At 36.3% G+C, this 138,962-nt stretch overlaps 6 protein-coding genes and 1 long non-coding RNA gene across 25 annotated transcripts; 4 read left to right on the top strand and 3 right to left on the bottom strand.

Annotated features, from left to right (window-relative positions):
• The first annotated feature begins 13,265 nt into the window (after positions 1 to 13,265).
• Positions 13,266 to 17,273, top strand: LOC145315821 (uncharacterized). The gene is made up of 2 exons (XM_080155915.1): positions 13,266 to 13,585; positions 14,602 to 17,273. The coding sequence occupies exons 1-2, from the start codon at positions 13,529 to 13,531 to the stop codon at positions 15,508 to 15,510; spliced, it is 966 nt and encodes a 321-aa protein (XP_080012041.1). The 5' UTR covers positions 13,266 to 13,528; the 3' UTR covers positions 15,511 to 17,273.
• Positions 17,274 to 24,533: 7,260 nt separating this feature from the next.
• Positions 24,534 to 27,618, bottom strand: LOC145315803 (uncharacterized). Its single transcript, XM_080155894.1, has 2 exons — positions 26,667 to 27,618; positions 24,534 to 25,714 (listed from the first exon to the last, which is right to left on the bottom strand). The coding sequence occupies exons 1-2, from the start codon at positions 27,061 to 27,063 to the stop codon at positions 25,629 to 25,631; spliced, it is 483 nt and encodes a 160-aa protein (XP_080012020.1). The 5' UTR covers positions 27,064 to 27,618; the 3' UTR covers positions 24,534 to 25,628.
• A 133-nt stretch (positions 27,619 to 27,751) lies between these two features.
• On the bottom strand, positions 27,752 to 29,913 carry LOC145315802 (uncharacterized). The gene is made up of 3 exons (XM_080155893.1): positions 29,733 to 29,913; positions 28,386 to 29,413; positions 27,752 to 28,115 (listed from the first exon to the last, which is right to left on the bottom strand). Exons 1-3 carry the CDS (start codon positions 29,833 to 29,835, stop codon positions 27,795 to 27,797), a joined length of 1,452 nt encoding a protein of 483 aa, XP_080012019.1. The 5' UTR covers positions 29,836 to 29,913; the 3' UTR covers positions 27,752 to 27,794.
• A 4,043-nt stretch (positions 29,914 to 33,956) lies between these two features.
• LOC145315824 (uncharacterized) lies at positions 33,957 to 44,395 on the top strand. Its single transcript, XM_080155937.1, has 7 exons — positions 33,957 to 34,042; positions 36,034 to 36,133; positions 36,812 to 36,962; positions 40,948 to 40,991; positions 42,027 to 42,233; positions 43,037 to 43,172; positions 43,867 to 44,395. Exons 2-6 carry the CDS (start codon positions 36,036 to 36,038, stop codon positions 43,170 to 43,172), a joined length of 636 nt encoding a protein of 211 aa, XP_080012063.1. The 5' UTR covers positions 33,957 to 34,042; positions 36,034 to 36,035; the 3' UTR covers positions 43,867 to 44,395.
• On the top strand, positions 44,391 to 50,301 carry LOC145315825 (uncharacterized). Its single transcript, XR_013878147.1, has 6 exons — positions 44,391 to 44,454; positions 45,227 to 45,325; positions 46,116 to 46,183; positions 46,744 to 46,927; positions 49,902 to 50,008; positions 50,196 to 50,301. It is a non-coding gene; the product is annotated as an uncharacterized LOC145315825 (long non-coding RNA).
• Positions 50,302 to 52,650: 2,349 nt separating this feature from the next.
• LOC145318166 (uncharacterized) lies at positions 52,651 to 60,481 on the top strand. The gene is made up of 5 exons (XM_080159511.1): positions 52,651 to 52,865; positions 54,586 to 54,716; positions 55,376 to 55,516; positions 56,092 to 57,216; positions 57,917 to 60,481. The coding sequence occupies exons 1-5, from the start codon at positions 52,793 to 52,795 to the stop codon at positions 58,889 to 58,891; spliced, it is 2,445 nt and encodes an 814-aa protein (XP_080015637.1). The 5' UTR covers positions 52,651 to 52,792; the 3' UTR covers positions 58,892 to 60,481.
• A 1,293-nt stretch (positions 60,482 to 61,774) lies between these two features.
• Positions 61,775 to 90,085, bottom strand: LOC145315822 (protein gustavus-like). 19 transcript variants are annotated; one of them, XM_080155930.1, is made up of 12 exons: positions 89,747 to 90,085; positions 77,085 to 77,413; positions 75,395 to 75,507; positions 74,466 to 74,589; positions 73,984 to 74,037; positions 67,642 to 67,732; positions 67,158 to 67,316; positions 66,528 to 66,666; positions 64,042 to 64,796; positions 63,507 to 63,571; positions 62,614 to 62,771; positions 61,775 to 62,243 (listed from the first exon to the last, which is right to left on the bottom strand). In XM_080155930.1, exons 2-9 carry the CDS (start codon positions 77,250 to 77,252, stop codon positions 64,781 to 64,783), a joined length of 864 nt encoding a protein of 287 aa, XP_080012056.1. In that variant the 5' UTR covers positions 77,253 to 77,413; positions 89,747 to 90,085; the 3' UTR covers positions 61,775 to 62,243; positions 62,614 to 62,771; positions 63,507 to 63,571; positions 64,042 to 64,780. The 19 variants fall into 19 exon arrangements, with proteins under 19 accessions (XP_080012056.1, XP_080012060.1, XP_080012057.1 ...); XM_080155934.1 differs by having other exon boundaries at positions 61,775 to 62,235; XM_080155931.1 differs by having other exon boundaries at positions 63,507 to 63,558.
• Between the last annotated feature and the right edge of the window lie 48,877 nt (positions 90,086 to 138,962).

Raw genomic sequence — 138,962 nt, 5'->3', positions numbered from 1 at the left:
GAAAGATATCAACAGCCCCCCCCCCGGCCCCCCCCCCCCAAAAAAAAAAACCGTATACCTGTTTAAATTCTTTCTGAAAAGCACAACTAAATAGTTCCAGTAGCTTCAAACAAACAAAAAATATTTTATACAATGATGGCTTTAAGACATATTTTCTCTATAGTGACTAATAATGAAATATATAAGGTTCATTTATAAGATAAGATTCATTCCAATCTGCTTGAAAATCTGTATTTTTAAAGCCTTTTAAGCTTGAATTGAACTCTATAAAATTTGTTGTATGTACTACTTTTCTATTCTTATATCCCGCGTTCCTCTTATACTCTCCTTTTCTTGCTTATTCATTCCCTACTCTCGTATTTGTTTTATCCTTCCCTCCCCCTCCCTCTCTCTTACTCTCTCTCTCTCTCTCTCTCTCTCTCTCTCTCTCTCTCTCTCTCTCTCTCTCTCTCTCTCTCTCTCTCTCCCTCTCTTTCTTTCTCTCTCTCTCTCTCACTCACTATGTATATAATATAATCGCGATGTTTTCAATCAGACTTCCTCTAATTGGATTTCAAAAGGCTTGTCCGCCACCCCCCTCTTTTCTCTCGTTACCTCTCTCATTTACATAAAATAAAAATTTTAATCTTTTTCCGTGATTCAAAACTTTAATATTTTTACAAAATATCTCCTATAATAATCTGTATAATAAGTTCAAAACCTAAATAATTTAATAAAGTCAAATTTTTCGAGGTCTAAATCTTGAACCTCGCGTGTTTCGTGTGTAATGTCTTAATTTGATTCTAATTTGAAAATCTAAGCTGTGACTCGCACTCAAACATACAAATGTCATGTTGAAGTTGAAAATTGCAGAAAGGGTTCGACACAACTTCCCACTTTTGCATACAGGCCTCTTTGCAGTTTTTATATTAAACCAAATTTAATGTATAAAATGACATCAATTTGGACAGGGCAGGGGAAATTTGTTATAACGAAGTAAACAAAATGTTAAAGATCCTCGAATCTGTTTTCTGTGTCAAAGGAAAGCTTTTCTCTATCTTTGATTCACTCCTCGAATTCTCACTTTCATTCTCCTCTCCTTTTCTTTATCATATCTTTGCATTCTCCTTCTAAATATATTCTCACCTCACTCTTTCTCTCGGAGTGAGCTAAAGAGGAGAAAGTCATTTTTTTCAACTGATTTTGAAGTAGGACTAAAGTATGTATACATACATATACTCTATGAAAATTGTCTTACTCTTTAGTGTGAAGGTTACGCTGATATCTCTTACTCAATAATTTTATGCAACAAATATACGTATTTCTGGCTTTTGTGTTCTATAAATAAATAATTAAGTTTTAAATGTAAAACAATAAGTAAACTAAGCTAGAATTTAGTGATTTTTTGAGACATTAAGTTTGAAATTTGTTAAAAAATTAACTGAATTGTAATAGATTTAGAAAAAGATTTGTCAATATATTTTTTAGTGAATTAAAACCTGTGGTATGTTTAAAATTTCATGACTCTAGTCATGTGCTCGTATCATCAATTATTGGTGAAATTTAAATACTGAAAAACATGCATTGCAAAAAATTTATATATGTATAAATGTAAAATTATCAAGGGAAACCCGTCTTTTTACATTAAACCTGACACTGTGACAGTTCCTTTAACAAAATAAATGGATCTAGTGCCGTTCACGGAAAAATGTTCCCTTAACGATTATCTCAAAAAAATATTAACTTTAAAGGCTGCTAGCTTCTAAACTATTAGCTGAACGTACTTGTCATGCCCGCACATCATTTTATGTGGCATTAGAAGGCCTATAAATAATCTGGAATAGCCAAGATCTAATGATGCACAGCGGAAACTTCACTAAAGAAAAAAAGCGTAACATTATTTTTTGCGCATTTATGTGCACTGCGAGATAACTGTGCATCATTGAGTAATGTCTATTCCAGATTAACTGTAGGCCTTCTTTTGTCAGTTAAAATTTTGTGCGAGCATAATCTATACGTTACACCGTTATCAGTTTATTAAGTACACTAGCGACTTCGTTCCTAGTCTCTAGCAGCTCATACCAATAACGAAATTCATTCGGAAGAAAATCACGAAACCTATACGTGTTTTTCAGCTGTCGTTGGGGGGCAACACATCGTAAAATTGACGACCTCTCCATTTGCCCCCCAAATATTATTTTAGATTTATTTTGCTTGTTGATTATACCTTATTCCTGAGTCTCTAGGGGCTTTGCCCCAAGAGGTATAATTACATCTTTTATTAACTGGAGATCCCCCACTCCAACACTATTTAAATAATTTTTAAAAAATGGCTGTGGGATCTTTTGTTTTTGGGGGATTTTGAGGTGTCCCACCCCCCCAAGAAAATAGCCTAAAACCACCACAAGACCAGTAGGTATATTCCCTAAAGAGTAGAATCCGATCGGTTCAGTGGTTACCGTGATCTTAAGGGTAGGACGGACAGACAGACGGATAGACATCATTCTACTTTGTATTATAGATAGATATTTGGAGATAATCGTTACCAGGAACATTTCACCGTGAGCTGCACTAGATCCTAATAAAATTTACTTTTAATTTCCATTTCAAGTAAATTTGCTGTTGTAAAGAAAATTCGGATCTAGTGCAGTTCATGGTGAATTTTTTCACTCCTTGGTGGTTTCACATACCCCTAGTGAGTCACTGTGCACGCCTCTAGATACCCCAAGTGAGTCACTGTGCACGCCTCTGGATACCCCAAGTGAGTCACTGTGCACGCCTCTGGATAACCCTAGTGAGTCACTGTGCACGCCACTGGATAAGACCCTTAGTGCATGTAACAATATTTTTCTCGTATTCATTCGAATCCAGTGGATAGGAACCGGTTCTCATCCATACGAAAAAAACTATGTCTAGCATCGTATTATATCCAGCTTTCTACGAATATAGAAATGTACAATCATAAGATTAAAACTAGTTTTTTTGCCGGTGACTTCGTCACCTCGGGGCTAAAAAAACTAGTTTTAATCTCATAATTGTACATTCTATATCCGCGGAAAGCCGTTTATAATACGATGCCAGAAATAACTATTCTCTGCTAAACTTTTTAAACTTGATTTAATTGTGAGTAAGACAGAGTATGAAACAAAAAAACTTAATTGTGAATTAACTGAGTGTGAAAACTGCTACAGTAAATTGCATTTAATGCAACTTTATTAAAGGGAAACTCCCAAATTTTGGTTCATTTATAAAATGTATGAAATACTTTTTTTAAAAGTTACGTAAAATTTATTTTTTGGATTTCCCTCACGTTTTGAGAAAACCAAAGTAATTTAATGTGCAATGTTGGCTGTTTAGGATAGTAGGGCCTTATAATCTGCAGGGTATATTAATTAACTAAAATAATAGAGAGAGAGGGGGGGGGGGGGGAGAGTTCAGTGGTCCAAAATATGTAGGGGTAAAAGCACGGAGCAGCATACTCACACAACAAGATAAGTACATACAGTACAACAAAATGCATTTTAACTTAATTTTTTGCTCAATATGTTTTATAAGGATTAAATTTCAGTTTTTAATCCAATCCACAAAAGAATGCTTTATGTCATATAGTCAAATAGCCTGTAAGCCTTCGGAAAATCAACCTTCCAATTTTAAAAATCAGCTGGAAGTCTGAACCTGACCCAAATATGAAAATTTTAGGGTTAATCCCCCCTCCCCCGCCATACTTTTGTAATAGAAAACATATTAAAGTTGACAAAGTGTCCATTAAAAATGCAATTTAAAAAAAAGTGGTACAACAACGTGCCATTGTGATCAAAGGCATGTGAAGTCATGAGTTTATGTAAAATCTCAGGCATAATAGTATTGTGGTAAGCCGAGCGTTCGGCTCACAGGGTAGCGAGTTCGAGTTCAACGAGCCTTAGCCTTGAATTATTCTACCAAAACAAACTAGCAGGATTTAGTCATACAGAAATTATATATTTAACTGAATAATATTTACAATGAATGTTTACTATATATATACAACAGATTATAACAATGGTTAGGTTTGAAGGGGGTGTGGGACGCTAGGGCTTAGCTCCCGGCGGAAGACAGGCTGTGGGGGCAGCGGTGGTAAAAGGGGAGGCAGCGCCTCCCGGTTGTATAATCGCGTGAGGGGAGCGTGATAGCTGCGTGTTTGAGTCCCTCCCCACATTTAGGCAGGCCAGTTTGACCGCTGGATAGCGGGGTCAACATCGGTCATGAGATAGATGGTGATATAATAAGATTAGTGCAGAGGGTTTGTTATGATAAGTCACAGCGTAGCAATTCTGTAAACTGCCTGTCCGTCTGGTTGTCGTATTACCACAACCTCCCCTTCAAGGGTTGCGTGGCTCTCGAGCCACCAGGCCTTGAACCTGGGGATACGACAACCTATGTCTGCGCAGGACAGGCTCTTCCTGGGGCACAGCTCGATGGAGGACAGCTCGGGCTACACAGGCTCCACGGGACACTCGTTGCTCTGTCTGGCTGTGGTTGGATATCAGCATTGTCAGCTCCTGGTTGGCTTCTAGGCGTGGGTTGGCGACGGCCAAGCTCCGGCGCTGGAAATTTTGCCTCGTCTGCAGGACTAGCTCTGCCTCAGCGGGTAGCTGGACACGGAGGCCTAGGCTAACTCTGGTGGTTCCCAAGGGGGGAATGACGATGGCTGAGGGCGCATAAAATTCCATGGGGGCGCCTGCTTGATTCAGGTTGCTTGGCCTCCTAGCTCCTACCCGGATAGGGATGGCTGTCATCAACAGGGGGCACATGGCTTCAGCTTTGTCCTCTGGGGCGGCCTCTTCCATTGCAGTGGCTGCTTCTCCTCCTACAGGCTCACTGCTGGCCGGCAGGTTCTCCATGTCTGTATCAGGATTCCAGATGGCATCTCTGGGTGGCTCTGGAGCTGGCGGCGGCGGCGGTGGTTCATTGAGTTGCTCCTGCAGGTTCTCTTCTACTGGGTCACGATCCTGGCCGCTGGGCTGTGGGGCGGCTGCGGCCGGCTGGTGCACTGGGAACTGTCCTGGGTCGCTAGCTGCGGGCGCCGCCGCTCCAACCGGCAGCTCGGTGGCATCCTCGTCGCCGTCCACGTCGACTTGAATGTCTGCTGGAATCTGGTGGGCAGTCACATCTCCAGTGTATTTGCGCAGTCGGCCTACATGCGCGGTAACTTCCGAGATCCTGGCTATTGGAGAGGCAGGTTTGATGACATAATGGACGTCTGTAGCTTTCCTCACTACCTTCCAGGGGCCAGTCCATCTCTTGGTAATCTTGGCTGCCTTCCCTGGCACCAGGCGGGGGGCCAGGTACCAGACCAAGTCTCCAACCTCATACTTGGCCGTGCCTTCGTAGGCTGCCGCGCTCCTCCGGATGGCTCCCTCCTCCTTCTGCTGGATGGCATCATACACTGCATGGTAGCGTTGCAGGAGAGCTTGGACGTTGGCTGGAACCGAGGCATATTCTGTTTCTGGCAGCCGGAGCACCATGTCCACCGGAAGCTTGGCCTCTCTCCCAAAGAAGGCCAGGAACGGGGTCACGCCGGTAGATCTACAGGCCTTGGTGTTGTAGGCGAAGGCAATGGCAGGCAAGTGGGGCTCTCAGTTGTTGTCGTCTCTGTCTAAGAACAGACGCATGCCTGTATTGAGCGTCCGATGAAACCTTTCCACTCGGTTGGACTGCGGGTTGTAGGGTGGTGGATGTGTCAGGCCAATCTCAAGCCTGGAGGCCAGTTCCTGGAATACCTGGCCGGTGAACTCCATTCCATTGTCGGAGTGGATCTTCAGGGGGCATCCGAACGTGGCCAGGTGGCGGTGCAGCAGGGCTTCAGCCACCGTGAGGGTGCGCTTGTTGGGGATGGCGTAGAGGCTGACAAACCGGCTGAACCCGTCTTGACAGGTGAGGATATAGCGGTTCCCGGCTGGGGTCTCTGGCAGTGGCCCCACCAGGTCGATGAACAGGACTTGCTGTGGATACCCCTGGCGGGAGGGCACATGTATCCCTTGCTTCAACCTTTCCTTGGTAACCTTCTGGACACACTCAGGACAAGTCTGAACCATCAGGCGGACGTCACGGGCCAGGTTGGGCCACCAGAAGTGCATGGCAACGCGGGCGATAGTCGCGTCCATCCCAAAGTGCCCAGCCATGGGGGTCCCATGGGCTAGGAAGAACGCGTCCTGCTGGAGGGCCGAAGGCAGCAGGTATCTTGTCCTTTCCCCTGTCAGGGTCTGGTCAGTGGTGGTGAGGCAGCCATGCTCGTCAAGTCCCAGGGCTGGGAAGAGGCTGGCGTACTGCTGCTCGTCTCGTTCCTTGCCGCGCAGCTCAGCCTTGGTTGGGGCTCTGCCATCAGCCACCCACTGGCGGACACGGAGCAGGAGTGGGTCCTGTGTCTGGGCTTCTAGTACTCTAGCTGGGTCCAGTCGGGCGGCAGGGGGCCGGCTAGCTGCGGACTCCCCTAGCTGGCAAAGGTTATGGATATACTCAGCCTGCTCTGCTAATTCTTCGGCGCTGGCCGTTGGCATGTTGGCGTCCTCCCGGCGGCTGAGGGCGTCAGCGTTGGTGTTCTGGGTGCCAGGACGGTGGCAGACAGTAAAATCTAGGGCCGCTAGCTCCTCCTGCCAGCGGGCCACCATCCCTGTGGATGTGTTCAGCGACTTCATCTGCAGCAAGGCTGAGGAATCAGTGTTGATCTGGAAGCTGCGGTAGGACAAGATGCCGTGAAATTTCCGGATTCCATACATAATGGCGGCCATCTCTCCCTTCCAGGACGGGTAGCGAGTCTCGGGGTCGGTTGTCTTGCGCCCCACGGCGGCAATCAGCCTCTCCTTGCCGTCCTGGCATTGACTCAGAATGGCAGAGATGGCGCGGCTGCTGAAGTCTGTGGTGAGCTGGAATACCGCCGGCAAGTCAAACCTGGGCGGCGCTCGGATGGGGGCTTGACGGAACTTGTCCTTGAGCTGTAGCAGCTGGGCTTCCATCTCAGGTGTCCAGGCTAGGGTCTTGGCCGTCTTCTGCCGATTCATCTCGTAGGTGAGGTCGGCATACTCTGGGATGAACAGGCGGTAGTATCCAAAGAACCCCAGAAGCGCCAGCAAATCCTTGGGGGTGCTGGGGGCCGGCCAGTCCAGGATACGGTCAATATAATCCTCTTGCATGGCTATCCCCTCACGGCTGAGGGTGTGGCCCAGATAATCCACCTTGGCTCGGAACAGCTTGGTCTTAGCTGGCTTGAGGCGGATTCCTCCCCTGCGGTGGGCTTCCAAGACCTCCCGGAGCCTAGCCAGGTGGGCCCAGGTATCCTGGTGGAAGGTCAGGACGTCGTCAAGGTATGACTGGAGGTTGGCTGTGCCTAATGGGTTTAGGACCCCTGCAATAAATCTGGAATAGACAGACGGTGCCGTAGCCAGGCCAAAGGGCATCCTTTTCCATTGATACAAGCCCCTGGGGGTGGTGAAGGCGGTGCAGGGCCGGCTGTCCTCAGACACACGGATGGTGTAGTATGCGGCCACCGCGTCTAGGGCACTGTAGACGCGGTGCCCTCCAGCTCGTTCTACCAACTGCTGGATCCTGGGCAGAGGGTAGCTATCCAGTTCCAGGCACTTGTTGAGGGCTCTGTAGTCGACGGCCCAGCGGGTGCTCCCGTCCTTCTTCTTGATGGGCACCAGGGGGCTGCTCCAGGCGGAGTCTGACGGCTCTATGACTCCCTCCTGTAGCCAGGTGTCCAGTTGTTTCTCCAGCTCAGCCTCCTGCCGCGGGTTCAGATCCCTAAATCTCTGGCGGATCGGCTGGGTCCCTGGCTTGAGGCGCAGCTGCAGCTCGACTACATCTGTGCAGCCGGGGGTAGAGTTGGAGAAGACGTCCCTGTATTCTGATAACATGGTCCAAACCTCCTTTTTGAGCAAGGGATCCTTGCGCAGGAACTCGTTGTCTTCCATCTCAAGGGCCTCCCACAACTCCTGCATATCTGGGGGCTCAACAGGCTCTTGGAACGAGTGGAGACTCGGGGGAGGCTTATCAGAAACCTCTAAAATGTCAGGCTTGACCAGCTCCCCTGCCACTGGGAGGCCAGCGTCCAGCAGGAGGGGCGTCTCCCCTTCATTTACCACCAGCACTCGAAACACAGTGGCGGATCCAGGCCTGTGGGCATACAGGCCTTCTGGGATGACAAGATCCTCCCCAAACCTCTGTTCTGGGGCAGCTAGTTGGATGGCATCCTTGGTGCGGTGGCCTACTAATTCAACAGGGACCGCCATGACACCGCGGCCGGGCAAGACCACCCGCTTGGCCGTGCGGAGTTGGGGTGGCTGGCCGTCAGTTGGAGTGACAGCGCTTAGCCTATACGTGGCTGGTGCGGGGTCAGCTTCGGCTCCGGGACCCACCGGCCGCGACTTGACGGGCTCGGCCTCGGAAGGGGCTGACGTGTTGGAGCCAGGTGTGGCTCCGAGGGCGTCCGGCCACGATTTGACGGGCTCGGTGCTGGGAGAGGCCGAGGCGCTGGGTCCAGCCTGGGCTCCGTGGGCGTCCGGCCGCGACTTGACGGGCTCGGCGCTAGGAGAGGCTGAGGCAGCGGAGCCATGCGTGGCTCCGGAGGCGGCCGGCCACGGCGCCGGGAGAGGCTGATCCCTGGGAGTTGAGTGTGGCTCCGGGTGCATCAGACCGCGACTTGACGGGTCTGGACTCGGACTTGGCTGGCTGACTGGCTGGGGGTCCCAGGTAGAGGGGGCCAGGTGGACACGGCTGGCCGTTGATAAAGGTGTCGGCGGAGAAGATTGGTTCTGGAGGGCTGGCAATCTCAGGGAACGTTGTTGGCAGGTTCTCCCGCGGCACCTTGGGCACTGGGGGCAACCCCATGGCTAGCAGGTTGGCCCCCCTATGGGCGTTGAGCGCAGTATCCACCCAGTGCGTGCCTTTCTCGACCACACGCGGCTGCTCTGGCAGTGGGCCTGGCAGAGGCCCCTCATAACTCAACTCTCTCTCGGCTGTCTCCCGGTCAATGGGGACGCCACAGAGTGGGATAAACTCCCCACGCACCCACAAGCAAGGTGGTTGCATGTCGAAACAGAGCCTAGTTCCGAACTCCTTGAGAAAATACCCTCCTAGGTTCAGAGGGTGTGAGAGGTTCCGGACCACAGTCACGTGGTACAGATGGAGTATAAGGGTGTGTGAGACTGCCATATATAATTCTTTCAATTTTCCTATTACCTGGAGGGGCTGGCCTTCCTCGTTAGCAGTCAGGATTTGGGTGTTGTCCGGAATCAACATGCGTTGCACGCCCATTGCGTGCATGAGGTGTTCAGAAATTACAGCAGACCCTGGTACACGGTTGCCAGAATCGATCATGGCATCAACCTGTACATGCTGGGCAGGGTCAGGAGTAGGAAACCTCACCCTGATATGGCAGGGGAAGTGGAGGTCCTGCCCTTGAGACAAGGGGGCCTCCCGTTCGGCTGGGGTTGGCAGAAACTTTGGTGGTGGCCGAACCGCAGCTATGGTGGTATCGCTTACCATGGTGGCTTAGACTGTAGCTTCGAATCACTAGAGCTTATTAATTATCACTGGGTCAACAATTTTATATTTCTTTTTATCACTTGGTTGACATTTATACACTTATGTGTTGTTATCACTAGGAGCTCTAGGTGTGATTCTGGAAGCACTGGCAGCAGGGAATGTCCGTCCTGCAAGGTTCAGAGGGGTAACGGCGGTAGGGAATGTCCCGTCCTACAGCGCCGCTGGTTCGAATCCCAAAAATGGCGGCAGGGAATGGCCCGTCCTACAGCGCCTCGGGTTCGAATCCTGGAAGGCAGCGGCAGGGAATGTCCCGTCCTGCCGTGCCTGTGGCTCAAAATCTGCTATCCGTCGCAGTGGTAGGGCTTACTTGTGTGCTGAAGCTTCGCAGCCACACATTGCCTTCTCAAGGAGACCAGCACCCAGCTGTCTGTCTCGTAGGTTTTGGCCTGGGTGTCCTGGGGCTTGTCCCAGCTACACTTGCCAATTTAGACTCAGTTCTGTAGCTGTCTGAGCTAAATTATCCGATTACCGTGGCTGCGCACCTAGCGCTACTCCTACACGGTACGGAAAAAGCGTCTTAACTGGCGCTTTTAGCAGGCTAAATCTGCTTGCCGTAGGCCAGAGGCCCACATATTGCGTTCAAAATGATGGAAATTCGACCTAAAAAGGCCGTCTCGCGGGTCAGTTGGCTTCTCAGTTGGCGGCTGATTGTCCCCTTACTTGCCAAAGGGTCCAATCAGAGGTAGAATAGGCTAATTTCTGTAAGGCTCGATCTCACAGCTGACACCAAGATGTGGTAAGCCGAGCGTTCGGCTCACAGGGTAGCGAGTTCGAGTTCAACGAGCCTTAGCCTTGAATTATTCTACCAAAACAAACTAGCAGGATTTAGTCATACAGAAATTATATATTTAACTGAATAATATTTACAATGAATGTTTACTATATATATACAACAGATTATAACAATGGTTAGGTTTGAAGGGGGTGTGGGACGCTAGGGCTTAGCTCCCGGCGGTAGACTGGCTGTGGGGGCAGCGGTGGTAAAAGGGGAGGCAGCGCCTCCCGGTTGTATAATCGCGTGAGGGGCGCGTGATAGCTGCGTGTTTGAGTCCCTCCCCACATTTAGGCAGGCCAGTTTGACCGCTGGATAGCGGGGTCAACATCGGTCATGAGATAGATGGTGATATAATAAGATTAGTGCAGAGGGTTTGTTATGATAAGTCACAGCGTAGCAATTCTGTAAACTGCCTGTCCGTCTGGTTATCGTATTACCACAGTATAATGATAATAACATTTTATTTTAAGAAAGAAATAAGAGGTAAGAATTTGTCTGTGTGTCTGTTAAGATATCATCCTTAAATAGGTACAAAACTATGTGTATTGTGTAAAAAGGTTAGAGCAAGTTTTAAGCTAATTTGTACAAGAATGGGTCAAACATCGAGTTCCCCCCCCCCCCCACCCCCTCCTGAAATTTTAGAAAGTGTATTTAAAATGGATCTTTGAGATAGTTAAAATGCAATATTGAAGGAATAGCTATATTGGCTTTTTAAAAGCGAAGCTTTCCAATAATCATATCAGGGTCGGTTCGTCCGTCCGTCCGGATATTTTTCAATTTAGGCATGTAGAATTGTCCTATCGATTTCAAACCTTGTTTGGTGATTCCTGTAGTAGTTTGATACGATTTTGAAAGTGTATCAATTCTATAATCGTTACCAGAAATGTCCGAACGTCCATTTTAAACATGTTGATTTTAAACTTTTTAAAACAACAAATTATCATGTGATATAATCCGATTAATATGATTTTTCGAATAGTGATTTCTAGGACAACAAAGTACAATTTATAAGCGAAGCACTCTTTTATCAGGTCCAGTAGGTATGTCCATAAACATTATCCTGTATTTAAGCATTTTACTTACTATTTTGTTTTGACACTTTACAATTGTTAATGTTCGTTTGTCCTACCGTTTCAGAGCTTCGTTTTTATGGATTTTGTCATACTTGTTGAATCAATGCAGTTACAGGACAAAGAAAACATTCAAATATGTATTTATTACATAGAGACATCAGTACAATCAAATGCTTAATTGTTCCCATTGTTAAAAGCGAAGAGTTTAAACATTTAAGACAGGTCCGTCCGTCAGTAACGGATAGCTCTTATCGTTAATTAGGATACATTAGAATTCCCTTATCATTTCAATCTCCGCACAATGATTCCTTCAACATTTAGGTTCAAATTAGAAATCGAAGCGTAATAATTTTCTAGTCATTACTAAAAAGTTTTTAATTTTAAATATCGATTTTAAACACTTATATTTTTTATAACATTTTATTGTTATCCTATAATTAATCAAACTGTATTTATTTTGTACAGTAAATTTTTGTGTAGACTTAATGTTAGATTAAATAATGTTGAATATTTACATGGTTGTTTATTTTTATGTATTAATATTCATTCGACTGATCACCTAATTTGCCAAGCTTCGTTTTTTTTGTGTGATGTCAATCTTGTTTGTCTACGTAACTGTGTGCGTCCATAATGTTTTAAGCAATTAAAAGTAAATCTTTCAACAATAAATTATACCTAACTATTCAAAACAAGCTTAAATTAGGCATTCAAAGTGTTCAATAAGAGTTGCCGTTAAAATTATTTGCTTGACTATTTTAATCATTTACCAGGTGTAAACCTATATTAATTGCGGATAAATAATATTTCTTGTAAAATAAATATTACAAAATATATAAACTTTTTATGTAACTTTTCAATGGAATAACTATGAGAGCATAAAGTCAAAGCTCTAAAATCAAAAAAAGGGCAAACAAACAATGAATCTTGTAGAGTGTCTGAACTTAAAAGGCAGATCATTAATTTGCAAGTTTAAACGAAATTGTAGATAAATTTGTCGCATTTAATATTGTGCCGTGTTGTCCTAGGAATCATTATTAAAAAAATCAGATGAATAGGTACTATAACTATATCATACACAACATGTTGTCAAAAAGCAAGGAATGTATTTATATAATATAAGAACTGTCAAAATTGATTAGTCCATGCAAATGACTTAGAGAAATTATAAAGCTTGTCCGTTTATATGTATTTTTTATATTTAACCTAAAAATAACTCCGAAGGTGGCCTGACTGATAATAATTAAATGACTAATCTATACTTTTAAAAATATTATATCAAAATTCTTTGTCTAAATTTTAAAAGCGAAGCTTTTCTATAATTAGGGTCGGTCCGTCCGTACGTCCGTCCGTACGTACGTAACGGATAGCTTTTTTCGTTAATTTAGGCATGTTAGAATTGTCCTATCGATTTCAAATTTTGCATGGTGATTCCTTTAATAGTTAGGTACGATTTAGAAAGCGTAGCAACTCTATAATCATCACCAAAATGTCCGTACGTCCATTTTAAACATGTTGATTTTTTTACTTTTTTAACAACAAATTTTTATGTGATCTAATCATCCGATTGATCTGATTTTTGGTATATTGATTCCTGGGACAACAAAGTATAATGTAATAAGCGAAGCAACTCTATAATCAAGTCCTAGAAATGTAAGTATGTCCATAAACATTATCCTGAATCAAGCAGTTTTTCAACACATTTTACTTACAATTTTGCTTTGACTCTTATACATTTATATTATGATTATTCAGTTCTGACACTATATAAGTGTTAATGTCCGTTTGTCCTACTGTTTAAGTGCTTCGCTTTTATGGATGTTGTCATCCTTGTTCCATCATAATTTGACCTTTTCTATTTCAGAGAAAATGTTACTGCAAACTTGAAATTTACAAGCTTAGAAAAAAATCAAGCAAAAATGTCGAATTCACAAAAGACTTAGCTCAAGTGAATTTCCTCAATACCCTTTTTTTAACTCACAAAACAGTGTGAAAAAAACTGTTATATAAGAAGCTAACTTGAAGAACATTAAGTACCTCTGATAATAAGACTGTTAGAAGACCGATCAAAGAAACCTTTCATGTCCTTGTTCTGTTAGGGACACAGCAAGGACACTTGAAAATGCCTAAATATTTTTGCGACTACTGTGACACATACCTAACTCATGATTCCCCGTCGGTAAGTTTAATCCAAGCTAAGCTAAGCTACTCATTAACTGTTTTGTCTTTTTGAATGGTTTTGTGAAAAAAAGGCGACTGCTTGAAATATTTCTCCTGGAGCGCTGGAAAGTTTCATGTGTGACGTCATAAATATACGTCTAAATCAATCCCTTTTTTAGGAGTCTCCTTTCCCACTTCCCTCATCGCTCCTTTTAGGTGTATTTTTTTGGCGACAGTTTCCAGTGCTTCTTTTTTTCTAAAATTTCATCTGATTTTCTCTCTTACCATTGCTCATCTAGTTATAACGATAAAGCAGTTAGTCCGGCTTTTTGGCAGTAATATTTCTGAAATAATTTTGTTTTGAGAAAATGGGCCTAAAAAAGACATTTATTCATGTCAAACGGACGGGAGGACGTGCAGCCAGACCTTGGTTGATGCGCTGCTAAAAGATAAATACTAAAACAAACTTTTTTCATATAAACTAAAAGCCTCTAAACCACATTATGAAATTTTAATGCCTTCTCTGGTTAAAGGGATAAATATTTTATTCTAAAAAAAAACTTCCTCCAATCCAACACGTAAGAATGTTTGTCACAAATATTAAAAGAAGGAGATAAATCATTAATAAAAGTAAGAAGAGTAATTTAAGAAAGCTATTATAAAAATACAATAAAAAATCAGGGTTGCCCTAAAACGTTTCAGGCAGTCATACAGACATACTATATACAACCTATCTAGATCTAACCCATCTTTTTTACGTAGCGGGACAGAGTGTCCCAAAAATCAGCCGTGTAACGTCATAAAAATGAGTGATTATCCATCTCTTTTTTAGGTTTTTTCCCATCTTCTACCCTCATCTCCCTCATTTTTATGACGTTACATGGCTGATTTCTGAGACACTTTGTCCCACTACCTTTTTTACACTCTTTAAAATTATTTAACAGGAATACAAAAAAAATAATATCCGAAGTCTAGAACCCAACCAAAATATTTTTGTTATTATTGCACATGTAATGTTATAATAATTTTTTTTAGGTAAGAAAAACGCATTGTGCTGGCAGAAAACACAAGGAGAATGTAAAGGCCTATTACCAAAATTGGCTTGAACAAGAAGCTAAAAACCTAATCGACATAACTACAGCTGCTTTCAAAAATGGAACCCTTGTCAGCCAACCCCCCATGCTTCCACAGCCGGCACAACATCACCAGCTGACACTTATGGGTCCGTCTCCATCTCCTTTGTTATCAAGCACTCCAGCACCTCTTCTCTCCAGTACGCCACAGCCCATGTTACACCCACATTCACTGGGCCTTCCACTACAACAGCTGCAGCACGCAGGAGTCAATCACCAGCACTTTCAACAGCTTCAAGCTCAACCAGCAACCGCCCATCTTTCTGGTGGAGGTCATAACCAACACCAGTTTCAGCATCATCTGCACCAAGGGAGCGGTCAACCTCACCAACTTCAAGTTCACACAACAAGCCTTGCCACAACAATACAGCCTACAGCATCTCTTCTTACAACAAGTCTTCCTTCCTTTACACTTGGCGGTGGAGTAGCTGGCAGTAATCTTAACGGAATCGGCGCAGCACATTCTCAAACGTTAGGTGTTAATGGTGTAGGACAACCACATCCATCGCCTACCGGTTCGGCTCAACAGCTATCAGCACAATCTTTGCTACATCATCAACAACACTCACATCAACACCAGCCCCAAGATATCCCCATCAATGTGCCATCACCCACAGCTGTTACTGCAGGAGCCTTCCATCTGCCGAATGTGAGAGCAGCAATGGTTGCGGCAAATCACCCGCATCTGCAACATCACTTGCACAGCCAAGCACATCACGGTATCGCCTCGCATCAGCCTCTACTCACGCCGTTTCTGCATTCACCTTTTCGCCCGCCCATGGGGCTTTTGATATTTAGACCTCAAATGTAACAAAATTGTGTATTCCGACCTCAAAAATAATTTTATTGTTAAAGTTTTCTTTCTGGTTAAATTTTTAATATTCAAAGATAAGATAATTTAATTATCAAAGATAGGGGTTACTTTGAGATTTTATAATTTGATTTTTTTATCAAAAGACTCATATTTGTTTTTACATGGCATGTAAAAAATGACATTAATAATATAGTAGACATAGAATATTTAGAATAAACTTATAAATTGAAGAACATTCTTAACCATAATCTTAAAACACATGAAAGTATATAAAATTGTAATTGAACAAACTAATTGAGTAAAAAATGTGTAAATTATTTAATAATCATAATTCACGCAAAATGAAAATGTTTCAAAAAATTGTATGTGCTTGCAAATTTTTTTTTTAAATTAAAAATTTACTTTGATGCCAAAAAGATTCTTTTCTTTGGTTGATAACTTTTGAATGTTTATCAGATTCTTAAAATTTTTGTACTGAACCAAAGTGAGCTTACAATTGTTTATATAATGTAATAATTACAGTAGTACAGTTTACAAACAATTCATTCTTGGTTACACAAAGAATATATGCGAAATAATCTGGACGTGAAAATTGAAGGTAACCCGACCTAGAAAAAAAAAAACATTGATATTGATAATTGCTGTAAATTAGACGTTGTTCTTTTTGATTTTGATGTTAAATTAATCTTATTGGGAAACATCTTTAAGAATTATACTTTTATTGTTCTTTTCTAAAAGAAAAAGGCGTCAGATTTTAAAATTTTCAGAGAGTGTACAAATTTTGGGGTGCGCCTCTGGCAAACCATGTGCAAGGTACTGTTTTATGTGGCAGTAAATAGTGAATAATAAAATGATAAAAATAAAAATTGTGTTTAAATAAAAAATAACGGAATGCATTACAAATGACCAATGAAAGGCCAGTATACATTTATATTGGCCAATGGTAAAATATATGCTGGCCTATCATTGGCCATTTGAATTGTATATGACGTCAATTTTTGCTGCTTCCTATTATATCTGTATTTAAAAATGATTTCCTCCAATAAGAAGCAGTTATCCTTTCGACACCAAAAATACAAGATTAATGTGTAATTTCAAAGTAAGGGTTAGATTCAAATTTCTTTGTTGTAACTAAAATTGTAACTAGGATGAAATGTTTGTAAACTTGCGTCAAGCTAGCTGTGATCATGTAATTGTAATGTAAAATAAAACCTACTATACAGTATACACATACATGTTATGTAGTAAAATGTTAGAATTTTATTTAAGTAGATATTAAATAAAATTATTGTAAAAATTCCCTTATTAAACTCAAATTCTAAATGAGCCATTAAAACAAGAAATTTTAAAAATGTTGCCATAAAATCTGCAAATTTTGAAAAAAGTTTTTGAATTAAAAAATGATTTTTCTACATAGATAATTAGTACCTGGACAAAATGTCTCAAAAATAAGCCAGTGACGTCATAAAAATGAGGGAGATGTGGGAAAGAAAACCCCTAAAAGAGAGATGGATAATCTCTCAATTTTATGACGTCACATGACTAATTTTTTGACATACTTTGTCCAGCTACAGATTATTGGAAAGTCGAAAAGTCTAAATTTGTAACCATTATTCTTTTTTATTTAAAAAATTCTAATTTTGTGCTTGAAATTAAAAAAATAAGATTAATATATACTAGAAATAAATTGCATATCATTGTATCAGACAAAATTCATTCTTTAAGTAGTTATTCTATCTGTTTATTACATATTCAGTAGATATTTATTAATTATAAGGCATATGTTAATTTTGAATTATTATGTGAGGCTATTTAACTTTTGATAAAATCATCTAATTTTAAAGAATTTAATATTGGACTCATTTCAATAATAGGAAGTTTAACAAATCATTTGTTTGTGATTCTTAAAATTACTGTTTTCACAAAAGTATCAAATCCTTTGTACTTATATTGTTTTAGTCGATTTATTAAAATATGATTAACTTTAGGTTTTTATTAACTTTTTTTATTGCAAGAAGCAAAGCGTTTGTTAGTTTATTCTACAGTTTGCTTATACTGTGAAGCTGCTTAATCTTACAGTACCCATACAAAATCCAATGATAGGCCAGTAAAATTTAACCATTGGTCATTATAAACATTTGTACTGTATGACGTAATATTTGACAGGCACTATAAGCTTCTTTTATTGATAGGTTTGATTTTAAAATATCTATAAAAGCAAATATAAAATATTTTTGTTTGAAAAAAAATGTTCCTTAAAAATCAATATGAGGTTTTATCAAAAGTTATTTCCCTCTCTTAAAATACTTTTACTAGGTGCAAGGGGGGGGGGGGGAGTTCTGACACATTTGCGTAAACCTGGTGTATAGGCTTCATCTTTAGACTGAGAGGATAGGTTATTAGGGATAAAATCATTCTTATATGATGAATTTCCCCCAGATTTAAGATTTTTTTGATAGGCCTCCAGGTTCCGGAGCTCCAGGCCTCCAGGTGGTCTCTCTACAGGTAAAAATGAAAAAAAAAATTTTTTTTTTAAGAGTTAAATGTCAGCTTATGAGACAAAATATGTATGTTTTTTCTTCAAATATGTGAATAACAATCAAAAAGAAGCATATTTTGTTTTATAAGTTAACCTCTAACTCTTCAAAAAAAAAATCTTATTTTTAATTTTTACCTGTACAGAGACCACCTGGAGGCCTGGAGCTCCGGAACCTGGAGGCCTATCCAAAAAAGCTTAAATCTGGGGGAAATTTATCATATAAGAATGATTTTATCCCTAATAGCCTATCCTCTCAGTCCAAAGATAAAGCCTATACACCAGGTTTACGCAAATGTGTCAGAACTTCCCCCCCCCCCCTTAATTTGCCAACAAATTTCTAGTCAATGAAAAATATACCTAGCCAAAGAAACTGGTAAAATATTTGTTAATTAGTCTTAAATGGACATAAAACGTATACCTAATGGAAATTATTGATAAAGATTAAATAAGTTTATATCCTATATTATTTTGGATTATTAGATATATATGTATCATTGTTTCACTAGATTTGTTATGTATCAAGATCATAGAAAAATTATGATAAATAAATTAATATTAATTTTTGGTCTCATTTATTAATAGGATGTCAACATCTTTAAAAGCACTAACTAAACGTGGGTCAAATGATTAGACTTTAGATAAAGATTGGTCGACTTTGCTCATATTCTATATAGTCATACATATAATAATAATGCTATGATATGAAGTATAGTAGTATTTTCTTGAAAACTCAAAGATGACAACATCCATGAAAGCGAATCTCTAAAGTCAGAAGGGAAAAAAACCAACAATAACTCTTTTAGTGTCAAAACTGAAAACTGCACATTTGTTGCAAAATTCCGTAAATGCATGAAAAAGTACAAGGATATACTTTCATTTTTAGAATTTGATTATAGAGATGCCTCGCTTATATATTGTACCTTATAATCCTAGGCATCATTATTCCAAAAAATATATGAATAGGATAATTACATCACACAAAAAGTTGTTGTCAAAAAGTTTAAAATCAGAATGTTTTAAATGGACTTAAGAACCTTCTGGGAAAGATTATAGAGTTGCTACGCTTTCTAAATCGTAGCTAACTTTTACATGAATTATCATGCAAAGATTAAATGGATATGACAATTATAACATTTCTAAATAAACGAAAAGAGCTAACCGTAACGGACGATCGGAAGTACCTTAATTACAAAAAAGATTTTAGAAAAGGCTTCTAGATTGTTCTGTTTAGCTTTATACGGCTTGGGATTACCCCCTCCTCCTACCAATCTATGAAGTATTTAGAAATACACACTATAATTGAATTTTTTGTTGGGGATGGGGAGGGGGGGGTGGGGTGTTTGAATGATAAGGGCAAAACCAATATCATAAGGGGGGTAACAAAATATTCAAATTACAGTGCAGCATCAGTCCCAGGGTTAGAATAGTTATCGCGAAAAAAAGTAAGTTTGAACTAAGAATAGCGTTTGATGAAATTATATTAGTACACATCGTTTAAAACAATGAAAATTTTGTACCAACCAAAAAGGGAGGAGTAGGATGCGCTAAAAATCCGTAAAGGTGTGAGTTTTAAGGCTTAAAAATAGTAGTAGAACGATAATATTCACTAGATATGTGTATTTCTTATTGAAAAGAACTATAGACAATTTTTTTTCTAAAAGTTAATATAAATTTTTATCTTTCTACTACTGTTTTTAACTTAAAACTCACAACCTTTACGGATTTTTAGCGCAACCTACTCCTCCCTTTTTAAAAAACAGTTGCCTTCGTTTTTAAACAAAAAAATTGGTTAATTGTCTTAAACTTTGGTAACATGATTTGTAGTCAAATGTCTCCTAAATGAACTGAAGGGAGAATAATATTAATTGCATATAATTGCTTTTCTTTTTCGTTTTAAATACTTCAATGAAAACCTCACATTATTATTTCATAGCTTGAATTCCAGAAAAATCCGTTTGGAACGTGTACCTACTCAATTTTGTCATATTGTCCGAAGCTCGATCGAAATAAAACGCGGAAAGACTCGGAACGAGTAAATCTGTTCCATCTAAAGTAACCCAGAAGTTTCGAGAATGGTAAATTTAAAGGATTTATAGGAACAGAATAAGTTCTTTGTCTTATGTGCTTCATTCGAATCGTTTAACAAATTTTCGTTCATCAATCTTAAATAAGCACATTTTCGATAGAAAATTTTCGATAAAAATTCACAGTTGAACGCTTATTCGTACAATTGAAACGTTCGTTTGTCGATTTTTTACGAAAACGTGCTTAATTTTGAATCTTAGGTAATTCTGATTTACATACCGGACGAATTCTTATATTCTATATTGTCTTTTCCATTCTGATTCTAGAAATTCGCAAAATTTGCTAACTTTAAACTTCGGAAAAAATGGCTGAATCGTATCGCAACCTTCACAACAGAGTGTTCAAACGAGACCACCAACCTTCAAGATGTCTTGTTTTTCATGGATTTTAACAATCATACGAAAAAACGCAACTTATATGCGGACGTCGAATTATTATGATCTTGAATAACCAAACATCATCACCTTGCTTGGTGTAAAACCAATTGACAAAAACTAATATATTTTATTTGCCTATGTGAACAAATCTCCGAAATGAAATGAAAAAATACTCTCTAGAAAATGACACACGGCTACAAACATTATAATTTTAAGATCTACGGACACACATTCAACTACTCTGAATACAGAAATAAACAATTTATTTAGGTAGGCTGGTTCACAACTTTATTAAACTAGGAATGTAATCAAATATTTTTTGATACTAGTTAATAATTCGCGTAGTGCCACGTCTAGATGGCACGATAATCCTCCTCATGTCGATTGATATCTTGAAGCATGGTGGACAGCTCGGCAGCCTGTGCGGCAGCTGGCCTTTCAGCAACAGGGCGACAGTGACGCAGGTTACCCTCCACCCAACCATGGTGGTATAAGCACCTGGTCAGTGCCCTCTTTAACTCGATATTGTCAGTATTTGTAGCCCTACTGATCATTTCCTCCTTTATAAGATCCAAACGACTTTGCAAGGCATTGTATAACTCCTCGTTGGCGGTGAATGACATTTTAACTGTGTACTAGTGAGCAGTATATATCTAACTCCCTACTTGGCAGGTAAAACTAGTTTCCTCAACTAGGTGTGGCGAACAAACAGTCAAGCCACACGGGCAAACACGGCTTAACTATTCAACCATATAACTATCTTCTAAAGACCACGTTTAGTTACAGGGAAAAAGAGATAAATAAATTATCTGAACAGAAACTATAACGGCCGGGAAGGAAGTAATATCTTAATTAGTCTGATGAAATATAAATGTAATGATTTAAAAAACTGCCGTTATAACATGAGTTTTTAGGATGTGTCATTGGATGCGTGATCGGATCACCCCACAGTCGTTTACGAACGAGAAACATATCAAGGTTGCTGCTGAAATAGCTAGTCTAAGACAACACTTCACTTCCAGAATGTACTTTCCAAGTATTGCTGAAAATGATACCGAAACCCGCGGAAAACTGGTCATGAAAAAACATCGAATTATTTCTCGAGAAAATCTATAAATTTTTACTATGAAAAATTTTTATAAAATAAATGACTAACTCATTCTTGTTGTTTCACTTATATTAATTTTCTTGAACATAATAAGTTATTACAAGTATTGGGATGACTATGACATATATAAAAAGGCTGTGATGACTGTATTGTTTTTGCACTGGTATAAAAACTTGTTTAAAAAACGCTTACTGATTGAAAATAATGCTTTTATACTGGATTGTACGTTATATCACAAGAAATTTTCGTAAAAAGCCTATTATCATTAAGATATAGGTTATTAACAAGGATCCAAAATGTACATGATTTGAATATAATAAGTTTCCAGATTTCTGACATAACTGATAAAACAGGTACTAGATTTAACACAGTATGAATTTTCAATGGCTAAGGTCCTTTGTTTCTTTCATGGTAATGTCATTAATTTAAAAAAGAAAAAACCGACAACTTGTCGACGAAAATATCCGTCGATATATGTCGTGATCCGAATGGGTCGAAATATGTCATTCAAAACAGAATTATATCATTATTTGCCGTCGAAACAAATTTTTTTTTTTTTTTTTTAAAAAACAAACTTACTATTCTACCCTTGAAAAGTCATGATAAAACACAAAGGACTTAACCTATAAGGTCGAATATTTACATAAAATAATAATTAAAACTCAACGGAAAAATCATTGATTTGGCTAAAACCAAGAACGAAAAGCGTCGGTGTTTCTTGTGAAACGTGTGTTGACGATTCCGTCATCGACGAATCTCGCCGTTCGCTGTCCTCCTGTGAACGGAGAATTTATCACAATATTGTGAAAAAGCCCAGCTCTATTTGTGTGGCCGTTTATCACCGGCTGGCATGGGAATAATCTTTGTGCTGCCGACGTAGGCATGTCTTGGGGCCGCTGTGTTATAATGTCCTCGTGCCTGCTTGGGGACGGGCGCCGCGAGACTTGGGGATGGGAAGCCGACCTAGAGTTTTGCGCCCCGCGATAAATTGGTTGACCGGAGTTCCGCGCAAAATCCGTTATTTGTGGGTCGTCCTGCATTGTAATGCACCGCGACAAAGCCATTTGATATGGCTCCGTCATCTGTCGGTACATACGGGACATTTCAATCGACCGCCACTTCCCCTTATCCCTCAACGCCTCGTCCGACAAGCCGGCTTCGCACGCTGCGGAAACCCCAGACATTTTGCAGGATTTTCTGCCCACTGGGCCGAAATATCCTACTTGACGGCACAATTGCGTAATATCGTTCAAAAGAGTCTGTGGCGAAAGTTGATACCTGCCGTCAGCCACAATTTGTCTACCACCTGGCAGCCACATGGTAGAAGTTCTACAGAACAAGAAATTTTCATCCAGGATCCCTTCTCCCATAAACTGGAATCCACATCTGCGGTAATACTTCTTAATCAGTACCACGGGACACAAATCTCCGCCCTCTGAAGCCAACAGGTTTGTACATCCTTCATGCTCTTGATCATTCTTCCTCTTTGGGTAGATCACTCGCAGAACTTCCACCCCGCCTATTTGATCTTGGCTTATATGACAAGCCCTCACTTGATCAAGATCGGCGAGGCGAGTAAATGTGTGGAACTGCAAAATTATTGCCACCGTCGCTCGGAAAAAAGGCAGAGGAATGTCCCAGATGGAGTCATAGTCGTAAACTATCTTGCGCATGATTGCTGTGAGAACACCCTTAGGAATGGGCGTGGCTTTTCTGACGGGGGCGCGTTCCGTTGCTGCTCTTCTCACTGCTCCTTCCAACAGCCGCGACACACGTTGTGAAAACTCCGAAACAGGCTGATCTATTATATATGACCATGCCTTCAAGCTTCCACAAACTTGTTTGAGAAAAGAGTAAGGCTTCCTTATATCCTCAAGATAATGGATGAAGTCCTGCAACACCCTTTCCTGGAACGTGGTTGCCGGTAGATTCCTCTTGCGCAGGTAGGCGAGGAACACCTCCACTACCTGTGAATGTACACTCGTGGTAGACTGGGCGCGGGACGACGTGTATAGTTTGGCATCTCGACTCTTTGTCGGCGATAAGTTCAGGCCTCGCGCTGCCCTCATGATTCTCAGAGCTGGCCTTTGTGAAATCCGAGCAGGAAGACCCTCTCCGACTAAAAATATAGATTAAAATTAACTATAGATCTAAGTAGAAAACGAACTTCTTACACGTTAAACGCCTCTTATGGAAAAAGTTATTCATCCAATTGAATGCAAAGAAAAACCTGCGTCGAAACCGATCATTGTACGTTAACAAAAATTTCTTGTTTGTTGTATCATAGATCTGAGATTAAAAGCTATCAATCCTAAAGCCGAAAAAACATTTGATTCCTGTCTTGCTACCCGATTTTGTATCATATGAACAAATATACTTGCCTCTCATAGGTCTCTGTTGCCCTCTGGCCCGATAAGCTGGATCAAATCCGGCGCGACCCATTTTAAACTGATTGCCGCGGATTCTTCTAATAAAAAGTCTGAAATGGGTATACAAATATGAGAAATCAAATAACAAATCTCCGAAAGACTAGTTTAATTTGTAAAAAATCAATATACACAAATATGAATCCATTCGGAATCCATTACTAAAAAAGGCCAAATATTAAAATTGTAAACCCATTTCTTGAAACAGCCACAAATATATATTAAATTTTCAAAGCGTATCACAGACTAGAATAATTTTCAGATTGCACTTTCATGGAAAGACCGAACGTTAACAAGATAGGGATGAATATAAAAATATTTATAACAAACCAAAAAGTCCAAAACAAGCAGGATTTCTCTAATAGGTATACATAATCTAATCCGCTCAAACAAACTAGCTGAATTTAGAATAATGTGTCTAAAATAAAATAAAAAATGCTTTTCATGTTCCTACGCTTTTTGGACTTGTATGGTTATTACAGAATTCTAGATTTACAAGTCATATTAATACATAAATTAAAATAATTATATCTGCAAGGAAATGATATCATTTTATTGGGTACGAATGAAAAATATCTTTGAGTCCTACTACATCTTTCCGTCATGGCGAAAATAGAAATTAACCTCCCCTTATGATCTAATACAGTCTTATCTGTATATTTACTCAAATTTTTTCAAGGAAATATCGTGGCCCAATAAATGAAACATTTCTATTAGCTGAAAATACACAACTCAGGTCTTAATTAATAAAGCTATCATAGAAAAATTACAATTCCCTTTAAACATACAATCTGCTGCTTCTGATGTAAAAAAGGTCTTAAACACAAAAATTCTTTTTATGAAAGACTTAAATTTTCCAGCTTCAATAAACTGCGACCAAAAACAAGCAGACTGCCAAAAGGGAATAACAAAAACGATAGTGGCGGACGGTATACTCAAAATCTTATGTAATGCTGGAACTATAACTTTAACTGGAGGACATAAGTACATGACACGCTTATTATCCAATTCTTGTATAAAAAAGTCAGTGCCTAATGCCGTTTTATCCGGCAACTTTGAATAAAACGCCGAACATTTTGTATTGGCCGCGCTGGCCATGAGATCGATTTCCGGCATAACTACAAATTTTTCACATATTAGATTATAATCCTCGAGGGCTACCGACCACTCGTCGGTGTTACTTACTTTGGATCCCTCGTCAGCGATTTTTAGCAGCAGCGTGCTCCTCCTTTGCCATACTGGCAGAAGAATAATGTTAAATTGTAGCTGAACTAACTTTATATTTATCACATGGCGCTGCAGAATTTCCACTCTAGAGCCACGGTTCAAAATACTAACTAAACCGCGATTGTCCGTACACCAAACCACTGTTTTGTGTCTATTTTGCTGGAGAAAGGACTCCTGTTCAAACATTTTCACAACTGCCAACAACTCTCGCAGCGTGCTAGACTGCTGCATTTCGTCGTATTCAAATGGAAACTCTTTAATGAAACGAAGTTGCTCCGCTTCAAATACATAAGCTCTGGATTCGCTTGAATCAGAGACCATGATGGACTCTATCTGTGTGATGTCTAAAGGATCTACAGCTTCCAGCAAAACTGCCTGCTTCGCAGGTTGGATAATGTTGATGACAACATTACACTTGTTGACAGGTTGTCCGTTGAAACTGAAATAAAAACAAAGAATATTTAAGTGTATATTCATATTTAACTAAACGTCAAAATGCAACCGAAATTAAACAAAACATTCGTAAAATGCCAGCATAAAAATCTTAAAAATGTTTCGAAAACTAAAAACTCGAATGTACACACCTTATTAGATAAATCTTCAACATTTCGAATTCTTGTAACATTCTATCGTTTATAGCTAAAGACCCGGACCATCCATGCTCCTGAACAGTCAATCCGAGTGTCTGCTGGCATGCTCTAGTCACCACTCTCATTATACTCCCATGAGAATGGAGAAGGTGACAACATACGCCAAGGATATGCGCTAATTCTTTGGCGTATATTACGCCAACCTTGTCAGCCTTTGAAATGGCAGCGTTAATGTCATTTGTGAGAATTATTATCTTCATTAGGGGAGCACTGATTCTCATAGAAATTGAGTCTAAATTAAAGCCCAGGTAACACAAAGAAGTAGTAGGCCCGACACATTTCGATAAGTTTAATGTCCAGCCTGTGCTTTCGAACACAAATTTTATGAACTTAAGGCTGGCCAATCCTTTAATTTTAGACAAGGCTGAATTGAACGAGTCATCAACAAATGTTGACAAGTCTATGCCTCGAGCGTGGCAGAATCTTCGTATGGGGACTATCAGAGAATTCATTATGTATGTGGCTGGTCCTGACAAAAAATATTGCATTCTTATGGATCAAATTTTAAAAAATATGTACAATTTAAATTCGACGCTCGATCATTTCTTAAGAAAAACACTACCAAAACGTAAAAAACAAAAACTATACACTCGTTTTTTGGTTTTTGGTATGCATAAGGTTGTCAAATACAGTTCATATTGTACTCATTAAGACAATAGGCATCGCTATCCTTAGGCGTTTTAACGCTTGCGCATCGAAATAATGCCATTGATTGAATTAGGAAATAAAACAAAAACTAACCTGTGCCGAATGGCAGTGTTAAAAACTCATAGAACTCCCGCGTGCCAGAGGCGTTGACAACCGCGAAGCCGAATAAACCACGGAACTCTGGATGTAATGCCAAATGGCAATACATCGCTGAGATGTCCAACACGGACATCCAGCAGCCGGGCGTGACTCTGGGAAGAACCATGGAAATATCCTCCATTTTCATAGAAACTTGTCTTAAACAGTCGTTCAGTGTACGTGACAAATCTAAACACTGACGTAATTTCACGTTACCCTCACTATCCAACTTTGACGCCACCGTCAAAGGGTTGACAAAATATGGTTTATAATCGACTTTCCTAACAATGTTCTCCTTAACCCATTTGTCTGTCTTTGCCTGAACGAATTGAATGTTTTGCAACGCGCTCATGTTGTTCCTAAGGTCTGTCGCCTCAGGAAGAGGAGTAACTATGTCCGGTTTATAACCGTCTCTTAATAATTCTAAAACGGAATCACTGGCGTTTAAAATCTGTTTATAAAATAACTGGGCCTTTGGATCATGGATCCCTCCTGCAACTGGACCGAAACCCAGGTCTTGCAACCGGTCAATTTCTTTGTCAATAAAAGCCGCAAATTCTTGGTCAGATATGTCACTTAAAGAACTTACGACTAAGTCACTGGTAACAATTTTAACAGAAGTATTGTCGTCGATTTCAATGTTACCGTTGGAGTTAAAGTCAATAGTTTTTGTGTCAGGTAAATTATCGTTATCGAGTGGAGCGATAACATCGTCAATGAGGAGTTCCTCGGCTTTGGTAGATGGAAGTATCGCTATGGCCGGGGAACTCGAAGCCTCGCTTCAATCCTTCTTCTTAGGAGCTGTGCACTGGGAGGCTCTATGGCCTTGTTTCTGGCTGAAAATATAATTATCATTAAACCGGCTGAGTTTAACAACTAAAAAACTCTGTGCTAAATAGTAAGTTAAATTGCGAATATATATATATTTTTTTAAAAAACTAAACTATGTATTTTTCAAAAAGAAAAACTTCTTTGATTATCTATTGGCATATCCATTGATTGCTCACGCAAAATCGAGATCCAATTATCATTACAACACATTCAAACTGGCAGCAAAAAAGGTATGTTAAAAAATTTAAACGCTTACCAATTGTGGCACGTGCCAGTAAAACGTTTCGCAGATGGCCTGGCCTCTCGCTCTCTGTCCCGTCTGCGCTTCTCACTTTCTTCATGCTCCTTGCGCAAAGTATTTAACCTGGTGAGCCTCTCACCCTGCAGAACTTCACGATTATCGTTGCAGGCAAACTTGACAACCACCGAGGGGCTGTTTGTAAACGTCAAGCTCATGTAGAGACTCATGAACTTGAGCAGCTCGATGGCCATAAGCGAGAACTCCATACTGCGATGGACGGTGGCGTGGGCCTCAGGGGGCAAATACAAATTGTAAAGCTCGCGAACTGCATCCTAAATTATAGTTTAAAATCGTAACAAATTCTTATATCACTTAAACGGTACTTAAATCAAATATGGTGGTATACCACAACAACCTCAAATATTACATTGTTTAGATAAACCGCTCTAGTGCTTATTAAGATCTATAGTATTAAAGATAACCACAAGTCCCACTGCCATATAACTTGTGAAATCAAAAAATTATTCGAAAAAACTGTAAAAAAGGAGAGAAGACTAGAACTGTGAACGATACTCATTGTCGAATAGTTGTAATAATGTTACCTCGATATAATTCTGAACAGACAATAGATCGAGGCCAGTCTTCTGCATCAACCTCAAATAACTGGAGTCACGGCAATTCTGCGCATTGACCTCAGTTATTTTTCCCAGTCTGGTTTGTTGCGTAACAGCATAATGTACTAGGCAGAAACCGGGCGGCTTCGTTTTTGTAGGCACGCCTGCGACAAGTCTTCTGCTTGGTAACGCGACCATCTGCCAACCTTGGGGAAACGGCGTAGCCTGTTGAAAATTGGCTGCTTGAGGCGCTTGCATGCCAGCCCTCTGCTGCTGTTGAACTTGCTGTTGCTGAACACCGCCAACACCATTGCTGGTCGATGGTTGGGAAGTACTGGTGCTCTGCTGGTTTTTCTGATTTCTGTCGCTGACTAGCATGCGAATCACGTCGATAAGAGCACTGTTTGGTACCTGACCCGAATTATCGACAGACAAGGGCCTGTCAGCCGCTGATCCTCGGTCATGACATGTACCGCGTGGAGGCATGACAGACTGAGCTGATTTTGTCGGCACTCTGGGTAGTTCCTCCGACCTATGGCGTATGCGTTCGCCGTTTTGCTGCGGTTGTGGCCTAGCTGCCGCGCCTCCTGCCATATATGGTGCCGCATTTATGTTAACATTACTAAAATTCATTGCCTGATTCTGAGATGGATAATGAACTGGGCCAGGCCGACACTGTGGTAGATGCTGAGGGTGATGCTGTGCTACTCTATTAACATGATCATGTTGACCATATCTGGCCCTTTCTTGTTGAATGTACGATTGAGGTGCTGGAATGAGAGGTGTGGAAGCACGAAACGGTCTGGCTCCCATTGGTGCATCATCACCTAGCATGGCCAACAATTCCGCTGGATCTCTTCCGTTTCCATCATTCATTCGATCCGCCTCCGCAATTTCATCCATCATAGGAGCTGGTTGTGATTCATGGAACTGCGCATGAGCGGCGTCAATCTGATCCTCTTGATCATGGACACTTTCGTCACTATCAACGGCAGGATCATCATCTACGTCCGCTGCTAAAAATTAAAAAGCTATTTCCATTATCGATTTTCATTTATACATTGCAAATGCTATTTTGAATGGTTAAAACTAAACAAAACATGTCCAAAATGAGAAAACTATGAATGTAGTCGACAGATTTGCAATTCAGCTAACGTAAATTTATATATTACTGTGCCTTAAACAAGTGTATGCACGAGTCGAATAAAAATTTTTTTTTTTTTAAAAAAAACAAGCATTGATGTAACGTATATAACCATAGGTCTATATCAAGATACGTGATTACAAGAAAAACTCTATACTTAATAGCCAATAATCTGTTAATTAAAATAATACCTGGAGATACAGGTTCGAAACCGTTTTCATCCTCAAATGCCGGCAATTCTTGGGCTATGTCACCCAAATGTGGCAGCTGCATCTCATCCTCACCGTCGGCCATCTTATGTGTGAATATGCGCCGTACGAGATAGAAACAAAGGCTTATGATAAAAAATCTGAAAAATTTTATATAATATAAGTCAAAAATCTAGAATGAACTCATATAAAATAAACAACGCATTATGAATGAAAAACTATTATTTAAAGGAATTAAATCGAATCGACATTAAAAATAACCCCTATAAAAATTTTAGGTTAAGTCTTATAACATAAAATTTGAAATTTGAATCATAAAACTATCTATTATTGCCCTATCAAAAACCACGTGCATAAAAAACCGACGAATTATGAAAAGGAAAAAATATATAAAGAAAATGCTATAAAATTAAAACATACTGATGAAAAAATTTAAGGGAGTGGGAGGGAGGGAAAAATAAATTTTTAGAAAAAACTTAAACGATTAATATCACAGGCGACTTTGTAGCATAAATCTATGTTTCAACTATCCTTTATTCTTTATTCTTTCACTTTTGTATTTAGATGTTGTTCGTTCAATGGTCAGATAAAGAATGAAGTAAAACAGCGAGCTTTCTCTCGGCCCCTGTAGTCCGAGTGTAAGTGTGTGTGTGCGTGTGTGTGTGTATGACTACTTGCTTTCGCGCTCAGCTTGACAACAACCACCCCTCGTGGTTTTAATCTAAACTTGTACCGTTCCGTCTCACAATCTGCCTACCGCAATTGAGAAACTTATCTGGCCTGTACCGCCATACGTAGAGTCCTCCTCTACTACCACTCAGTTAAGAGTATATAAACGTGCCTATACATCATTGTCGGCCCCTGCCGCTTCATATAGCCTGTATATCATCTATAATGCACGAATACGCCGCAAGAGGTACTCCCTCTATACTATGTCTCTCTACCGCCATCTAACGGCCGTAGCTGACAACTAAGGTTAATTTAATTTTTTCTGTCTGCTAACTCTCCAGGCTTTCTATATCAGCCCTTTTACTTTTAATTCAATACTACGAGCGAATTTTTTCACATAATTCGCTTAAGATCTCTCAAACTGTGTTACTTTAGACTTCTCATATTAACTTTTTATCCTTGTCTTTCCACGTTTTATTCCGAACGACCTGGGCCGCTTGCCAAAATGCTCCTAGAGACACGTTTAATGTATTTTTTGAAATTCCACCATATTGCACAACAAATACCAATTTTCTTTTTCGTTTTAAATACTTCAATGAAAACCTCACATTATTATTTCATAGCTTGAATTCCAGAAAAATCCGTTTGGAACGTGTACCTACTCAATTTTGTCATATTGTCCGAAGCTCGATCGAAATAAAACGCGGAAAGACTCGGAACGAGTAAATCTGTTCCATCTAAAGTAACCCAGAAGTTTCGAGAATGGTAAATTTAAAGGATTTATAGGAACAGAATAAGTTCTTTGTCTTATGTGCTTCATTCGAATCGTTTAACAAATTTTCGTTCATCAATCTTAAATAAGCACATTTTCGATAGAAAATTTTCGATAAAAATTCACAGTTGAACGCTTATTCGTACAATTGAAACGTTCGTTTGTCGATTTTTTACGAAAACGTGCTTAATTTTGAATCTTAGGTAATTCTGATTTACATACCACTATCTAAACTGAAATATTTTATCCTTATGAAAAACCATTCTCGAAACTTAAATCTACTTTCTCATTTAAAAGGATTAATTCACTTTACATATACAATTAAACTGTTTTTAACCTATTTTTTTATCATATATCAAAAATATACTATGACACCAGTAGAATCAGACTGCAGAGCCCAAATTTGAATTAAGTCCCCAATAAACTTTTTTTGGGGGATTTAAAAATCAATTTTATATGTTGCTGTGATCATTTTGATGGAAGCAAAAGCATTTTTTAGTTTAGGGTTAAATTGTTTCTTACAGAACAATTTGATGTGATTCAGATTATATCAATACAATAATAAAAACTCTACTCTGTTCGATGCAATTAATTTTTTTCTAAAACAATAATTTATAAAGAAGAAATTTAACATTAAAATAAAACATATTATTCTGAAGTCTGAACCAATTAGAAGCCTTGTTTCATTTCAGTTTTTTACAATTCAAAAAAGAGTGTTTTCACAAAGTGACTTATTTCCAATGTAGTTAAATAATTTTTATTTAATTAAAATGAAAAGAATGAAACTATACACATAAAAGATACATGCTTTTTAAAAATATTTAAAAAAATAAGTTTGAATAATCTTATATTTTATCATATTTGTATATGTGACAAAAAAAATTTGTTGTATTGCGTAAACATTTGTTGTCATCTTTCACTATTTAACCCTTTACAGCCAATTTTTTTGTGTTTTAAATAAGTGATGGAAAACAAGCACGATAAAGTTAATTCATTGATATATTGTAAAGAATTAAGTTTTTAATGAATTAATTTAGATGAAATCAAAAGGCCTAATTTTACTCTATACCAGAATACTATATATATGAAGCAAAACACTCTAAAAGCTACGAATTTTACCCAAATAAAAAAAGACCTTTTGCTCTGATCAAAAATGACCACAGCAACAGTAAAATTAATTTTTAAATCCCCTCAAAAAAGTTTATTGGGGACTTAATTCAAATTTAGGCTCTGCAGTTTAATTCTACTGGTGTCATAGTATATTTTTGATATATGTTTTAAAAATAGGTTAAAAACAGTTTAATATTATCGTTTCATAAAGGATTGCGAAACTAATGCTACAAAAAATAAATTTTTAGAAAAAACTTAAACGATTAATATCACAGGCGACTTTGTAGCATAAATCTATGTTTCAACTATCCTTTATTCTTTATTCTTTCACTTTTGTATTTAGATGTTGTTCGTTCAATGGTCAGATAAAGAATGAAGTAAAACAGCGAGCTTTCTCTCGGCCCCTGTAGTCCGAGTGTAAGTGTGTGTGTGCGTGTGTGTGTGTATGACTACTTGCTTTCGCGCTCAGCTTGACAACAACCACCCCTCGTGGTTTTAATCTAAACTTGTACCGTTCCGTCTCACAATCTGCCTACCGCAATTGAGAAACTTATCTGGCCTGTACCGCCATACGTAGAGTCCTCCTCTACTACCACTCAGTTAAGAGTATATAAACGTGCCTATACATCATTGTCGGCCCCTGCCGCTTCATATAGCCTGTATATCATCTATAATGCACGAATACGCCGCAAGAGGTACTCCCTCTATACTATGTCTCTCTACCGCCATCTAACGGCCGTAGCTGACAACTAAGGTTAATTTAATTTTTTCTGTCTGCTAACTCTCCAGGCTTTCTATATCAGCCCTTTTACTTTTAATTCAATACTACGAGCGAATTTTTTCACATAATTCGCTTAAGATCTCTCAAACTGTGTTACTTTAGACTTCTCATATTAACTTTTTATCCTTGTCTTTCCACGTTTTATTCCGAACGACCTGGGCCGCTTGCCAAAATGCTCCTAGAGACACGTTTAATGTATTTTTTGAAATTCCACCATATTGCACAACAAATACCAAATTGGTTTGGTAATAAGCATATGTGCGGTACATATGGTCTGTCATGGTTGCCAATTTTACTTAAAATCAGGTCATCATTTCTTCACCATTAAAAATGACATGGAATACATAAAGTTTTGATTGAGTTTCTCAAACACGGCATGAATTCATGGGGAAAAAAGTTTGCAAATAAAAAAAATAATAATTTAATTTTAAAAATCAAATATTGTTCAGCTAGCCGTCGTATATATGGGCATATTAAACCTTGAAAAGGTAAGAACTGGGGAAAATAAGACCTTTCTAATTTCAATTTTCAAGGCAAAGTTAGTGTCGACCCCAAGGCCAGCCTCCTTCCTCAAGCTCATTATTACATTATAGTTCAAAGATGATTCCGAAATAAATAAGTAAATTAAAAAAATATTGGTTGTTGGCAACTGTATCCAAAAGCGCGACATTTTAGTTGTTGATATGTTGATCGAAGGCGTAGTAACTCACTAACAGAGACAAATACCGGCTCTCGGACGGATTTCGTTACTCAAGTTACGAATAAAACCAAGCAATTTTATTTATAGTTTTGTAATAAATCGTTTTAATATAAGAATTATTTTTTGTTAACGTATTTTAATATTTAAAATAAGTTTTTAAAAATCTATCGATATTTTAAATCAAAATTTAGTTGTTAATTTCAGAAAATAAGATTATCGTATTTTTCTTTACTTTTTTCCAATTGTTTCAATTTTCACAGGTAATTTTATCAAAATGCTAAGATTTCAACGCTCATAAAAGTACATCAGACAGATTAAGATGGTTACAAATTAGATGTTTAATGACGTGATTCTTTTAAACTGTATAAAACTAATTTAGGTACAAATAGAATATGCTTATTATTGCATGACTAGGCTTAAGAAATAAATTGAATTCCTATGTTTGATAACAGCTGATTGTAACGCAATTCCTCTTTAGGAGAGACGGACCAAATGAAATTACTACTATTAAACCCCGTCATGACATTTTTGGGCAATCTGAACTAGTATGGAACTTCTTAGGTTTTTTTTCAATACGAGGGCATGTCTTCAAAGTGTTAAAACTGTTATTTCTTGAAAATTAATAATACTTAATATTTCGAATATTTGAATCACACATCTTTATCAATATATTATTATTGTGTATCAGCAGTTTGACTTTAACAAAATACTAAAATTAGAATTTAGTATTGTCTAGAATTTTATGTTTGTCTGTGAAGCACACGATCTCGGAACTACTCTTCCTTTAAGTTTTTGCTAATTTTGGAATCTGTCACACACCTAATATAACAAATTGCAACGTCAATAAAGACAGTTTAATGCAACCATCTCGTAATCAATGTGTAAATGGCACTTAGAATTTTCCCTAAATCGAACAAAAAGTTGAAAAATTAAGGGCTAACGAGTCATCCGTTTTTTTTGGCTTCTTTTAGGGCAAATCTGTCATAAAATGCGTAGGAATCAACTTTTTAAAATTTATTTTTGATTTAAATCATGTGAAATGATACAAAAAACTCTTAGATTTCTAGTACCAGCAACTACCGGCTAGAACCTTTTAAAAATGTTTTTGAACTGCAAAGAGTATTATGTGAAGATAGGTTTCGTGATGGATTTGCCTTGAAAATAGCCAAAATATGGCTCAATGGCTGAGCCGCTAGCCATTAGACGTTACTTTTTTAGCTTTTTGTTTAATTTAGGGAAAATAGACCTACCAAGGATTCCAAGGATTACTCATACAAAATTTCAGATTGAAATTTGAATTCTAAGTGCCATTTACACATTGATTACGAGATGGTTGCATTAACCCCCCCCCCCCCCCCCACACTTGAATGTTGCCTATTTAGGTATTGACAAGCTTTATAGGGCTATTTAATCAGATTAAGGAATTCTAATTTTCAAATTCACCAACTTTCGGGTGAAGACAAGGATAAAAAGATTTATTTAAAATCAGGGTTGGCAGACAAAAAACCCACCCCAAAACCCAACCGAGTTTTTTGCCCTTTAACCCACCTAAAAAAAACCAAGGGGTTTTGGGTTTTTTGGTTTTTTTTTTAAAAAGCGCTAAAATTGTTTTAGAAATGAGTTTATTTTTCATTTTTCATTATTTATACCTACAAAAAATACCAGCAAGAAAATCATGTACGTACAGTTTTAGGATCTTTAGGTAGATTTTGCATTTTTTCTGTTTGTCCTGTAAATGGAAGCCAACTTTTCAGCTTTCTTATGTCCTAGCCTGTTTCTAAATATTAAAAGATTGGACCTAATTGATTTCATGGTACAGTGGTTTTCTTTTTATAGTAGCTATCAATAGGTTATTTTAGGTTAGGTTAGTTAAGGTGTAATTATATATCATACTAGCGGCTTTGCCCCTATTTGTATTGGGGGGGGGGGGGGTGTCCCACCCCTCAAGAAAATAGCTTAAAACCACCACAGGACCAGTAGATTTATTCCCTGAAGATTAGAATCCAATCGGTTCAGTGGTTACCGAGATCTTAAGAGATGGACGGACAGACATCAAGCTACTTAGTATTATAGATATTTAAATATCGTGTATTATTCAAGCTTTTACAGTAAAAAAAATTATAAAAACCCAAAAAACCCTTAAAAACCCCCCGAAACCTGGGTAAAACCCCTATTTTTCACAACCCTGATTTTTTTGTTGAAAAAAACCGGGTTTTGTATAATCCTGTTTAAAATAAGCTGTTTTATTTAGATATGGTTACTCCGGTTGTGTTTTTTGATTTGGGGACTACTGGCCTCCCAAGTAGATGTGGATACATACCAGAAATTAAGAGCATTGGCGCTGTAGACAGGTATGTAGATAATAATGTGTATCTTTAGACAATAATGCAGTAGAATAAATTTGAATATAATTTAACATTGGAAAAAAGCGTGGAGGGGGGGGGGGGAGTTACAGATTCGCCTATTAAACTACCTTTAATTTTGATGAAGTTTTAAACATGTGGGGGGGGGGGGGGGGGTATTGAAACCATTTTGTAATCAAAGCACAAATGACTCTTAGAATCCGAATTTCCTCATAAAACTTGGCATGTGCACTTGGTAGGTCTATTTTCCCTAAATCAAACCAAAAGTTGGAAAAGCATCGGCTAACGGCTGGCGGCTCAGCCGTTTGGTTTTTAGGCTATTTTTCCATAGAAATGTCACAAGCCCTATCTACTACACATCAAACTCTTCGCTCTCCCAGCCACTTACAGCCGGTAGCATCTGGTACTAGAAATTTTGCCATATAATGAAGTTTGAATAAGGTATAACACTCTACAAGAGTTAATTTTCATTTGTCCTACCCTAAGATTTTAGAGCTTCTCTGTTATGAATGTTGTCATCCTTGTTTTATAAAATCTTTGAAGAAACAAAAAAAAGAATTAAATATGGTGATAAAACAAAAGATCATAGAAGACCAAAATTTAGTTCTTGAATCTGGCTTTCTGCACTTTTTTTAAAATCAGCTTTGTAAAATTAAATCTTTTTAGCTTTTGTGAAGGAAAGGCTTTTTACTCTATCCTTCCGAGTGATGGTGTTGATATGAGACGTGGTCTCATAAACTTTGTCCACTGGCTCCAACAAGAATATGAGGAACCTGTCATTCTAGTCGCCCACAACTGCTTCCAATTTGATGCTAAGGTAAAATGAATAACTTACTTACAAATCTTTAACATGAATTAATTATGGCAGTGTGAGTATATAGGCATCTCCAATCTAAGATTTTATTTACTTTATAAAAATTGTTTAAACTATCTCTGACTCACTCAGGAGAGATGTACTTGTCATAGAACAGCAGCTAACATGATTTATGTTTTTGTGAAGGACGTGTGCAGGATGACAGTAGTTCGAAATCTCGGATTTTTTAAAACTTGTTTTGTTCCCCCCCCCCTTATTTTTGTGCATTAACTGGTGTTTATACAAATGCGCCAATTTCAAATCCCCTACCTAAAATTTTTTTATAATATTTTTTATTAAAACTCAAATTAAAAAGTAGAAAGGCGGTTGACTTATCCCCCTCCCACTTTAATAATACCTAAAGGCTTCAAGGGGGCGTTACCCCTCGTCTATCTTAAAATAAAAGCTATATCTTGCATTATTTTTTTCAATTAGGTGTTTGAACACGAATTGCATATAGTAAAAATATTTTTCTTTTTTAATTGTTATCCTAATAAGATAAAAGTTATACTTAAAAATTGTTTTAATAGTTATCATTATATTTAGCATTTAAAAAAAAACACCAAAATTGACCAAAATATGCGTATATATTTTGTACTCACTTGCGTCATTTATATTTCAGATTTTATTTACCCGTCATCGTGTGCAGAAAATTTTACACCTAACACCTAAATTAGAGGGGGTGGGAAATCTTTTTTATACCAGCATTGCGGAGCCGGGAGCTGCCATATTTTGCTGGAGCTGGAGCTGTTATTTTAGTTAAAAACGGCTCCAGCTCAGCTCCGGGTTAAAAAAAGATATTTTTTTATTAAGGGGGGGGGGGGGGGGAGTTCTGACACTTTTGCATAAACAGTGATTATAGGCTTTGTCTTTGGACTGAGAGGATAGGTTATTAGGGAAAAATCATTCTTATATTATGAATTTCCCCCAGATTTAAGATTTTTTGGATAGCACTATGGTCTATTTAAGGGGTTTAGTGGAAATTTGGTATAGCTTTAATCAAATTTAAATATTTATACTACTACCAGTCCGAATTCATTAAAATAAAAAGTTATGAGTAATATATTACATTAGGCAACTTTTTAAAGTTGGTCATGTATAGGTGCGTGCACAGGAATGTGATTGGGGAGTAACCAAAAAGGGGTGATTTTTAAAATATAATTTTTGTTACTACTCTGTTATTTTTAGAGATAATTGAACCAAATTTTTTCCCTGATTCAATTACTACCCTAGGTAAACGATTATTAATAAATAATAGGGATTTCCCGCTAAAACCGCCATCTACCGCCGAATTCCGCCGTGTTATTTGCTACCTCATTTGGCTGTTTGGAGTCAATAGAAAAGAGTGACCTATTTGAATAAAAGTATTAAAATACACCTTTTTCTTTCCACTTACAACTGCTTTTTAATATTTATAATTTATTTAAGAGGGGTTAGGTCTTTTTAAACTTAAAGAAAATAAATATTAAGACTGGATAATCGAGCTTCCTATTTAAGATATTGATTAATTTTTTTTTTGTAAAGTATCTTAAGTGTATTTTTCTACATGTATAGTCTACTATTATAAGTACCTATTTAAATTTAGAACTGTCCCTCAAGGGCCTACAGGGGCCAACACCGCCACCCCCCCCCCCTCTTTCTAGCCCAACCAGAAGTTAAAATTTTACTTCTGTTTTTAAAGGTATCAGACTGAGTTTTAAAGAAAAAAAGTATTCTCATAACTGAACTAATTATTTTTCAGTATCTATGCCCCCCCCCCCCTCCCATATCTAACCAAAAATAAGATAACCATCATAAAATTGATATCAAACAAACTTTAATTCATTTTAGAACAGTAAAGAAAAACCAGTAGACCAAGTAATAAACTAAAACAGTATTTGCCAGCTAAATCATAACATAAAATGCTTTGTATCTTACAAAAAAAAGACAGAAGAAACGAACACATTTACTCTTTGAAATCTTAATGTTCTTAGAGTTTTACAGACAGATAAGGGGACCAAGTGAACTAAAGAGTAGATGCTTGTTGGTGAGCTTAATCATCACAAAAAAATCAGCTTTCTTACAAAATAAAACTGCGTAGTAGAGTAAATTTTTCCCAAAGATATCTAATGTCTGTAAGAGAATTAACCACAGGCCGACGGACCAAATAAATCTTACACTAGATGGTTGTTTGTACAGATAATGTTCATAAAAAGATTTTCTTTCAACCGTCTTGAGTCGTAGTAAAGAAATTCACGATGATTACATATCGATTCATACAGACTGACGGACTTTGCGAATTTGAAAGTAGCTACGCTACTACAAAATTTATTTTTGCACTTTCCTTTTAAGGACTAGAGTTGCAAACACCTTCCCTAAACACTAAAATCAAAAAAAGAAATGACCTATATGCAACAAATGTTTTGTCTTTAAAATCTGCGGGCGGCGGGTTTTTTTTGCGGAAACTGCGGGTAAGTCGCGGTTTTAAAATTATTGTTCCTCAAGTAATTACTGATTAATTTTAAAAAGTTTTACTCAATTATCTTTAATAGTAATGGAATAACAGAGAAATTAAGATTGCTGTTATGATTTGTAATTCCCCTCCCCCCCTCAAATTTAGGTTTTACAGGCAATTTTCAGATTAAAAATTTTTAAAGTTGCGCTACCGACCCCACTCTGGAAACTTAACTAAAAGTTGTATTATATTCTCAAAATTTAGAATCATATATGGTTTGGTATGGGGTTGGTAGCGCAACTAGGAGTAAAATGACGAAAACTAATTTTTTTTGGTAAATTTTTCCGTAAAAAAATGGCAAAAATTATTTCATAAATTTACTTTCAAAGCATAAAATTAACACTTATAAGGTAAAATATATAGTAAAAATGTTTTTATTTATTGATTTGGTGTATATATTTGTAAAGAAAATGAACGAAATAAGTTTTTAATAGATATTTATGCAAAAAAAAATTATTTTTCATATCTAGGTAGAAAATAAAAAGTTCATTTTTGACCTTCAAAAAATATTGATTTGACCCAACTTTGAAGTAAAAAAAAACTTAGTTCCAAACGTTATTTTTTCTTTTCCTTGTCCATTATGCATGAGCTGGGGTATGTAAATCAATAATATCAAGTTAAAATAAGAAAATTTGATCATGACTTTTTTGCCAAATTTCCACCCTTAGACCGTTGTGGATAGGCCTCCAGGTTCCGGAGCTCCAGGCCTCCAGGTGGTCTCTGTACAGGTAAAAATTAAAAATAAGATTTTTTTGAAGAGTTAGAAGTTAACTTATAAAACAAAATATACTTCTTTTTGATTGTTATTCACATATTTGAAGGAAAAACATACATATTTTGTCTCATAAGCTGACATCTAACTCTTAAAAAAATTTTTTTTTTCATTTTTACCTGTAGAGAGACAACCTGGAGGCCTGGAGCTCCGGAACCTGGAGGCCTATCCAAAAAATCTTAAATCTGGGGGAAATTCATCATATAAGAATGATTTTATCACTAATAACCTATGATCTCAGTCTAAATACAAAGCCTATTATCACTGTTTACGCAAAAGTGTCAGAACTCCCCCCCCCCCCCCCCCCCTCCTTATAATTTGGTAAATATGTTGTGTCGTGTGCAAATGTCCCTCTTAAGTTTATAATTCCATTTTTATCCAAGATTAAACTTTAAAACCCTCAAAAGTCAAAAATAGACATTGCAAAAAAGATATGTTGAGTTTTTCTTAGGTCGAAGCCGGAGCGGTTATTTTCACAGGTGGCTCTGCGGAGCGGCAAAAAAAGCAAACGGCTCCACATTGCTGTCCATAACTCATACCCCCCAAAAGCATATGATAACCTGCCCTGGCCATTAATAATATTTTTTGCAAATTGTGAAATGATGGGTTTATCAATATTTGAGATCTTATCGGACAAACATATAACACAATTTAACTATATGATAATGAACTTTTGTTTTTAGATACTACTGTTAAACTTTCAAAAGTATAACGTCAGATATGAAAGGGATTATGCTTTTATGATCTTAACTCAAATATTTGTGAATTGAATGCTAGAAAAGGCTTAATTGTATCAATCACACTGGTATTTAACTTTTTAAGTCAAGCTCTTGTTTCAATCAAAAGGTATGACTTGCCGATTAAGTTATGCTATTCAGGAAAACCACATTTTATCTTATTGGTTATTTGAGGCTTTTTTCTTTACCACTGTAGAGCCCCAGGGGTGTATATTCTGTGAATTTGACCCTGCTAAAGGAGGGGGGGGGGGGGGGGGGGAAATAAAGAATGTAAAAATAAAGAGAACTAAAAGTATTTTTTTCGGGTTGGCAATCCAGAATCCGACCAATTTTTGGCCAATTTTGGAATCCAGAATCCAAATCCGGAATCCGGTTTTTTTTTATATAGCGGATTCGGATTCTTAATAGTTAGGCTAAAATTAGCTTCTCGAGTTTTATCTTTCAACCACCCCCTCTTTGAAGGCAAAGATCACCCCCCCCCCCCCCATCTCTCCCCACCTACACCACTAAGTGAAGATATCAGAAAATATGAAAAAACGCAGTTTTAGATTCTTCCTAGTACCCTATATAATTTAATCACTTAATTTTTTTTTTAATTCTTCTAAATATTGCTAGAATCTGGAATCCGTCAAAAAAATAAGAATTGGCGGACAGATTCTTGTAAGAATTCGAATCTGAATCCGGTTTTTTTAATTTTTCTGGCCTCTTTGGTGAAAAAAACTAAAAGAATATGTGGGAGGGGAATAATATGAATAAAATAAAGAGTTCTGGAAAGAATTTTGCATTTTCCCCCCTCCTAACTGGACAAAACTAGGAAGGGAAAAAAATTTGGCAGCAGGGGGAAAAAATTAATATTGTGCAGAATATACACCCCTGTAGAGTTCCTATATGTTCTGGGCACATATGCTAGTATTACTACATTTTAAAAACATACAATATTTTAGAATTTCTAACGTTTCTAAATTTATTATTATGAAATCATATTTTCCATTATTCCATAGAAGGCTTTAAAAGCATACCGCTAGAGCCATTTGCGGATTTACAGACAGCATGCTTGCCTCGCAGGATTTGTATCCTGCCCCATATACTTTAAAACAAATGATGGAGAATGTCAACCTGGACAAACAACAATCACACCATTCCCTGGATGATGCCAAAGATTTACGTACAGTAGTACGCAGAATGGCGGCCCAAAACAATCTACTCTTTCAACCATTTGTCAAAGATTCCAGGTATGGAAGTGGATTTTAATTTTGGTATTATTTATGCACTTGAGTCACTTTGCAGGGAATTTGTCAGTGATCATTTTTAAACCTTTTCTTTTGATCTTTTACAGTACTTTGGTGTGAAAAAAGAATGGTTTTCACTTCTTCCACAAATTTCTTTTTATGCTCTCCTCGTCATACACATGGCCCCTTAGACTTCTTCTGAAACAGTGGTCTACAAAAAGCTTCTTTTCATGTGTTTCACACAGGGAGTTACAGGCACACGTGATAATTGAATTATTTGTAATAGTTAAACTTTAAGCAGGGTCGGTCGTCCATTTGTATAAAATATCCATTCGTCCGATTAAGTTAAGCAGTTAAAAATATTTTTTTGGTTGATGTTTATTAATTTCAAAGTTATTAGGTGTAAATGATGTAAGTTTCTTGTCAGTTATTTATCGTATTTTGTAATGTTCATAATATTTAAATTAATTTGTCAATCCGCAATCAGCCCACTTTTTTTTGACCCAGAATCAGAATCCGCAATTTAAAGAATCCGACTCCGACCAATTTTAAAAAAGCTTGAACGTCATTGCTTTCGAGTACAGAATACTTTATTTGACATAATATTTTGGAATTTTACCCCTAAATGCAATATTTATAAAAATGTGACGTAATCCTTTTTTTTAAGAATCCCCCCCCCCCACCAATTTTAAAAAAGCTTGAACGTCATTGCTTTCGAGTACAGAATACTTTATTTGACATAATATTTTGGAATTTTACCCCTAAATGCAATATTTATAAAAATGTGACGTAATCCTTTTTTTAAGGTGGTATAAAACGCTATATGAAGCTGAAGTTTCATATGGTATAATCAATGATGATAGTGATGACGATATGGAAGTGTACAGTTGCTCCTATGAATCAGACTCTCAATGTTTCTACGAGTCAGACGAATATTTCTAGGTACTGAATATATACATTTGTCTATACCATGGTTAACTAAAAGGTGTATAACTTCAATTTTACATAAAACTTCGGCGTTATCCTCTTAGAATTTTTTTTTCAAGTTTGAAAATTTTAGTGCCCCCCCCCCCCCCCCTTGACAACGACAAACAACTATTTTAGGTTAGGTTAGGTTGCAGGCTAGGAAGCCGAGCGGTGTGGCTAGGCAGGCTAGGGAGCCGAGCGCTTGGGCCAGAGTTCTTAGTTCGCTGTGGGAGGGGGGGGGGGGGTTACTCAAATTTTCAAAATTGAAAAAAAGTTCTAAAAGGATATTACCAAAACTTATCATTTCTGCTTAGTTTTGCTTTCAGCAAAAAAATCTTGGGTGTAAATTCTGCACGTGATCCCCTGATGAAGGAGGGGATGGGGGGGGGGGGTATGTGGGTGGGGTAACAAAAGTGATAAAATTAAGAGTACCAGAAACACTATTTCATTGTATACCCCTCCAAAGGGAAAAAACTAGGGGGGGGATCGGGCCCGGGGGGGGGGGTGGTCGAGGAAAAAATATTTTGCAGCTGAGGAAATTTTTTTTGCAGAATATACACCCCTGAAAAATCTAAATTTCAAATATTTCTATAGCTAACATTTTACGCTTATTTGTCCTTAACAAAATTGGGTCAATTTGACTATCATTGTTCAATGTTGTTTATTTTAGGAACCAAACAAGAAGAGATAAGAAACACAAATACTACAATAGCTGTCCTTTTACAAGGCCCTAGTTGTTTCTGAATCCACATTGCTTCCATATACCCTCTCCAGTAATTTGATAGTGTCCCCATCAAGCTATGCTGGAACAAGAAATCTAACCCTAATATCAAAAAAAAAAAATTTAAATTATTAAAGAAGATAATTTAAACTTTCTCATTTAATTTTTATTCTAATATTTTTGATTTACCTCTTTAAAGATGAGAAAATTTACTAGTTTTCCTTTTCTTTTTTTGTTGTTTTATTACACATAGAATTGCGTTACACAATTTTTCTTTGTGTTTTATTTATTCCAGTGTCTTTATTTTGAGTTTCACAACGCATAAAATTTAACCCTATAAAGTTTTGTGATTTTAAGACACAGTTTTTGAAGTCTGCTATTTTTTCTTTAATTTTTAAGTTGGGTTTTTTCAAACAAAGTTCTTATATGATCCAAGCCAGTTGATATTATTTTTTGTTAACATATTTTTTTTTCAGAATTAACAAAATGGATGTTAGTACAAAGTTAAAGCCATTAGAAATATCCAATTACAAGAAGGTATCTTTTATTTTTTATCCGTATTGTAGCCAATGAGTTATAATTTGAATGATGAAGAAATATACTTTAATTGATGTTTAGAAGGTGCACTAAAGTGAAAAATAAGTTTTATTTACCTATAAAACTTATTTTAATAGTCTTTTTCATAAGTTTATGCTGCTTTTCACTGAAACTTTAAATTTTGTATTCCAGATATCCTTATAATGCTGTAAACGGATCTCTGTGTATGTGTCTGTCTGTGTGTACCGTAGAATATAAATTAAAATCGATCGAAATAATGCTCGTTTAATTGACAAACCATCTTGCTTAGATTTCCTAGAAGAAATGCAGAATTTCAAGAACAAAATTTGAGCGAATGTTATTTTACCAAAAATAGTTATAATTTCCTTCATTATTCAATTTACTTGGAGTTGGAACATATTGTATAATTTACCGAAATCGTTTAAATATCTATAATTTTTTAATAGATTGTGATATAAAGTACATTTCTCTCTGCCTTGAGAGCATTATATGTACTTGATATATTAGCTTTAGTCTTGTGTCAACTTTCTCGGAGCAAGGTTATTTGCTCTGCGATCCGGCACAGACCTAAAGTGATTAAAGTGTTGTAATAACTATTATACCTATTTTTATATGTTTATTTGTAATTGGATTAATACACATTATTAGTAGATTTAACTGTTTGTTCTATTTTACTACACGTCAAGATCAAGGCAAGACTGTCTTTGATTAAAAAGATGTAAATATGAAATGAAACTTCTTTGTCTTTTAGGCTGCAATATTGGAATTGTAAGACGTACTAACAACGTGAACCAGTGGGCAACAGTGTTTTTCTGTGATTATGGAACTACTACTTACTAGTCATATCAAGGTTACGCATTTTATTCCATTCCAACGCATTATAAAAAATCATCAGCAGAAGCAGATGGGTGGCATTTTTTTGCAGGACGTAGCTCAACACGAAGCGCATCCGCTCGTCGTCGGGGAGGTGAATCTCGAACAGACACTGCGTCATAACTAAAGACGTTTAGAATTGTTCCTACTCCTGCTATATCAGATGCGCCGCATAAATAGTTAAGAGTAGGGGGAATGCCTTGCCCCATAAACTATGCACAGCTAGGACTTCTCAGACAAAGGTCGTGCAATCAAGAGGGTTGGTTGTCTGTTGGATGTTACTTAACCTAATATCCTTGGGTGTTAAAGTTTCGCATCTCATTACACACGGATGTTGCTCTGGATTCTTTAGATAATCAATTAAAAATCAAAGAAGAATTCCGTCCTTACGAGGTAAGGTAAGCTGCAACTGTTTTATAAACTTATCAGCCGCCGAATTAAAATTCAGATGCTGCCAAACACACACTTTTTTTCACCAAGAGCAACAGAGCTGAATCCTACTAAAAATACACGAAATAGTCATGATCAAATTCTTATCAAATGCTTTAATTAAGTCAAACGAACAATAAGTAAAAGAAAATTTAAGTGATATGAACACAAATTAAAAAAATAATGATTGTTACATTTTCCTAATTGTATCGGCAGATACAAGGCCATTTATGTATAAAACCTACTACGAAATAATATTTGCCCTAAAAATAAAACACCCGTCTGGCGTTACATCTATTATCATTTTATTTATGTTTAACATAAATATATGCTTTACAATGACAGAAGGCTTTACAATAAGTTTGGTGATTAGCCCATGCAAGGTGTACAGTAATTTGGGGTTTTGGTAAGTTCAATCTGAACTCACAAATATTATAATGTTGTTTTTGTATTAGCCATGATTCTCTAAAGTTAGGATTCAGATACACACTGAGATTGGTTGTGATAATACTTCGGCTAAACGCAAGAATGGCAAACTTTTTGCACATCTGAATGTAATACATGATAAAACACAATGCTGGTGAAAGCTACTCAATTATTACATTACATTCTTATCCCTTGTTATCTAATTATAGAGAAGGTACGTTCTTCCAGATCATATTTATTCTAAAAATCACGAAACTTAGTAAAAGTTTTATCTAAATAAACAAAATAACTGACTTTCTTTAAGAATATAGCAGCGATTTTCAAACCCTTAAAATATAATAATATGTATGGCTATTTATCTAAAATGTCTTATATTATAAGTTTTAGTAACCATTGGATCAAAATGAATAAACCAAATTCCGTTTTAAATTCTAAACGTAAAAACTTTGGGTATTTTTTTTTGGATTTGTTTGATTTTTTGGACTTTTTTTACCTACGCACTACAATTTAAATCAAATTATTGATAATCTTATTTACTAGGACTCGATCCAGACCTCTGATGACCCTAAGTTTTAGCACGAGCTGTCTGACCGGCCTGGCCTGGGTCCCGGTGATGCTGGCGCACGCGTGCCTCTGCGGATACTCTTCATCTGGAGTCCCTGGAACGCTGGAGAATATCATTAACAAGCTAAAAGATCGTGGACTTAATGAACTTTAAAAAAAGGTTAGTCTTATTGGTCAAGTTTATTGGGATAGGTCAATGGTAGATAACATTTTCTCTGTTTTTGAAAAGAAGTAAAATAAGGGGGGGGGGGGTTAGGTATGTAGTTTGAAATATGATTTTCTCGGCTGCTATTGTAGTATACATTGCGGAAATTTTTAAAACCGCCGTGAAAAGGCAAAAAAAATTTTGGCGGGAAACGGCGGTTTTCGGCGGTTGCGCCGCTGGTTCTTCACAGTTCCATATTTTACGCAACTGCCATGCAAAATCTCACACCTGTAACTCTTTTTTTAGTTGAGTTCCTTTGTTGACTTTTAGATTTGGTTTCAAAAAGTGTCACTTTCGCCCCCCCCCCCCCTTTTAACCTTGGTTAACTGGGTGTTCGAATTTTTTTCTTGGTTCGGGTAGGCATATCCTTTTAAAATGAAATAATTCTTAAATACTAAATAATATTAATTCAACTAAAATATTGTAATTTTGTAAAAGATATACATATCACGTCTTTTCCTAATAGAAGATATACTTCTTTTTGTAATAAATAGAATATAAAGCAGTTTTTTCAAAATATCGTTGATAAAATCGCGAAACCTATACCTACTTTTAGTTAGGACTTAGTATTTTTAAAAGTTAATTCAAATGACCTTCAAGAATTTGTTTGCAAAAAGTGTTTATACATAATATACAAAAAAAATATATAGTTACTGATATTTTCTAATTTTTATGTCTTCAGGAAAATTTATACAAATTAAATATTGGAACGTTAAAAAATCTTTACATGTAAATCTCACCATCAATAACGGTGTCTTTGTATCTGCATGTATAACTGTAACTTCTAAATATCTTTAATGTTTGTCGACATAATGATAATACTATAATATAAACTAGTGGCTTTGCCCCTAAAGGCCTAGGTAATTTCTCTAGGGAGGGGGTAATACACTCCCACAAAAATTGCTATAAATCTTCCCAGGGCCTATAAAAGCTACAACGGAAAGGAGAACCATATCGGTTTAGCAGTTAGATTGATTCATTGGTACAGACAGACAGATACACAGAGATCCTTCTACTTTATTATAAGGACTTAGAAGGCTTTGTATTTAAAGGAAAGGAATATTACTTTCGAAATAACTGTTTTTTTGGCTTTTCTCTTAATTTTCCCTTTTTTTCAAAAACATAATAATTGAAAAAATAGTGTCTGAAATTTGACATAAAGTTATAAATATGTTCTTTGCTATGCATTAATGACAGGGATCTTAAGGAATAGGACAAACTAATGTTGATCCACAATGGTCATAAACAAAATTACCCCTATTATTGGTTGGAAAGTTTCAAAATTGAATAAAAGTAACCAATATTCTTTAGCAATTAATAAGATAAGGAGATTATAAAACTTTGGGTACCAGTGTAATTTACGGTCTAACATGTATGTATTTATGTAGCCTTGATTCTCTGAAGTTAGGATTCAGATGCAAGAGGAGATTGGAGGACGAGGTGAGGATTCTTTGACCAATCCTAGATTGGTAAGCTTCGCGAACAGCTGAGTGTATTCTATGTTACATTACAAGCTGACCCGCAATTCTCGTGGAAGCTACTCAATTAGTACATCATTCTGGCCTAGAGTTTTGGCAGGTGTTCCATATTAAGCCACCCTAATTAATGGCACTCTCATATTAATGAGGAGCATGGACGAGGGAAAGCACGATTACAGTTGCTTAATAGTTAGGATCCTAAGGGCATCACATGGAAGGTTGCGTGATTATATTCTGACAAAGTGCAATATCTATGAGGGGACTTGAACTCGGATTTTCTCGTCTATCCCCTTCATCCCTGATGAATGTACACAACAAGGACGAATATCAAGATTCCCTGCAGAAAGAAAATATCCTTATAGATAAATAAAAGACAATTAAATTTTAATATTTGTTTACAGTTAGGTAAAGTAAGGGTTAAGAGAGCCCTGCATTGTTACAGCTTCCGGCAGGTGCTTAAAAAATCATAATCAACATTTAGAAATAAGTTAATTTTGTTGTTTCAATAACAGCACCAAAAAATGACATATTTGGTTATGTGATTTAGGTCAATTATAGAGTAACTTCAAACTTAAAATTACATCATAAATGATAAATAAAATTTTTTTTCATAAATTTCTAAATTTAAACATTCGTACAGAAGCTGATCAGAGATAAACTATCTGAAATTAATTTTTAATAAAATATATTTTAGTTGAATTGCAACTATGTTAGCAAAACATTCACATTACTTTTGATTTTTAAATTCATTTCGACAACCCTTGAAGCCTTTAGGGCAATTTTGATAAGGGGAGGGGGATTTGACATTAATTTTTCTATTTTAGTTTTTGAAAGGTGTTCTTAAAAAAAGGAGGGGGGGGGGGTTAATTTTCCATTTTTCCCATACAAAAATTAATATCAATGTATCTAATTGAGACAAAATGTATTTTTTTTGCAGAAAAATATTCTATTTCTAATAGTTGGGTTCTTTGACTTATTGCAAAATTAAGTTGTCTGAAATCATAGAGTAAATTTATGACAATTTAAGTATCACATCAATAAATATCCATAATTTTACAAGGATGACACCATTCATTATATAAAAGAGATGAAGGGTATTAAAGTCACAATAGTAGTAGACAAATCCTGTAAAATTCCTCGGGTAGCCTAGGCAAAGGGTTTTCTAGCCATACATACATACATAGACTGTAAAAGTTAGGAAACCTAATGATAGCCTAAGTAATTCAAGGATCGTCATAATCGTCTTAACTCATTTCATTGTTTTATTTAGGAATAATATTTTGTTATATAACTTAACCATACTTTTCAGGTAAACTTAGAACAGGCTCTTGGTTGGATTTAGGCAAATTATACATCTTTTCACTCAATTATCAGGCCCCAGGAGGCTAGGGGCATTATGGGCAAAGGCACAAGTATACATATTTATTATTTAATAAAATATAAATGTTTAGGTACTGGTAGTGAAACAGGAGCCAATATTAACATAGCCTGGTCTTTGTCTGAGCAGCCACTATCAGATGCGGAATACCTGGCGGAGCTTGTTCTTCCTGTAATAAAGGCAAGTTATTATCAGCATAGTTATTTATATTCCCTTAAATTTTCAATTTATTTTAACTAAGGAGGGGGAGGGGGGGATATGAGATTAGGATCATTGACTTATTTGCTGAATAAGTCCGCGGATATGAAAGAGTACTTTGTTTTATTTGTAGTGTCTTGTCCTCCTGACATTATCGTTCTATCCGCAGGATTTGATGAAACCGCCGCTAACAACCCTGTTATGTCTGGGAGGGTACCTACAGGGTGTCATTGTCCATTTCCTGTCATGATCTCCTTACTTCCGAAGAGGGGAAGGTAAGTTACTTTATTTGATGGAACCGCCAGTAACCCTGTAACTGTGGGAGGTTACAGGGTGTTCCTGCCTGTCATGGTCTCCTTACTTCCTACCAGCATTAACTGGCAGTGGGAAATGTAAGTTTTTTAATTGATGGAACCGCCAGTCACCCTGTAAATGGGATACAGGGTGTCCCCTGCCTGTTATGGTCTCTTTACTTCCTACCTGCATTGACTGACTGTGGAAAAGGTAAGTTACTTTATTTGATGGAAGCACCAGTCACCATGTAACTCTATGAGATACAGGGTGTCCCCTGACTGTCATGGTCTTCTTACTTCCTACCTGCATTAAGGGGGGGGGGGGAAGTTTTGACACATTTGCGTAAACAGGGAGTATAGGCTTTATCTTTGGACTGAGAGTATAGGTTATTAGGGATAAAATCATTCTTATATGATGAATTTTCCCAAGTTTTAAGATTTTTTGGATAGGCCTCCAGGTTCCGGAGCTCCAGGCCTCCAGGTCCTCTCTGTACAGGTAAAAATGAAAAAAAAATTTTTTTTTGAAGAGTTAGAAGTCAACTTATGAAACAAAATATGCATTTTTTTCTTCAAATATGTGAATAACATTCAAAAATATGCATATTTTGTTTTATAGGTTGACTTCTAACTCTTCAAAAAAATTATTTTTTTAATTTTTACCTGTACAGAGAGGACCTGGAGGCCTGGAGCTCCGGAACCTGGAGGCCTATCCGAAAAATCTTAAAACTTGGGAAAATTCATCATATAAGAATGATTTTATCCCTAATAACCTATCCTCTCAGTCCAAAGATAAAGCCTATACTCCCTGTTTACGCAAATGTGTCAAAACTTCCCCCCCCCCCTTGACTGTGGAAAAGGTAAGTTGATTTGATGGAACCGCCAGTCACCATGTAACTCTATGAGGTACAGGGTGTCCTCTGACTATCATGGTCTTCTTACTTCCTACCTGCATTAACTGACTGTGGAAAAGGTAAGTTACTTTATTTGGTGGAACCGTTAGCAAACGTGTAACTCTGGGAGGTTTCAGGGTGTCCCCTGCCTGTTATGTTATCCATACTTCCAACCTTACTTACTTTGCAGAGGAAAAGGTAAATAACTTTATTTCATGAAACTGCTAGCCAATACAATTACTGGTTATGTTATTAGTTACTCCCCTCCCCCCCCCCCCATCCCATTTCTAGAAATGATTTTAATTTACACAAAGGTGAATTGAATCTGTACATAACTGGGGGATAAATTAATTGATCACACATTGCTCCCTTAATATCCCCGCTTTTAATCGAGTTTTGATATTGATTAAATAACAATTGAGAGTCACACGACGTGCCACGGCATATGTACGATATATACTCTTAGGTTAAGCCTTTGACTGCATCCGCGGGTTCGAATCTTTGTCTAAACTTTATCCAATTGGAAGACGATAAGATGACAAATAAAATGGTAATAGACAATGGACGATAAATTGATATGCATCTCCAATTATGATAAACAAGATTCCCTATAAGAAGATTAAAATTTAGTTTTATAATCAAACTAAATGAAAGTCCCTTATAGTTTTTAATGCTACAAATGGAAGAGCGTGTTTATAAAACTTTATGAATAATTTACAATAAATGTTCTTCAACCCTTATTGATATATATATATTAAATTCAATGAAAAAACTTAGAAAAGTGCCGCACCTTACATATATTGTTAAAACATTTTGTTATATCCAAATTGTTGCTTTCTCTTATTACAACACACCCATTTTTATTATATTTACATCACACACATAACTCTTTGGCTTTAAAGCTCAGTTTTTAAAATTTTGTGGGGATTTTAATAAATATTCTTATGATTATATTTGTTATCTACGTATAATTAAACATAGCAAATTCTAATTATTTAAAATAATTGAAATTGCTTTCTTATAAGCAACAAGTGGTATATTTTAAAAACCGAGTTTCTTATTAATCAGAAAGCTACCTCTGTATAAGATAGGGTTTTCAACTTTTATTTTAGTATCAAGGCTGTTTATATAATTACATGTTTAGTTTAATATTTTTGGCCTAGATCATTTGAAAAGTATAGATTTATTTAAAGGTGATTGTCATTTCCCTATCCCATTCCTAAAAATGAACAGATTAAGCCTGAAAATATTAAAAATATTGGCCTTTAACACATAGGTATTAATCCTTGCTATACTATTAATTTTCCCTTGTAAATATATATTCATTTAAAGGGGAAACTTACTTATACTGTACGACATACAAACGTACAGACATTATATCATAGATGGGGAAAGTCTAAAGTAGCAGTGAGTTCAAAAATGTGCAAGGTAACGCTGTATGTAAAACTGTCTGCTAGAAATCTCACCAACACACTCTACAGTACATTATTTTGTATTTAGCATCATAACAGAGACTGGGAAAAACAGACAGAAAGTCGTAAAATTGACCAATGAGATAACAACCAATTTTGAATATTGACTTGATGTGGTGTTGTGGCTGTCTACCCTGTCTTGGAGGAGGGGGTGATCAAACGGATAATATACCTGTAGATATTTGTAAGTTTTCTAAATTATAAAAAATAGTGATAAATTATGTTGATTTTTAGTGATGATATATTAAGATATCTATAGTAGCAAAGCTACTCTAGAGTTAGTTATAATACGTCTGTTTTATTTTTTATTTGTGTGAAATATTTAATGTTTAAAACATTATTTTATAAGTATTCTCAATCACAAATACAATATCTTAGGATTTAAGGTTATATGGTCTGTGGTTTACTAGTGGTACTAAGGCAAATTATTTATTTTGTTATTATTATATTATTAAATATTAAATTTTGACATTTCTTATCTCCTCATAGTTTATGCCATGATATTCTAACTCTTTAACTTTTTATCTTTTCTATAAGCGAAGCTACTCTAAATTTGTAGTCAAGTACTTGTGACTATGATTATATACAAATAGAAAATGACAGTGAACTAGCAAACCGAAATTGTACACAAAAAAGAAAAAAGTCAATGGTATAAATTAAGGCCCAAAATTAACTTTCCATCATAATAATACCTTTTAATATTAATGATCCATAATTGAAATATTCGCTATTTTTGGATGAACTCGTACCAGTTATTTCTTTATCTTTAGCGATAACGTTAAAACAGTACTAAAACTGCAACTAGTTCATTTTAGTTATACAGTCGACTTTATCTGATAACATAGTTATTCACTAATTTGATAAGTAATTCCAGTGAGTCAGATTCAAACATGGATGATTTTATTATTCATAAGTAGCGAAGCACAGATACATATAAAGCATATAGGAAAGTATCAAATAAGGTCAAATGAACAAACTGACAAATTTATCTGACAAATGTGACTGTCCCATTTAAAAAGATTATGAATATTTTTATGACTAATAGTCAGAACAGTATATGACACATATTTCAGACATATTAAATAACTCTTGGGAAAATTAAACTGTCCACAAAAACATAAAAAAGTCATTGATTTATTTTTTAGTTTGTAATGCAAGAACATTGTTGAATTTACCTTAAGTTTTCACGTAAAACTGTCTTTGAAACAATATAATAAATGAATAATTTAATTCTTTAGAAAATCCACAATTATAATGTTTTTTTCTTTTTTTTTTCGATATAATAACCACGAATCATTAAAAATTACGCAAGATCTCAATTGAGGTTTACTTAGAATTTGCTAAAGATGCCGTTAGGTGTTCTACATAGAATTGAGTTTATAAGTGCTCTGTATACCTACCTAATATAAAATATCGTTGATAGCACAGCTTAGCAGCTCAATAACTTGGGTGTTCCCGTCCTGACATACATCTGCACTTCATAGTATATAATTTCTAAGCTCTAGTTTAAGATTTTACTCTAGTTATTTTTAGGATATCAGGGATGGGACAATAGAAATAAATGGCAATGTAAATTGTATTAGTTGATACCATCCCCTCTCCCTAGATTATACAGTTTTGTTAGCCAGAGGGCACAATAAATAAATCAATTTCCTATTGTATTATCCCTATATCCCCCAAGCTAAATAAAAATGTTTCCTGTTGCTTATCAAAATAGTCAAGGAAAAAACAAACGAAAAAAATTGTTATCTAAGTTCAAGTGATGAATCAATATAATGAAATAAATAATCCGAAAAATTGTACAAGAATTACTATAAAATTTTTTTGTCGAAATGATTTAGTTTACATAGCATAGAGTTTTAAAATAAAAATATCTTAAAATTGAGTCATTGTTATTATTTCAGTTGACCCGGCCATGGAGAGCGTATTAGAAGATGAGGAGCAGCTTCCCTTTCTGCACGGCACGCTCAAGATCCACGTGATCGAGGCTGCTGACCTACCTGACACAGACAACTGTCTATTTAATATTTCCAAGGCACAGTCTCTTCGAATTGAAAGTGGGAGTACACTGTTGCCAAATAGCATAGTCCATCCAACTCGATTAATTTTTAAAATTTGATTGGTTAGGTTTGGTGGTTAATTAAAGTTTATTTTGGTTGAACCAAGTACAGTGGTCAATTCGCTGGCTAGCACATTAATTAGTTCTAATGCTAAAGTAATTAAAATTAGGAATAAAAATGTTGAGGTATACCCCGTATTTTCTCTTACATCTTTGAGTTTGCATAATTGCTAAAGAATCAGCTTTTATGATTTTAACTAAATTGCTTTGCTTCCTAAGTTTATAAAATCTTGATACGTGAAAAATATTACAAAATTATTTTTAAATATTTTATGGGTAGGTACTTTTCAATATTTTTTTGGTGAGGTTATTGGGTTGAAAATGGATAGTTTACTACCAAGAATATATAGAGTTTTAGTTGAATTTGAAAATATTCCTACTTCCCAGCATATACCAACATCGAAATTAATTGGGGGGGAAATCACGAAACCTATACGTGATTTTCAGCTGGGGGCAACATTAAGTAAAATTGACGACTTTTTTATCTGCCCCCCATATAGTATTTTAGATTTATTTCGCTTGTTGGCTATTCATTATTCCTGTCCACTTCCAATTCCAAGTGACTATGTGTGAAGGGTGACTGGACAGATCCGTTTGTTGTGCTGTATCTGGGACAAACTCCTATGCTCAAAACTGCGTACCTCCCTAATAATTTGAATCCAGTATGGAATGAAAGATTTTCACTGCCTGTTTGCCATCGGACGAGTTCTATTAAGGTATACCTTGTTTTTTTTATTTAGCATCGTCGCCACTCAATAATTCACTTTGACTGTCCGTAACGCAACAGGGGAAATGTGATTTTCAAGATAGACGACTGAATTTTTCAAAAATCTCTATAACAAAAAGCACCGAAGTATAGAAGTTACTTTGTCTGTCACTAATGTTACAAATATAACACATGAAATGTTATTATCCTTGTTTGTCCTGAAAATTTATATTTTTCATCATATCTAACTCAGAGCTTATTACCTATTTATTATTAGTGTTATAATACCTGTACTTGTTTATTCTCCTTTGTTTAATATTTATTTATAAAACAAATTTAAATAATTCAGCCAAGAAACTTATGCTAAATAGCTAATAATAATGCTCCATAATGATAGGAATAATGGCAAGAAATTTCAGTTGTCTCTCTTCAATAGGAGCCGAGAAAATCACGTTTCCCCATAAACGTTTTAGACAGACAAACTGATCTGACAACATACAGATGGATGGGCAGAAGGACATATATAAGGAATGACATTTTGTATTATAATGTAGCTTCGCTAGTAATAATGTTTTTAATTTTCAGGTAGTAGTGCATGACAGAGAGCATATTGGCGATCAAGTAGTGGGTACTGCTCTTATAGCCACTGAAGAACTCGTCGGCGGGGAACCTATAGAACAATGGTACGATATTATTACAGACGGGTTCGGCACGGTCCAGGGAAAAATCCACATCATGATGCAATTTTTCCCAATTGGTGCTCTGGGTGAATGTAACCATTACCTGGCCGACTCTTACTTCCAGCCCAAGACGGACAACTCAGTGCGGCTTTACATGACGGCGGACACACCACAGCTGCCGCAGTTTGACGGTGTGACAGAGCCGGACGGCTCACCCTATGTGCCAACTCGCTGCTGGATTGATATCTATAATGCGATTTGTAACGCCGAGAAATTTATTTATGTCACGGGATGGAGCGTTTATACGGCGATTAATCTTATCAGAGGAGAAGAGGCAGTTAACTATCCTGATACTAACATTGGCGAACTACTCAAGCGCAAGGCGGAAGAAGGCGTAAGGGTTTGTGTGATGACATGGAATGAAAAGTCTAACGACGGCGGCCTCCTGGACGGGATGATGGGCACACACGACGAGGAAACGTTCAATTTTTTTGCGGGCACAGATGTTGTCTGTGCAAATGTGCCGCGCGCCAAGAAAAGCTGGATGGGGTTGGGCGGCCAATTTGTGGGCACAATGTACACCCACCACCAGAAGAATGTTATCTGTGATGCAGACTGTGATGACGACCAGGGCAGGCGGCGGGTGGTCGCATTTATTGGTGGTATTGACCTGACCGATGGCAGGTATGACACGCCTGAATTTCACCTGTTCAAAACCTTGTACACCTGCCATGCAGGTGATTTCTATCAAAATTGTACAGTCGGTGCAACCGCTGACAGTGGGCCGCGCGAGCCGTGGGAGGATATCCACGCCTTTGTCAGCGGCCCAACCGCAGTGGACATACACGCTAACTTTGCTGACCGCTGGTTGCAGCAAAACTTGTCGCTGCGTGAATCATTATACACAATGAATAAAGATGAATTCGCTCTGGACCATCCCGGAGATGTTAATGATGATATGGGTGGTCCCTGGACCCTGCAGCTATTCAGATCAATTACCTCAGACTCGGCTGTCATGTCTCGAGAGGAATAAAAGGATATGTTAATGGAAATCAATAAGACCCTTTTTAAGAATATTATCTTATCAATATAGTGCAATATTCCAAGATGTCTAAGGTCCTAACTTTAGAATACTATGGCTAATCAATTAAGTGTTCAATTATAACTAACTAGCTAATCTGCCTTATGATTGCATTAACTGTATGACCAAAATTGAACATTTCTTCTAGAATCTCTTATTTACAGTATCAAGTTATTTATCCTTATACTAAAGTAACAGGATGTTTGTGTGTCTGTGAGTTTGTTTGTAACGAAGGATCTCGCTAACCGCTGAACCGATCGGGTTCTCCTTAACAGGGTAGCTTCTCATAGGTCCCGGGAAGGTTTATAACTATTTTCATGGGGGTTGGGGTGGGACACCCCCCCCCCCAAATTCTTTTTTTAATTTTTCTTTTAAAATCTAAAATAAGAAATTGGGTTATCAAATTCGAATCTCCCCTCCTCAATTGCCCCTAGAGGCCTCTAGGGGCGTAGCCGATAGTTTACAATAATGGCTTTAATTGATATAATATAATGGTAATTTATAACAAGAATAGGTTAACTCGTGGTGTATAGAAGCCTACCTATTTGTGAAATACTACACTATAAATGAAAAATTAATTTATCTTCTTACACTTTTCCCTGTCTTATTAAATACAACATATTCCATTTACCTATCATTTTATTTCTGAAAACAGGACAGACTAGAATTCCTGAGCAAGAAATATGGCCGCCCACTGGAGGAATCCATCATGAAACAGTATGTCAACATCATTCGCAACGCCAAATCCTTCATCTATATTGAGAACCAATACTTCCTCGGCTCCGCATTTGCATGGATGGCGGATCAAGACGTCCTTTCACATCACGTCATCCCCATCGAGTTGGTTGAGAAAATTATCAACATGATGGAGCAGGGGAGTCCGTTCCATGTGTACGTGACAATACCCATGTACCCCGAGGGTGATCCTACCTCTGTGCCCAGTCAGGAAATTATATTCTGGCAGTACCGGACCATGCAGATGATGTACAAACGGCTGCACCGGGCCATTGAGCGGCTGGGACTGGATGCCAAGGCCACGGATTATCTCAGCTTTTATTGTCTCGGCAAGCGGGAGAGTCCGGACGAGGTTCCTGACGACCTCTGCCCGCCGGAGCCTGGTACACAGGCTGAGTTGGTGCGCAGGACCTTGCGGCACCCCATCTATGTTCATTCTAAGCTTATGATTGCAGACGATGAGTATTTTATCGTAGGCTCCGCCAATATCAACCAGCGGTCAATGGGTGGCAACAGGGACACTGAAATTTGTGTGGGTGGCTTTCAGCCCAACTGCCAGCACGATGGTAGCAACCCGCCGAACGGCGGCATACACACGTTCCGCGTAGCGCTCTGGTCCGCGCATCTTGGTGGTTATGACCCAGTTTATGAGAACCCTGGGACGACGGAGTGCCTGGAGAAAGTGCGCGAGGTAACGAGCGAGTTCTGGGAGGTGTACACGGCGGACGAGCCGACCCATAGTGACGTGCACATGATGCCTTACCCCCTGCTGGTGTCTGAGACCGGGGACCTGTCCCCGTACGACCCCCCATGGCATGTATTCCCCGACACGGAAGCTCCCGTCGTGGGGGCTAAGAGTGGACTTCTACCAGTGAAATTAACGACATAAATTTACAGTTATGTAATATTAAGCAATTTTTTTCAATAGATCATGTAAAATAAAACTTTTGATTGAAAGATAATTAGAAATACTCACATACAAGACAAAAGTTGTTTTCTTCTAAAAAGACCTTGGGCATTCTTCGTAATTCTGGAAAAAATAAACAGAACAGAGCAGCAAAGAATTGGGTAAAGATTTAAATGATAATTGGAATCACAAAAAATGTAAGGTATACCTATCTACATATTTAGGTTAGGTATATTTATCCGGAGATAGGTGTACGTAGATAGTTATACCTACAAACTTTAATTCTGAATATCAACACTGCCTTTTTTATAACTTTATAATAGCTTTATGATTACTTTAACATAGAATACCCTACTACAAAGTTTTTTTATCAGGGTATCTTACTTTTAAAACTAAATCTTTGAATGCACTGCTAGTTTATTTATTTACAAGAATACAAATTCCTCACAAAAGTTTATTCAAATTTAACATCAAATTTACCATCACAAACTTAGTATGGTAATTTTTAAGCTTTAATTATAAAAAGACACTTCTAATTATCCCACAAAAATGAAATTACTGCCTATTAATTTACAAAGAGTTAGATTTTAATTTTGCCTTGAGTAATCAATTTAAGTGCCTTGTAACTCATTTTTAAAAGCGAAGCTTTTCTATAATTAGGGTCGGTCCGTCAGTCCGTCCGTCCGTCCGTAACGGATAGCTTTTTTCGTTAATTTAGGCATGTTAGAATTGTCCTATCGATTTCAAATTTTGCATGGTGATTCCTTTAGCAGTTAGGTACGATTTAGAAAGCGTAGCAACTCAATAATCATTACCAAAATGTCCGTACGTCCATTTTAAACATGATGATTTTTTTTACTTTTTTAACATCAAATTTTTATGTGATCTAATTATCCGATTGATCTGATTTTTTGTATATTGATTCCTGGGACAACAAAGTATAATGTAATAAACGAAGCAACTCTATAATCAAGTCCTAAAAATGTAAGTATGTCCATAAACATTATCCTGTATCAAGCAGTTTTTTAACAAATTTACTCACAATTTTGCTTTGACTCTTATACATTTATATTAGGATTATTCAGTTCTGAAACTATACAAGTGTTAACGTCCGTTTGTCCTACCGTTTCAGTGCTTCGCTTTTATGGATGTTGTCATCCTTGTTATAATATGTTTCTTATTACTTTATTTTTTTTTAAATGCTTAAATTTACAGATTCAAACAAAACTTAATAATAATAAAAGTGAACTATTTATGAAGGGAATTTGTAGAGCCACTTAATCTAACAAATCTCTGGTGCTAATTTGATATTTTCAAACCCCTTTCTTGAATAGTCTACAATACAATTTGAATATAATGTTTCTTATAGTATCTCTTGAACTTGATTACGCGATTATTTCAATATTTTAACAATAAAACTTGTGAAATATATTTTAAGAATAATATAACAATAGATTCTATAAACCTAATGTACTTAAAAACAAATTTTATACATAATTTTATATCAAATTAATATTATATATGTATATGTGTAATTGTTAAAACACAAACCTAATAAATAACAAAGCTTTATATGTCACATTGACTACATAAAACGCTGTTCTTTTTTAGTACCGAAGCTACTCTATAATTCGAACTGTCCGTCTGATACAATATATTCACATACTTTCTATATCTTTGGTGTTTGGTTAGATTTTCAAAAAACGTTTTATGACCGTATCAAAATAAAATATTTTGCTGTTTAAGTGATTTTTGTGTTCAAAAATGAAATGTCAGGTAGCTTTTTATATTTGTTCTACACATTTCTCCATATCTTTGGTGTTATGGGTCCGATTTGCAATGTTTTTGAGGATAATATAAAAATTTCCCGTTGTTCCAGTATGTACCTATTTACTTTGACCGTGAACAAAATATAGACATACATGAAAAGCAAGGACGTCCAATGGGGGGTGGGGGATGATTGAAATTTTACCCTCCCCAAAAATTAAAAAGCTTGCACGTCCTTGCCTATATGATATAAAGATTACCACCCCCAACAAGTTTTACGCCAACAAAATATTTAATTTTCGGCAATTTTAAATGGAATTAATTGGCTGAATAGCAGCCAATGATAGCAATAATCCATCCTATGTTTATTTCCCGTGCCTTTAAATGGAAACCTCAAAAACCCAAGTAAATATTTACTGGCTATCAAAGACAGAATGTAAGATATGAGAGTTCGATTTTGTTTCGGGACATCTAAACGATGGTCACCAAAAAGTTTGTCGATCCGTCCGTCCGGTTTTCGTCAGTAACCATTTTTTAGTAGCGAAGCTACTCTATGATTTGAAATGTCCGTAAGAAACGTTTTGGGGGAAACATGATTTTCTCAGCACATATAGATAGACAGCTGAAATTTTTAATGAAGATTCCTAGATTTTTAAGTTTTCGTGATTTTCTCTATTCCATTTCAGGATTGACGGCTTAAATTATCAGAGATTTTCATATTCTACATTTTTCCATAGTTTTATTAATTGCGGTGCTAAATCAATTCCTAGATTTTTAGTTTAAAGATTGCGTGATTTTAAAGGTTTCTTGGTTTCCCTATTTTATCATGTTAAATGTTTATAGTATGACACTGCTTCAACATTTTGAGCTTCACTACTTATGGATGTTGCCATCCTTGTTTCTAAAACAATAAATTAAATTTAAAATTAAATTTGGAGTGTCGCAGGGATGTTTATTTTGACTTGCGATTTTTATTTTTGGTTTAAGAGACCATCTAAAAATGTTATGGTAAAACTTTGTTTCGAGTCATGACAAACAAGATACAAAACCACCTTTAAGAGTACAGCTATGCTTAAGTATCAAAAAATAAAAAATCCATTAAATTTCAATTATTTATATTTCCACAATAGGATAACACATTTTTTTTTATTATATTATTACAATAACATCTTTCCATTAGTATTCATTTAATTATTACAAAAAAAACTTAAATTTTTGGGTAATTAATTCTGAAAAAATTTGAATTATAATTTTGTGAATTCTATTAGGTATGCATCTTTAATCATAAAATTTTGCCAAAATAGCCATATCGCCAGTGGACATCCCTAAATCTCCACAAAAAATGTTTTATAGTTTTATCTCTTAGGTTAAGTTGAATAAGATTTTAGACAGTCCCGTAGGGTTAAAACCTAAATGTAATGGTGGTCTTTTGACTATATAACTAATTTAACTTTTTGTTTAAAATTATGAATTAAAAAGGGATCAAAATAGTGTTACCTACTGAAAAAAACCTGTTAATTTGTGTCTCCATATAAATGTATTATTGTAACATACATGCACTAAAAATCTATGGAAGATTTTACATGGCTTTTTAAAAATAAGTCTTAACTCCTGTCATTTTTTTAGAAAACTAAAATCAGAATTTTGTGATTTATTCAATCGAAAATTATTTACCTATACTACAAAAAATTCCCCTATCTCCTACTTGAATAAAACATTAAAATTAAATACAAGAACCCAAATATTAATTGTTTGAAGAAAAAATAATTCTCTGACCTTCACTTACATATTTAGTAGTAATCTAATCAAGTGTTTTTTTTTAACATAACATTACATTTGTAACAGATGTAAGGAAATTTAATTTAAAATGTGAATAACTGCAAAAAAAACTTTTTTAAAAATTTAAATTAAAGTTTGAAGCCATGTATAAATCACACATATAGATTAAAAAAACATTCTTAACTTGGCAATAAGTAGCATGTATGTACGTACAAGTTATCAATATACTGTATTACAGAGAAGCTTCGCTCCAAACGGACAGAGGAGAGCTTCGTTATGACTCAATAAACATGCGTACGACAAAATGGTACATGAACTATCATAGTATTCTTCTTTACTTTTTATTAATCAACAATATAAATTGAGGGATCCATAAAAGCCTATTATGCGTAATTAGTGTTAATTTTTAGTAAAAATAGTACCTAAGTAAGGGGGGGGGGGGGGGTTTAATGCAACCATCTCGTAATCAATGTAAAAATGGCACTTAGAATTCGAATTTGGATCTGAAATTTTGCATGAGTGATCCTTGGTAGGTCTATTTTCCCCAAATCGAAAAAAAAGTTGGAAAAGTAGCGGCTAACGGCTCATCCGTTTAGACATTTGTTGGGTATTTTCAAGCGAAATCCATCACGAAACCTCTCTCCACATAATGCTCTTTTCCGATTCAAAACGTTTTCAAACGGTTCTAGCCGGAAATTGCTGGTACTAGAAATCTAAAAAATGTTTTTTGTATCATTTCACATGATTTAAAGCAAAAATATGTTTCAAAAAGTTGATTTCTACGTAATTTATGAAGATTTGCCCTAAAAATAGCCAAAAAACGGCTAAACCGCTGAGCCGTTAGCCGTTACTTTTTCAACTTTTTTTTTCAATTTAGGGAAAATAGACCTACCAAGGATTACTCCTGCACAATTTCAGATCAAACTTCGAATTTTAAGTGCCATTTATACATTGATTACGAGATGGTTGCATTAACCCCCCCCCCCCCTTACGATAATTAAGACTTAGGTCCCCTTTAATATTGGTTCAAAAAATAAAGAGGAAATGTTACAAAAAAAATAAATGAGATTTTCAAATCGGCATGGAGATAATAGGTATGTGTTCTTAAGTGTGAATCTTTGCGTTTTATTTGTCAATAGTATGTGTGATGTCTTGTAAAAATTAATTTATGGCAAGGTAATAGCATCTGAACAGATTGATAACAATTAAAGCTTGCAATTTAATGCAACAAAACAATGCATTATGCTTCTTTTAATTTCAAAATGGAGGAAAACTAGAAATCTTCAGATGCTATATACATCCCATTTTTTTAGTCATGTCAAAAATGTACAAAGATTTTTAGTTTGAAATAATCATTAAATTTTAGTATTTATGAAGCAAGAAAGAAAAAAACTAGTTTCTTGTACTGATAAAAATGATAAGCTAAAAAGACATGAAATTTAGTGATTATTAAAATATCTTTGTTTAAAATAGTCATTATAAAGTAAGTAAAAGTTAGATAAATTTCAGTCTAAAAAAAAAATAAAAAAGGTCCTTTGTAGTTAAGTGTAAATTTGACAAAAATCGCCAAAAATTCAAATAAAAACCTTACTATATAAAACATATACACATAAAATTGGAAGTTTGAACGCAGAGCTGAATGAATATTTTTATATATCTACAAAAAGTTTGGATTAAAAAAAAACTTAGTATTAAACACAGTTGGATAATAATTTTATCACTAAAATGATTTTAAAAAAACAATGGTTTTTTTGTCAAAATTTTGGTCATAATAATGTTATATGGAGGGGTGATGTAGTAATGAGGGGTAAATCAATCAATCAATCTTCTTCAGTAAAATTATTTCTATAATATTTATCACATTTAAAAAAAAACAACGCGTTAAGATCTTAAAATTTAGCTGCTATTGTATTTTTTATGCTTTTTTCATCACTTGAATTTGGCTAGCTATATCACTAAAAATCACTTTTTAAATTTTAAAACATCCATCACTTTATTATTTTAATAAGTCAAATTTTGCAAAGCGTCCAATAGGCAAAGGAGAAGTTGTGATTTCACCACACAGCAATCGTACAAAGCGTACACTGATAAAAAGCGTACATAACGTACAAAGAGTGTAGTAGGTCAGAAATATTTACAATCGTTTGTCTGGGGAAGATTTGTCTAGGGGGAAAAAAGTCCCCCTACGTCTCTCCCAGCCCTGGTCAGGTCAAAATTTTGATAGTTTGTGTTTTCCCCTTCCTTGTTGTTGTCCATTGGTACCTCCTGCTTGTTTGTTAGTTGAGAGAGTCAGCTGCCTGAATTCTAGGAAACATCTTGTCCAAGTCATGTTGAGATAGCCCTGAAACGATAGATAATTAGATTGTATCCCAAAATCACGGATCTTAAGGGATAAGACCATGGACGATATATTATTGCACATCATCAATGATGTATACAAAATTAACTCTTCTGAAGATTAAAATTTCTGGTTGAAAAGTCTAAACACTGAATGTTTTAAGTAAACCAATTAATTAGGATTCAATAAAGTATCCATTGTATTTTATAGCCAAAATGTTCCGTTGTTTCCGATGTCCAATAAGACATTAAATTTAATTTCCACTAGCATTTTCAGTGGCGGCCGTACAGAAGTATCTTTGATACAGAGTAGCTGCGATAGCTGATTGTTATTGACGTATTCAAACATATAGAAAAGATTTGCATCCTAAATCATGCATCTAAAACGTATTAGTGTGTAAATTCGCAGAAACTAGTTTAACTAATCACTTAATAGTTATGTAATCTGTTACTTTTAATACTTTAAGACACATTTATTTTTTTAAAGTTACATCTCATTTTATTCATCTTTTTTTATGTCGGTCCTCTTTTAGTAGCGAAGATTATCTATAATACAAAGTAGAACGATGTGTCTGTCCGTCTGTCCGATCTCGGTAACCACTGAACCGATCGGATTTTACTCTTCAGGGAATATATCTACTGGTCCTGTAATAACCTCAATAACCTCATGGGACAAAGTCCCTAGAGGCTAGGAGCGAAGCCGCTAGTAATCAATAAAGGGCTTGGCAGTCCGTCCGTACACATGCCAGATTTTGTAGCTTAATAAAATGAGATTTTCTCAGCTGCTATTTAAGATAAATGTTTGATGTATCGACAATATACTTAAATAATTAAGCAGGCACATTTCCTGACACAAAGGATTAAATTAACATTTTTGTTAAATTTTAAAAACGTAGAGGTAAGCTTTTGTAAATTTTTGTCACCCTTGTTTTATAACATAAAAATATATATATTATAAATATGAGACCAAAATAATAATAATTTGTATCATATTACCTATCAAGAAATCATTAATAACTTTGTATTAATATTAATATTAGAAGCGCAACTACATTCATTCAGTTGGTCTGAATAAACATTGAATGTGTCAGCGAGTTGTTTTAGACAGACGGTTCGTTAGTAAGATAATCTAATCCTTTAATCAACAAAAATAATAAACATATCTTTTTTTTGTATAGGTAGGTACAAAATACGGATTTTTTAAAAGAAAATCAAAAAATTTGGAACATCAATCTCAAAAGCCAAATTGAGAATTGGTACAATAATTTCTAATTGAACCTTTTCTTATACCGCAAAGAAAAATCATGTCATCCAATATTTTATAAAAAAAAGTTTATAAAACCGTACAAGAAAATTATACCAATTAAAGGCCAGTCTTAATATGAAGGCGGGAGGGGATATTGGACTGTAAATTTTACTAAAAACTTGATTGATTGGTTCAAGCTATCAGTGTCCATACTGCTCTACCACTAACCAAAGCTACTCTAAACATGTTGTAACAAAGGTTCTTATCATAAAACAGACAACATATTGAATGATGTAAAACAAAATAACCTATTCAGTCAGTACACAAAAATTATTGATGGAAATGCTTGGACATTACAAGTTTGGAACAAAATTAATTAAATGTACCCAAAGATTTTAAACCAACGAATAGGATAACGGGGGTTTGAAAACTTTGGGTAAGAGTATAATTTACAGTCCAATGTCCCCTTCTTCCCTGTAAGTATGTTACCTCCTGTCTTTATACTGAAGGTAGTCCTTGATAGATTTGGGTAGATTCAGTTTCTCGAGGTAGCCTTGTTCAATGCGGGACTTGGTCACTTGCTGACGTATCACTCGTCGACATAAGTCCATCAGAGGCAGAGGTTCAGCTATAAATAGTCAATATTAGAATCATTTGGACTGTATGCATGTTTTGTACCGAATCTACGCTATAATTCAAAATGTCCGTCCATCATTAAGCAACAAAATAAGGAAAATGGGATTTTCTTCTCTGCTGTACAAGATATACAGATGAAATTTTTAGTGTATATTCCCTTATTTACGTCGGCATAAATCCAGTAGAGGCACAGGTTCGGGCAAAGAGGCATTACAAAGACAAAAAGGAAGACCAACAAGAAAAGCAAGATATGTAGACAAGATTCTTAACCGTAACAAGGGTGAAAATATTCATAAGTAGCGAAGCCCAAAATGAAAACAAATTATTATATAACAACGCAATTGACAAACAGGTAGACGAACAAAGCCATGGATTGAGAAGTTCAGCATAATTCAGACATCAAGCTTTAATAACATGACATCCGTACGCACAATCACATACAAAGTAAGTTAGAGTAGCTATTCGACGAAAAACTATACTTACGATCTAGTCCATTGATGTACTTGAGGGTAATTTCACAGTGTCCCCAGACGGCGGACACGATGATGTGCAGCTTGTGCCCCCTGAGGCCCCTGTGCGCCACGCCCAGGTACTGTCCGTCAACTATGAAGGATAAGGTACCCTCGTCCATGTCAAGAACAACTAAATAAACAATATTTAAGTAAAATTGGTAGTTCTACGAAGAGTATCTAATAAGTTAAGCTACTTAAAAAGGAAAATATTACAGGTTCAAATAGATTCCATCCACAAATATAACCAGTTCTAAAACCCTATGGGGTATCTTATAGTGACAGTTACCTTAATTAGCCTAACGTAACCAGAAAAAGGGGTCTTTGGATACATAAATCAACGAATATATACTATAATTTTAATTTCTTTACATTTTTGGACCTAAACAAAAAGGTAAACACAAATATTAGGTATTTAAGTGTAGCTGAGCTAGTTAAAAAAAAAACGGTGAAGGTACCTAATAATTTATCTGGAACTACGAAAGTTTCTTCGGCTGACAATCCGCGGGGGTAGGTCTCCCCTGTTTGATTCTTACTATCGTGATACATCTACAAATATAAATATTTTAATTTTCAAGGGGTAGGTCTCCCCTGTTTGATTCTTTCTATCGTGATACATCTAAAAATATAAATATATTAATTTTCAAGGGGTAGGTCTCCAGTGTTTCATATAAAATCTAAAATTTATGATAAAAAGTAGTGGGGATTTTCTGCTTTTAACAAAAAATCTCGAAAAATATTTTCTTCAGGAACCTAGGTTTACGTTTTGGTGTAGTTTTAGGCTATTTCACTTAAATCAAATGCTAGAAGTGAATGAGCTAGTCATAAATAAAGCGATCCAGAACTAATTCATTTATTTCAAATCATGTGGTTAACATCTATCCTTACATAAATGTAACAGGATGTCTAACTGTCTGTGTCTGTATGAACAGTGGGATCTTGCTAACCACTGAACCTTTACAGTGAAGCTTCTCATATGTCCGGGGAAAGTTAAAACTTTTTTGTTAGACGGTACCACTATCTTCCAAAGTGAAATCATCCCTAAAAAACAAGGGGGGGGGGGGGGAAGTTTTGCCACTTTCGCGTAATCCGTGATTATTAGGCTAGGTATTGAAGTGAGACTATAGGTTATATGGGATAAAAGTTTACTTTTGGGTAGTACTTCACGTATATCTAATCATTTTTTGGATAGGTCTCCAGGTTCAGGTGCTGCAGGCTGGAAGGTGGTTTCTGGACAGGTAAAAAAAAAAAAAATTTTTGTTTGAAGAGTTAGAGATCAAATTATTAAACAAAATATGCATCTTTATGGATATTATTGACATATAAGAAGAAAAAATTAAAATCGGCCTCCAGGTTCAAGTGCTGCAGGCCTCCAGGTCCACTCTGGACAGGTAAAAAAACAAGTTTTTTATTTGAAGAGTTAGAGGTCAACTTATAAAACAGAATATGCATATTTTTTTATATTATTGACATATTTAAAGAAAAAATTAAAATCGGCCTCCAGGTTTAGGTGCTGCAGGCCTCCAGGTCCACTCTGGACAGGTAAAAAAACAAGTTTTTTATTTGAAGAGTTAGAGGTCAACTTATAAAACAGAATATGCATATTTTTTGATATTATTGACATATTTGAAGAAAAAATTAAAATCGGCCTCCAGGTTCAGGTGCTGCAGGCCTACAAATCCACTCTGGACAGGTAAAAAAAAAACAAGTTTTTTTATTTGAAGAGTTAGAGGTCAACTTATTAAACAGAATATGCATCTTTATGTATATTATTGAAATATCAGAGAAAAAATTAAAATCGGCCTCCAGGTTCAAGTGCTGCAGGCCTCCAGGTCCACTCTGGACAGGTAAAAAACAAGTTTTTTATTTGAAGAGTTAGAGGTCAACTTATAAAACAGAATATGCATATTTCTTTATATTATTGACATATTTGAAGAAAAAATTAAAATCGGCCTCCAGGTTCAGGTGCTGCAGGCCTCCAGGTCCGCTCTGGACAGGTAAAAAAACAAGTTTTTTTTATTTGAAGAGTTAGAGGTCAACTTATAAAACAGAATATGCATATTTTTTGATATTATTGACATATATAAAGAAAAAAATAAAATCGGCCTCCAGGTTTAGGTGCTGCAGGCCTCCAGGTCCACTCTGGACAGGTAAAAAAACAAGTTTTTTATTTGAAGAGTTAGAGGTCAACTTATAAAACAGAATATGCATCCTTTTGGATATTATTGACATATAAGAAGAAAAATTAAAATCGACCTCCAGGTTCAGGTGCTGCAGGCCTCCAGGTCCACTCTGGACAGGTAAAAAATCAAATTTTTTATTTGAAGAGTTAGAGGTCAACTTATAAAACAGAATATGCATATTTTTTTTATATTATGGACATATTTGAAGAAAAAATTAAAATCGGCCTCCAGGTTCAGGTGCTGCAGGCCTCAAGGTCAACTCAGGACGGGTAAAAAAATAAAAAAATTTATTTGAAGAGTTAGAGGTCAACTTATAAAACAGAATATGCATTTTTTTGTTATTATTGACATATTTGAAGAAAAAATTTAAATTGGCCTCCAGGTTCACGTGCTGCAGGCCTTCAGGTGCACTCTGGGCAGGTAAAACAATCATTTTTTTTTATTTGAAGAGTTAGAGGTCAGTTTTTAAAACAACATTAGCATTTTTTTAGATGTTACATGTATATTTGAAGAAAAAAAAATAAAATTGGCGTACAGGTTCAGGTGCTGCAGGCTTCCAGGTGAACTTTAGAGACTATTTTCAGGTATATTTCCTATTTATTTGATTTCCCCCCTACTTTTTATTCTATTCTATATTTATTTAAACCTGGTAGTTATCATATTCATTGAAACTTTTTGACTGCTGTTGGCCATTGGCCAGGTAAATATCAAGGTAATTTTTGAATTTAGAGGAAAGGTATGTATTTAAAAAATGGTTAAAAAAGATGCATTTTCTGTTTTGTAAGTTGTCCTCTAACTCTTCAAATAAAAAATTTGATTTTTTACCTGTCCAGAGTGGACCTGGAGGCCTGCAGCACCTGAACCTGGGGGCTGATTTTAATTTTTTTCTTCAAAAATATCAATAATACAAAAAAAAGATGCATAGGTATTCTGTTTTATAAGTTGACCTCTAACTCTTCAAATTAAAAAAAATATTTTTTTACCTGTCCAGAGTGGACCTGGAGGCCAGCAGCACCTGAACCTGGAGGCCGATTTTAATGTTTTCTTCAAATATGTCAATAATATCCAAAAATATGCATATTCTGTTTTATAAGTTGACCTCTAACTCTTCAAATAAAAAACTTGTTTTTTTTTACCTGTCCAGAGTGGAACTGGATGCCTGCAGCACCTGAACCTGGAGGCCGATTTTAATTTTTTCTTCAAATATGTCAATAATATTAAAAGATATGCATATTCTGTTTTATGAGTTGACCTCTAACTCTTCAAATAAAAAACTTGTTTTTTTACCTGTCCAGAGTGGACCTGGAGGCCTGCAGCACTTGAACCTGGAGGCCGATTTTAATTTTTTCTTCAAATTTGTCAATAATATTAAAAAATATGCATATTCTGTTTTATAAGTTGACCTCTAACTCTTCAAATAAAAAACTTGTTTTTTTTACCTGTCCAGAGTGGACCTGGAGGCCTGCAGCACTTGAACCTGGAGGCCGATTTTTATTTTTTCTTCAAAAATGTCAATAATATAAAAAAAGATGCATATTCTGTTTTATAAGTTGACCTCTAACTCTTCAAATAAAAAACTTGTTTTTTTACCTGTCCAGAGTGGACCTGGAGGCCTGCAGCACTTGAACCTGGAGGCCGATTTTTATTTTTTCTTCAAAAATGTCAATAATATAAAAAAAGATGCATATTCTGTTTTATAAGTTGACCTCTAACTCTTCAAATAAAAAACTTGTTTTTTTACCTGTCCAGAGTGGACCTGGAGGCCTGCAGCACCTGAACCTGGGGGCTGATTTTAATTTTTTTCTTCAAAAATATCAATAATACAAAAAAAAGATGCATAGGTATTCTGTTTTATAAGTTGACCTCTAACTCTTCAAATTAAAAAAAATATTTTTTTACCTGTCCAGAGTGGACCTGGAGGCCAGCAGCACCTGAACCTGGAGGCCGATTTTAATTTTTTCTTCAAATTTGTCAATAATATTAAAAAATATGCATATTCTGTTTTATAAGTTGACCTCTAACTCTTCAAATAAAAAACTTGTTTTTTTACCTGTCCAGAGTGGACCTGGAGGCCTGCAGCACTTGAACCTGGAGGCCGATTTTTATTTTTTCTTCAAAAATGTCAATAATATAAAAAAAGATGCATATTCTGTTTTATAAGTTGACCTCTAACTCTTCAAATTAAAAAAAATATTTTTTTACCTGTCCAGAGTGGACCTGGAGGCCAGCAGCACCTGAACCTGGAGGCCGATTTTAATGTTTTCTTCAAATATGTCAATAATATCAAAAAATATGCATATTCTGTTTTATAAGTTGACCTCTAACTCTTCAAATAAAAAACTTGTTTTTTTACCTGTCCAGAGTGGAACTGGATGCCTGCAGCACCTGAACCTGGAGGCCGATTTTAATTTTTTCTTCAAATATGTCAATAATATTAAAAGATATGCATATTCTGTTTTATAAGTTGACCTCTAACTCTTCAAATAAAAAACTTGTTTTTTTTTACCTGTCCAGAGTGGAACTGGATGCCTGCAGCACCTGAACCTGGAGGCCGATTTTAATTTTTTCTTCAAATATGTCAATAATATTAAAAGATATGCATATTCTGTTTTATAAGTTGACCTCTAACTCTTCAAATAAAAAACTTGTTTTTTTACCTGTCCAGAGTGGACCTGGAGGCCTGCAGCACTTGAACCTGGAGGCCGATTTTAATTTTTTCTTCAAATTTGTCAATAATATTAAAAAATATGCATATTCTGTTTTATAAGTTGACCTCTAACTCTTCAAATAAAAAACTTGTTTTTTACCTGTCCAGAGTGGACCTGGAGGCCTGCAGCACTTGAACCTGGAGGCCGATTTTTATTTTTTCTTCAAAAATGTCAATAATATAAAAAAAGATGCATATTCTGTTTTATAAGTTGACCTCTAACTCTTCAAATTAAAAAAAAATATTTTTTTACCTGTCCAGAGTGGACCTGGAGGCCAGCAGCACCTGAACCTGGAGGCCGATTTTAATGTTTTCTTCAAATATGTCAATAATATAAAAAAATATGCATATTCTGTTTTATAAGTTGACCTCTAACTCTTCAAATAAAAAACTTGTTTTTTTACCTGTCCAGAGTGGAACTGGATGCCTGCAGCACCTGAACCTGGAGGCCGATTTTAATTTTTTCTTCAAATATGTCAATAATATTAAAAGATATGCATATTCTGTTTTATAAGTTGACCTCTAACTCTTCAAATAAAAAACTTGTTTTTTTACCTGTCCAGAGTGGACCTGGAGGCCTGCAGCACTTGAACCTGGAGGCCGATTTTAATTTTTTCTTCAAATTTGTCAATAATATTAAAAAATATGCATATTCTGTTTTATAAGTTGACCTCTAACTCTTCAAATAAAAAACTTGTTTTTTTACCTGTCCAGAGTGGACCTGGAGGCCTGCAGCACTTGAACCTGGAGGCCGATTTTTATTTTTTCTTCAAAAATGTCAATAATATAAAAAAAGATGCATATTCTGTTTTATAAGTTGACCTCTAACTCTTCAAATTAAAAAAAATATTTTTTTACCTGTCCAGAGTGGACCTGGAGGCCAGCAGCACCTGAACCTGGAGGCCGATTTTAATGTTTTCTTCAAATATGTCAATAATATCAAAAAATATGCATATTCTGTTTTATAAGTTGACCTCTAACTCTTCAAATAAAAAACTTGTTTTTTTACCTGTCCAGAGTGGAACTGGATGCCTGCAGCACCTGAACCTGGAGGCCGATTTTAATTTTTTCTTCAAATATGTCAATAATATTAAAAGATATGCATATTCTGTTTTATAAGTTGACCTCTAACTCTTCAAATAAAAAACTTGTTTTTTTACCTGTCCAGAGTGGACCTGGAGGCCTGCAGCACTTGAACCTGGAGGCCGATTTTAATTTTTTCTTCAAATTTGTCAATAATATTAAAAAATATGCATATTCTGTTTTATAAGTTGACCTCTAACTCTTCAAATAAAAAACTTGTTTTTTTACCTGTCCAGAGTGGACCTGGAGGCCTGCAGCACTTGAACCTGGAGGCCGATTTTTATTTTTTCTTCAAAAATGTCAATAATATAAAAAAAGATGCATATTCTGTTTTATAAGTTGACCTCTAACTCTTCAAATAAAAAATTTGATTTTTACCTGTCCAGAGTTGACCTGGAGGCCTGCAGCACCTGAACCTGGAGGCCGATTTTAATTTTTTCTTCTCATATGTCAATAATATCCATAAAGATGCATATTTTGTTTAATAATTTGATCTCTAACTCTTCAAACAAAAATTTTAAATTTTTTTTACCTGTCCAGAAACCACCTTCCAGCCTGCAGCACCTGAACCTGGAGACCTATCCAAAAAATGATTAAATATACGTGAAGTACTACCCAAAAGTAAACTTTTATCCCAAATAACCTATAGTCTCACATCAATACCTAGCCTAATAATCACGGATTACGCGAAAGTGGCAAAACTTCCCCCCCCCCTTACTACCACCCCAATTTTTTTATAAACCAATAATGTAAAGTGTAGGGTCGACTATATCATATGCCTCTAGGGGCGTAGCTGCTCCAGTAAAATAAAATAAAATGTAGCTTACCTTATTTCTAGTGAGATCCCAACCCCAAGAGTGCTCATTGTTACCAATTAATGACTGAAATAAAAACAAGATTGGTATCCAGAAAAACTTAAACCTTTCTTTAGTTGTGAAAGGCTACTTCCTCCCTTATGTAAGAACATAAACTAGAATGTATATTTGTATATGACTACTTAAAGAGGATGAAAAATGGAAAGTTATAGGATTGATTCTTGTTTTATTGTCCCAAAGGAGCCAAAGGCCGACAAATCTAGGACTAAATATTTGATTTATTTTGTTCTTTTCAAAAAAAAATTGCATTTAAATCGACACAAATTCGCAGTAATACAGGAAATTAAAAACAAACAGATTTTTTAGTTTCAAAATTGTTGAAAATCAAATAAATAGGTCCCAACAAATAAGCTCGAAACTTTAAAGTTTGGTTTAAGAGGTCGTTGAACATTTAGAACATTTAATTCTGGGGAAAAAACTTCATCAAAGCCTACCTGGTAGCCAACAGAATGTAACGGTGCTTCGGCGGTTGCGACGCCGACAACAGCGTGAGTTCCCCGTTGCTTTGTAGACCAGGTCAACTCCATCACATGTAGGCCGCGCTCATAACCAACCTTTTGGCGTGTCCAGTTTTTAGCGACATATTCATTTATACACATTTGTTATAATGATTTTTAAAAGAATGTCTCTCTAACTTTACTGAAAGATCTTAATAACTTCTAAAAAAGATGCAAGTATAGGATCGATCACCCCACCCCGAAATCTATAAGTGCACTTAAAGGCATCTGCGGACATAGCCGCTAGTTGTTGCATCTTCAAGATTACATAATAAAGAGGGTAGAATAGTTATTTCTCGCATCGTATTATAAACGGCTTTCCGCGGATATAGAATGTACAATTATAAGATTAAAACCAGTTTTTTAGCCCCTTCGGCACCTCGGGGCTAAAAAACTGGTTTTAATCTTATGATTGTACATTTTTATATTCGCAGAAAGCTGTATATAGTACGTTGCTAGACATAGTTTTTTCGTATGGATGAGAACCGGTTCCTATCCACCGGATTCGAATGAATACGAGAAATAATCATCTTGTAAGATAAAATTAGATTATGATAATCTAATATTTAAAATCGGGAAAGAAATTGATTATTTTGCCTAAATCTATAGATAAAACATTGCGAAATTAATGATGCTAAATAATTTTAGACTTCTCTTTTTGGAAAGAGTCTATTGTAATTGTAATAGGCAAATTACGTATTAAAAACAGAAAATCAATACTGTAAGTAAAAGATGTTTTAATGCTGAAAAATCTTCAGAAATGCGTAGATATAAAAAAAAACATCTTCAGAAATACGTAGGTATCAAGAAAAAAAATACGGTATGCGCACATGATTTTGTCACAAAAAAGAACTGGACTTTCCTTTGAGCGTATGCAGTCTGTGCTCTGTGCTACAGGGTGTCGGTGGAATGTGAGCTTATCATCCTCCTTCACAAATATGTTCAGAGATCTGTCCTCAGAGTTCCACGCGTGCTTCACCTACACAAATTATAATAGGAAGTAGAGTATTTATAGGAGGTAGTTCCATGAAATATATCTTGCCTACACAGGAAATATAAGGGGTAGTACCATGAAATTATAATATATCAAACCTAAAGAGAATATATTTGGGAGGCAGTTGCAAGAAATATATCTAACCAACACAGAATATATTTAGGAAGTAGTTCCATGAAATATATCTTGCCTACACAGGAAATATAAAGGGTAGTACCATGAAATTATAATATATCAAACCTAGAGAATATATTTGGGAGGCAGTTGCAAGAAATATATCTAACCCACACAGAATATATTTAGGAAGTAGTTCCATGAAATATATCTTGCCTACACAGGAAATATAAAGGGTAGTACCATAAAATTATAATATATCAAACCTAAAGAGAATATATTTGGGAGGCAGTTGCAAGAAATATATCTAACCCACACAGAATATATTTAGGAAGTAGTTCCATGAAATATATCTTGCCTACACAGGAAATATAAAGGGTAGTACCATAAAATTATAATATATCAAACCTAAAGAGAATATATTTGGGAGGCAGTTGCAAGAAATATATCTAACCCACACAGAATATATTTGGGAAGTAGTTCCATGAAATATATCTTGCCTACACAGGAAATATAAAGGGTAGTACCATAAAATTATAATATATCAAACCTAAAGAGAATATATTTGAAAGGTAGTTGCAAGAAATATATCTAACCCACACAGAATATATTTAGGAAGTAGTTCCATGAAATATATCTTGCCTACACAGGAAATATAAGGGGTAGTACCATGAAATTATAATATATCAAACCTAAAGAGAATATATTTGAAAGGTAGTTGCAAGAAATATATCTAACCCACACAGAATATATTTAGGAAGCAGTTCCATGAAATATATCTTGCCTACACAGGAAATATAAGGGGAAGTACCATAAAATTATAATATATCTATTCTAAACAGAATATATTTTGAAGGTAGTTGCAAGAAATATATCTAACCCACACAGAATATATTTAGGAAGCAGTTCCATGAAATATATCTTGCCTACACAGGAATTATAAAGGGTAGTACCATAAAATTATAATATATCAAACCTAAAGAGAATATATTTGAAAGGTAGTTGCAAGAAATATATCTAACCAACACAAAATATATTTAGGAAGCAGTTCCATGAAATATATCTTGCCTACACAGGAATTATAAAGGGTAGTACCATAAAATTATTATATATCTAACCTACACAGATTATATTTAGAAGTTTGTTAAATGAAAATATCTGACAAACACAGGATATATATTTAGGGGTAAGTTCTATGAAATATATCTTTCATTACATAAAAGCTACTATGAAGTTCAATAGGTTAGATAACAGCTCTGTCAGATTAGGATAGTATAATCTACAGTCCAACGTTCCTTACCTCCCTGTTAGGATAAATGATCAAGAGAAAAATTATCATTGTTTTCAGTTTAGACTAATTTGTGTACTTTTTCATTTGGAGGGAAAGATTTGCCTACTTCCTTTTAGTGGAGGTTGAAGGACAAAAGCAATTTGATTTAAAAGATTACCTGTACATCCTTTGAAACCGGGGGCATGTCAAGCAACATCTCCAGCCGTGGGGGCATCTTTTGTTCCCCGATATTCGGGCCCTTACCCTTGCACGAGTGGGACCGGGACGTGCCGTGGCCGTTGGGAGTCGCGTGGCGTATGCTGCGAGACGAAATGTTTCCGCCCATACTGCTGCTTCTGGTGGTGGTGGAGGTGGCCCCGCCGCTGACTTTTGGTGTTGTTCTTGTTGTTGAGAGCGTTTTCAAGCCGCCTCTGCTGGGTTAGGTCTTAACTAGGTACACCGGTCAAGATTGTCATCTTTGCCAGGGTTTTTAACTGCTCCATAGGCCTGAAAATATAAACTTTTATTAGCTCCAAATATAACAAGGACGCTTAATCCCCAAAAAGAGAGATATAAACTGTATAATAAAAGCAGCTACCAAGAAGCGGACTGCCTATGAAATGCCAATAATTTAAACATCCAACTTCAATAGCAGCTGAGATAACCTTGTTTTTATCAATTGACATATAGACAAACTACACAAAGTTTTAGAGTAGCTGCGCTCATAAAAATGATTTAAATTCATGGTTGATTAGGCTGCTTTTATTTGTTTCATTTGGATTAGAAATGTGATTTTAGTTTTAAAAGCAGAATCTTTTATTATGCGATTGAACTATCCATACCCTCCCTCCATCTTAAAAAATGACTTCCAATCTAATTACTATCCTTCCGATACACTAACCCTACGGAGTTTACTTAAAACAAAAAACTTGATCTTTTCTAAGAATTTATCGTTAAATATTAAAATAAGAAGGGATGAGTAATATATGGAGCATCAGTGATTTAAGAGATTTTCACGTTTTATTGAATAAACAAAGAAATAAAATCACAGTTAAAGGGTAAGCGTGAATGTAATTTTTGTTTAAAAAAGGAAAAATTAAGGATTTTTAGAGATCAAAATAGTTTGCTTTTATGCATATAAAATATTATATTTTATTGTTTTAAGGCAAGATTATTTAACTTCCTTCCCTTCATTTCTACTTTTCTACCCAAAAAAGGAACAACCAATCTAAATATTGTACATAAAAATAAAAATCTTTATATATTTTGTCTTTATAATGATTTTTTTTAAAATTCAAAGCGAGATGATATACCTAGCTAAATATTTGGTTTTCAAGATGATAAACAAATTCATGTTTATTTTTACTCATTTCATGAAAGACCAAAGATACCATACAGAAGGTGTATAAAATCAAAGAACCCTCAACTAAAGATAAAATCTTAATAACTAATTTTAATGATAAACAGCCAGACCTAAAGGAAAGAGCTGCTGTATATAAAAAAATGAGATTTTAAAGAATATATTATATTTTCATTTTTGAAAAATTGATGTACATTATAATGAATTCAGTAAGAAATTTCAGATATACAGTAAGTAACATCCCAAACAGACACACACACCCTAATACACACACAAAAACACATACCATCTCACATACACACACACACACAAACACGTACTCAGACATGCTGCAGCTTTCTTTTTCCCTCCGGTTTTGGTTTCACAAGATAAGTTTTCAGGGAGAAAATGGACAATGGCGATTAAATTAATCTTAACCCCAGTTCTAACCCCAAATGGTTATTGGCTTGTAAAAGCAAAATTTTACATAAAAATTGTTAGAAGATTGATTTGACATCCATTGTCTTATCCTATATCCCTGAAAGTTCGTATTTTAGTGGATGTTGGTTCAATGCCCCCACAGCAGAAGATTCTCTGCGCGCTCACACGCACACGCGCGCTAGCTAGAGATTCATGGAGATGGGGAGATGTATTTTGAAAAACAAATAAAAAATTTTGATTTTGATTAGCAGTAACATTTTAAACGTAAGAAGAAGGAAATGGTGAAATGCATTTGCTTACAAGCGGGTGTAATTTGTTATGCACAGTTTAGGGCTTACTGACAAAAGTCGTCCTTAAAAAAGTATATTGCATTTAATAATATGTAACTACTTCTGCTATATCAGGCATATGACATAGAGAATGTCTCTGCCTTTTTACAGGCACTTCTTGATGGCACATTTTAGGATTTGCAAAGTAAAGTCGCGCTTAAAAGGGTTACAAAGATATAGCAAACATTGAGCTTTTCAAAGAAGCTTGATCTATGTATTAGGGTGGTTTTAGGCTTCAGAGCCCTTAAGAACTAGAAACAAAGCCACTAGTATTATCATAATAGTCTATCATTTAAGAGAGAATACGTCCATATCCCTTGCTTCTAACCAGCTGACTTGGAGATAGATTATAAGAGAAAATACGTCCCTATCCCTTGCTTCTAACCAGCTGACTTGGAGATAAGATTAAAAGAGAAAATACATCCCTATCCCTTGCTTCTAACCAACTGACTTGGAGAAAAGATTAAAAGAGAAAATACGTCCCTATCCCTTGCTTCTAACCAGCTGACTTAGAGAAACGATTAAAAGAAGAGCGCAATATATTCAAAATCGAGCGTCGTAATAGCATTTTCTATGTATAAAGCTGTTTGTTTACAAATCAAAAACTCAGAGATCTTAAGGGATAAGACAATGAAAGATAAATTGATGTACATCCCTCATAAGGATAAAAACTCTTTGGTAGATAAAAATCATTGGTGGTGATGTTTAGACACTACCCAATCAAAATTTCATAACAATAAAAGAACGCGTTTATAAAACATTGGGACCAGTATAATTTACAGTCCAATATATTCTTCCTCTACAATTTAAAAAATGCTATTTTATTTGTCCGCCCAACTAATTTATATGCTGTCTATTTCCCATCTCTTAAACATGCCTCACAAATTAGCGAGGAGAAAATTATAAGAATGTTGCATAAATATTTACATTCCTTAAATCAATGCATTTTTATAATAAAAACTCATAAGAAGCAAGAGAGTTTTAAATTGATATGACAATTTTATCAGGTTTAAAGAGGTTACTGACAAATACATTGTAAAATAAATAACAAAAAAAAACAATAACCTTTATTTTAAAGTCTTATAAATGCATATATGTTCATGTTATTATATTTTAAACAAAAAAGGGCAGAGTCCCACAAAATTATTTGGGTTGGGGAGGTAAATATTTTCCTGTGACTCTGTGACCATACATCAAAATAGCTTAAAACCTGCCCTGGATCAATACTAAGCTTTCATGAAAAAATCCCAATCCCGTCGTTTTTAAGAAATATATCCAGTCTTTTTATTACATACATGGGAAGGTTGAAAATGTAAAACAATACTTTTTGTTAAGCATATAAAATGTCTAAAAGTCAACGTGTTTTAAAAAGTGGATTTTCGGTAAAACAAAGCAATATATAAAACTACAGGGCTATGGTAACAATAAAATATAAATTATCTTTAATAAGATAAAAAGTATTTATTGCAGTGAGTTTAGGGCTGACGCATATTTCGAGAGTCCAGAATCAAGTAGTTATTACTTTTGATTGAAACAAGGATTCTAGGCTAAGACATTCCCCCTACTATCACTATTAATATTATGTGCCAGATTAAGCAGTAAGTATTATCTTAACGTCTCTAGTGTGACGCGGTGTAGTCCAGATTCGAACCTGACACCTCGCCGACATCTTCAATGGTAAAAAAACTTAATCTTAAGATAATAACTAATGCAGAATGCAAACAGAGTACCCAAAGTTTTAGACAAACTTATAATTTACAGTCCTATGTCCCCTTTCTCCCTGATTAAAACCTAAATAACCGTGGTCAATGAAAATACAATAGCCTTTTTATATAAACAAAAAACAATAACATCCATTAGTAGCGAAGCTCTTAAATATACCTAGAATTAAGAACAGCAAAGCAAATGGAAGAAAAAAAACAGAGACTAACATGTAAAGTTTAGATACTTAATGTTCATAAGATTCTCTATTTCAGCAGTTTATCTTGAACCATCAGAACATTACCGAGTGACTGACGGACCAAGAAAAGGGGGGGGGGGGGTTAATGCAACCATCTCGTAATCAGTGAGCAAATGGCACTTACAATTCGAATTTCGATCTGAAATTTTGCATGAGTAATCCTTGGTAGGTCTATTTTCCCTAAATCGAACAAAAAGTTGAAAAAGTAACGGCTAACGGCTCAGCCGTTTAGCCGTTTTTTGGCTATTTTATCTGCCATAAATTATTTAGGAATCAACTTTTTAAAACATATTTTTGCTTTAAATCATGTGAAATGATACAAAAAAACATTTTTAGATTTCTAGTACCAGCAACTAGCGGCTAGAACCGTTTGAAAGCGGTTTGGAGCAGCATAGAGTATTATGTGGAGATAGGTTTCGTGATGATTTCCCTTGAAAATAGTTTTAAAATGGCTAAACTGCTGAGCCGCCAGCCGTTAGCCGTTACTTTTCCAACTTTTTGTTCAATTCAGGGAAAATAGACCTACCAAGAATTACTCATGCAAAATTCCAGATAAAAATTCGAATTCTAAGTGCCATTTGCTCACTGATTACGAGATGGTTGCATTAACCCCCCCCCCCCCCCCTTAAATACTGGATGCTCATTAGTACAGGGAATCATTACCTACATTCCAGTCGTCTACCTTACTGAGTTACTGAGAAAATTACGTTTTCCTCTTAAAAGTAGCTGATATTGGACGGACTGACAGCCTTTAAGAAAATTAGATTAGCTTCGCTACTAAAAAAACAGAGATGCTGATATACATATAATTCTCTTTGTTTGTTTCCTAATCATTTTATTTATATATTCCAAGCCGATAGTTACTCATTTTGAAAATCAGTCCACTGAATTATTTTTAACAATTTTAGCAAGCTATTATTGTTAAAATGATTCCCGTAACAGTTGGATATAATCTAGAAAACGCAGCAACTCGAGAAAAAAATAGTCCGTAGTTCCATTTTATAGGACATTATTTTTAAAGCATTATTAAAAAGTTTTATACTAAAAACTTTATATACAAGACACATGCTCTTTTTTACTGTAGGCACATGTCTTCGCATAAGATTTCATTAAATGAATATATGTAAACTTATGGATAGAGCATTTAAAAATATTCCAACCTAATTCATATTTGTGTGGGGATTCCAGTGGCGTGCGAACCGAAGGGGGCATTTGGGGCAATCGCCCCCCCCTAGCGACCAAAACGCCCCCCCCCCTGCCCCCCCCTAGCCACCGCCCCCCCTGCCCCCCCCCTAAATGTTGAAAAATGCCCCATTTTGCCCCCCCCTGGTCAACAAAAATGCCCCTTTTTGCCCCCTACCCTACAAAAAGCAAAACTATCCCAATTTCCAAAAAAAAGATCAAGAAATACTCCAAAAAAAATTTTTGGCGCTTCGCGCCAACCAGACAGTTACTATTCATTTAACCTTACCAAATTTTTTAATTAGTGTAGAAATTAGGTTATAATCTTTAATTCACTGAACATAACAAACCAGGTAATAGGAAGTATTTTATTTTGTATAATATAAACTTTTTACCAAAGAAATTTTGTACATCCCCAATGATGATACACAAAATTACTCCTTATATAGATTACAATTAGTAGATGAAATGTATGGAAACTCGAGTTAATTAACCAACCAATCAAAATTCCATTAAAGTCCACAAAGTTGTTGAGCCAATGAATAAGAAAATTTTTTATGAAATATTGGGGACTAGTGTAATAAATAGCCCCAAAACCCCTCCCTCCCTGCATATTTTAAGAAAAAAATTAGCGCTTCGCGCCCTTCCAAATGGTTTCTGCTTTTTATCTGTATATTTTGTTTTTATTTCTAAAAAAAACATGTGTAAACAACAAATATTTAATCAAAAAGCTATTTTATTTTAAAAAAAGAAACAGCGTTGATATTTATCTAAGCCTTTTTCTCAACACTGTATGTCTGTCTAAATGAATAACTATAAATGATGTCATATTATTTTCAGAATAAGTTTATCATTTTTTTTGTGTACATACCCTTACAAAAAGACATGTTTTTTTTATGGCAATTTTCATTAAAAACCCTTAAAACTAACTACACTCTATATTCCTAACTTGATAAAATGCGCCACTCTTGTTGTCTTTAATTGATTTTAGTTCAAAGGGGGAGTAAATATTTTTAGGTGCGCTTCACACACTGCCCTTATAAATCCTTGGAAACACCACTTAATCAAAAATTAACAGAGTTTTAAAGTGCCATTTAAAGAGGGTAGGATATGTTGATATAACTTTTTAGCTTCTCTATAATTCACTATGGCTGTCAGTACATAATGCTAAGGGGGAAATGTGATTTTTTCAACTGCAATTAAAGATAGAAGGCTAAAACTTAATATTAACATTCCCATTATTATCGAGTATAATTAATTATTAAAAATTCATGGAGGTCGGACTGCTTTTCAGGATGTTTTTGACTATTTTTGTATCTTTTAAATTTCGGGTATAGTCTCTTTTGTGACATTGCCTCTTAAGGTGCATTTCATCGTATTTTCACAGTAGCTTTTCACCTATTTATAGCTCCTGCGGGGCCAATTGCCTAACCCTGCGAGGAAATCACCTGACCTAACTTAACCTAGAATAACCTATTAAAAGCTACTATGAAAATACGACAAAATAAGAGGCTACAAAAGAAACTATACCCCAAAGTTTTCCATATTTCTAAGAGATTTTTATATCTGTAGATGAAAGTAATATTTTTTATTTTTTACATAGTTCTTTATATCTTTGGTTTTTATGGTACGATAAATTTTTTTGTGGATTATAATATTAAAAAAAATAAAATTTCTTGCTGTTTCGAGCATCTAGTATGTAATTTACTTTGACTGTCATCACACAAGAGAAAGCCCAATCTGTCCCGATTTTGTATCACTTTGAAAAGTGCGATTCCAGTTACGTCATATACGTTTCGGGAAAGAAAAAGGGAAGGGGGGAAGAAAATCTCTTCAAAAGAGATGGGAGAAAAGGAAAGAGATTATCTTCCCCCCTTCCCTTTTTATATGACGTCACAGGAATTGCACTTTTCAAAAGTGATACAAAATCAGGACAGATTGGGCTTTCTCATCACACAACATACAGGAAAAAGGATTTGTGCCTTTTTTACCTAATATAGATATTTATTTCAACAGATGCTCTTTAAATCTATTGTCTGTATTCTTATTAATGATTTTTTGTTCTTTGCTACTTAAAGATGTTGTCATTCTTGTTGTCATACAATAAAGAAATATTAAAAATCAGTTTTACATATTAGGTTAATTTTTGGTAAATTATTTCCAAAATAAGTGTTTTTATCTCCCCCCCCCCAAATTTTTTTTTAATGGGGCTATTCATCCTTCCTGCTGAGATTTTATAACATCCCCTTCCACCCATAAAAAATGTTTTGTGGTGGGGGGGGAAGGTTAAATCATCTTCTGTACTTTTTTTCGAAGATGCTTTCTAGCTAACTTCCCTTCGGTCATTGCAGGGTGGGGAGGAGGGATGCGGGAGAAGAGATGGGGGATATAAATGGGAAATAGGGATGGGGAAGATGGGATAAGGACTAGAAGACCCATAATCAAATAATCCCACCCCATAAAACCCCTTATTTAAAATTAGTATATATAATCAAAATGCCCCCCCCTAAAGCAAAGTGCCCCCCCGGGGCACTTTGATATAGGGGGGGGCAAAATTTTACAAAATCTACAAAATGCCCCCCCCTAGACAAAGTGCTTCGCACGCCACTGGGGGATTCAAAATCCTCTAAAATCAGGGAGTTCGAGAGATAAGACAATGGAAGATAAATAGATGTGCAATGCATACTAGGGTGGGTCGATTTTGGACATTTTTTTTCTGAGGCCAAAGCGGGGATCTGCAAATGATTTGTATGAGTATAATACACCTCTGGATGATTTAAAAGGGGGGGGGTGGGCGAAAGTGACACTTTTTGAAACCAAAACTAAAAGTCAAAGGAACTCAACTAAAAAAAGAGTTACAGGTCTGAGATTTTGCATGGCAGTTGCTTTATAGGGGTACCATATGGAACTGTGAAGAAACGGCGGCGCAACCGCCGAAAACCGCCGAGAAAAGGCAAAAAAAATTTCGGCGGGAAACGGCGGTTTTCGGCGGTTGCGCCGCCATTTCTTCACAGTTCCATATTGTACTCCTATAAAGCAACTGCCATGCAAAATCTCAGACCTGTAACTCTTTTTTAGTTGAGTTCCTTTGTTGACTTTTAATTTTGGTTTCAAAAAGTGTCACTTTCGCCCCCCCCCCTTTATCCTAAGTCTTAAAACCGCTGACGACCAGACATTCAATTGTATAGCTATTTGTAAATGGGAGTCAAATTTTTTTTGAATCAGAACTATGGCTTCATGGTGCTCCCAGGAAAGGCATTGAGGAGTAGAATCAGGAACTTTTGACCGTTTCAAAAAATCTCGTTCCTAGCCTGAGAAAAAACTAAAAAACCTATACAAATTAGACAATTCTCAATAAACCTTAAAAAATTGTGTTTTTTTAGTGATTTCTAAGGCTAGGAACGAGATATTTTGAAACGGACAAAAGTTCCTGATTCAGCTCCTAAAGGCCTTTCCAGGGAGCACCATAAAGCCATAGTTTATCTGTTGCATATCCCCTCTTTGTTAATTCCGATATGAACCCGCCCTAATGCATACCTACCTAAATTATAATTGGCAAAATTAACCCATTTGTAGATAAAAATCATTGGTGAAAATTTTTAGATTTAGACACTGAAGGTTTCCAACTACTCTTTTCCAAACTTTTAAAGCTATCGAAGACAAAATTTTTAATTGTATAAAATAAATAATCTATCAATCTTCCTTTGTCATATACCTCAATTTCTTAGAAATTCCTAGGATTTTAAGCAACAAAATATAAGATCTAAAAACTTACACTAAATCACATTATTTAGAATTAATTTATTAAAATAATATTTATTGATGCAAATAATAACTTTAATAATGCTTTATCTACATTTATACTATTGATTAACTAGGTATTAGTAAAAAAAAAGTGGGAATAGTCCCTTTCGTAACATCGCTCCATTAGTGGCGATTCGTCTTTTTTTTTATGGCTTTTTATAGGTTATTTTAGATTAGGTTATATTGGGTTAGGTGATTGCCCCACAGGGTTAGGTAATTGGCCCGCAGGGTTAGAGCCCTCCTCAGGGGCTAGAAATAGTAGAAAAGCTACTCCCTCCTCCCTCAAATGTTTTCAACTAACAAATGACGAAACTTACAATAACTTTTTAGAGTAATAATTTTTCTCAGATTAACTATTCCTGTGTAAAAAGTATAAAAGTGAGTGTATGTAGAAAGAAGGCAAAAAAGTGGATATTTCCGTCTGAAAGAAACTATATCTGTTTAATCCTTTTTCTTTCTAGGTTAAATGCCTAGGTTGCGCAGAAATAACAAGGTCAATTATATTCATACGTAGCGCAGCTAGTGCAACTAATAAATGAACAAAGTATCTTATCTATAATAGGCTAATATCTCAAATATCTAAGTAACGCAATAATAATATTGAAGGACTGTAAGGAATCATAGTCTGACAAATTTTAGATGACAAAAAAAACAGTGAACTGTAAAACAGTAATAACAATCAGTGAATATAAGCTAAGGATAATGGATTGCAAATTATACTGGTACCCAAAGTGTCAATATTAAGTTATCTCATTTTAATCTTATTGAACTATTGTTTGTTTTATTAAACAAGTGACATTGGAATGGGTTTTCAAAGCCTTTTGGTAAAACATAAAAATGTATCTAACTTTGACAACAGCAAAGTAAATCATATTACCCCTTTAAAAAAGAAGGACCGACAAACTGACATACAAAGGGAGGGGGCGAAAGTGACACTTTTTGAAACCAAAACTAAAAGTCAAAGGAACTAAACTTAATAAAGAGTTACAGCTCTTAGATTTAGCATGGCAGTTTCTTTCAAGAGGTACAATATGGAACTGAGAAGAATCGGCGGCGAAACTGCCGCTCCCGCCAAAAACCGCCGTTTCCTACCGAATCTTTTTTTGCCTTTCTCGCCAAATTAGACAATTTTTAATCATCGGAGATAAATTTTTTTTCATAAAAATTTCCCTTATATTTTCACACTTGCAATATTTCAAATATGTCATTGTCAATATTAAAAAAATCGCAAGTGTCAAGTGCAAATATATTAAACGGCATCATACTTCTAGTAAAACCATACTGGCTGGAAACGGTGGTTTTCGGCGGGAGCGGCGATTCCGTCTCCATTTCTTCATAGTTCCATATCGTACCTCTTTAAAGCAACTGCCATGTCAAATATTAGAGCTGTAACTTTTTATTTAGTTGAGTTCCTTTGACTTTCAGTTTTGGTTTTAAAAAGTGTCACTTCCGCCTCCCCCCTTTAACTAAATTAGCTAGGTACTCAGCCAATAAAAAGTAATTTTTCATGAAAACTGTTTCTGAGCTATATTTCGACATAAATATGATGATTTAATTTTTATATACTGATTAGTCAAATAAAGATAAATTGATTTTAGATTAGAATTTTTGTACATAAGTTTTACTTCCATTTAAATACTTTTATAAATAAGATTCTTTTTATATAGGGTTTATTTTATTTCTTTTATTTATGTTTTATATTTAAAGATTATGGCACTTTCCTAGGTAGGTATTATAAATTGAAGTTTTAGTATTCGTTGGACAGTTAATTAAGGAACGACAACGGAAGACAAAATGATCTTTACTCAATTTAAAAATACTAGCGGCTACGCCCCTAGAAATCTCTAAGGCACATAAGTTGGAAGGGGGAAAAGTATAGACCCCACCCCCCTTTCAATTTGAGTTTTAAACAGAAAAATGAAAATAAATTTTTTGGGGTGGGTGGTCAACTTTTATTTGAAGGGTGAAGATACCCTCCCATAAAATAGTAACAAACCTACCCTGGACATAAAAGATGCATCACTGTACCATAGGATTGATAAAATGCAAGTTTAACCAATTCAGATATCCCCAACAAAAAAGTATCAAGATACATTTATAGGGCTACTTTTTATAGCACAAAATTAACCTATAAAATAACCATGCATGTAAATAAAAACATTACATACCTAGTCATTTTTTTTATCAAAAAGAAGGAAAAATAATATTAATAGCAATAGTAATAAATTAATGAAATAGCTGATTATGACATTTATCATAACTTTAACTCAACTGGCTTGTTTACAAATCTTATATTATATTTATTTTATTTTAATTGTCTGAAGCTTTTGATTCAAATATTTATTCATTACAAGGAAGCTTCGTTGAGGTCCCAAAATGGTCTTTGCCTATTATATTTTATATTTAAGTTTTGGGATTCTTCCCATTTCAAATACTTAACCCCTGTATGATAGTTATTAACATGAAAAATAACATATAAATTACTAAGTAATAAGAGCTGATTAAGACTATTGTTAAAACAAGTTAAAAAATTATTCTCGTAATCAATGTATAAATGGAACTTATAATTCGAATTTTGTTCTGAAATTTTGCATGAGTAATCCTTGGTAGGTCTATTTTCCCTAAATCGAACAAAAAGTTGAAAATGTCGCGGCTAACGGCTCAGCCGTTTAGCCGTTTTTTTTTTTTTGCTATTTTTAGGGCAAATCTGTCATAAATTACTAGAAATCAACTTTTTGAAACATATTTTTGCTTTCAATCATATGAAATGATACAAAAAAAACATTTTTTAGATTTCTAGTACCAGCAACTACCGGCTAGAACCGTTTGAAAACGTTTTGGAGCGGTAAAGAGTATTATGTGGAGATAGGTTTCGTGATTGATATGTCTTTAAAATACCCAAAAAATGGCTAAACGGCTGAGCTGCCAGCCGTTAAACGATACTTTTCCAACTTTTTGTTCGATTTAGGGCAAATAGATCTAATATGGATTACTCATGCAAAATTTCAGATCGAAATTCGAATTATAAGGGCCATTTATATATTGATTATGAGCTGATTGAATTACCCCCCCCCCCCCTTTAATAAAAAATGACTGCTAATACTCCGTCATGATTCTCTATAATTAGCAACGTCTGTTTGTCTTTCTGTCTGTTTTAATTTTAAGTAGGTAACATGCAGAGGAAATGTGATTTACACGGGTGCTATTTAAGATATTAAAATAAATCCTCAACCTCAATCAGCTGATATGGATGTTAACTTTATAAATATAGAACTAATATTATATATACATTTAGTATTTAATAATATGGGACAATAAATAAAAGTGTAATAGAGGGGGGGGGGGGGGTTAATTCGTATTTGTTTAACCCTTTAAATAAGAGCACGAACTTAATGTGTGATTTATCCGGTTAGATCAAGATACCCCCCCCCCCCCTTTAATTAACTTTAACCCTAATGATTAAATAGAAAATTATATTAATCTACAATCAGCATATCTATATGAAAATTTTGGGGTTGATTATGCTGTGTTTTCATTAAATAGATTAATTTAATGAAATTTAAGATTTGTTATTAAGTACAAATACGAAATTATCATTCGATCGTATTCATAAATTATCAAAAACGTAATAGTATTTTTCAATACAAAATGACAATATATTAAATTAATAAGGAAAATTAAAACATGACAATTAAATTAGAAGCGCAAAAAACTAAAAATAGCACGTAGAAAGCAATTTTAATTGTATTATACATATATTTTAATAATAAAATATTGAATATTACCTTAAAAACTCAGTGAAAAAAATTACATTCTTAAAAATTCAGCCAAACAGCACTCAATTTCGCTTAACAACAACAAAACCACAAAAAGTCACTCAACAAATGTTATTTTATTCTATTTTTACACAAATTTAAAACATTTACTGGAGACACTTTAATAATTTGTCACTAATTTACATTAATTTTATATTTATTTACACTTAAAAATAAGATATGAGCCAACTCTAGATAATTAGAGCTCTGCTCGTTGTTAGTAAAATCTTATTTTTGTCTGAACTGACTAAAAGAAATTCAGTGTTGTGCTTATTTAGTCCGCCATTACATACACAGTCCCTCCCTCCTTCCCAATTATTGGCAAGTTCAAAAGCCCGTAATTTTTGCCGTGACATTACATTTTAACCTCTACAAGCACTTCAAAAGCTAGTGTAAGCAAAGAAAAACTTGGAACTAGAACGCACCATGAGTGTTGCTGTGACGTCACAAACAAGTTCCTCTCTTTTTCTCACCCCCATTTCTACCCTCCTTCCCATTCCGCCAGACTAGTCTGTTTCTCTCTCTCTCTCCACTCCTTTCTCTGCTACTTTCCTATCACCCCGAGTCGTGAAGTCATCCCATTGATATTGCTTTCTTAAATACCCCCCACGGAGCACACTCCTTTTTTTTATTTCCATAGACGAATTATTCTTTTGTAGATTTTTTTCATAGATAATAATTGGTTATATATTTCTTTCTGTTGAAAAGTAGCGGTTAGACCTTTAAAAGTTTAGCAGTTTGTGAGAATTTAGGGGTGTCAATCTGCCAATTTTTTTTGGATGGATTCAGATTCTTACAAAAATCTGCGGATTAATCCATGTATTGCAGATTTTCAGATTGAGGATTTTAGGAATATTTTTAAAGGTTTTTGCATAAATAAAAAAGGGAATGAATTTTACAGGGTATTGTTCAGAATCTATAGGTGCATTTTTTCTTATTGTCAGAGAAGCTTTGTTCTGTTGGAATTAAGTTATGGTGTTATATATGTATGCATGCACACATCTATAAAAAATTTAAATTTTAAGCTTTATTAGGTTATATTAGGTTCAACTAACCTAATAAAGATAAACTTTCTTTGATGAGCTCATGCTGCGTAACTTCTCAAATAGTAAAAAACACCATAACTTAATTCTAACGGAACAGCCTTTCTCCTAGTTTTAACCCCTGCAGCAGCCATTTCCTAACCATTACTCAACCTAACCTAACCTAAAATGAAAAACTACTGTGAAAAAAAACAGGACTTGAAGAGTCCAATTTTTCATGACTCAGATGTAGAAAAGAAACTCTATTATACATAAAATATTGTACAAACCAAAAAACCGGCTAAAAAAAATATTAATTCTAATAAATTTTGACATAAATGTAGAGGGACAGACATACAAACAGAATATTGTTTTTTTTTGCTATGCTACTAATAACTAGATGTTAGAACTATACAGGTCCACAAGTGAACATTACACACTAACAACAAAATTCAAAACATCATATATGCTAAAAAATGTTTACCCTCTTTTTCTGCTAGCTTTATTAGCTCATTCTGCAAAGTATTGCTTTTGATTTCTTCTGTATTTGAGTCAATTCATTCCAAGTGTGAAGGATTTATGGAGAGGAGACCCTTAATGTAAAATCCTTGGTGGAATTATCAACAAGGCCTACCATCTGTTCAATGACTGGGTCTTCCTATAATAAATCTAAATTATGTGATGAATTAAAGTAAAGAATGCTAAGATATTGCAACATGGCAACTATCAATTTATCTTACATTTAAATCAAGACTTTTTATACATATGCTGTTTATTTAACATACTTATTTTTAATGCTAGTATTGTTTGAAAATGTTTCAGTATGTCAAATAATTCAACATTTTAGCCCCTAGAATAAATTAAAGAAGCCACAAATAAACTTTAATCATAATTAAACCATACTTAAAACTTAAAACTCAAATCACTGTATGGAAAACAATATCTTCTAATGCTCCTATCCGAATTACCTCATTGTCAAGCTTTTTGCACAATGCCCATGGACTTCACTTAAACTGTTTTTAACCTATTTTTAAAACGTATATAAAAAATATACTATGACACCAGTAGAATCAGACTGCAGAGCCTAAATTTGAATAAAATCCCCAATAAACTTTTTTGGGAGGATTTAAATATTAATTTTTACTGTTGCCGTGATCATTTTGACCGAAGCAAAAGGTTTTTTTTTATTTGGGTAAAATTCGTAGCTTTTAGAGTGTTTTGCTTCATAAATATTGTATTCTGGTATAGAGTAAAATTAGGCCTTATGATTTTACTATAAAAATTCACTAAAAAGTTAATTCTTTATAATATATCAACGAATTAACATTAACATGTTTGTGTTCTCTCACTTATTTTAAAAAGATAAAAAATTGCTGTAAAGGGTTAAATGACAACAAATGTTTATGCAACACAACAAATTTATTTTTGTCACATATACAAATGCGTTATAAAATAAGATTATTCAAACTTATTTTTTAAAATAATTTTAAAAAGAATGTATCTTTTTGTGTATGGTTTTCATTCTTTTCATTTTAATTAAATAAAAATTATTTAACTACATTGGAAATAAGTCACTTTGTGAAAACACTCTTTTTTTTGAATTGTTAGGAATTGAAATAAAACAAGTCTTCTTATTGGTTAGATTTCAGAATTATTTGTTTTATTGTAAATGTTAGATTTTTCAATGAAATTAATTGTTTTGGAAAAAAAAATTATTTCCAATGAACAGAGTAATGTTTTTTTTATTGTATCAATATAAAGTGAATTATATAAAAATGTTCTGTAAGCCACAATATTACCCGAAGTAAAAAAAGAGCTTTTGCTCCGGTCAATATGATTACAGCAACACTAAAAATTAATTTTTAAATCCCCCAAAAAAAGTTTATTGGGCACTTAATTCAAATTTGGGCTCTGCAGTCTTATTCTATAGGTGTCCTAGTATATTTTTGACCCCCCATTCAAAAATAGGTTAAAAACAGTTTAAGTTTCTACAGAACTTCCTATGCACATCCTATAGGACTTGAACAGATATAGCATTAACAGCTATTTCTTCAAAATATTTAGTAGTCAACTCCTCTGATGATCTAAGGTTATGGGTTATAATAAACCTATATTTCTCTTTTTGCTTAGGTCAATGATTGCAAGTAAACATGTTTCCATTGGAGGCCGCCTTTATCTGTGCAAGCAGAGCCATCATTGATTTGATTGCAGAAACAAGTGAGAGTGAAGGAGTTAAAATATTTACAAGTCTTCATTCTTGCTTTAAATGTTTGCTGTGATGTTTGTTGTTGTTGTGTATTTGCATAGAGCTGAAACAATACGATGGTTGCAGAAATGATAATCAATTCTACAGAAGTTTATTTACACTGATACCAATTCTTCTGTGGTAATTTTTTAGCAAATCTATTGTTGTTGATCCTGATAACATAGTCACAGAAATTTGCACAGAATGTTCCTTGGTTCATGAAACCTCAACAGTAACCATCACCATTACAAGGTGTTCTATTAGACAATAGAACAATGCAACATTTTTCTATGTAATTTTGGTGCCCAGAAGTAAGCACAATGAAACCTCATCATTGACTTAACCTGAGTTAAGACGGAGCCAGATTGGATATCCGCATCTTCAGCATTTTGTTTGTCAACTATTTTAAGATTGAAAACCATTTGTAGCTTTGTAAAAATTTGCCTCTGTAAATAACTTTAGGGAATACTTCTGCGAGGTCAAGTCATAGGCCTCAATGTATGCAGCATGACTGATTAGATGTACGTGCTTAAATGCTGATAGGTCATATATGAGATAGATGAATCTACTCTTTATCTTACACAGTCCATCAGTCTGTTGGTAATGTATTGTCAGTCATTTGATTTAAAGAAAAATTTAAAAGTTTTGGTGTGCTTCTAATTTGTCTATGAACAAATCAAAGCGCATTTACCCCTTCGTCCACAGATTATTTGAATTAAAATTAATATAAATAAATTCAACAAGATTTCTCTTCCTACTTAAAAGCAAACATATGATACATAGTACACTTTCAAAATTACATAAATATGTGCTTAAAGCTAAATTTTAAGCATTTTTTAGGCTTTAAATTATGAAGCATCTAGAAAATTTTTGAAAGCGAAGATTTTCTACAATTTAGGTTGATATGGCCATCCCTGCGTCTGTAAAATATAGCCCTGATCGTAAAATGTTGTTACAATCAATTTCAAACTTTGAATTATGATTCCTGTAAAAGGTAGTACAATTCCAAAAGTGTAGCAACTCTTTATTATGATTATAGCTTGAAAGTCTATTATAAGTCTATTTCAAACATTCGATTATTTTTCAGCTTTCTCAACAATAGTTTTGGTATGATAAAATTATCCTATTGACTTGATTTTTTTGAATATAGATTCCTAATATAATTTGGCACAATTTTATAAGCGAAGCAACTATAAAATTAAGTCCATATCAATAATCCTGTATGTTAGGTATGTAATATTGCAACATATCTACAGATAATTTTTGTCCAGATACGACTACTATATGAATATTTATCATCTTATTTGTTAACTTTCAGAGGCTTTCTGATTTGTTAAGCTTCCCTTTTTCAATGTTGTCATCCTTATTAAATTTCTTTCTCAGCTAGCTGTCTGAAACATTTCAAAAGATTACCTCACAAAAAAATGAAAAAACCTCCCCTCTAAAATATTTAGGTGCTTGGCACCATGGTTCAAAGCCTTTTGTTTTACAAATCAGGTAAGTTTTACTTCCCACAACAAAAAGCTTGGACATCTTTGACATAATAATTATAAGATTAAAATAGCCAAGCTGATGGGAAGGAAAATTTAGTCAATACTCATGGAAATATTTACACGAAATTTGAATGAAATTTCTAACTCTAACTCACCACAAGACAGACAGACGAACATATTTAGTTAAAGAGTAGATGCTTAGTTGTCAAATGAATGTTTACACAAAACTCAACAGTCTATCCTTGATAATGGTTAAGTAAATGAATATTTCCTGTAAAAATATTATTAATTAAAAAGAGACCGAAAAAATGGACATTTCAACAGGATAAATAAGCTGAGGTTTGTGGGCCTTCCTACCCCCTTGATTGTCTTAAAGCACGTAAAACAGTCTTCAAAATTTAGAATCGGTGGTAGCCGCAAAGTTTTATTTGCTTAGTCGCAGCTGTGCGGCTGTTGCTGCAAATGAGAATTCCTAATATAGATAAAATCTAAAATCACGAAACCTATAGAAATATTTTTTTCTGAGGTCAAGTAAAAATAGTAAGAAAAAATCACAAAACCTTTTGAGAAGCATTGCTACTCTATAATTCAAAATGCACGTCTGAAACGTGAAAAGTAAAACTGGAAATCTAGAATGGATATTAATTTTTTTCAGATTCCCTAATGACCTAAATACTAATACTAAATAATAGCATCCAGGATTGATGGTTTGTCGGTTATGCTGTGTATTATTAATGGCATTCAACTTTATTACTAACTAATCTGTCAGTTTATCAATAACGGCTTTATTTTTTTTAGGGGGGGGGGGGGGGGTAAGTGCATTTTTTCGACTGAGTTAGTTAGTTAGATGGCAAAAAAGTTTTGTTCTGATAATTCTGTTCTGACTCTCTTTAATTGTTCGCCTGTCAATATGAGAATTATACAATTTTAATTTTTTCCAATACCAAAAAAGGTCGAAAAGAGACTTCATAAAGTTAATGAGAGATTGGGTTATTGTTATGAGAGCCCTGCAGGGCCAGGCTAGTTCACCAGATGGCAATAGGATAAGAGCTCCCCTTTGTTTCTAGAAAGTTAAAATAAAGGGGGGCGGGGGGGGGGGGGGTTGTACTTTTTTCCCTTGAAAATATTGTCCATAGTCTTTTTTTCTGTAAATACTATTTCTACTACATGAATAACTAGTGGTTATGCCTCTAGAAGCCTCAAGGAGCACTTCAGGTGGGGTGGGAGAGTTGACCCCGCCCACTTTCAATTATAGTTTTTAAAAGAAAAGGTAAAAAATGGAGGTGGTTCATACCAAAAATTGTTATAAACCTTTCCTGGACCTAATAGAAGTTTACACTGTAAGGGAGAACCATATAAGTTTAGCAGTTAGCGAGATCTTTTGGGACAAACCAACAGACCCTGGTACTTTCATATAAGGATATTCCAATATTCGTCTATAGTTTGCTTTTCATGGAAGCTTATCTTTCGAATGAAAAATGTTAAATATTTATCTCTTTGAAGGAAAAATCTTAAAATGATTTTTTATTTATGAAGATTTTTTCTTATTTGATGTAAAAATTGTAAGTTATTCTGTAGAATATAAATGTTGTCCATCATTTATGTATGGACAAGTACATCAGTTATGCTTCAGTCCACAGATCTCAAGGGATAAGCCAATGGCCAGTAAATAGATGTATAGGATACCCACAATTCTATTAAACAAAACTACCACTTCTGGAGATTGATAACCCTACTATAAGTTTTTTATGCAAATGACTATGGATATGAATAACATTTACTGTCAAATACCTCTCACTCAGGCTACATTTATTACAAGCACTTTAAACATGGGGGTTACATGTGTAATACCCCACTTCTAAAAATAATGAGATGTTCACAAAGATTTTATATTGGTTAGGGAAGGGGGGTTCACAAACCCACTCAACAAAGAAGAAATAAATGAATATATTCAATTTATATAGCATTTTTAAGACAATACGAATACTTTTTTTGGCATTTTTTAATTCTCCCCCCCCCCCCCACAACAAAAAAACATACCACCTTTGTACACATCCACGCCAAGATTTGTTGGTCAAATATTTTTTACATATTTGGTTATTTTATTATTTACTTACAAGATATTCTTCAAACATTTATAACTCACAAAGTCAAGTATTTCATAAGTTCGTCCTCCTTAGGTTGTAAATTATGAATGTATTCTATTATATAAAGCAGTAAGCTTTTTGTCTGTAGCAAAGGATATCGCTAACCGCTGAACCGATATGGTTCCTCTTTATAGTAAAGCTTCTTATATGTAGGTCCTTATATGGTTTTAGGCTACTTTATATATGCAAATAAGTCGATGTAAGAATTTAGGCTTTTTTTCTGCCCTTCCATTTTCCGTCAAATATATATTGCTCTTCCATATCCTTTCGAATAAAGAACCCCTAAATGCTAAAGGGCGCAGCCGCTAGTAATATACAAAAGTAGTAAGGTCCTTCATTTTAGAAAAGATTAACTTAGTCCTGAGATGGTTTTAGGCTAACAGTTTTAGATTTAAGTCTTTGGTTAGTTATAGGCTATATCTTGCTCCCCCCCTTCCCCTTTGAGTGCAGAGCCCTTTAAGCTAGGGCCACAAACACAAAAATGACTTTGAACTTTGAGTTTGTCTTGAGAAAGTTTATTTAGAAGTAATTACCCTCCACTGATTAAATGACAATTATCCTTCCCATTGGCATTACTTACACGCTTTGTTAAAGTCAAAACAACATTTTTGAATTGGATGACCTACCATGGGTTTAATGAGCTGGATCTTAAAATCATTTAGTGGTGTGCCAGATCGGGGCGCGCCAGATCGGCGCACCTAATATCAATCTTTAAATCAAAATGACATAGGCATTGTCTAACAATATATAACCTTATAACTTTAGCCGTGTCAGTACAATATTTTATATAAAAGTTTTAGCAGTGGCTGTAGCGCACTGTCAGCCCTCCTTCCGACCACCTCTGAATCGCTCCGATTTGGCGCACCACTAGAATAATTTGAAGATCCAGCTCTGGAATTCCGTGGATGCCTGAATGACGGATCACAGAAAAAAAATTGTTCTTAGTTGTATAAAATAACTAGATTCTAGATGCCATAAAATGGAAGCTCTTTATAGCGCCTAGAAAAATGACGTCATACAATACAAATTACCTATGATAGGCCAATTCAATAACTAAATTACAAATAGCAGGACAGTTTACATTTTAATTGACAAATGGTAGGCCAGTATAACGTCAAATTTTATAAGCACTATAAAAAGTTTTTCTATAAAATGAGATAAAAAACTGGGAAGAGAAGTATAAGAAGAAGAGAAAAACTGTCCGCATCATAATGAGAGGGGTTAAACATTTTCGAAAGAGGTCTAAATGTTTTTCTGTCTTTTTGTTTAATTTAACAAGAGTTATTATTGGATGATATTTAACATATTCTGCAACTGATTCCATTTTTTTTCACTTGCCTCCAAATTCACCCCAACTTCTTACTGAGTGTTCTTATAAACAAACCAATTGTAATAACCAAAAATAGCTAAGATATAAAAACTTAAAAATACACACACATAATAAGTATATTTAACAAGGGTAGAATTATGTCAATAAGTATCACAGCTATAATTTTTTATTATGCTACAAAATTAAAATATTAGAAAATATAAAAATACATTTGAAAGTTTTTTTTTTTTTATCCAAATAATATATTCATGATTTAAACAGCTGCTATTTAAATAACTTTGTCCGTATTCCTAACAATGATTTTTTGTGCTTCGCTACTTATGGTTGTGGTAATCCTTGTTTTTGATATTTATGACTATAAGATAAACTAAGTTGCTCGCCCCCTAGGCTCTAGGGGAGGTCGAGGAAGATTAGTAAGTAAAGTAGCCCAAAACCACCCGAAGATATATATTAATCTTCTATAAAAGAGAAAGCTTCCTTTAAAAGCGCAAACCAATGACTGTAGCCTCAACTTAATTGTAATGAATTTTGCTGAAACAAATTTAAGCTTAAAAGAAAGACATCCATTTTTTCATATCTTGTAAGTATTTTTGTAGAAAATATTATTTTATGTATAATATAAACATAAGACTTGTTCGAAAATTGCACTTTTTGAATTTCGGTTATTATATACTTCTGACGATTAAGTCCAAAAGTAAACTGTAATAAATAATTAAGAAACTTTAAAATCGATTTTTATTAAAAATCACTAAACCTTTCTTGTTTTTATATGAAAATAAGAAGGAGAGGCTGTATTAAGTTCATCATTACAGTTAACCACTGGACCTATATGGTTCTCCTTTCAGGGTTAGCTTCTCAAAGGTCTCTGTAAGGTTTTTAACTATTTTTGGGGAAGTGTACCACCACTCTCCCATGAGAATTCGCCCCTAGAAAAAAATTATCCCATTCCCGAAAAAATCAATTAAATAGAAATAAATGGGTATTTTGTGAAGTTCTATTTTTACAAACTAACAAATTTTGAAACCGTCTAATATCTGATACACATGTCTAAAAATTTCATCCATTTATTTTTCCCAGTTTTTTCGAGAATTTGAGGTTTCCGTGGCCACAAATTGAGTTACTCATTTTTTGACATAAATTGTTACAAAGAGGATTAAAACTTTGTCCAGGGATCGGCAGTTGCATATTTGATGAAAAACTAAAAAAATATCCAATATGGAACCCTTATTTACTACTTGTCGTTTTAGTAGCGAAGTCACTCAATAATTCCAGATGTACGTCTGTATGTCTGTTTGAGTGTCTAAAACGTATTTTCCTGGCTGGCTATTATAGATATAGTTTTTACTAAATTCTCTTAGCAAATTTGCACCAATTAAATATATGACTTACTTGTACCGTTGATCTGTCGGGTAGGCTACGGGAGACATTAGGCCCTTACAATAAAGTTTAATTATTTTCTTTCTATTATTCAATCCGTCTTTTATTATGAACATCTGCACTTTAAATCGATTAGTCCGTTAGTCCATCCATGATATTATTTGTGGTTTGCTACATGTTGATGTTGCCATCCTTATTTTCACAATGACTCAATAATTTTCTTCCTAAACATTTTTGATGTTATCATATTAAAATAGAACAGCTTAATATGGAAGATATATGTTTCTACCAGTAATGCATAATGTTGATTATGATGTTAACATAAATATTATTCTTATTCAGTCATATAACCATGACCTTTTTATTTCCTAAATAGCCATAAAAAAAATACAAAAAGACAAAATACCAAGTGAACCTATTATAAAAAATAATAAATAATACTTCTTTTTAGGTTAGCTTAGATTAAGCAAATTTATGAAAGCTTTGTAGTGCTATTGATCAATAAGGGTATAGTTCTCCGTGAAAAATATAAAAACACTATTTAAAAAAAATTCTAAATAATTGATGAACATTTGCAACTGTCGATCCCTTAAATCATATTTATGTCCTGCCATCTTTAATTTAATTTAAATTAATCTACTTATATTCGCAGTGAGGCTACTATATGATTTTAAAATCTTTTTCACTAGTTCTTGCGTGCTGCTAAATTAGCGGCTGTACTCATATCATCTAAAAGGTCCTATCTTATTGGGCCAAAGGTCGCATTTTCATTAACTAATTAGAGATCTTATGCTTTGAACTTGGAAACATTACTACTTTATTTCATAGAAAGGACTGTAAATTTTGTATTTTTGTGGTATTCGGCAACCGTGAGCCATGTCTATGGCACCCCTGATCTGGGGTTCGGTGGAGGGTCAATGGCCCTCCCCCGAGTCCTGGGGAAGGGGTCTAGTGACCCCCTCCCTACGCTTAGAATTAATGATTTGAATCTGTCATGTTTATTATGGTTAACTGTATTCTTAATTCTCCCCCACCCTTTCCAGGGATGGGGGAATCATTATTGCCCAAACTGACCATTGTATATGTATTATTTATGCTTTCATGTTATGATTATTTATTCCTATCCATGTAATTATTGTTTGTTGTATATAGCTTTAGTATTGCTTAACCCTTCAATAAAGTGACAACTGAAAATAGATGTTGATCATTATCTAGTGAAAGCTAGAGAAGCGTAGCTTCTCTATAGTAAGGTGTCCACGTCTGTCACACTGCCGTAATCTAATTGAACTCCGGTGTCTGCCATTTATCCTCGGCGGATACCACAACTTTGGTGACAGCTGTGTGAGATTACGGCGAACCACAAGTGTAGAGCAGACGCGCATCTGAGGCTAAGGTACTCCCAGCAGTGAATCTGGCAAAACTGACGCAAGCAACCTGAATTACCCACCCTGGACAGCAAAGTTTAACTCTGCATCCGGCAGTTGTGGAAGCGAAACAGCGAAACCTGACGAATAACCGCGAGCAGCGCTGATATCTAACGGAGAATTGAGCGCCAAAAGGGCTGAAACAGGCCTGCGGACCGGCTGAAACAAGCCAAATACGTGTAGACGGCTGAAAATAGGCCAATTTTACTGCAAGAAATAGCAGGATCCGAACCAGTGGCGCTAGCAGGACGGGACATTCCCTGCCGCCATCAGCCGGATTTGGATCAGCGGCGCTAGCAGGACGGGACATTCCCTGCCGCCGATAGGCTGAAACATGCCACATAGCTGCAAGCTGCGAGCTAACATACGGGTGTAGTGCACCAGAACAGAGAAAAACTACGTCAACCCCGAGTATCCTGAGAAGCTACAACGCAGCCACCCATCTAGAAAACAGATATTATATCACATTTGCAGGGATTACCACCCTAATGTGATGGCCAAACAATAGATTTATGAGCAAAGCTTGGCAAACAAATTGTTGTGTTGTGATAAATCTAAGAATAGAACAGGCTTGGATTACTGTGTATTGTGATAACAGCTAAAAATAGAACAGAGTTGGTCAACAAATCTGTTATGCAATTGTGATAAGGACAAAAATAAAAGCTAGATGTAATATAATCAAAACAATCTCAAGCCCACAGCACAACAACAATACACCCCTTATTCCAAGGGAAGGGGAGGGGCCCCTTCTCCATTGAAGGCAAATACAATCAGGGTGATATAACAGATAAACCTAAGATTAAGAAGAAAAGGCCCTATTACACCAGCACACAGTTACCCCCCTCCCTCACAGGGGGAACGGACGGAGTTACCCCCGTCCCCTCACGCGCTTCCCCCTTCCTACCCACACTAGACTAAGTCCGTCTGTGGTGTGGAGCTAGCGATCGGAGACACAGAGCGCCATTCACGGGTAGCGCAACAGAGTGCGGAAAATATCATAAATCCAACGGACGAAACGGACCAATGAGAGAGCGAGCTGAGGGGTGAGAGCGCGTTTTCCCCGTGTGCGCGGATTTGACGGCGCGAACGCGCGTTACAAGGACAGAAGATTCCACGCACACACACACACACACACACACACACTCTCACACCAGAGCAGAGCTACTCCATAGCATTTAACAGGGGTATTTTTAGCAAATAAAGAATTGCAAGTTTCTTTCCTCCTAGCTCTAGTGTGATAAGGGAAAACCCAATCAGTTCCTGACAGCAGTTCAGACCCTCAACATCTATCTACCTCAACACCTAACTATTGATAAGTACAGCCAAGTTATATCTTTGCAAATAACACTCCCAATCCTAGTGATACAAACAGTGTTGGCTGTTAGGCTAGGAAGCCTCAAGTGACAACCCATTCATTGTAGTACTGTATAACTTTGTGCCCGCCGTTTCACCGTTGACCCAATGGACCAGCATCAAGTCCCAGGAGGTGACCAAGCCCCAGGATGGCTCCAGGATGACCCTCAGCCGGCCCCAGCCGAGTACCGCAAGCTGATGCTGAGCAATCTGCCGGAGTTTAGAGGGCCGCCCAAACAATCCTGGTCGGCACATATCCGCCGACTGGAGATGTCATGGGCGGCTTATCGCGTGCCACCTCATGATTCCCTCAACCGCCGCAACGCCCTACTACTGTCATTGGTAGGGCAAGCGGCGGAAATGGCGTCCCATCTGTTTGGCAAGGCAGGCCAAGCCTTGACCTACGAACAGGTCAAGACCGAGTGTGAATTGCTATTTCGCCCTGCTTTTGAATCCCAAACGCTTAAACAAGCGTTTAGGGATTACAAGCAACACTCGACAGAACCTATACAAGCGTACATATCAACTAAGTGCGCCTTGTATAGGGACGCCTACAACCATGAGGATCTTGAGTTGTTGGTGGACGAATTAAATCGTGGAATTCGTAACGCCAATGTAAAACGCCTCATGATGAACCATGAAATTGCGAGTGTACCTGAGTACACTCGCAAGGCCATGTTCACCGTGACCATGGTTACTAAGCAGCTGAAGGAAGGTGTGTGCTTAGTGGACTCGACCGACGGGCTGACTGGATCTGCCTGCATCCAGTTGCCCCAATATGACGAGTCGGAGCCAATGGAGATTGGCTCCTTGGCTCCGGGTCTCCACCAGATGGGGAAGGTCGCTCCAGATGACAAGGTTCCAGGCCGCTGCTACCGCTGCCAGGGGAGAGGCCACCGAGCTCGAGACTGTCCAACGCCTGTGGAAGTTAGCCTAGAGGAGAGGCGCCCCCAGCCACGCCGTGACCGTTCTGCCAAGTGTGAGCGTTGCCACTATGACGGTCACACGGCGGCTGATTGTAGAGCTGACTGGGCCCAGGTAGCCAGCCGCAGGCGCACCGCCGACAAGGGTGCCCCTCCAGGGAAGTCCAGCAGAGTGGCCCATATGGAAGGGAGCGCGCCCCCAGCACCACCACCGCAAGCAGCCGCCCCCAGAGCTGCGGACCGAGCCGATGGGATGCCGCAGTTCGGGACTGTCCCAGCTAGGATCAACGTACTGGGCGGCGCGGCTGAACCCAACCGGGTTGGCCTAGGCTTCAGTCTTAACCATCTGGGGCCAGAGCTGGTACAGCCCAACAACATAGCCGAGCCAGAGGTGCTGAGGCCCCAGCCTTTCAGCCTCAACATGATGGAACCTGCCCGACTGAGCCTACCCAGCAAGAGTGGAGGGGCGCTGCCCAGCGTCCCTGAGACGGTGTATGGGGAGGCCCTGGCAGCCGCTGAACGAGAGAGGCAGGAGGTGCTAGCCAGCACCTCTGCATCGATGTATGGGACGCCACCCGGCGTCGCCACCTGGGATGATGGGGGGGTGCTATCCAGCGCCTCCCACCTGGTGCCTGGGGCGACAACCGTCGCCGCCACCGAGATACCTGGATCCTGGAACGAGCCAGCCTCCAACCTGATGTCTGGGGCGACAACCGTCGCCGCCACCGAGAGACCTGAGTCCTGGAACGAGCCAGCGGTCCCAGAGGAAGGGGTGACACCCGTCACCCCCAGCCAGCCAGCGCCACCAGCCTGCAGGGAGAGCCCAGCTACATGCCAGCCAGCGCCACCAGCCTGCAGGGAGAGTCCAGCTACATGCCATCCAGAGCCCTCTACCAGCCAAGGGAACCCAGCTGCTCACCATCAGGATAAGTTGAATTTGTTAAATGTGTTGTATCCAAAACCTTGTAAACACCCAGCCTTGCCTGTGCCCCCCGCACCAGAGGCTGGGGAGATTGAAATTTGGGAAAATAAGGACTTGCCTGTGCCACATGCACCTGAGTTCCTAGGGCAGGGGAGGGCATTGAGTAAGGGCGAGCCTGTGCCACATGCACTTCAGCCCCATGCCACTGGGCATGCCTTGGACCAGGGAAGGGAGCACTTAGGGCTAGGGGAGCCGACACCCAGGCAAGTGCCAGTCGCTTGCCAGTCTGTCATTGGGGAGGGTATCGGGGTGCCTCGGCCGCATACAGATAACGCTCAATGGAAATTTGTATCTAGCCAGGAGCAGCCCAGCCGTGTCCAGTCCCAAGAAGCAGCCGTGACCAGAGCCGGAGATCCCCAGCCGCGTGTCCGAGGAAGATGGTTACCTGGAAGCCTCTCCCATTGGTGGATGGTCCTGTGGGGCCTCCTGCTGGCAGCCGTGTGGCCTACAACCAGCTACGTCCTGGTGGGGTGGGACTGTGCCAACCCCACCCATGTCACGTCTTACAATAAAGAGAAGATGTGTGACACGGAGCCCCTACACCAGGAGGTGCCCCTGGGCCATGACATACACGTCCTGCAGCAAGTCAAGGTGAGGGAAACCACTGGGTTCAGCTGTCAGCTCACCGTGTCCCAGTGGACATTCAGGTGTGGGGTATGGGGTCACCTCAAGGTGACCTCGGTCCCCACCCTCATGAGGCCAACCAAGATAGACCCAGAAGCGTGCCGAGACCTGGCCAGGAACCGAGTATACACGTTGCCAGGCAAGACCCAGCCACTGACGTTCCAGCTGAACCACCCCCTGTTCTTCACCATCGACATGGTGGGCGCCCTCGTCAACAGCCCCGAGGGGGTGGGTTGCGAGGGGGAGGACGTCCACTTTGAGGGCCAGCTCTACCGCAATGAATTAGTGCTCCAGGAGCGGCGGCTGCTGGTCAAGGAGGAGACCTATGTGGTGGAGGATGGACGGGTGGAGTCCCAGTCTGACCACCTGACCCTCGAGTGTCCCCATTCTGAGCTGTCCTGTATCACTGGGGAAGCAACCTACGTGTGGGACCACCTGGGAAGAGATTGCCCCTTGAGGCTGATCCGCAGCCTCCAGCCCAGCCTGGTGAGGGATGCATATCTGGTTGACCATCAGGCCCAGTTTTTCATCAACATGACCAACCCCACCTCAATTGTGAACTGCGACTTCGAGGCCCATGCCACCAACCATCCAGCGTTGTTCGTGGCAGCTGACCCAGCCGCGGCTGCGCTGCCCAGAGTGTCGGCCAGGGATGTTGACGTTCCCCTTCAAGCACAGATCCATGCCGGTTATATTGGGTTTACCCTGGAAACGCGCATGAGAAGCACTGCAGCAGAAGAAGTAGCGGCCAACTGCTGGAAGCTCCAGCAACTAGATCCGGCCCACCCGGTGCGTGTCCAGGGGAGCACGTTCTCGGTACTGAGGGGAGACATCCTGCTGCAGCTGACCTGCCAAAGGCACAAGTATGTTGTCCGCGAACACAAGGAGTGTTGGGACAAAGTGCCAGTGGAGCCCACAGGTTTTGTAGACGCTGTGACACGGGTATACAGTGAGCACGCCACCAAGATTCCCTGTTCCTCCACCTACCCCCTGACTGTGCACGCGGAGGAAGGCTGGATAGAGTTAACTCCTGCTCCCAAGAAGAGGCCACCCCCGCTGGATACGCCTAAGCAGTTGTTGACAGAACCCTTAGATGACTTCAGTTCAGGTGGTTTGTATTCACAGGCTGAGTTGAACGACTGGCAACAACTGCTGGCGTTCCCAGCATACAAGAGTGCCATGCTGACCGGCCTATCCTATGGCTCCTGCGTTCAGCAAGGCAGCTGTTCGGCCACAGGAGACCATGGGATAGTGTCCTACAACATTGACCGACTGGCGGAGGAAGGAGAGGCAGCCCTGGATGTCTGGGCAGGATTTAGACAAGCCATCCACGAGTGGGGAGATGGCGCCGCCATACTGTGCTTGCTGTTGCTGATCCTCAAACTGCTGGGGGACCTAACCATCATTTCTCTGGCAGCAGCACAAGGAGGAGTCCGGGCAGCCCTGAATGCGATATCACAAGTGTTCCTGTACCACCCAGCTTTGTATAGGAAAGCGTTGGCTAGAGCCAGGCTCAACCATGCCAAGTCCCGGGACTTTTCAGTGGACTGGGATGCCATTCCCATCGGCAGGGAAGCAGCCGAGGAAATGGTGTCTATGAAATCAACTGACAGCGGGCATGACCGCCCAGGTAGGCCAGGACCGCCCTCCGGCAGACCCCGCGGCCCCTCAGGAGGACAGGGCGCTGCTCAGACAATCAACCTGGCAGCCAGTGCCCCAGCCGCTGCCAACAACAACCCGCAGGCCCCACTGCTGACCGTTCCAGCGACAACTGTGCCACCAGCAAACCTGATACCTGCCGGCGCTGACCAACGTATCCAACCCAAGTCAGCCTCTGCTTTCTATCCCACATTGGGAGCCCATCAACCCTAAGAAGATACTCACCACTAGGATTCCATTGAATCATTATCGTTTGTATATATTTTAGCCCTAAGGAGCGGGCCGAAGGCCTCAACCACTGTCGGAAGTCTGATAGGGAAACCACCTCCCAGCCTTCCGAGGGGAGAGTTGTGGTATTCGGCAACCGTGAGCCATGTCTATGGCACCCCTGATCTGGGGTTCGGTGGAGGGTCAATGGCCCTCCCCCGAGTCCTGGGGAAGGGGTCTAGTGACCCCCTCCCTACGCTTAGAATTAATGATTTGAATCTGTCATGTTTATTATGGTTAACTGTATTCTTAATTCTCCCCCACCCTTTCCAGGGATGGGGGAATCATTATTGCCCAAACTGACCATTGTATATGTATTATTTATGCTTTCATGTTATGATTATTTATTCCTATCCATGTAATTATTGTTTGTTGTATATAGCTTTAGTATTGCTTAACCCTTCAATAAAGTGACAACTGAAAATAGATGTTGATCATTATCTAGTGAAAGCTAGAGAAGCGTAGCTTCTCTATAGTAAGGTGTCCACGTCTGTCACACTGCCGTAATCTAATTGAACTCCGGTGTCTGCCATTTATCCTCGGCGGATACCACATTTTCTTCTTAATAAAGGGACTATTAATAGGCTGCCGTATGAGAAAGACTGCTTGCTATTCAATCTCCTCTATTCAATTATATGTTAACTAGCGGCTTCGCCCCTAGCCTCTAGGGGCTTTGCCCCAAGAGATGATAAAAAAATTAGGTGAAATTCGTAAAAAAAAGTCTATCTAAAATGAGGATATCTCCTACAAAAAAAGGACCAAGGATATCTCCTAAAAAAAAAAAAAAATGGGGGAGATTTTTTTGTTTTTGAAGAAAATAGCCTAAAACCACCATGGGACCAGAAGTATATTCCCTTAAGAGTAGAATCCGATTGGTTCAGTGGTTACCGAGATCTTAAGCTTCAGACGGACGGATGGACAGACATCAAGCTACTTTGTATTATAGATATAAATATTAAAACTAAAAAGAATTCCCGCGTTTTTTAGTTATGAGGAGAAAAATATCTACATCAGACTTGTATATCATGTATAAAAATACAAAAGGACTAAACGACGTACAAATCCTAATTATAGAAAAGCTTCACATCCAATAATTTCCGTATTCCATCAAAAAAATATGATAAACATATAACATTTGAATTAGATAATTTATAATTATGTAATAATAACAGTTTGAAAATTAACAAGGATGACAACATTTATAAGTAGAGATACATAAAAAAAACATTGAACAAATGTTTAGTCGTCATAAAAAAAGAGGAAGTATGAGAAAGAAGTATATAAGAATAGGAGATAGAAGAATTATAGAAAATTAAACACCTTCATAGAAAACATAATTAAGCCTTTGGTAGCATAACCGACGGACCTAGTAGGTTATATAACGGATGCTCCTTTGAATGGGGTATCTTAACAAAAAAAATCAACAGTTGATTTGAAATAGCATCCAAGAAAATTATATTTAGCGCGGACGAACTGACGGACGGACAAAATAAGTAAATTATAGAGCATGCTTTGCTACTAAAAATTGACATTACAGCTATAGCTATATTGGTTTGTTGTTGATGTAAAGTTAAATGTCACTCAGGGATAATTGAATAGGATATCTTGTACGCGGATACGTAGAGGAAATATATTTTGGCCAACGGAAAAGGATAGCAAACTAACTGTAAAATTTATATATTTATATATGTTTAATCCAAATAGGTAATTATGATGTGGTAAAATTACCCCTTAGGTAGATTAAAATTACTGATGGAAAAGTTTGGAATCTTTAGGTATCAGTATAATCTTCATTCCAATATCCCCTCCCTCCCTGAAAAAGGACTAAATCAATATAATTGTATTATTTTTCTGACTTATAAGTGATTAAAAATTAAGCATCCGTTATTCAATCAAATATTTATAACAGAGAAAAATATGAGGGTGTCAAAATTTTATTTCTCGTATTCATTCGAATCCGGTGGATAGGAACCGGTTCTTATCCATACGAAAAAACTATGTCTAGCATCGTATTACATCCAGCTTTCTACGGATATAAAAATCTACAATCATAAGATTAAAACCAGTTTTTTTAGTCGGTGCCTTCGGCACCTCGGGGCTAAAAAACTAGTTTTAATCTTATAATTGTACATTCTATATCCGCGGAAAGCCGTTTATAATACGATGCGAGAAATAACTATTAATGCCCCTCAACTTTGAGACCCTTTACATCCTAAAACCAAGTTTACATAAAATATTTTTCACTCTTCCAGGGATGGAGGGGAAATTGAACTATAAATAATACTTGTACATTGTTTTATTAACACGTTCTCTAATTCGATGGATTAAAACTTTGGGGACTTAAATCTTTATTGGTTGTTAAAAACTGGCAATGTCTCAAATAATTTATTTTCTTACTATTCCACTATATTAAATTTAAGCGATTTTTTAAAGCTTAGAGGCCTAGGGGCGATTCTAACATGCAACAAGTATTATTGAAAATCAATGATTATTAAATAATACTTGTTGTTATTATTTAATATTAATCATTTAATTTGATTCCGGTTTGTCACAAAAATTTATGATAATTTTATACTTCAATGAATCTAAATTTTTTAACACTTTTGGATTATATTTTTTTGTTGGTTGTTAAGTTGATGAATTATGTGTTTTATGCAATTATGCAACTCGAATCCGCGTCATACCAAAGACGTCAAAAATGGTACCTACCTGCTCTGTTCGGCACAGGACATCAAAGAGTTAGAGTAGGGGGAATGCCTTGGCCCCAAACAGGCGCAACTCATTACCATGCACAGTTAGGATCTCCAGACAAAGATCGTGCAATCAAAGGGTTGGTTGTCTGTAATGTACTGTACCACGGGTATGAGGTGAAGGACCAAGAGTCTGGCCTTGAGTTGACAAGTGGACTGTTCAGTCCAGGTGCAAATCATCCACACGACATTAACAACATTATGTGTTTTATTTAGTAGAATAGCTACTTTTTAACTAACTAGCGACTACGCCGCTAACACCTAATGAAGGAGCAGAGAGGGGCTAAAAGAATAGCCTAAAACCATCCGAAGACCTAAATCTGAAAATAAAATTGCCTAAACCATCATAGTACCTTTATAAAGCTTACATGAAGTAGAGAAACTAATCGGTTCTGTAGTTATTGAGATCTTGAAGCTCTAGACAAAAAAACCTTACTACTTTATATATATAACTAGCGGCTACGCCCCCTAGAAGCCTCTAGGGGCACTGGTAGGAGGAGGAAAAGTCGACCTTATCCCATATTAAATTTGAGTTTCAAAATAGTTAAAATATATTTTTTTTTGGGGGGGGGAGAGGGTGAAGACATCTTTCCAAAAATAGTTTAAAACCATCCCAGGGCCTATAACAAGTTTCACTGTAAAGGAGAACAATATCGATTCAGCGGTTAGCGAGATCCTTCGGGACAGACAAAAAACGCTTACTACTTTATATAATAGGATAGGATGTCTTGTGATTGGTGGATTTTTAAATATAATAAAAGCGAAGCTATTATATACGTGTTCGTGTCTGTTTGTCGGTCTGTAATGATAGACTGGCCTGATTTTTATTAGAATTGCAGTTAATTGACATTTTAAACAATTGTTATTTTGTGTCACTTTATTTTATTCAACGGATTAGCCGGAGTAAAGTAAATTAAATTGTGGACAAACGAAAAAACATTTTTCTGTCATTCCAACCAAACTTAGTTATCACATTCAGTTTCTGAGATATCTGCATCTAATTAAAGTATGGACTTTAGAAAAAGCATCTCCTAAACTAATCCTAAAATGCACTTTTCGATTTTTATGTTACTAATAAAATGATTAAAAAATACTCTCGAATTATTTCTAAACAAATCTAAATGTGTTTTCCACGTATTAAAGTATAACAAAATAAAATTAAATAATGAAGATAATGATGTTAAACGAAATTGTCAATTTTTCAATTTACTTCCGGAAAGGTATTTTTTCAATACAGCGCAATTTGTCATCTTTTCCATTTTAACTAAAATTTTCTATATCAAATTTAATATATAGACTAAGTTGAAAGCAGTAAAAGTGTCTAACTATGACGTCAGAAAAAAATTACAATTAACCAATGAGAGGCCGCTATATATTTTAACATTGTGAATACTGGCTTCTCATTAGTTAATTTTAATTTTTTCTGACGTCATAGTCAGACACTTTTACTGTTTTCGACTAAGTTCAGTGATTCTATTTTGATTGTTGGACATTTGTTTAAAAGTACTATAGTTTTGAGTTCGGCATTTTGTAGACGAAGGAATTCCCCTACTCTGTCTATTAAATTTAAATGCCTGATATGACACAGGTATGCACAGGTGCGTGCACAAGTATGTACAGGTGCGTGCACAAGTATGTACAGGTGCTTGCAGGTGCGTGCACAAGTATGTACAGGTGCTTACAGGTGCTTGCAGGGGTATGTAAAGGTGGTGCACACTCACAGAGATTTTCATTCAAATTTAACTATGGAAAAGGAAGATAAGCCTCTAGAATGCCTATAAGTAAGACCTATCTAGGATATGGCGGCGTGGTGGACAAAAAAAAATCCCCGACAGCTAGCGTTAAGATATAATTTAATTCTAAGCTAAAGTCAAAAAGTTTATGCTGAAGGCTAATTTTAGCTGTTTTGTATTTACAATAATTCATTGATTTTTATAGTTTTGTTGATTATTATCATTGTTTCTTCCGTATATTTGATAGATTTTAGAGTTTATTTTATGTTAATACCTGCCTTTAGTAGCATATAAATACTTTTTGATTCTTCGGAGTAAATGAAAGATTGGGGATGGGTTCGAATCTTGACTGAAGAAGTTAAATGGTTTCCAATGCATTTTACACTTTCAACTAACAATTATAATATTTAGAGGTAGTATTTAAGGTAGTAAATTACTTTCATACACAATATTTTTGTATTTAATATTTAGCATAAATATGAAAATAAAATCAAAATGAGAAACCGCAGATTGAAGCAAAATTTGAAATTTAACTTCAGGGGCTAGGGGTTAAATATATTGTGAGTGGTTTATTTAGTGACCCTCCATTCTAGTTCGTTCCATATTGATATGCTTTTATTGTGATTAATAACGTAAAATTATGCATGTCCTGTTTTACTATTTGCTTCTTTTGCAGAGACTGAATCCATTTCCATTATAAAATGCAAATTTTTATAAATCAAATTTAATTCATTTTTTGCAAGTTAATGACGCGTTAGACGGTGTGGTAACAATGTTGCGAATAATTTTATAATGATATTTTTTTATATTTTGACAAAAATAGTTAAATTGAAGACGGACATTCTCTAATTATAGAGTAACTGCTATAATAAAAAAAAACAATTTTAATGATAACAATTCTAAATAAAAAAAGAAATGTCTGAAATTTTATGCTGTAATGAAAGAATAACTTAGTTTTAAACAAATAAGATAGATACAAATAGGTATTTTTAAACCAAGGACGAGAAATATTTCTTTGTAAAAGCAATATAGTAGAACACAAAAGAAAAAAATTTAAGAAGAAATTTACCTACCCTTCAAAAAATATAGAACAAGAACTTTGATTAAGCCTTCATCGAAAATGGATAACAAATCGGTTCAGTGGTGAAAGAGATCGTTTTATGCACATATTTATGTATATACTATCTACTGAAGTAACAGGATGTTTATATCTATTTTGTGTGTGGTTGTATGTCCGCTAAGATCTCGGAACCGACATGAAGATTTCTTTGTTCCAGGGTTTTTAGATAGGGGACACGACTCCCCCCCCTGTAAAAAAATCCTCTTTTTCATAACAGAAAAAAATGTGGGAGAGGGTGCTCCTATAGGTTCCCTCCCCAAATTATTTGCAAACCAAAACATATACAGTCTGGCGGACTGGGCTAGGGACAGAGCCACCATTATATCAAAAAGATAATATTTAAAAATTTTACCTACAAGTTCATTCTCGGGGTGGAATTGATCTAACCCATAAAGAAAAAAACTTATGAAACCCTCCAGAGTTGTAGAAATTTCAGAGGCTAACAACTATACGTACATTATACATTTTATATTTTTTTTTGTAAATCATAACATTGAAATCTGTCATCCTTGTTAAAATTTTTATTAAATTTGTTGAGATATAAAAAGATTGATAATTTGATTTGTATTTTGAAAACCACAATTCCCCTTGTTCTAGTCCTATAACATTTTTCAACATTTTTCAACATTTTTTAACATCTTCAACTCAGGGTTAGGTCGAGTTTTAGATTAAATCTGAAATTACCAAAAGAAAAATGTTTTGGTCTCAGACTGAAAAATAATGATTCTTGATAAAAATTAATTATTAGAAAGTTTATGTGATGAAAAATTTTTTACACTAAAAGAAACTACCTATTTTTTTTAACATTACAAAAATGCTTTTTACCATTGTTCTATTTAGCCAAATTCGGGGAGGCTATCAAAATTCATTAAGTCCTATGCAAAATCGTTTCCCCGAATTATCCATAAACTTCTCTAGACCAATAAAGTTTTAGAAAAAGGCCCAGCATTATCAAGATCAGTGCATATTTTAATACTTTTGATTAGGATAGGCCAAACAAGGAGGGGATAAGGGATAGAGAGTTACCGCTGGGGCTAGAAACATGTTTTATTTTTAAAAATTAAAAATTAGAGAGATGGTGAGGGTTCAATGGTTCAATTATTGGTAAGTAAAACCTCATTATCTCTATTCAAATAAAGTATTACTAAATAAAAGAATGAAATCTGTCTGAATTTTAATTCAGCTAAAGATTATTTAAAACTACGAATAGTCGTCACACACCAATTATTATAACTGGGGAATTTTAAAAATAATTTTTATATTGTCAACCTAGAAGTATATTTATTTTAATGCTACATTGATTTCTCAGCAATTTTGAAGGAGAAATTAGACATTGGTCTGTAAATCAAACTTGTACTAAAAGTTTCATAAAAATTTTGGTACTTTTATTAAAACTAGCGGTTGCGCCCCTAGCATCCAGGAGCTTTGTTTTCTAAGGGATAAGAAAGGAGTGAAAAAATAAATAGCCTAAAACTATTCTGGAACCTATGTGAGGCTTCCATTAAATGGAGAACTCAATCTGATCAGTAATAATTGAAATCTTAAGCTACAGACAAATAATCTTACTGCTTTATATAATAAGATTTAATTTGTTGGTTCTAAACTAGTAGTGTAAAAACTTTTCAACCAATTAAATGTACAGAGTGGTTAATTTTGTTTATTATCATTTAAGATGTACATCAATATATCGTCAATTGTCAAGTTTTTAGGGAATACAACTTGGTTACAATTAATTTAATACAGTTTTAATATTATTTTTAGGTAGGCTTTTTTTCTTTACCTTCTGTTTAAAAAAAATACAGACACACATACATACACAGAAGTCAAAGACAAACCCACTCACATACACTTACAAACACAGACAAATCAACAAAAAGACACACATAGAAACTCACAAACACACACACATACATACACAAACAAACACACACACACACACACACACAAATAACCCACAAACAGACACAAACTCACACATGAAAAGCGTGTAAATTAATGTAAGTTGAAAAGCCATAATAATCTAATTAAATAAGCATCCACTTATTCTATTTAGGATATGTGTGTCATACTTATAACCCAGCTTATACCAACAACAAAATTAATTCGAAAAAAATCACGAAACTTATACGTGATTTTCAGCAATCGTTGAGGGGCAACACATAGTAGAATCGACGACCTTTTTAACTGCCCCCAAAATATTATTTTAAACTTATTTCGCTTGTTGGCCATACCTTATTCCTGCTTCTAACCTAACATTTTACCAACAACTTTATCTAGTTGTCTTAATGATAAGGGTTTGAATCTCACTCTCTAGAGACGTAAGTATTATGTCGATAATAACATGCACTTTCAACAGTGGTAGTATATAACAACACTAGCGGCTTCGCCCCTAGCCTCTAGGGGCTTTGCCCCAAGAGGTAATTAAAGAAAAAAAATAATTACCCCTGGAGATGCCCCCACAAATTTTGAATAATTAAAAAAAAATTAAGGGGGATTTTTTTCATTTTTTGGGGGGTTTTGGGTGTCCCCCCCCCCCCCAAGAAAATAGCCTAAAACCACCACAGCACCAGTAGGTACATTCTCTGAAGAGTAGAACCCGATCGGTTCAGTGGTTACCGAGATCTTAAGGGACGGACAGACAGACGGACGAACAGACATCATTCTACTTTGTATTATAGATATAACACTTCTCTAATAATAAAACTTTAAGAATAAGGGAACTTGGGGTGAGGTTGATGGATATCCCTTTTCCTTTTCGGCTACGAATCTTATTATTTCCAAAAGATATAAACCGGCTCCAAGCTTCCAAAGAAAAAAACATACCAGTCAAGGTTTCTCATTTTTTTGCTTAAAAATTTTGGGTATTTTGAATACGAAGGGGAAGAAAAGGGAAGTTAAATCAATAGTCGGGGAAATTTAATTATTTGTACTTCTTAAATAAACAAGGATGACAACATCCATAAAAGCGAAGCTCTGAAACGGTAGGACAATAATAGAACATTATTCTTATCACATTATCAATACAAGATGATGTTTAAGGACATACTTACATTTTTAGGACTATAGGACTTGGATTATAGAGATGCTTCGCTTACAACATTGTACGTTGTGATTTAGGAATCACATATTATATCATATAAAAATTTGTTGTTAGAAAAGTTTAAAAACAACATGTTTAAAATTGACATGCTGACACTCTGGTAACGATTACAGAGTTGCTACGCTTTCTTAATCGTACCTAAGTACTATATCAAAAAAAGGAACCCCATAACATTACCTACAGAGCTTTATAAAGTAGCTTTGCTATTATAAATTACAGATAACAACGTATTACTCGCATAAAAATTGAGGAAGGATATATTTAAGTACATGGGGAAAAATAGGATATAAATATCTACATATCAATTAAACCATGTTTTTAGACCAATCAAATTTGGCAGATTATTTGTCACCACATTATGGGGACACGTTTCTAGTGTGACCTGAAATTTTTTATTGGGGCAGGGGTTATCATTTTTTTGAGGGGGTGGGGGTCGTCCCTTACCAGATGAAATAGCTTAAAACTATCACAGGACCACTAAATTTATAAATCTGTTTCCAATGTCCTTTATTTTTTTTATTTGATGTTTTCTCTATGAGTACTCTATTGTGTAACATTTGTATAACTTGTATTTATTCGTCAGGGACTTGGCAGATATACGGACGGATGGTCAGACAGACTTACAAAAATTATAAAATATCTGTGCTACTAAAAGGTTAGCAATTGTAATGATGATATTCTATAAATAATTCTATTATTCTCATAACATATACGTGCAAGGGTGGGGTTAAAGTGGTGTTTACCTCCCTCAAACTTTGAAACCCCTCATTTTACCCCCCTCAAAATCTTTGTAATACATTTAATTACCCCCTTTAAACCTTTGATACCCCACCTTATACCTCCATCAAAATAAAAAGCTTGGACGTCCCTGATTGTATATTACATCTCCCTCCTTCCCTAGTTTTATAAACATGCAAAACAAATGTCGTATCCCTGGGTCCCTGAAATGCGTAACAAATTGTCATATCCCTGGGTCCCTGAAATGCGTAACAAATTGTCGTATCCCTGGGTCCCTGAAATGCGTAACAAATGTCTTCTCCTGGGTCCCTGAAATGCGTAACAAATGTCGTATCCCTGGGTCCCTGAAATGCGTAACAAATGTCGTATCCCTGGGTCCCTGAAATGCGTAACAAATCTGCTATCTATATAATTGACATCCGAGAGGTTAAAAGGGAAACTAGTTTTATATCAGACAGATGTGTAACTACTGCTAGAGTTGACAATTCAATATCTTTTTTAAAAGCGAAGCTTTTCTATAGTTAGGGTAGGTCTGTATGTCCGTGTTTAGTGGCTAGTTATTTTCGTTAATTTGTGCATGTTAGCATTGCTCTATCCATTTCAAACTTTGCATTCCTGTATTTTACATTTAGAAATCGAAACTAGCAACTCTATAACCGTTAGCAGAAAGTCTCTTCATTAATTTTAAACTTTTTTTTAATTATCCTATTCATCTGAATTTTTTAATAATGATTCCTAGGACAACCAGGTAAAATAAAATATGAATAGTATATGAGAAGCATATCTACAATCATGCTAATCATTAAATAGTAATTTCACATCAAATGATTTAAATGTTGGCATTTTCCTCCTCTTTACTAAGCTAATCTATGGTTAAATAAAATAAAATATATCCTTAACAGATAATTAGGAGCTATAAAGGGACATTTTACTTACAGTCTGGTAGCTTTTCATTTTATTAAGTGATATTAGAGTTTTAATTATTATTATAATTATCTTAATGGATGTGCCTTTTATTTAATCAGAATAACTTATCAAATTATTGATGTTATTTATAGATATAGGTTTCTAGAAGTAATGTTAAATATAAACATAACATTGTATCTCTAACGACGATTCGGCATTATGTAAGCAATGACCACTTGTATGGAATTGTAGTTTTATTTAAATTATCATTTTTAATACTTTCAATAACAATCAGATCAAAATTTTAGGAACCTTATTAATAGTGTAATAGTTATTTGTTGTATCGTATTACAGACAGCTTTCCGCGATTGTTAAAATAAAAGATTAAAGCCAGTTTTGTTAGACCCAAGTTGGTAAAGGCCCAGGCTTGAAAAGCTCATATCATTTTTTTAAATTTAAAATATTGAATATTGCAATACAAAATTATTGGCAGGATATACATCCAGTCTAAATGAGTTATAGAGCATCTACGTCTAAAAGAGTTCATTTACTCTATATTCTCCAATATAGACACTTTCATCGAGGACATTGCCGCCAGCCTCAACCACTGCCGCCGGCCTCAACCAATAAGAGGCTAGACTGGGGTTGGCCAACCAATGGGAGCGTGAGTTCTCAACGACCCAAAAGGCGGAGCTTTCAGCCTCGACCAATCAGAGACGAGCTCTGGGGAAGGGATGATATTGACAGATTTTGATTTGATAAAATATTGATGGATAATGAAAACTTGGTGAAAATAAAACTCGGTAAAAACGTCAACTTTTTTTTGAAAAGTAGTGCAAATACTTTTTATTAAGTGAAGAAAAGGTTATCTTTTATGATTTTCAGAAATATTTCGAGAAAAATGAAAAAATATATCAAAATTTTAAATGAGTACTGTATTAATAGTTGTTTTATGAAGTTTTTACGGGGCTTTGCCCTTAGTTGGGTGGGGTTGAACCTTGTTTTGTTTTGTTATAAAACCAATTCTACAGAGACTATATCTCGAAGCAGGGTTTCGCACCTTCCCTAGCCTAAAACCAGCCCTGGACCAAAACTAAATTTCACTGAAAATTAGAATACGTTCAGTTTATTAGTAATTACATACAGAGAGAAAGATAGACAATAGACATCCTGTTTCTTTAGTTAGACATCATAATATAAGCATAGCATTTCTACTGCCGAGACTCAAATGCACACGGCATCAATTATATGTCACTTTTAATTTTGTGTCCTATAGAGATATTGATTTACATCCCCAATGATGAAACACAAAATACCCCTTCTGTAGAGTAAAATTAGTTTTTGAAACGTTAAACGGGGTGCTACCACTAGCAAAAGTACAGCCACTGTGTTTTTGACAAATATTTGGTGTGTTTTTAGTTTTATTTTTGGGAATATTTTTTTATTTACTGTCAAAATTACACCTTTACTACTGTCATAAACACAGTTTTACTGTCAAGTTCACACCCATGAAATTCAATTTTGCTGTCAAATTCACAGTTTTGATGAAAAAAATATTTTTAAATTAATATTAAGTAGGCTTTTCAACCAAGTAGTTATAACTTATAACTATTAATGTTAATAGTTAAGTTAATTTACACAACAATAATTCTAAAAGAAGGTCAGACAAATATTGGATATTATAGAGTAGTGCACTAATTTAAAAAAAAGATTGTTGTTAATTAACATATTTATATTTATACACAACAATAATTCCAAACTCAACTAAATGAACCAACCAATCAAGAGAAAAGAATAAGAAAACGTTATTATTAACTTTGAGGACAGGTGTAATGAAATCTTTACTCTTCTCTTGTATTTACAAGTTAAAATTTTTCTATTATTGCTTATATGTTTTTATGTTACAATCGAAGACAGAACTAATATTAAAAATGACAGACACCCTTTAACCCCAAATCGTACGTGAGTTTTAAAAGCAAAATACTAAAATAATGCAGGGAGGAAGGGGATATTGGACTATATTACAGTAGTTCCCATAGTTTTATATTAACGTTTTCTCATTATTTGGTAATAAACTTTGGGGACATTTCTTGAATTTTGATTGGTTGGTTTATTAAGCTGAATGACTAAACGTTTCAACCACTAATTGTAACCTACAGAGGGGGTAATTTTGTGTATAATCAATGGTAATGTACATCTAATTACCTCATCCCTCTAGATCCCTGAAACTAATGCCTCTAAAAGTAATATTTTGTTTTAAGAATCTATAGTGTTTTGTAGACTTAAGGAAATAACCACTATTAAATAAATTAGCGGCTACGCCCTTAGAAGATTCTAGGGTCACTTAAAGTGGCTGAGAGAAAAGTCACCCCCCGCTGCGCCCATATTCAATTTGGGTTTTAAAAAGAAAAAGTTTTTAAAAATATTTTTTTTTGGGTGGGGGAAGGAGGTCATTTTTTAAGGAAAGTTTAGAAATACCCTTACCTAAAATAGTTAAAAACCTACCCTGAACCCATAGGAAGCTTCACTATAAAGGAGAACCATATCAGTTCAGCTGTTAGCGAGATCCTTCACTACAGACAAAAAAGCTTAATACTCTTTATAATAGGATATAAACTTATTAATATCTAGAATCTAGATCACCCCTATGTAAAATTCATGTACTGTACTGTACAAAATTTGACCATGAGTTGACCCTAAACATTAAACATGTTCGTATTTTAGTGTGTATCAGGATTCTTTAAGCAGATGATACAATTTAATAGGACAGTCTGACATAATATTTTACTAAAAAAATTTAAAATTGACATTATTCTTTCTTTGCGAAGCTATTCTTTCAGTCTGTTTTTTTGTTATCTTCTCTATCTTTCTTTCTTTTTGTATCTCTCTCTCTCTCTCTCTCTCTCTCTCTCTCCCTCTCTCTCTCTATCTCTTTCTTTCTATCTCTGTCTCTGTGTCTCTCTCTCTCTCTCTTTTTCTGTCTCTGTATCTCTCTCTCTCTGTCTAAGTCTCTCTCTCTTTCTCTGTGTCTCTCTCTCTCTCTCTATCTGTCTGTCTGTCTCTCTCTCTGTGTGTCTCTCTTTCTTTCTCTGTATCTCTCTCTCTCTCTCTCTCTCTGTGTGTGTCTCTCTTTCTTTCTCTGTCGCTCTCTGTCTCTCTTTCTTTCTCTGTGTCTCTCTCTCTCTCTCTATCTGTCTGTCTCTCTCTCTCTCTGTCTCTCTCTCTCTGTGTCTCTCTTTCTGTCTGTCTGTCTGTCTCTCTCTCTCTATGTGTGTCTCTTTTCTTTCTCTTTTTTGTGAAGGCAATTATTTTAAAAAGCTTTAAATGGAGTGTATTTTAAAGAATGATTTTTCAGAATTTAAACAAACAGCCGCTGAAACATGTGATAAATTTAGCGTTTTCATTAAACAACTGTTTTATTTACTAAATTAGCAGGATGTAATATGTATGTATGTCAATTGAGATCTCGAAAATGGCTGGACCATCTCTGAAAAACAGCATTAAACTATCACAAGAAACTTAAATTTAAAACATCCATGGACCTGTGTACAGCTTTCCTTAAAAGGTGAACTAAATAGATTCAGTTGTTAACCAGACCAAAAAAAAAACTTTCCACTTTATATGATAAAAAAATAAGGGTTTTATTTATTTTCATGAAAAATGTAGCTACATTTATCTACAAAGTTTAAAACAACTAAACAAAATAAATTTGATAAATGTAACAAATTTAAAGTGATTAATTACTTTCAAAAAACACTACTATATAAAAATGTTAAATTATAATCCTATATAGGATACTAGCGGCTTCGCCCCTAGCCTCTAGGGGCTTTGCCTCAAGAGGTTTAATCAAACCAATTTATCGTATTTTAGATTTAAAAGAAAATATTTTTTTTGGGGGGGGATAGTCGACCCCACTATTTTAATTTTAGTTAAAAAAATGGGGGGGGTATTTTTCATTTTTTTTTGGGGGGGGGGGGTTGGGGGTGTCCCACCCCCCAAGAAAATAGTTATAAACCTTCCCGGGACCTATGAAAAGCTACCCTGTTAAGGAGAACCCGACCAGTTCAGCGATCCTTCCTTACAGACAAACAGACAGACATCGTTCTACTTTGTATTATAGATATTCTTCAGGATAGAGGGAATATTGGACCGTAATTTTTATAAAAAATATAAAAATTTATCATTCGTTAGCTGAAAAACATTAAAGTCTTTTTTAAAATCTTAGTTAGTTGTATAAAAACTTTCATTGTCCAAACTGTTTTAGAAATATTAATAATCTAAAGAATAGGTGATTTTGTTTATCGTAATTGGGGGTTTAAATCAATTTAACGTTCATTCGCTTATTTCTAATATCAATTTATCTATTAACAAAACGGGATAAAGATTTAAGCTATTTTCTTGGGGGATGAGACACCTCCAACCCCCCCCCCCCACAAAAAAATTAAAAATACTCCCCCACCCTAAAATATTTTTTAAAATCTAAAATACGAAAAATTAGGTTGATCGAATCTCTTGGGACAAAGCCCCTAGAGGCTAGTCTAAATATAAACAACCTTTGTATATGATGTGGTATCCATTAAACTCCTGGTTTTATCTCCTTGGATTTAATGGCCTAGGCTATATAAAAATTTACTAAGCATGTCATCCTGATTTACACAGACGGGCGGACATTTGCCGGTGGTTTCCCTTACTTTGCCTAGCGAACAAAGAACCCCCCCTCTTATTTAAACAAACTAAAGCCTAATTTACATTTCAATTATGATAAATGAAATTATTCCATCTGTAGATTAAAATTATTGGTTAAAACGTTTGGCCACTGCAACTATCAAGCTTAACTAAATTATCTAAAATCTTACAGCCAACAAATGAGAGAATGTGTCTATAAAACTTTGGGGACTAGTATAATTTCATTTATGTATAATTTACAGTTTAAAGTCCCTTCCCTCTCTGAAAAACCTAGAGTTGCATCGCTATTCAGGAAGTAAGGGAGGGGACAATGGATCGAATATTTAATTTTTAGGAGTCTCAGACTTTGGGTACTGGCTTAAAGGGAATGTGCAAGAATTTAGCAGTTTCTGACTGAGTTTGGGTACGAGCACATGAAATGCCGCTACTTGTTTTGTTAGTTTTTTGAATATTGCAGACGGAAGAATTCTCCAAAAAATATCATTTCATAGATAAAAACTTTATTGTGATATTTGTGTAATAAGCAATCAACGAACCCTAATCTAACAACCTAGATTTAATTCTTGTGTATAGTGTCATTAAAAGTCTAGGAAAATGGGTTAAATGAGTTTCAGGGAGATTTTTCTAGTAAATAATTACAGAATGGTTACATCAGTCTGATATACTGGTAATCTAATTTTCAAATGATTTCTTGGAACTTTTTTCTTATTTTATAGTTTTCTAAATTGTATTAACATCCCCTTTACAATTTCCTCCAAATTTTCCGGATTAATCTGGATTTCATGTCCTTTCTTTGAAATCTCTTAAATTGAATTAATTGCCCATTGTCCCCTCCCTTACTCCCTGAACGCTATTACCAAATTGTTGTAAGTCCGCCCGTCATCTGAAGGTCAGTGTGCAAGATGATGACAGAGATGCGCGTACAATACAACATTTAATAACATTAGCGAATTGTATGTTTCATAAAAAATACCATTTTTAACACCAAAACATTGACATACCTTTGACACGAAGTCCTTAATTATGAATAGTCAATAGTTTGGCCAAGGCATTTCCCTCTCACCGCTTGAATGACATAATTTGGGGCATACAAAACAAGCAACCACTACTTTAAACTATAGATTAGTGTTACCCGGGGAGGGAGGGAGGGGGGGAATTGGCAGAATGTTATATGCACCCTAAGTAAATAAACTCTATCTGTCATTAATTAGCTATAAATCTTTGATTTGGTAGAGCAAAGCAACAGTATCTCAACTTTTCTACAAATAATTTTAAATTGTGTTCATGTTTATCATGATTGAGGGTTTAAATTATCTATTTTCTATTGTCTAATCCCTTAAGGATGTACCTTACCTACCTAATAACAAATGATATTCTTAATTTTGCTATTTTAATAATCTTGTTGTTTTTACTGACTAATATATGACAGGACAAATCAAAGAAGAAATTATAACCACCATCCAACATAATTACGACAATTTAAAAAAAAAACTGGTACTAATAAAAAAAAATTTTTCAGGAGCAGGGAAAAGGCATCTGAATAAAATTTAATTATTTGAATACTAAAAAAAGTTATTAAAAAGAATTTCATTGCAATTATCTCGATCTTCTTAGCTAGTAGAGCATAGGCCAGAGGTTCTTCAATTTTCTTTGCAAGTGGATTGTTTTGAGGGATCACTAAAAGATGGATTTTTTTTCTTAAATTTCATATAAAGTTTTCTCCAAAGGTTGTTTTTTTTCTTCTGTAATCTTATTGTGCTTACCTGCAAACTTATATATGCTGTTATTAAATGAACCTATAACTGTAGTTATAATTATGTCATTAAATCATTGAAATTTTAAGGAAGTTATGCTGTAATTATTATCAACATTAAACTTCAAAAAAAATTTATTTAATTGGTAGAAAACTTAGTGACAACAAAATTTAAACCTTAATCCTTGCACTGATTTTTTTCCATACATTTAATCATATTGTCATCTATACTAAAGTAGGAGGATCTATGTTTGTATGCTTGTGTATAGTGAAATCTCGTAAACGACTGAATCAATGGGTCCACAATTTTAGGAAAAAAGATAAACTTAATTCTAAAAAAAGGTTCTCCTCTACTATACTTTATTTCAGGAAGAAAAAAATATTTACTTGGCTGCTATTGGAGATAGTTTTGTAAAGTTGTGAAGCTTCTCTATAAGATTCTACCAACCAGTGGGTATTAGCTTATTTGTCTGTCAGTTTGGATGCTAAAGAGTGTTTTCAGAAAATTTGCTTATATTTTTGGACTTTGTTCTAACAAATATTTTATACTTGTTTTCAGGCCTTTCAATTTGGTATTATATAAAATAAGCTTCCTATTTTTTGTGAAGATTTCAATGCAACAAAGAATTTGTTGCAAATATAACTCGAAACTTTGTGCTTTGTTTCTTATGAAGAATGTCATTATTATTAAAATTCATGACGTATAAATAAGTCAGAACCATAGTTTTATAAAAGCTGTGCCTAAACTAAAGTAGATATATCACTGCAACTTATATATAAATGATAACAAATATATCTGGGAATAGTCCCTTTCGTGGCAACGCCCCTTAAGGGGCGATTAGTCGTATTTTTAAAATGCCTTTTGATAGGTTATATTAGGTTAGGTTAGGTTATATTTGGTTATGTGATTCCCACACAGGATTAGGTAATTGTCCCCGCAAGGTTAGAGCCCCCCGCAGGGGCTAGAAATAGAAGAAAAGCTACTGTGAAAAAAAACGAAGAATCGCCCTTTAGGGAGCGTTGCCACGAAAGGGACTATATCCATATATCTATAGTTAATAATGCGTATTTCTACATGTTATGTATCATGTAAGTAAATTTGTATATTAGATAAGCGCAAGGGAAGGGATATTGGACCGTAAATTGTACTGGGGCCCAAAGTTTTTAAAACAAGTTTTTTTTTTCGTTGGCTTAAAATTTTTGTACTTTTATTAAATCTTGATTGTTTTTAAGCATGTATTTTAATCTACAGAAGAGGTAATTTTGTCTATCATTATTGAGGATATATATCTTCTATTGTCTTATCCCTTGAGATCCCTAATATGTTGTTAGTGGGGCTATTGATACTGTTTACTGCGAGGCTTTAAAAATACAAAGATATATACAAATTCTTTTATATAAAGTTTTTTGTTTGTTTATCCGTTAAATCCCTTTAATCACTAAAGGAGTCATAAATTTTAAACACAGGTTTTAGGCTTTTTACTTCCTTTTCTGCAATAGATTAGGGATGCAGCCACTAGTAAATATAAATAGCCACACTTAAGTAGATAGTCGCCTATTCAAATTCCCCACCATATATTAGTTATATATTTGTGTGTGTGTGTAAGTGATAGTAAGGGATTTATTATTCAAACTGTAACACTAGAATAGAAACACTGTAAATGGCTACCAAGGACTGAAATTCAACTGTTATATTACAGTGCAGAGCTACTCTATAACCAACTTTGTATGTGGTAGCTAATCAGATTTGTGATGTACATAACCCTTGATAATTGATTTAATTTTGTGTGACAGGGTGTACTCTTTAATTTGATTAACCATTAAGCCAACTATCTGGATGAGGGTCACCCAGTAGACTGTGGATGTATGCATGTTTAAAAAGTACAAGGGCAAATAACCACTTAATCATTGCTTCTTTAAGTTTGATTATTATTTAATTGCAAAAATCTTAAACCTATTTACATATATTTGTAAATTCTATATTAATATATATGTACAAAACTTTCGGCTGTCTAGTGGTTCTATATTCGAAAGGATATAAAATAGCCTAAAACCATACCCAGTTTATAAAAATAAAATGGCCTAAAACCATCTCAGGACATATAAGAAGCTTCCCTGTTAAGGAGAACCACGTCAGTTAAGTGGTTAGCGAGATCCTTCGCTACAGACAAAAAAGACTTTCTACTTTATATATTACTAGCGGTTTCGCCCCTAGCCTCTAGGGGCTTTTTCCCTAAAGGTTCAGGGGAGAATTAAAATTTTTTTTTTACATTTTTTTTAGATATTTTCTGTATTTTATAACTTTTTATAACATTTTATAACTCTTTATAACTTGTTATAACTGTTTATATTTATTTATATTAATTTTTATTTTCTAAACCTTTCAAATTTTTTCTCTTTTTTCATGTTTTTAAAAATTTCTTTGCTATTAGCCTTTTTGGGGCTTCGCCCCTACAGGAGAAGGAAGGTTTCACAATCTTTTTAAATTTGAAAAAACAAAGTTTAAAAGAAGAAAAGAAATTTAAAAAGAAGAAAAAAATAAAAAATATTTAAAAGTATAAAAAGTATAAAAAAATATAAAAAGATATTAAAAATTTAAAACACAAATAAAATTATATAAAAACTTTAAAAAAAATTAAAATTAGGAAAAAAATACGAAAAAATTTTTTTTTAGGGGGAAATTTTCATTTTTGGGGGGGTTTGGGGTGTCCCAGCCCCCAAGAAAATAGCTTAAAACCACCACAGGACCAATAGGTATATATCCGAAGAGTAGAATCCAATCGGTTCAGTGGTTACCGAGATCTTAAGCTTCAGACGGACAGACAGACGGACAGACATCAAGCTACTTTGTATTATAGATATTAGGATAGGATATGTACTGTACCATAGACGTCCAAGGGGGGAGGGGGGGTAAAGGGGTGATTACCCCTCCCCCCAAAATGAAAATTTTGGATTTTCAATTTTTAACCCCCCCCCCCCAAATAAAAAAAATGCCTCTATGAAATAAAGAATACCCGCCTAATATTTTTATAATCAAAATTTTACCCCCCCCAAATAAAAAAGCTTGGACGCCCCTGTACTGTACCTAATTGGACTCTAAATTATACATTCATCCGACTATTCGGCTATCTTTTTTCCTTCTTTTATTAGGACCTTCTTTTAGTAAAGAAAGTTGTGCGCTTAAAGGGTTGCTTCAATAAAAAGTTATTTTTCTAACATAATATCCATAAATCTATAGAATAGTGACTTTATGACTACACTAGCGGCTTCGCCCCTAGCCTCTAGGGGCTTTGCCCCAAGAGATAATTGAGAAAAAAAATAAAGAACTACTGGTGCTACTCATAGTCTAATGTGTTCTCAAGAAAATTACTACTGGTGCTGCTCATAGTCTAATGTGTTCTCAAGAAATTTTTTTTTTTTTTTCATAGTCTAATGTGTTCTCAAGAAATTTTTTTTTTTCCAAGTGTAATGTGTTCTCAAGAAAATTATTTTTTTTTTGGGGGGGGGTGAATTTTCATTTTTTGGGGGGTTGGGGGTGTCCCACTTCCCAAGAAAATAGCTTAAAACCACCACAGGACCGATGGGTATATACCCTGAAGAGTAGAACCCAATCGGTTCAGTGGTTACCGAGATCTTAAGCTTCAGACGGACGGACGGACGGACAGACAGATAGACAGACAGATATCGTACTACTTTGTATTATTGATAATTATGACTTCTGTTGATATTACAACGACATATTTTTTTACATTAGAATTAAATAATTTTTAGTCTATTGTTTACATGAAGCAAAATATCTCTTAAATAGCTCTGCCTATTGAATTATGCTTTTCAGAAAAGATTTCTACAAGATGGTTTTAGCCTATTTATCCTTTAGAGGTAAAGCTACTGGTAATATAAACAAGGATGACAACATCCATAAGTAGCGAAGCACAAAATCTATAATAAAATAGACAAACAGACAAAGTAATTTAAAGCGCTGATTAATTGTTATCATAACAAAGAAAAGAAAGAGATAAATATGCAAATAAATATGCAAAAACTTAAAATCTTGAAACTTTGGAAAATTAAGGTTTATATCTGAAAGTGAACCCAGTAAAAGTGTCGGACTGATTATGACGTAAAAAAATAATTAGCCAATGAGAGGCCACTATAAATTTTACCATTGGTCAACAATGGCCTCTCATTGGCTATTTTTTTTTCTTACGTCATAATCAGTCCGACACTATTACTGGGTTCTTGAAAGTTTTAAAAAGAAAAGCAGCTTAAAAGCAATCAGACTACCAAAGATAGGAGCTGAGAAAATCTGTTGCAAAAAGTAAAAGCGGTTAAAGAGCTGTTTAGAAGCAGTCTGGCCGCTATTGATGATGAATACTTAATTATGCTTCATATTGTTTGGAATGTTGATAAGAAGTTTCAGCCTTCTATCTTTTACAGGAGCCGAGAAAATCAGTTTTAAAAAATAAAAGCGGCTCTAGGCTGCTTAAAAGCAGTTTGACCGCTATTGATGTTTCATACTTAATTATGCTTCATATTAATAGGAATGTTGACAAGAAGTTTCAGCCTTTTATCTTTTACAGGAGCCGAGCAAATCAGTTTAGAAAAACAAAAGTGGCTAAAAAGCTGCCTAAAAGCAGTCTGACCGCTATTGATGTTTTATACTTAGTAATGCTTCATATAAATAAGATTGTTGACAAGAAGTTTCAGCCTTCTCTCTTTTACAGGTACCGACCAAATCAGTTTTGAAGAATAAAAGCGGCCAAAAGCTGCTTAAAAGCAGTCCAACCGCTATTGATGTTTTATACATAATTATGCTCCATATTGATGGAAATGTTGACAAGAAGTTTTAGCCTTCTTTCATTTACAGGAGCCAAGAAAATCAGTTTTGAAAATTAAAAGCGGCTAAAAAGCTGCTGCTTAAAAGCAGTCCGACCGCTAACGATGTTTTATACTTAATTATGCTCCTTATTGATGGGAATGTTGACAAAAAAATTCAGCCTTTTATCTTTTGTAGGAGCTGAGAAAATCACGTTTCCCCCAAAACGTTTCAGACATACATACAGACGGACAAATGAAATTATAGAGTTGCTTCGCTGCTAAAAAGAAAATTGGATGTTTTTCTGGCCGTCTTTGTAAAACAAAAGATCTCAGCAACTTATAGACTGATTTGAATTTGCTTTTAAGGGATGGTTTCTGATGATTGTCCAGCATACAGAAGTGGTGATCAGTATAATCTCCCCCTAATATTATTATTTTCTTTAACTAAATTTTAGGGGGGGGGGGGGGGTAGATATGCATCCTCTCTCACAAAATCTAGAGGAGAAGCAAAACAATAATTTTAGACAAACTATTATTTGTGATTCTTAATGTTTACAAGAATGATTTATTTTCTATACTTAATCTATTTTTATGACATGTGTAGGTTTCTCAGGGAGGGACGGTACATGGGACTGAAAATTAAACTGATAATAAAAGTTTGGGTACCTCTATTTAATTGTGATAGGTTAGTTCAAAACTAGTAGTTTCAAACCTTTCAACCAATGGTTTTGATCTACAGGTTGGAAAATTTTGTTTATTATCAACGGGTATGTTATTGTCCGTCTGCCTATCAATAACACTATCCTATTATATAAAGTAGTAAGGGGTTTTGTCTGAAGCTTAAGTTCTCAATAACCACTGAACCAATTGTGTTCACTTTTTTAGGTAAGCTTCACATAGGTCCTGTGGTGGTTTTAGGCTATTTTGTTTCAGATTTAAGTCTTGGGATGGTTATTACCTTGTTTTGCCCCCTAGATTTTATTTTTGTAGGGTAAATATCATTTTTTGGGCGTTATTAAAGATACATAGTTGCCTGAGAATTTTTGTGAAGGAAATATTTGAACAAATTCTACTTTGTCCGTTTTTCTGTCAATAACGCTAAAATTATATCTTTGTGGAAAAATAAAGCTTTGGTTAAAAGATTAACGGCTAAAATTAATGTTTGTGCTTTGCTATTTATCGATTTTTTCACCCAAAACATCATTTTTCTTAAGCTTACTGAAAGGATAAGTTTTAAAATGTTTATTTTGGTTAAAATGATTATTATCATATCAGGCCTTAACAATCATTCTTTTTCCCCTTCACAATGTTTTTTTTTCTCTCGATCTTTCACAAAAGGACAATCCAATATTTAGAGAAAAATATTTTTGTTGTTGTATTATTTTCAATGTTATAAGTCTAAATTATAATCATAGACATTCAAGGGTGGTAAAGGGGTGATTACCACCCCCCCAAACAATTTTTGGGGGGTAAATAAAAATAAAAATAAAAAATCTCTAACAAAAAAAATTTTTGCGCGCATTTTTAATACTAAATATTCAATAAAATTTAAATTACCCTCCCCAAAAATTTTACCCCGGGGGTAAATTATGGGGGGGGGGGGGTAAACAAAATTTACCCCTGCAACAGATTTCAGGGGGGGGTAATTACCCCCTCCCCCAGCAAATTTTACAAATTTTTTTTGGGGGGGGGGGTAAAAAAAATGTGCGGCGAGCTTTGCGCGCATTTTTACCCCCCCAAAAAACGAATTATCCCTCCCTTAAAAAATTTTTACCCCCCCCCCCTAAATAAAAAGCTTGGACGCCCCTGATTATAATTCCTTCACATCCTCCCTAGTGTTTCTTACCATTTATGTAATCAAACCTACCAAAATTCATCTTTTTCCTTAAAAAAAAAAAAAAAATAAGCCAAGCTTTGGCCTTTTTAGTCTAGCATATAGTGGGGCATTAAATATAATAAAACTGAAAAGCAGCATATAGTTTATATGTTAAATTTTAATGTATGCATTAGGGTTGGGCCGGATACTTTTTTGGCCGGATACCGGATACCGGATATCCGGCTGATTTCAAACGCCGGATATCCGGTAACCGGCCGGATATCCGGCAAATATCTGGTTATCCGGCTAAATTACCGGATATCCGGCCGGATAACCGGCCAAATTACCAGATACTAAAGTAGCAAAAAAAAATTTCTTCAGAAATCTTATATAAATTTACATAAAGTTAAACTTGTTCAGAAAAAATGTTCTTCTAGCTTCAATAATAAGAAAATTATAGCCATTTAAAATTTTAAAAAACAGAGATTTTTGGTGTAAAGTATAAAAAATTTTAGAGCCGGATAACCGGCCGGATATTGAAAATGGCCGGATATCCGGCCACACCGGATATCCGGCCCAACCCTAGTATGCATATAATATCATTATAAATCAATTACTTAATTCTTATTTCAATCTGGATGCCAGCCTTTACTAGTTTTCTTCCTAAATTCTAGGCTCTATTTTCAAAGGAAACCTTAACAATAAAACATTAAATAATGACCAACATTTGAAGTAAGTAAGATTTTTAAAGCTAACAAACTAAGAAGACCTAAAAAGAATTAAAAACCTTGGGTTTTGGATTTACACAAATTGCCTCGATTGTTACAAACCCTTCGTTATAAATGGAAATTTTGGACATTCTCTTTAACAATTACACTCGACTCCAAGTTTATCCCTTACCTATTTTATTATTTTCCGTCTCTGTCGGAGCAATTGGGTTAAATATGAGGGGAGGGGCTGTAGGGAGGGAGGGGAGGGGGGGGGGGTACAAATGAGGACAATAAGAGAACCATTATATATGTTGGAGCACCAATTTATAGATGCTCCAGGAGCGAGCAAGAACAACACTGTCGAAAATTGGGGGAAATTAAAATAATAATAAAAAACAATTTCATCCTAAAGATAGTATGATAGGCAATTTGGTTTTATTTCTGATTTAATAAAGAAAATTTTGCCGGTAAAAATTATATGTATATTTTTATCTTCAATTATAAACATGATTGATTTTATTCTCTGGAATATCCATTTTGAAAGGTATTCATCCCACTGTGAATTATATGAGGAGAGTGAATTGTCTCGCATCCATCTTGATTAAGTGGCGGGTAATGTGACACTGTGGTACACACACAGATATATTGCTGTGGGCATCCGCACCCGCATTTAGCTGCAGATATGTAATGTGACGCTGTAATACACACACATATATATTGCTGCGGGCATCCGCACCCGCATCTAGCCGCAGTTATGTAAGGTCACACTGTGGTAGACACACAGATATATTGCTGCGGGCATCCGCACCCGCATTTAGCTGCAGATATGTAATGTCACACTGTGGTACACACACATTTTGAAATTATATGTGGAGAGTGAATTGTCTCGCATCCATCTTGATTAAGTGGCGGGTAATGTGACACTGTGGTACACACACATATATATTGCTGCGGGCATCCGCACCCGCATCTAGCCGCAGTTATGTAATGTCACACTGTGGTACACACACATATATATTGCTGCAGGCATCCGCACCCGCATCTAGCCGCAGATATGTAATGTGACACTGTGGTACACACACATATATATTGCTGCGGCATCCGCAACCGCATCTAGCCGCAGTTATGTAATGTCACACTGTGGTACACACACAGATATATTGCTGCGGGCATCCGCACCCGCATTTAGCCGCAGATATGTAATGTGACGCTGTAATACACACACATATATATTGCTGTGGGCATCCGCACCCGCATCTAGCCGCAGTTATGTAATGTCACACTGTGGTACACACACAGATATATTGCTGCGGGCATCCGCACCCGCATCTAGCCGCAGATATGTAATGTGACACTGTGGTACACACATATATATATATTGCTGCGGGCATCCGCATCCGCATCTAGCCGCAGTTATGTAATGTCACACTGTGGTACACACTTAGATATATTGCTGCGGGCATCCGCACCCGCATTTAGCCGCAGATATGAAATGTGACTATGTGGTACACACACAGATATATTGCTGCAGGCATCCACATCTGCATCTAGCCGCAGATATGTCTTGTCAAACTGTGGTAAACACAGAAATATATTGCTGCGGGCATCCATACCCGCATCTAGCCGCATATATGTAATGTGACAATGTGGTACATACACAGATATATTGCTGCGGGCATCCACATTTGCATCTAGCCGCAGATATGTCTTGTCAAACTGTGGTAAACACACAAATATATTGCTGCGGGCATCCATACCCGCATCTAGCCGCATATATGTAATGTGACAATGTGGTACACACACATATATATTGCTGCAGGCATCCGCACCCGCATCTAGCCGCAGATATGTAATGTGACACTGTGGTACACACACATATATATAGCTGCGGGCATGCGCACCCGCATCTAGCCGCAGTTATATGTAATGTCACACTGTGGTACACACACAGATATATTGCTGCGGGCATCCGCACCCGCATTTAGCCGCAGATATGTAATGTGACGCTGTAATACACACACATATATTTTGCTGCGGGCATCCGCACCCGCATCTAGCCGCAGTTATGTAATGTCACACTGTGGTACACACACAGATATATTGCTGCAGGCATCCGCACCCGCATTTAGCCGCAGATATGTAATGTGACTATGTGGTACACACACAGATATATTGCTGCGGGCATCCACATCTGCATCTAGCCGCAGATATGTCTTGTCAAACTGTGGTAAACACACAAATATATTGCTGCGGGCATCCATACCCGCATCTAGCCGCATATATGTAATGTGACAATGTGGTACATACACAGATAATTGCTGCGGGCATCCGCACCCGCATCTAGACGCAGTTATGTAATGTGACATAGCTTTACACAAACAAATATATTGCCGCAGACATCCGCACCCACAATTTGCCGCAGATATATAATATGACACTATGATCAAGTTCTTTTTTGGTATTGCCCCAAGAGGTATAATTATATCTTCTATTACTTACCCAGCAGAACGGATCGCAAATTTTCGCACCTACCCAGCAGGAAAACATTTTCTCGATTAAATAACGAATTCGCAAAATTCGTAAAAAAATAGTCTAATGTGTTCTCAAGAAAATTAATTTTTTTTTTGGGGGGGGGGTAAATTTTCATTTTTGGGGGGGTTGGGGGTTTCCAACCATCCAAGAAAATAGCTTAAAACCACCACAGGACCGATAGGTATACACCCTGAAGAGTAGAATCTAATCGGTTCAGTGGTTACCGAGATCTTAAGCTTCAGACGGACGGACGGACAGACAGACAGGCAGACATCAAGCTACTTTGTATTATAGAGGATATACCTAATAAAATTTTGATTTTCGCAATGTAAATAAAACCATACATATACAAGATGAAATATATTTTAACCTTAAATAAATTGATCTTTATAAAAAATGTATCCAGTTTCCCTGACAGAAAAAACCAAATCTGTCACAAGAATATAACAAAACAAAACCATTAAGATAAATCAAATAGTAGTGAAGACTATGAGCATGTTGGTAATTTTTTTGTTCTGCTCTTAAATAAGAAAGATATGGCAGCTGATTTATTTTGGTGAAAATTCACTTGAACAATACAACTCTAGATTTTGCCCTTTTGCTCTACGCTTTGACTTTTGGTAAGAGCAGAGAATGCATTGACCCAAAACAGTCACAACTTAAATATTCAGTTTAACAAAGACAAAGATTATGAAATCAAAGAGTTTTTGTTTCTAATAATTAGTATGTTAGTGTCCTGGGACCTACTAAAAAGGTCTGGTTCTACCAGAGAGAAAGGGGGCAATGGGCTGTTTATTACACTGGTCCCAAAAGTTTTATAGGGACTATTTCTTATTTGTTAGCTTAACAATTTTTAGGATTTTAATAAATTTTTATTGGTTTGTTCATTTAGTTGAGTATCTAAATGTTTCAACCACTAATTGTGATCAATAGAAGTGGTAATTTGGTGCATAAGGATGAAGATCAATTTATCGGCCATTGTCTTGTCCCTTTTAATCCCTGTGTTCTACAATTTTATCAGCTGTCCCCAGAGGTATTAATAGCAAGATCATTATAAGTTTTAGCCTAGTCAGTGGATTCGAACGGTCAACTAACAGTACCTATGAAATATCTACAATTGTAGCATTGTGTAACATGCAAACAAACATTGTGAGCTATAGAGTGGTTTTTCTTCTAACAATAAAAAATACACATTTCTTCTAAATTTATTATGAATGAAAATTGTTTTTATAATAATCATAGTAATATTAGGACTAATATATTTAATGGTAAGGTGCGACCTCAGTTCCGCAATAATCACATAAATGTTATATCATTAAAACCACTAATTATTACTATTGCATAAACAGCCCTTACCTCCGGGAGGGAGGTGACATTGGACTGTAAAATAAACAAGTACTCAATCTTTTGGCACTTTTTGAAATTGTTGATTATTTGATTTGCCTAGCAGTGTCGTCAATGCTTTAATTAATCAACATAAGTGATAATTTTGTTTATTATATATGGGAATGTATTTATTGTATGTGCATTAATTACTTGTCCTTTGTCTTAATCCTCCCCCATTTCTTGACTCTCATCATAAAAAACAACACCCCTAATATTTTTTCTCTATAATGTATTATTGCGAATATAAAAATCTTTGTGAATGTGATAATATGCAGAAGTGATAACACACCTTTGAATTGCAAATTATAAATAAGAATATGAACATATATTCTGATATACAATTATATTTTTTACTATTGCCTTTTCCTTGCTTATATTCTTATCTGAATACTTATCCTTGTCCAAGCTGGGATAGATAGATGGAGGTTACTTATCCCCCCACCCACCCCTTCTCAGAAAAAAACTCTTCTTTAAACTCCTAAATCTATCTTTATTAGGACAAAATGTATTGCTATTATTATACCCTATCAACAAAAATAGAATCGTTATGGCGATAACATGTCAGCCATTGCGACTTTTATTTAATTCCATTGGTCGAAAAAAACAAATAATTTGTTTAACGTTTGAAAAAAATAAAGGTTAAATATAAAACTTTAACAAATTTTTTTTAAAATCGCTAGAGCCAAAAAAAGTGTTTCTTAAAATGATACTGTGGTATTCGGCAACCGTGAGCCATGCCTATGGCACCCCTGACCGGGGTTCGGGGAAGGGCCAAAGGCCCTCCCCCGAGTCCTGGGGAAGGGGTCTGCCGACCCCCTCCCTATGCCTAAAATTAATGATTGAATCTGACAAGCTTTATTATGGTTAAGCTGCATTGTTAATTCCCCCCACCCTTTCCAGGGATGGGGGATCATTATTGCCCAAACTGACTATTGTATATGTATTATAATGCTTATGTTATGATTATTTATTCCTATCTGTGTAGCTATTGTTTGTTGTATATAACTTTAGTAATCCTTAGACCTTCAATAAAGGAACAACTGAATAGATGCTGTTTGTTATTTAGTGATTGTTAGAGAAGCGTAGCTTCTCTATAGTAAGGTGTCCACGTCTGTCACACTGCCGTAGTCTTTTCGAACTCTGGTGTCTGCCATTTATCCTAGGCGGATACCACAACTTTTGGTGACAGCTGTGTGAGATTACGGCAAACCACAAGTGTAGAGCAGACGCGCAGCTGAGGCTAAGGTACTCCCAGCAGTGAAACTGGCAAAACTGACACAAGCAACCTGAATTACCCACCCTGGATAGCAAGGTCTAACTCTGCATCCGGCAGTTGTGGAAGTGAAACAGCGAAACTTGACGGAGAACCGCAAGAAGCGCCGACATCTAACGGAGAATTGAGCGCTCAAAGGGCTGAAACAGGCCTGCGGACTGGCTGAAACAGGCCAAATAAGTGCAAACGGCTGAAAATAGGCCAACATTTACTGCAAGAGATAGCAGGATCCGAACCAGCGGCGCTAGCAGGACGGGACATTCCCTGCCGCCATCAGCCGGATTCGGATATACGGCGCTGTAGGACGGGACATTCCCTGCCGCCGATAGGCTGAAACACGCCACATAGCTGCGAGCTGCGAGCCAACATACGAGTGTAGTGTACCAAAGCAGAGAAAACTACGTCAACTCCAAGTATCCTGAGAGGCTACAGCGCAGCCACCCATCTAGAAAAGCAGATATTATATCACATTGTAGGGATTACCACCCTAGTGTGATGGTTAAACAATAGATTTATGAGCAAGGATTGGCAAACAATTTGTTGTGTATTGTGATAAAACTAAAAATAGAACAGGCTTGGATTTGTTGTGTATTGTGATAACAACTAAAAATAGAACAGGCTTGGTAAGCAAATCTGTTATGTATTGTGATAAGGCCAAAAATAGAATCTAGATGTAATATAACAATGCCTTGATAAACAATCTAACCACCCAAGCCTCCAGCACAACAAAATACACCCCTTATTCCAGAGGAAAGGGAGGGGCCCACTCTCCATTGAAGAAAATACAATCAAGGTGACATAACAATAAAGCCTAGGATTAAGGAGAAAGGGCACCATTACCTCATCACACAGTTACCTCAAACCCACAGCACTCCCCCCTTCCTCACAGGGGGAACGGACGGATTTACCCCGTCCCCTCACGCGCTTCCCCCCTCCTACCCACACTTGACTAAGTCCGCCCACGGTGTGGAGCTAGCGACCGGGAAAACAGAGCGCCATTTACGGGTCGCGCAACGGAGTTCGGGAAATATCATAAAATTCAACGGACAAAGCGGACCAATGAGAGAGCGAGTTGAGGGATAAGTGCGCGTTTTACCTGTGTGCGCGGATTTGACGGTGCGTAAGCGCGCTGCAAGGAAAGGAGATTTCACGCACACACACACACACAGGAGCGGAGCTACTCCATAGCATCTAACAGAGGTATTTTCAGAAAATAAAGCACGGGCTCATGGGATCAGCCAGCGTCCAGTTGCCCAATTACGACGAGTCGGAGCCAATGGAGATTGGCGCCTTGGCTCCGGGTCTCCACCAGATGGGGAAGGTCGCTCCAGATGACAAGATTCCAGGCCGCTGTTTCCGCTGCCAAGGGAAAGGCCACCGAGCTCGAGACTGCCCGACGCCTATGGAAGTCAGCCTAGAGGAGAGACGCACCCAGCCACGCCGTGACCGTCCTGCCAAGTGCGAGCGTTGCCACTATGCTGGCCATACGGCGGCCGAGTGCAGAGCCGACTGGGACCAGGTAGCCGGCCGTAGGCGCACCGCAGACAAGGGTGCTCCCCCAGGAAAGCCCAGCAGAGTAGCCCACATGGAAGGGAGCGCGCCCCCAGCACCACCGCAGCAAGCAGCCGCCCCCAACGCAGCGGGCCGAGCCGACGGAATGCCGCAGTTTGGGACCGTGCCAGCTAGGATCAACGTACTGGGAGGCGCGGCTGAACCCAACCGGGTTGGCCTGGGCTTCAGTCTCAACCACCTGGGGCCGGAGTTTGTGCAACCCAACAACATCGCCGAGCCAGAAGTTCTGAGGCCCCAGCCTTTTAGCCTAAACATGATGGAGCCTGCCCGACCGAGCCTACCCAGCAAGAGTGGAGGGGCGCTACCCAGCGTCACTGAGACGGTGTACGGGGAGGCCCTGGCGGCCGTTGAACGAGAGAGGCAGGAGGCGCTAGCCAGCGCATCAGAGTCGATGTATGGGGCGCCACCCGGCGCCGCCACCTGCGATGACTGGGGGGTGCTATCCAGCGCCTCCAACCTGGTGCCTGGGGCGACAACCGTCGCCGCCACCAAGATACCTGGATCCTGGAACGAGCCAGCAGTCCCAGAGGAAGGGGTGACACCCGTCACCCCCAGTCAGCCAGCGCCACCAGCCTGTAGGGAGAGCCCAGCTATACACCATCCAGCGCCCCCTGCCAGCCGAAGGAACCCAGCTGCCCAGCACTTCCAGTCGAGCCAGGATAAGTTAAATTTAACAAATGTGTTGTATCCAAACTATTGTACAACCCCAACCTTGCCTGTGCCCCCTGCACCAGAGGCTGGGGAGATTGAAATTTGGGGATATAAGGACTTGCCTGTGCCACATGCACCTGAGTTCCTAGGGCAGGGGAGGGACGTGAGTCAGGGCGAGCCTGTGCCACACGCACTTCAGCCCCATGCCACTGGGCATGCCATGGACAAGGGAAGGGACCCCTTGGGGCTAGGGGAGCCGACACCCAGGCAAGCGCCAGTCGCCTGCCAGTCTGTCATTGGGGAGGGTATCGGGGTGCCCCGGACACACAAAGATAACGCTCAATGGAAATTTGTATCTAGCCAGGAGCAGCCCAGCCGTGTCCAGCCCCGAGAAGCAGCCGTGACCCGAGCCGAAGATCCCCAGCCGCGTGCGCGAGGTAGATGGCTGTCTGGTAGCTTCTCACACTGGTGGATGGTCCTGTGGGGACTACTGCTGGCAGCCGTGTGGCCTACAACCAGCTACGTCCTGGTGGGGTGGGACTGCGCCAACCCCACCCACGTCACAGCCTACAATAAGGAAAAGATGTGTAGCACGGAACCGCTACACCAGGAGGTGCCCCTGGGCCATGAAGTACACGTCCTGCAGCAAGTCAAGATTAGGGAAACAACAGGATACAGTTGTCAGCTCACTGTGTCCCAGTGGACATTCAGGTGTGGGGTATGGGGTCACCTCAAGGTGACCTCGGTCCCCACCCTCATGAGGCCAACCAAGATCGATCCAGAAACGTGCCGAGAC

Source organism: Acartia tonsa, chromosome 4 (assembly GCF_053477335.1).
Source record: "Acartia tonsa isolate MP-2025a chromosome 4, ASM5347733v1, whole genome shotgun sequence".
Taxonomy (NCBI): Eukaryota; Metazoa; Arthropoda; class Copepoda; order Calanoida; family Acartiidae; genus Acartia; species Acartia tonsa.
The sequence above is the reverse complement of the archived record's forward strand: the minus strand, read 5'-3'. Positions and strand labels throughout refer to the sequence as shown.

Bases quoted from the DNA above. Each gene is read 5' to 3' on its own strand.
- LOC145315824 (XM_080155937.1), top strand. From the start codon at position 36,036: ATGGTTACTCCGGTTGTGTTTTTTGATTTGGGGACTACTGGCCTCCCA. The intron at 40,992-42,026 runs GGATTATGCTTT...GCATACCGCTAG, and splicing joins TATAACGTCAGATATGAAAG to AGCCATTTGCGGATTTACAG. The intron at 42,234-43,036 runs GTATGGAAGTGG...CCTTTTTTTAAG, and splicing joins CCATTTGTCAAAGATTCCAG to GTGGTATAAAACGCTATATG.
- LOC145315803 (XM_080155894.1), bottom strand. From the start codon at position 27,063: ATGAGCGCGTTGCAAAACATTCAATTCGTTCAGGCAAAGACAGACAAA. The intron at 25,715-26,666 runs GTTAGTTTTTGT...TTTTTATTTCAG, and splicing joins AACACTGCCATTCGGCACAG to TTTCAACGGACAACCTGTCA.
- LOC145318166 (XM_080159511.1), top strand. From the start codon at position 52,793: ATGTGGTGTTGTGGCTGTCTACCCTGTCTTGGAGGAGGGGGTGATCAA. The intron at 54,717-55,375 runs GCACAGTCTCTT...CTATGTGTGAAG, and splicing joins GTCTATTTAATATTTCCAAG to GGTGACTGGACAGATCCGTT. The intron at 55,517-56,091 runs GTATACCTTGTT...TTTAATTTTCAG, and splicing joins ATCGGACGAGTTCTATTAAG to GTAGTAGTGCATGACAGAGA.
- LOC145315822 (XM_080155918.1), bottom strand. From the start codon at position 77,252: ATGGGCGGAAACATTTCGTCTCGCAGCATACGCCACGCGACTCCCAAC. The intron at 74,038-74,465 runs GTAGGCTTTGAT...TTTTTATTTCAG, and splicing joins TACATTCTGTTGGCTACCAG to TCATTAATTGGTAACAATGA. The intron at 67,317-67,641 runs GTACCTTCACCG...TTGTTTATTTAG, and splicing joins AGTTCCAGATAAATTATTAG to TTGTTCTTGACATGGACGAG.
- LOC145315821 (XM_080155915.1), top strand. From the start codon at position 13,529: ATGCCTAAATATTTTTGCGACTACTGTGACACATACCTAACTCATGAT. The intron at 13,586-14,601 runs GTAAGTTTAATC...AATTTTTTTTAG, and splicing joins TAACTCATGATTCCCCGTCG to GTAAGAAAAACGCATTGTGC.
- LOC145315802 (XM_080155893.1), bottom strand. From the start codon at position 29,835: ATGGCCGACGGTGAGGATGAGATGCAGCTGCCACATTTGGGTGACATA. The intron at 29,414-29,732 runs GTATTATTTTAA...TTTAATTTTTAG, and splicing joins TTTCGAACCTGTATCTCCAG to CAGCGGACGTAGATGATGAT. The intron at 28,116-28,385 runs GTAACATTATTA...ACTATAATTTAG, and splicing joins CTGTTCAGAATTATATCGAG to GATGCAGTTCGCGAGCTTTA.